Source organism: Oncorhynchus kisutch, linkage group LG18, assembly GCF_002021735.2.
Source record: "Oncorhynchus kisutch isolate 150728-3 linkage group LG18, Okis_V2, whole genome shotgun sequence".
Taxonomy (NCBI): domain Eukaryota; kingdom Metazoa; phylum Chordata; class Actinopteri; order Salmoniformes; family Salmonidae; genus Oncorhynchus; species Oncorhynchus kisutch.
In genome coordinates this window covers 20203511-20342527 of record NC_034191.2, presented here as the reverse complement: position 1 = coordinate 20342527, position 139017 = coordinate 20203511, and the positions used below count along the sequence as shown (strand labels likewise).

The following is a 139017-nucleotide window of genomic DNA, read 5'->3' as shown; positions in this document are numbered from 1 at the left end:
CCCAGTATCTATGCTGCAATAGCCTATGTGCCAGGATATTATCTGGTGTACTGTAATCTTAGGCATGCTCTCTAGGACGACGCCTGATGTTCTACTGTTCTGCCTGCAGCTGAAGACCCCTGACCTAATTCACCAGGTGTGCTACCTGGTCAACTAACAAAAAAGTATCTAATGCAGTTAATCTTCCTGGTATGACACTGGATCTTATTAGTAGAGTCTGATGATTCTAAAACATCCCCCTTTATTGGTGATCATTTATAGAGTTTTAACAGTACATTAGCAAACAGCTGTATAGGGCTGTAATGAAGGCCTCTAATGAGAATGTACACTGCTCAAAAAAATAAATAAAGGGAACACTTAAACAACACAATGTAACTCCAAGTCAATCACACTTCTGTGAAATCAAACTGTCCACATAGGAAGCAACACTGATTGACAATCAATTTAACATGCTGTTGTGCAAATGGAATAGACAACAAGTGGAAATTATAGGCAATTAGCAAGACGCCCCCAATAAAGGAGTGGTTCTGCAGGTGGTGACCACAGACCACTTCTCAGTTCCTATGCTTCCTGGCTGATGTTTTGGTCACTTTTGAATGCTGGCGGTGCTTTCACTCTAGTGGTAGCATGAGACAGAGTCTACAACCCACACAAGTGGCTCAGGTAGTGCAGCTCATCCAGGATGGCACATCAATGCGAGCTGTGGCAAGAAGGTTTGCTGTGTCTGTCATGCAGTGTCCAGAGCATGGAGGCGCTACCAGGAGACAGGCCAGTACATCAGGAGACGTGGAGGAGGCCGTAGGAGGGCAACAACCCAGCAGCAGGACCGCTACCTCCACCTTTGTGCAAGGAGGAGCAGGAGGAGCACTGCCAGAGCCCTGCAAAATTACCTCCAGCAGGCCACAAATGTGCATGTGTCTGCTCAAACGGTCAGAAACAGACTCCATGAGGGTGGTATGAGGGCCTGACGTACACAGGTGGGGGTTGTGCTTACAGCCCAACACCGTGCAGGATGTTTGGCATTTGCCAGAGAAGACCAAGATTGGCAAATTCGTCACTGGCACCCTGTGCTCTTCACAGATGAAAGCAGGTTCACACTGAGCATGTGACAGACGTGACAGAGTCTGGAGATGCCGTGGAGAACGTTCTGCTGCCTGCAACATCCTCCAGCATGACCGGTTTGGCGGTGGGTCAGTCATGGTGTGGGGTGTCATTTTTTGGGGGGGCCGCACAGCCCTCCATGTGCTCGCCAGAGGTAGCCTGGCGAGCACAGGCTACCTGTGCCAGTAGGTACCGAGATGAGATCCTCAGACCCCTTGTGAGACCATATGCTGGTGCGGTTGGCCCTGGGTTCCTCCTAATGCAAGACAATGCTGGACCTCATGTGGCTGGAGTGTGTCAGCAGTTCCTGCAAGAGGAAGGCATTGATGCTATGGACTGGCCTGTTCCCCAGACCTGAATCCAATTGAGCACATCTGGGACATCATGTCTCGCTCTATCCACCAACGTTGCACCACGTTGCACCACAAACTGTCCAGGAGTTGGCCGATGCTTTAGTCCAGGTCTGGGAGGAGATCCCTCAGGAGACCATCCGCCACCTCATCAGGAGCATGCCCAGGCATTGTAGGGAGGTCATACAGGCACGTGGAGGCCACACACACTACGGAGCCTCATTTTGACTTGTTTTAGGGACATTACATCAAAGTTGGATCAGCCTGTAGTGTGGTTTTCCACTTTAATTTTGAGTGTGACTCCAAATCCAGACCTCCATGGGTTGATACATTTGATTTCCATTAATCATTTTTATGTGATTTTGTTGTCAGCACATTCAACTATGTAAAGAAAAAAGTATTTAATAAGAATATTTCATTCATTCAGATCTAGGATGTGTTATTTTAGTGTTCCCTTTATTTTTTTGAGCAGTGTATTTTTTGGTCAATGGTCACAGTAGCTTCCTGCTGATAAAATATACTTATGCGGTCAATCTTCATGGTATGAAACTGGATCTTATTAGTAGAGGGTCTGAAATACCCCCCTTTAATGATGATGACTTCTATCAAAATAAATGTTATGGAATCAAACATCTGTAGATCATCGATCACATTTATTTCATAAAGCCCTTCTTACGTCAGCAGTTGTCAAAAGTGCTTTACAGATACCCAGTTTAAAACCCCAAAGGAGCAAGCCATGAAGATGCAGAAGCACAGTGGCTTGGAAAAACAACATAGAAATCAGGAACCTGCTGTGGGAAGAAACCTAAAGAACCGGGCTCTATATTTTTTGTCTTTTCAATAAATGTATGTTTAAGTGACTTTAAACTATATTTGTTTTGTGGTTTTAAATAAAAAAACGTCCTCTAACAGTCAAGTAAAACAATTTCTGGGGACTTTGTTATTAGAAAATTAGCGTATGATTATGTCAAGTTAATGGCGCTAGCTTTTGTGATGCTGGTCGTGTTCGAGAGCATCAAATCCATTATGCATTGTGGGTTAATGATGACTGACTGATCTACAAAGTAGTTATTTATTATGCAAGGTGATTTGTAGATCAGTCAGTCGGCAATTGCCTCCGTTTACTTGAAGGCCATTGTCTTCTAAACGGAGGACTTTTATTTTGAAGCTATTTGCGCTATTTAGGACCCGTTGATGTTGCTTATTGGTGCTGATTTCACGGAGCCCAATCCGTTCACTAGATGTATCATGTGACGCCAGGATTTTCTAGTTTGTCATCCGATCATATGATCCAGCCCGTTCGTTCAATCAGCTCTCTCCAATTTGTAAATGCACTTTGGCTATGTCTTAAAATATGACATTATAAAAACCTCAATGTCTTACTTCCTTATTACTCGAATTTTTGTATCGAAACGAAAGTTGACACCTGTTTAGACTCAACAAGTAACATTGTATCGTTGGAATAAATTTGTCTACAGTAATTCCGTTGCGGTTAGCTAATCCGTCTATTTACCATGGAATTGCAACCTAAAAACGTCCAAATAAATCCCTGAGTCCAACACTGATACCCAAAATGCAAACTCTTGGATTAGATTTAATCTTATACTGATGTAGTCTATAAATAGAAACCAAGGGTGGGCTAATTGTTATAACTTCCATGTAACAGTCTGTATCATGCATATAAAAAAAATACAGAAATAAGAAGCAAATAATATTTCAATGTAAAACATGACATAGCCAAACAATTTGTTTTCGACAAGGACACTTGTCAATCATTATACCCAGAGAGAGATACATATAGAATACAACACACAAACTCTTTCTCCCTCTCTCAACATTTTCATTCAGTCTTTTGGCTCAACTTTTTCCAAACCACTCATTCTTCAAAAGTATGCCTTTTTACGAATATTCTTCTTCCATTCTTCCAACCAGTGCAGTAATCCATTTTAACTAACTATACTTCCACCGTGGATGTTTCTTTCCCTCCTGACATGGCTGGGAAAATCCATGCATATTCGGCTACCTTTACTCTGTTGATATTCCCATTTGAGAAAATAATATAGCACATCTTGGCACTGAGGGACTTTAAAGTCAGGGCAAAAAGTCTTTAGAATTGTCTAATCTAATAAGAGCATAGGTCCAGTCTCTTTGGTATTGGTTTCTCGAATAGTGCCTGCTTCTGATAGAGTAATGGAGTCTTTTTGTAGGCACTAGCTCTGCCATAGCTCATTGGCCAAAGCCAATGGGGAAATGAATGGGGCTTTTGTAGGGTTTTTGGATAAATGCTGAAAATAAGGTCTGTGGTAAACACAGGTTTAGGATATAAACGTTTTGTTCTATGAGATCATTTTCATTAGCTAACGTCACATTTTCTGAATTTTGATGCATTTATATAATCAAAACTAGCACATAATGCACATAAATGCTTCAAAATGACTGACTGATATAATCTCATAGAACAAAACGTATAAGATCTGTGTTAACCCCATTCTTTCCACATTTCCCCCATAGGAATGGTTGAACGAAGCAGAAGTAACTCATTCCTAGTTTTTAGGACTACAAGCTGGCGAGCTCTGTAGAAGCCAGTTGTAGCCTACAGATTGCACCTACTCGTCAACAGGTACGGCACCATGTCATAATGTATATCACCAGAAGAGGGCGAACTAACTCCATCAATAAATCTAGGTGGCAGCGAAACACTGCCATGTAGTACAGACAGCCTCCACCAGGGAGTGCTAGTGCAGTCTTCTGGTCACCAACCAGTTCAGACTTGATAAAGTGGGAGAGAGCTAGAAGAACTCCCAGGCTATTATCCCTGATCACCGAAAACGACAAGACAGCCTATAAGGAGGAGGTCAGACACCTGGCAGTGTGGTGCCAGGACAACAACCTCTCAACGTCAGCAAGACAAAGGAGCTGATAGTGGACTACAGGAAAAGGAGGGCCGAATACGCCCCCATTCACATCGAGGGGGTTGAGAGCTTCAAGTTCCTTGGTGTCTACATCACCAACAAACTATCATGGTCCAAACACACAAAGACAGTCGTGAAGAGGGCATGACAATGCCTATTCCCCCTTAGAAGACTGAAAAGATTTGACATGAGTCCCCAGAATTTTCAAAAAGTTCTTCAGCTGCACCATAGAGAGCATCCTGACTGGTTGCATCACCGCCTGGTATGGCAACTGCCCGGCATCCCACCGTAAAGCGCTACAGAGGGCCGTGGGTACGGCCCAGTACATCACTTGAGTGACTCTAGTCACCCAAGTCATAGACATATCTCTCTGCTACCACATAGCGAGCGGTACCGGAGCTCCAAGTCTAAGTCCAAAAGGCTCCTCAACAGCTTCTACTCCCAAGCCATAAGATTGCTGAATAATTAATCAAATGGCCACCAGAACTACTTGCATTGACACCCCCTACATGTACATATTACCTCAATTACCTTGACTAACCTGTAACCCCCACATATTCACTCGGTACCGATATCCCCTGTATAAAGCATTGTTACTGTTATGTTTTTGTGTTACTTTTCTTAACTATATTTGATTAAAACGCCATTGTTGGTTAAGGGCTTGTAAGTAAGCATTTCATGGTAAGGTCTACACCTATTGTATTCATTGCATGTGACAAATGCAATTTGATTTGATTTGGTCCAAGCAATTGTCTCTGAGGTCCAGTGAGAGCCACTCCAGCTTCCCCCGGAGCAGCCTGCCATACAGCTGCAGCACCTGGGTCTGCTGGCTGGGACAGCCTGGGTCTGGATCTGTCACCCTGTGGACCAACAGACACACAGTCAAGTGTTTGTGAGGGGAGATTGGGAGAGAGGAAGAGAGAGAGAGCTGGCATGAATGAAAGAGAGTGAGGGTGTGTGTGTGTGTGCCTCTGTCTGTGCGTCTCACTGTGATGTCCAGGTTGGTGACTGTGCAGGTAGTTTGTGATTCCATGCACCAGTCTCTCCAGCAAAGATGACTGACAGCTGAGTTGTCCGTGTCCTCACTCTTCCCACACCGTCCAACAACACCCCAGAGCCCCTCTCACCTCAGCACGCTTCTGCTGCAGCTAGGGAGTCTCCTAGCAAAAACACACAATCGATTTGCAACTTTGACTTTATGTGTTATAGAGCATTATAGATGTAAGTGTTATAGAGAAACACTTACAGATTTGTGATCCCAGGATGCCTTTAGAATCCTGACACAGGGTATCTGAAGGGAGGAGGGGAGTTGGTCTGAACCACTACAGTCAACCTGGATGGATCAAGTAAACATAAAACATACATAAAACAGATAAGATAGACACAATGTGTAGATTTCTGTGTGATTGACAAGTCTCTCACCATGGCAACCTCCACGTACGTCGCACACAAAGTTGAGTGATCTGGTCTGGAAGTTGGGTACCTCCGAAGAAAACATGTACAACAGCAGGAGCAGAAGTCTTAAAGAAGTGAAGAGCAGATATTTTTGGCCTTCATGAGTACATCCAACTGTTATTGGTTTAGCAACCTCATCCCTCCAGTCAACAGCAATTAGTTCAGTATTTTTAGACTTTGGCGATTTCTTACAAATGTTTATTGACTTTACATAAAATAATACTTCCTTAAAGCCCCCTGCAGGCACGCAGCTCCCCACAGGACTGCCACAAAGAAGAAATAGCAGCCCGTGCTGAGACGCATGAGATTGAACTTCACTCAACGTTACTAGAACTTTGCCCGTTAGTTTACACTATCAACATTTCCCTCTACTGTGGGAATTGTGATCGAATCAACATTATATTAGCCCCTTTCAATGCAACATACCATAACAAGTCTGTGATTTTGTTTTAGGCAGAGTGTATCAGAGGAGGATTCTATTGCATTGACAGGCATGAGCTGTCATTAGTAGATGTGGTGTTTAGAGATCAAAGCGTTTAGCCACGTGTGCACATTTATTCATATTCTTTGCTAGTTAGTGAGTTATTAGCCTAGCTAATTTCTGGTCAGCAATGGGGGAGTGACAGAGACTCCTCTGGCTGTTTTAGAGCAGTGTGTGACCAATTGGCTACTTAAAGAGGATCATAGTTACCCACCGAATACCCCGCTTCATTAATTTCTTCACTTTGACATGAGGAGCACCGGCGAAACTGGGCTTGGCTCCTTTGAATATCATCAATATGTCATTCGGTTTAGCCACGTCAGTTTAGTTCTATCCTTTTCTGGTTTACAGAGTGGTCGTCAGTCACCTTGTCTAGACATCAATGTGCTACGCATTTACTAACCTGGAGAAGAGAGATCCAGGGAGATCCACTACCCAGGGTCCTTCAGCTGGGTTTATTTTCACTGCTTGTCTCTGTCCAGAATTCGGAAAGACCTGAAGGCAATACAAGAGGGATTATTTGGCTGGGAATCGGATGTATGAAAGTGTAAGACTATGTGTGAGTTTTGCCAGTGTGAGTGTGTGTGTAATACTTGGTACCAGACCGTCTCTGCGCTTCTTAACAAGCGTGCATATGTATGTGAGTATGGGTGGATGTATGTTGTGAGCATCTCCTGTTTAGTCTCTTTGGCCTGCACCGTCACCAGAGTCCCACATTCCACCATGCTCTGACGCCGGCTTAATTGGCTTCCAACTGCGGTTAGGGTATTCGTTCTATGGAGTAGGGAGGAAGATCATTATGCACTTAGCCTGTGTGCCCCGGGTTGTTTAAATACCCTTGTGCCTTTGTGCATCTTCCTCGAGTTGGTCTGCACAGAATAATTCTCTCAGCAGATCTATGGAGTAGAACAGGACACCAGCTTACCAGCTTTGCGAAGGCCGCTCTTCGGGACCGAGATACTCCCATGGCTCGCAATACTTGATTGTTATGAGTCGGCCACTTGCCCCTGGCCCCTACCGGGAACCCAAAGAAGGTGTCCCTATTGACTCCTTGCAAAATGTTTATGATTGAGCACTACCTCCCTGTTGCTCCATCCATTCTTTCAGATCTAGCCACCTCGAAGGTGTCAAAGGTGACTTCGTATCGAACCCTAACATCAACAACCAAATTTGCACAGTTTTTCGCAAATAACTAGTCTGGTTTCCTAAGTCCCCCATCCAGTGTGGAGATGCACATCTCTTTGATAAAATTCCATCTGTTTCTTCCGGCTTCCATTACTAATAGGTCACACACCTTGTTGTGCCTAATTATGTGTGCTCCTTGGATCGACGGGCATTGACCCAGGATGTGTGAGCAAGATTCATACAGGGCTGCCAGCACCTGCAAGAGGAATCCATCTCCGGGCTTCCCCTTGCAAGTATCCAGGTGGGATAAACATTGGCCCTCAACTTAAGTCCTTCGCTGTACTGACCTTGCTTGAATCCCACTGTGGAGGGATTAGCAAGGCCTGGAGGGATTAGCAAGGAAATGTGGAAATGGATCAGCCTGTTAACTCAAGGTATGGGGACGCAAGCCTTTGGTAATTACAAGAGCAGTACTGGATTGGGCACTGCGGCGTCACTAAGCCAGTTGTCAAGGGAGGGCATCTTTGTGTTGCTCCCACAGTCTGTCAGACATATTTCTTTGAACTCCGATTCATTAACTGTGCATCTGCTGAGTGCCACAGCCGGTAGATCTTTCTGGCCTGGATCGATGGAATCTGGTGGGCCAACTTCACAATGCCAGGCCTCCTGTCTCAGTGTTTCTCTTTTGATTTTTTTATTTTTTATTTTATTTTTTATTTTACCCCTTTTTCTCCCCAATTTCATGGTATCCAATTGTTGTAGTAGCTACTATCTTGTCTCATCGCTACAACTCCCGTATGGGCTCGGGAGAGACGAAGGTTGAAAGTCATGCGTCCTCCGATACACAACCCAACCAGCCGCACTGCTTCTTAACACAGCGCGCATCCAACCCGGAAGCCAGCCGCACCAATGTGTCGGAGGCTACACCGTGCACCTGGCAACCTTGGCTAGCGCGCACTGCGCCCGGCCCGCCACAGGAGTCGCTGGTGTGCGATGAGACAAGGACATCCCTACCGACCAAGCCCTTCCTAACCCGGATGACGCTAGGCCAATTGTGCGTCGCCCCACGGACCTCCCGGTCGCGGCCGGTTACGACAGAGCCTGGGCACAAACCCAGGGACTCTGATGGCACAGCTGGCACTGCAGTACAGTGCCCTTAACCACTGCGCCACCCGGGAGGCGTCTCAGTGTTTCTCATACAACAACCTGTTAGAGGTGGGAAGTGGAGCCATTCCTTCACCACAGTTCTTTTCATGTACAGTTGGAGTCGGAAGTTTACATACACTTAGGTTGGAGTCATTAAAACTAGTTCTTCAACCACTCCACAAATTTCTAGTTAACAAACTATAGTTTGGGCAAGTCAGTTAGGACATCTACTTTGTGCATGACACAAGTAATTTTTCCAACAATTGTTTACAGACAATTGTTTACAGATTATTTCACTGTATCACAATTCCAGTGGGTCAGAAGTTTAAACACTAAGTTGACAGTGCCATTCAACAGCTTGGAAAATTCCAGAAAATGATGTCATGGCTTTAGAAGCTTCTGAGGCTAATTGACATCATTTGAGTAAATTGGAGGTGTACCCGTGGATGTATTTCAAGGCCCACCTTCAAACTCAGTGACTCTTTCCTTGACATGGGAAAATCAAAAATCAGCCAAGACCTCAGAAAACAAATTGTAGACCTCCACACGTCTGGTTTACCCTTAGGAGCAATTTCCAAACGCCTGAAGGTACCACGTTCATCTGTACAAACAATAGTATGCAAGTATAAACACCATGGGACCACGAAGCCATCATACAGGTATAAAAGTATCTATATCCACAATAAAACAAGTTCTATATCGACATAACCTGAAAGGCCACTCAGCAAGGAAGAAGCCACTGCTCCAAAACCACCATAAAAAAGCAGGACTACGGTTTGCCACTGCACAAGGGGACAAAGGTCGTACTTTTTGGAGAATTGTCCTCTGGTCTGATGAAACAAAAATACAATTGTTTGGCCATAATGACTATCGTTATGTTTGGAGGAAAAAGGGGGAGGCTTGCAAGCCGAAAAACACCATCCCAACCGTCAAGCATGTGGATGGCAGCATCATGTCTTGGGGGTGCTTTGCTGCAGGAGGGACTGGTGATACGTCACAAAATAGATGGCATCTTGAGGAAGGAAAATGATGTGGATATATTGAAGCAACATCTCAAGACATCAGTCAGGAAGTTAAAGCTTGGTCACAAATGAGTCTTCCAAATGGACAATGAACCCAAGCATACTTCCAAAGTTGTGGTAAATGCCTTAAGGACAACAAAGTCAAGGTATTGGAGTGGCCATCACAAAGCCCTGACATCAATCCTATAGAAAATGTGTTTGCAGAACAGAAAAAGTGTGTGTGAGCAAGGAGGCCTACAAACCTGACTCAGTTACACCAGTTCTGTCAGGAGGAATGGGCCAAAATTCACCCAACTTATTGTGAGAAGCTTGTGGAAGGCTTCCCGAAATGTTTGACCCAAGTTAAACAATTTAAAGGCAATGCTACCAAATACTAATTGAGTGTATGTAAACTTCTGACCCACTGGGAATGTGATGAAAGAAATAAAAGCTGGAAAAAAATCACCCTCTACTATTATTCTGACATTTCACATTCTTAAAATAAAGTGGTGATCCTAACAGACCTAAGACAGAGAATGTTTACGAGGATTAAATGTCAGGAATTGTGAAAAAGTGAGTTTAAATGTATTTGGCTAAACTTCCGACTTCAACTGTACACCTATTACTATGACATCATTAATGGGGCACCACTTGCTACAAATCAGCAGGAAACTATAAAATAGTTCCAATTATAACTACAGTTAATTTATTATTCTGAGGCAATTAAATTCTTAAAATGACAAGGCAATGCATTCCTGGAGACTGTAGATATGTTATAAAACAAATCAGATTTATTTAGAAATAACCAGGGTAAAGGCTTCCCGAGTGGCTTAGTGGTCTAATGCTGTGCCACTAGAGATTCTGGGTTCGGGTCCAGGTTCTATCGTAGCTGGCCTCGACCGGGAGATCCATGGGGCGGCGCACAATTGGCACCGCGTAGTCCGGGTTAGGGGAGGGTTCAGCCGGCAAGGATGTCCTTGTCCCATCGCGCACTAGCGACTCCTGTGGCGGGCCGGGCGCAGTGCATGCTGACACGGTCGCCAGGTGTACCGTGTTTCCTCCGACACATTGGTGCGCCTGGCTTCCGGGTTAAGTGGACATTGTGTCAAGAAGCAGTGCGGGGTTGGGTTGTGTTTAGGAGGACACACGGCTCTCGACATTCGCCTCTCCTGAGTCCGTACGGGAGTTGCAGTGATGAGACAAGACTGTAACTACCAATTGGATACCATGAAATTGGGGAGAGAAAAAAATGAAATGTATACAGATGGGCCCAAAACAAAACAGAAGAATACCAGAAAGCAACCAATAAATCCAAACACTTAGATTACTTTCTGGACATCACATCCACTCACAATGAAGGCATCAATCTAGCAGTAAAAAACATCAACTATATATTCAGGCATTTTTTTGTTTACATAACCCGGGTAAAGCAATTGAATGTACAGGATAAATGAATAGTGGAGATTGTGATTGCATAATAATGTACTAATGTGATAGGCTACAGAATTAGAGTCACAAACAGGGAATGGGGATTAGAGGGCCTAAAATCAAACAAACATTTATTCTTTATATTTCAGAATGAAACAAGGCAGGGATTATAGGATAAATATAGATAGTAATAATAAAAGTAGTAGTATAATGTGTTGTTTTACAGGGTCAGACATAGTCGAATAATGTGTTGGTTTACAGGGTCAGACATAGTAGAATAATGTGTTGTTTTACAGGGTCAGACATAGTAGAATAATGTGTTGTTTTACAGGGTCAGACATAGTAGAATAATGTGTTGTTTTACAGGGTCAGACATAGTAGAATAATGTGTTGTTATACAGGGTTAGCCATAGTAGTATAATGTGTTGTTTTACTGGGTCAGCCTACATTTCGCTGCACCTATCTGGTGCATGTGACAATAAAAAAAAAATATATATATATATTTTTGCACAGATACCAAACATACTTTCCCTTGGACCACTGAGCCTGTTCATTTTCAGCAAAATATAGTGAACACATCTTGAATATAAAATCACACACATCTCAACACTTTTAACCATGTCATTTTCAATCTGTTTACTCTGTTTGCTTGAGAAAATCTGAGAGTTTGAGGCACTTTTGCATGTAGTGTATTGTTCGCCAATGGAACAACAGGTGTAGGCCTTACCGTGAAATGCTTATTTACAAGCCTAACTAACAATGCACTTTAAAGAAAAGAAAATATTTACTAAATAAAACTGAAGTGGAAAAAAGTAGCACAATAAAATAACAATAATGAGGCTTTATACAGGGGGGTACCGGTACCAAGTCAATGAGCGGGTAATGTTAACATTCACTGCTATTCGGATGACACACAGCTGTACATTTCAATGAAACATGGCGAAGCCCCAAAATTGCCCTCGCTAGAAGCCTGTGTTTCAGACAAAAGGAAGTGGATGGCTGCAAACTTTCTACTTTTAAACTCGGACAAAACAGAGATGCTTGTTCTAGGTCCCAAGAAACAAAGAGATCTTCTGTTGAATCTGACAATTAATCTTAATGGTTGTACAGTCGTCTCAAATAAAACTGTGAAGGACCTCGGCGTTACTCTGGACCCTGATCTCTCTTTTTGAAGAACATATCAAGACCATTTCAAGGACAGCTTTTTTCCATCTACGTAACATTGCAAAAATCAGAAACTTTCTGTCCAAAAATTATGCAGAAAAATTAATCCATGCTTTTGTCACTTCTAGGTTAGACTACTGCAATGCTCTACTTTCCGGCTACCCGGATAAAGCACTAAATAAACTTCAGTTAGTGCTAAATACGGCTGCTAGAATCCTGACTAGAATCAAAAAATGTGATCATATTACTCCAGTGCTAGCCTCTCTACACTGGTTTCCTGTCAAAGCAAGGGCTGATTTCAAGGTTTTACTGCTAACCTACAAAGCATTACATGGGCTTGCTCCTACCTATCTCTCTGATTTGGTCCTGCCATACATACCTACACGTACGCTACGGTCACAAGACGCAGGCCTCCTAATTGTCCCTAGAATTTCTAAGCAAACAGCTGGAGGCAGGGTTTTCTCCTATAGAGCTCCATTTTTATGGAACGGTCTGCCTACCCATGTCAGAGACGCAAACTCGGTCTCAACCTTTAAGTCTTTACTGAAGACTCATCTCTTCAGTGGGTCATATGATTGAGTGTAGTCTGGCCCAGGAGTGGGAAGGTGAACGGAAAGGCTCTGGAGCAACGAACCGCCCTTGCTGTCTCTGCCTGGCTGGTTCCCCTCTTTCCACTGGGATTCTCTGCCTCTAACCCTATTACAGGGGCTGAGTCACTGGCTTACTGGGGCTCTCTCATGCCGTCCCTGGAAGGGGTGCGTTACCTGAGTGGGTTGATTCACTGATGTGGTCATCCGGTCTGGGTTGGCGCCCCCCCCTTGGGTTGTGCCGTGGCGGAGATCTTTGTGGGCTATACTCAGCCTTGTCTCAGGATGGTAAGTTGGTGGTTGAAGATATCCCTCTAGTGGTGTGGGGGCTGTGCTTTGGCAAAGTGGGTGGGGTTATATCCTTCCTGTTTGGCCCTGTCCGGGGGTATCATCGGATGGGGCCACAGTGTCTCCTGACCCCTCCTGTCTCAGCCTCCAGTATTTATGCTGCAGTAGTTTATGTGTCGGGGGGCTAGGGTCAGTTTGTTATATCTGGAGTACTTCTCCTGTCCTATTCGGTGTCCTGTGTGAATCTAAGTGTGCGTTCTCTAATTCTCTCCTTCTCTCTTTCTTTCTCTCTCTCGGAGGACCTGAGCCCTAGGATCATGCCCCAGGACTACCTGACATGATGACTCCTTGCTGTCCCCAGTCCACCTGGCCGTGCTGCTGCTCCAGTTTCAACTGTTCTGCCTTATTATTATTCGACCATGCTGGTCATTTATGAACATTTGAACATCTTGGCCATGTTCTGTTATAATCTCCACCCGGCACAGCCAGAAGAGGACTGGCCACCCCACATATGCTCTCTCTAATTCTCTCTTTCTTTCTCTCTCTCGGAAGACCTGAGCCCTAGGACCATGCCCCAGGACTACCTGACATGATGACTCCTTGCTGTCCCCAGTCCACCTGACCGTGCTGCTGCTCCAGTTTCAACTGTTCTGCCTTATTATTATTCGACCATGCTGGTCATTAATGAACATTTGAACATCTTGGCCATGTTCTGTTATAATCTCCACCCGGCACAGCCAGAAGAGGACTGGCCACCCCACATAGCCTGGTTCCTCTCTAGGTTTCTTCCTAAGTTTTGGCCTTTCTAGGGAGTTTTTCCTAGCCACCATGCTTCTATACCTGCATTGCTTGCTGTTTGGGGTATTAGGCTGAGTTTCTGTACAGCACTTTGAGATATCAGCTGATGTACGAAGGGCTATATAAATACATTTGATTTGATTTGATTTGTGTACAGGTTAGTCAAAGTAATTGAGGTAATGTAGGTAGGGGTGTAGATAATATGCATAGATAATAAACAGCGAATATCAGCAGTGTAAAAAAAAAGGGTGGGGTTGGGGTCTTATGGCTTGGGGGTAGAAGCTGTTAAGGAGCCTTTTGGACCTAGACTTGGCGCCCCAGTTCCGCTTTCCGTGCAGTAGCAGAGAGAACAGTCTATGCTTTGGGTGGCTGGAGTCTTTGACATTTTTGGGGGCCTTCCTCTGGTACCGCCTAGTATACAGGTCCTGGATGGCAGAAAGCTTGGCCCCAGTGATGTACTGGGCCGTACGCCCTCCCCTCTGTAGTGCCTTACGGTCAGATGCCGAGCAGTTGCCATACCAGGCGGTGATGCTAACCATGTGTATGTGACAAATACATTTGATTTGATTTGATGTAATACTCTCTAACTTTATGAGGATTTGGGAACCCATGCCAAATCTTTTCAGTCTCCAGAGGAGGAACAGGCCCTCTTCACGACTGTCTTGGTGTGTTAGGACCATGATTGTTTGTTGGTGATGTGGACACCAAAGAACTTGAATATCTCGACCCACTCCGCTACGGCCTTGTCGATGTGAATGGGGGCGTGTTCGGCCCTCCTTTTCCTGTAGTCCACGATCAGCTCCTTTGTCTTGCACACGTTGAGAGAGAGGTTGTTTTTCTGGCACCACACTGCCAGGTGTCTGACCTCATCCAGTTGCGATTTTAGCATGTAAATCTTGGTGGGGCAAAAAAATTATAAGTGGGATGCATGCCAGCAAAGCCTCTAAACAATACATTAATTGCACTCTAAGGGTGACAAACGGTGCCCACAAACTGTTAGGGTCTACATAAAGCTGTCCCAACAGCAGATTATCAACAGCAGTCCCAACAATTTACCACTGCTACACCTGGCTATCAGTGGAGCCTTGTCTGGCAGTGAAACAGTTCATTCAGCCTCATTTACTGCCTTTTAAAAAAACGTAGCTGATATGGCTGACTGTGGTTTCTACTGACAATTGAGATGTACAAACTTTATTGTAAATAAGAATAGAATATGTTTCTAAACACATCTACGAAATAGATGATGAATACACTATGAATGTGGATACTACCATAACTATGGATAATCCTGAATGAATTGTGAATATTGATGAGTGAAAAATGTATAGATGCACAAATATCATATCCCCCCCAAAATGCTAACTTCCACTGTTATTGTAACGGTGAGAGGTTAGCATGTCGTGGAGTTATGATATTTGTACGTCTGCAACTTTCTCACTCATCATCATTTATGATTCATTCATGATTATCTGTAATCATTAATGTAGAAGTGTTTAGAAACATATTATATTCTTATTTACAATAAAGTCACACCAAAATGAAACAAACAGATGTATCATACATGCATTTCTATTGGACACAAAATAATCTGAAACACAACCAAAACAAACACTAAATATATCCAACAAATGTGTAGAGTAACAAGCTTGATGTGGTCATTGGGTTCTATGAATGTGGGACCAATTAGTTTACTTTCTACTACTTTAGACATACAGGTGAATTCGTCCAAATACTTTTGCTCCCCTAAAATGGGGGGACTGCGTACAAAAAGTGCTGTAATTTCTAAACAGTTCACCCGATATGGATGAAAATTCCCTTACATTAAAACTGCCCTTCTTGGTGTACATTACATTATCCAAGACTATAATCAATGTTTCAATAATTGAAATGACCAGTATTCCCAGATCCCAGACTGAAGCTTTAAGCTGCTGTCATGTAGCTACTATAGACCTACCTATCAACTCTAAATTGAACTTTTTATCTATTCACTGATTGTTACAATACACTGCAAAATTCACCTGAGCTCTGTAAACTGGTCTTCCCTGGCTGTCTGACCCTGCTGGGACACCTGTCACTATCTAATGCTGCTAAGACATGATGAGCATTGTGTTGTGTAGTGTGTACTGATTGTGCACAATGAGTCATCACAGTGAAGCCCGTAGAGCTGTTAATGCTGTGTCAGTGTGAAAAGTAGGTAATTATACTGGCTATACTGGCTCTAATTAAAAAAACTCACATTGTGCTGTCAGAAAATGTAAGAGGTCTTTAATCGTTTGGCCACTGGTTTCATCATTTGATTCAGGTCTAGTGTAATTTGCTAGCTGATGTTAGCCAACTTTTGGCTAGCTCTAATGGTACATCAACTGGTGAAAACTAGCCAAGTTCATTTACTTCTGTTGAAATGGGACAAAACAAAGGCTACAAAACATTTCCATTCAAAAGACAGCAGTTAGATACTGCTACCTGACAGATACTGAGACAGCTAGAGGCTACAGCTGAACTGGCTGTGGTAGCTACTAGCTAAAGTAGCTACTGTGAAACATTAACTAATGTTACAGTTCAGTTAGCTACACTATTAGCTCAGCACTGTGAATCTACATTTTTCCTCTGAAGTCAAACACTAGTTACTTTTTATCAGTCAAATAAAAAGAAGCCAGTTTCTGCTCTGCTTGCTTTTACAACTCTGAGAAAGATCACAACACAGACTGCACCTCTATTCATCTCTCCCGTGAAGGTCCTATAAGCCAGCTTTGCCTTCACACAGCTTATCCGCACACTCTCTGGTGTCCGCACATTCCTAAATCCAGCCGACTTAAACCGAACAGCTACCCAACTGCTCTGATGCATCCGCATGGTCCTAAAGCACACAATACCTCTTTTTGTACCCCAGTGTAATGATAAAACTGGAGCTGGGACAAAAATGCAATTTCAGATTGTGGAGGGGTTAAGTCCCCCGTCCCGAGTGAAAGTTGTGCCCCTGTATCATACTAATTTCAGTATCCAGGATTTATTTTTACTATGTTACGTCTAGTCTATAAGACCAGGCTACACGAGCTGCTCACCTCTCCGTCTAAGATTAGGGTGCCCAGTTTTGACTGCTCTTTGTCAAACAACAACGGTTGCCGACGGAGGTCTGACAATGTTTTCTTTCATCTCTTATTTCCACTCATAGCCAAAGACCTGCTTCCCACTGCAACGCTCTGCCCAACTTCTCCTCCCGCAACTTCTGTATTTCCGGTGTCGAAGACTCCATCAGTGCAGGACTCTGATCAACACCCCTCAAAGGGTAATGTGATGGCCCAGATTTCAAAATCTTTATCCACCCCACCTTGGCCTAGACCGCAGCCCGAAGTTTGTTGCAGGCCCAGTGTCTTGAGGGGCTTCCTCAAGACCACCTTTCGAATTGCCGGGGTTAATTGAAAATAATGCCATTGTTGATTAGATGCTTTTTCATTATTAGACTATTTTCCTTTGAACCATATGGCCTATACATTCGAAACAAATGGACAATATGGACAAAGATATAAAAATACACATATACTATAGTTTTCAGCTGTGCTAACATAATTGCTAATGATCAATTAGCCTTTTAAAATGATAAACTTGGATAAGCTAACACAATGTGCCTTTGGAACACAGGAGTGATGGTTGCTGATAATGGGCCTCTGTACACCTATGTAGATATTCCTTTCAAAAATCAGCCGTTTCCAGCTACAATAGTCATTTACAACATTAACAATGTCTACACTGCATTCCTGATCAATTTTATGTTATTTTAATGGACAAAAAAGTTGCTTTTCTTTCAAAAACAAGGACATTCCTAAGTGACCCCAAACTTTTGAACGGTAGTGTATATAAATATAGTTATTCAATCATTAATTTCCAAAGTTACCATAGATTACCTTTTACTTACCAAAATTACAGAAGTAAATTTGGTAAACGCTATACTGAAAACAACAGCCAAAGGTGAAATGACAACTGTTCCACTTTCATCAAATACTGTGCATATTTTCTCTTCAACGTTGTGTGTATGTATCATTTTGTCTGTCTGTCTGTTAGTTTTGTGGCACCTTGATCGGTTTGACTGAAGACATTCTAGAAAGGTCTTTTTAAAGATTAAGCAAGGATCCATCTCTTTGTGTGCATAAAAAATAGTGATAACACTTTACTTAAAGCCGACTTGTAAGGCTTTATATGCAGATTTTTTTTATGAATATACAGCCAGCAATAAACCTTTCAACTTGTTATATTCAAATGAATCTTTGTGTCTTCTTCCACCTTCTTAGAACTACAGTGTCACCTCCATATTTAGGATACTGGATACAATCAACAAACTTAATACAGAGAACTAATCTGTTTGTTTGAGCATCTGCCAGTCTGTCTTGTATGTAGCCTGCAGCAGAGAGTAAGTTGGGAGGAGATATGGCTTTGAGCCAGGAGAAGACACACCTGAAGAACATTTTAAATTAGCAACCATAACATGACACTGCCATTACCTAGAAACAGGTTCTTGTTGATAGTAATTTCTCTTTTCTACTTAAGGTGTGAGGGTGTGTGTGGGATCTGTATCATGTGTGTGGGATGTGCATCATGTGTGTGTGGTTAACTGAATCATTTAATGTTCATTGCCAATCAATAATTCACTCCACTTACAAAGGTAGACAAAACACACAAATTAATGGGTCAATATGCTGTACAGGTAGGGTTGCAAAATGTCCAAATATTCTCAGGTTTTCCAGTACTTCTGGTTGGAGGATTCCCTGAATTAGCAGGAAATCCAGAAGCCTCCAACCAGGATTTCTGTAAAACTGGGGAATTTAGGGAAAGTTACTGGAATCTGCCATCCTTATAGCTAAACCTTAACAATGAACTATGGAGAGAGAATGAGTTGGGTACTTGACTCAGTATGAAGAATGGAGGTCAATGAGGAGAGGGCGTTGCAATGACAAGCAATATAGTATTTTATTATTATTATTATTAATTTCAAAAATATATTGTCACAGAGATCCAACTTATACATACTATATTTTATGGATTAAACATACAGTATATGAGATGGATATTGAAAAGATAAACATATGTGTTGCTGCTCTATGGTTTAGTCTGAGTGGGAGTGTCTATAGAATAAATTGTATTGTTCACGTAACATATTTTTCTAGCTCCAACAGTGCAGTAAAACCTAACAGGCAAATCCCAAAAATAAAGGAATTTAGAAATATTAGAACGAGCAATGTCAGAGTCCGGAATATAAATCTATACAGTATTTATATGATGGTGGGTATAGACATTATGGACAGTATACGAATAGACAAGGTGTGTACAGCAGTAGTTACTATATACTGTATAGGATGAGCCTTGACTAGAATACAGTATATATACTGAACAAAAATATAAACGCAACATGCAACAATTTCAACGATTTTGCTGAGTTACAGTTTATATAAGGAAATCGGTCAATTGAAATAAATTCATTAGGCCCTAATGTATGTGCCCACCCATTGGGGAGCCAGGCCCAGCCAATCAGAATACATTTTCCCAACAAAAAGGGCTTTATTACAGACAGAAATACTCCTCAGCTCATGGAATATAGGATGAAGTCTTTATATGTTGCATTTCTATTTTTGTTCAGTGTACATATGAAGTGGGTACAACATTATGTAAACATTATTGAAGTGACCAGTGTTCAATGACTATGTACATAAGGCAGCAGTTTCTAAGGTGGGCTGAGCAAGCACCTGTGTCGAGTATCAGCGTAGCGGAGGTGTTGTTGCCTACCTTCACCACCTGGGGTCGATCCTTCAGGAAGTCGAGGACCCAGTTGCGCAGAGTGGGGTTCAGACCCAGGGCCTCGAGCTTAGTGATGAGCTTGGAGGGCACTATACTATATGGCTCCACTTTGTCTCTGCACTGACATTTTGCCTGTTTGATTGCTTTACGGAGAGCATAGCTGGACAATTTGTGCTCATCCATGTTCCCAGTCACATTTCCATGGTTAAATGTGGTGGTTCGCGCTTTCAGTTTTTCTCTATCCACAGTTTTTGGTTTGGATACGTTGCAATCGTCACAGTGGGAACAACATCGTCTATGCACTTCCTGATGAACTCAATCCCCGAGTCAGTATATACGTTAATGTTATTCTCAGATGCAACCCGGAACATATCCCAGTCCGAGTGATCAAAACAATCTTGAAGCATATATTTTGATTGGTCAGTCCAACGTTGAACAGTCCTTACCACGGGTACTTACGGTTTCTCTCAATTTGCCCTACCTGAGTCGGATGGAGATGCCCTTGGACACCAGGGTTGGAGTCAATTACATTTAAATTCCAATCAATTCTCTTCCATACTTTTAATTTGGAATTGGGTTTTCTTTCTGATTTAACTGCAATTTAAATGGAATTGACCCCAACACTGTTGAACACTGAATTTAGGTACATTTTCTGATTAGGGGTTTACAGCGAAGCTTGTTATTCTTAAATATGTTTTTCCCCTTGCCAGAGTATCTGCAGGTAACTTCAAGTTGAATGTAAGACCTTAAGACCTTTTTAATGCAACTTGGAATGCAATTTAATACAAATGTTGAGGACTGCACATGCCACACACCTTATAATATTCCTCCAGAAATGAGCCCATGTTGGCAAAAGTTGTATTTTTAGGGGTGTCTCTTTCACCTAAGGCTATAGCCTACAACCAAAAAGTCTAATAAAATAATGCACTCATTCAGTGAATCATGTATCAAATGGCTATACTTCGAAGAAAGGTAGCTAAGCAAAAGGACTCTAGACTGACTTTTTCCAGTGCCAAGTAAGACATAAAAGAAGTGAGCTATTTCATATAACATGTTCAGGGAATGCATGATGGACATTTTGATTTGCAACATGTCAAAATAGATTCCAGAATAATTGGGTATCTTTTTGGCACTTTAGAGATTAATTTGCCTTCATGTTTATTGTGTATATTGTCCTAGCCTATATGCTACATAATTTACCACCTGAGGATGTAGGAACTCAAAACACATTAGCTAGATTGCTATCTCTGAATTGGTAGATAGCCATGCAATTGATCTAACAGTAAATGAAATGTCCAACACATATGTTCCATTGGTAGGCCTATAGGCTGCTTGATGTATTCACCTCAAATGGCACGCTCCGCTCTGTTCCACTGGTGCATCATCTCAAACACATACTCTGCTAGACAGAGCAGATACTTTCATTATAGTAAGCAGGTTAGTGTACATTACTGTTGACCAAATAATGGTTTTAGAACCAAAAAATCTACAGGAATGTTCTGTAGCCTAATCACTGAAATTATCGATGTAAGCAAAATTGCTTTCATATGAGGTAAGAGGAGGTCGTTTTTGGTTCATCGTCCCACCTCTTGTTAGTGTTGTCATCTATCAAATTGTATAGGCTACCTTGCAGACCAGGCGCCAGGATAAAGTGACTAAGGGGGCAGTTGAAATTGGTGATTGGGCACAATTTTGGAGGGTTCTTGCATTGGCATAATATTGAATTCTGCTTATATCACGCTATATCACAAACATTAAGTTCAAGTGCAGAGACCCTGAGACCATTGATTGAGTGTTTTGAAGTGACAGGTTGGCATGAAATCTGTAGCCTATCTCAATTTTACTGTATCCGCACAATGGCCAGCAACCTACACACTAAAGCAAGGCTATTTAGGTAATGAATATAGGCTACAAGATATTTAGGCTGTTTGCAATAGGTGATTTACACTATGTGAATGCAGCCGTACACACATCTGTTTTACCAAAAAAACACTAACTAAATGCTGAAAGGGGTAACCTAGTTATTCATGCATGCAAACAAAAATACTGAATAGCAGTTTGGCTTAGAATACCGACACAACTGCGAATTCAAACGAATGAACTCTGATGGATAAAGGCAGGACACAATCAATATTTAGGCTAGTTACATTAACAGTAAATAAACGCAGTAAATAAAAGGCAAATGGAGATCCAAATAACCAAAACATACTACTGAGATGCAGCCATGCACAGCCGTCTTGACAAACAAATAGGCCTATAGGCCCACTTATAGGAAAACCATGTTGCTCCTGAGTAGAGCAACAAGTTGTGATATGGCACAATACACTTCTGTGGATCAAATGTCACCCACGTAATCAATTAAGCAATGCCAGCGTACCATAAACACATTTCCAATACTTACAGTTCTATTTACAACCAAAACCAACAACCAAGAAAACCCTAATAGAATGCATCTATTTCTATGATGAAACATACCGATATGTAGCTATACCCAGGGAAGTCATTTGGGTTCTTGCATTGGAATTATATTGAATTCTGCAGTACGAATACTCTCGACACTCTCTTCCTATGAACCCGTTGCTATTAAATAAAATATTTTTGCACCGAAAACCTGTGGCTAGGGTAGGATTCTAGGTTAACCTGGGCTGACTCCTATGTTCCAAGATCGTCAGGAACAGTCAGATGGAGGATGCTGTGGAGCGATTATCCTGGCGGTGCTTGTGGAAGGGTGGGTAGGCTCTGCTAGCGGAGCTAGCTGGAGCTCAACGCTGCTGACCTTGCCAGCGGCCTCTGTGGTTTGATGTTGCTGCTCATCGCTCTCCTTCTCCTTTTGGAAGTGGCAGATTAGCTGGTACAAGCTAGCAGTAATTTTTAAAATGTAACCTTTATTTAATTAAATAGGAAAGTCAGTTAAGAACAATTTTGTATTTACAATGATGGCCTACCCTTCAGGCTAAGGCTAAAAACACGAATGCTTTTTACAGCTAGCTAAGAACCTAACTAAACTCTGTAGTGGTGGGGCGTGAGGCAGAGTTAATTGAAGGAGCTTCAACTGTAAACTTGCCCCCGCCCTTATAAATCAAAATCAAACTCAAAGGAGTCATACCTAACCACCCCAATGGCTTTCCATAGCCCCCCTACAGACACTGTGGCACGCTCGGTCCATTGTGCTGATACAGCGCAGCAGAGATACAGATTTTCTCCAAACTGTCACTCAATCATTTGAACTTTTTGGGGTATTTGTATATAGGGACATAAAACTAAAACTGAGGGGGCACAAGTTTCAACTGAGGAGGCTAAGCCCCCTTTTGCCCCCTCGTGGTACTGGGTCCGCTACCTCGTGCTCTCCTGTCTCTCTTCTGGCAACGGCCTGACTCGCACTGGCACACGCACATGACATACACACACAGAGGCGTGCCTCAAGTATTATTTGATGTTCATTTAAAAGATGTATTGCCGCAGTGGCAACAACTAAGCAGCAGCACAATATAACGGAAATACTGTAGTCATCTCCGTCACATTTTTTGGGTTAAGAGATGGCTGAATTATTGAGAAATCAGGAAATCATATTTTATCTGTCCATTGGCTTATGGACTTCACTTTTTAGGGTCATCAAAGACATTACCATGATGAACCATGTTACGTTTGGCATTGATATCTTAAAACAACAAGGAAACTATTAGCAATTCACTTTTTTATATTTCTTAGATCATTTATTTTCCCTTGACATCCATTTTTGGGAGACAGGGTTTTTGCATATCTGGTTGCGAATTTCCTTTAAGGAGGCAAAGTCATTAACGTCTGTCACGTGATTGGTTGAGGCTTCTTGGGTGTATGATGTCACTCCAAATATCATACATGGCAGACAGTTTCTCTTGCTATCTGAAGCCAGTAGTAACCACCAAATTCAATTAAAAGATGAATGTAACATTCCACACCCCAATAACATTGTCACCAAGAAGGGCTTGCTATCTAGTTACAGTGTTTGAGTCATCTCAACCATTTTCTTTTAAAACAAAACTAGCATTTTGCTAGCTGGCTAAGACATTAGACAGACTTCTTCAAGACTTCAGAAAAAAGAAACTGCCGCATGTAGACACGTGTGCACATTTGTTGATATTTCCTGCTAGTTAGTTTGCCCAGTTATAGCTGATTTTAGGTCAAAAAACAGGGTTGCACATCAAAATATCCATCATGCATTCCCTGAGCATGTTAGATTAAATAGCTAACTCATTTGATCTGTGTAATGGTTGTTCAACTGATATCCGAACTCATTCGTGGACATCACTACTACTTCCTACCTGAAGGGTAAGAGGACATCACTGCTACTTCTCACCTGACGGGTAAGAGGACATCACTGCTACTTCCTACCTGATGGGTAAGAGGACATCACTGCTACTTCTCACCTGACCGGTAAGTGGACATCACTGCTACTTCTCACCTGACCGGTTAGTGGACATCATTACTACTTCTCACCTGACCGGTAAGTGAACATCACTGCTACTTCCTACCTGAAGGGTAAGAGGACATCACTGCTACTTCTCACCTGACAGGTAAGAGGACATCACTGCTACTTCCTACCTGATGGGTAAGAGGACATCACTGCTACTTCTCACCTGACCGGTAAGTGGACATCACTGCTACTTTTCACCTGACCAGTTAGTGGACATCACTGCTACTTCTCACCTGACGGGTAAGAGGACATCACTGTTACTTCTCACCTGACGGGTAAGAGGACATCACTGCTACTTCTCACCTGACGGGTAAGAGGACATCACTGTTACTTCTCACCTGACGGGTAAGAGGGCATCACTGCTACTTCCTACCTGACGGGTAAGAGGACATCACTGTTACTTCTCACCTGACGGGTAAGAGGACATCACTGCTACTTCCTACCTGACGGGTAAGAGGACATCACTGCTACTTCTCACCTGACCGGTAAGAGGACATCACTGCTACTTCCTACCTGCCCGGTAAGTGGACATCACTGCTACTTCTCACCTGACGGGTAAGAGGACATCACTGCTACTTCCTACCTGACGGGTAAGAGGACATCACTGCTACTTCTCACCTGACCGTTAAGTGGACATCACTGCTACTTCTCACCTGACCGGTAAGTGGACATCACTGCTACTTCCTACCTGACAGGTAAGAGGACATCACTGCTACTTATACAATCAATAAATAATTTAATCAAGTACAATTATATATGTCATTTTATTTTACATCAGCAGTTATCACAAAGAGCCTTTACAGTAACCCGCCTACACCAGAGAAACCCAGGACATACAGGGCACCACTGCTCCTGGCATCTCTTTCTCTCTGTGTAATGTTGTATCCTGTTCCTGTTTAGGGCCAGCCGAATGCAGGTGTGCTCTCCCGTCAACATGAGGCTCATGCTGCTCCCGCCCCAAATACAAACAGGTACACAGATACACACACACACACAAACACTATTAGGAATGTTCCCCTATTTACATGTTTGTGTGTATGTTTGTTGTGTGTCAGAGTTGAGGGATGATAAGCCAGTGTTTGAGTAGAGGCGTCCGGTGTGGGAGGAGGACATGCAGATGCACTCCAAGTTCCTGGACAGAAAGGTGACATATTTGTTTTCCCTACACCCTACTATTATCCCTTACTATCACCTTTGCCCCTTAACCTTAAACCACTAACCCTTACGTTTCAAACATGACGTGTGTGTGTGTGTTAAAGGAGTTGAAGGTGGAGCTTGTCTTGTACCTGCAGTAGAACCCGGAGCTCCTCGCCATGATGGCCGACTTCTTGCAGTTCCTGTTACTACAAAAACCAAGCGACGTCTTATGTTTGCCCCCAAGGACTTCTCTCCCTTGGGCTCAACCGAACTTCGGGGAGCACTTTCAACACCTCCTCACAGTGAGGACACACACTGTAGCTGCGTCTCAATAGTCTATTAGCTTCCTCTCACAGGCACTTTACTGAGATCAAAACTCTTCTGGTTATCACTTGTCACTAGTATGGACAGAGGCCCTCGAGATCATCAAATATGAATGTTTCCATGGATGTTTTGTATTTTGTGATACTCTTTTTACTGTGTACTGTACTGAAAGTAAAACTAATTCCAGTCAACTCTGTTATTCGGTAATTGCCTTATTAACCCTATAGGGGCTGAGTCACTGGCTTACTGGTGCTCTTTCATGCCGTCCCTAGGAGGGGTGCGTCACTTGAGTGGGTTGAGTCACTGATGTGATCTTCCTGTCTGGGTTGGCGCCCCCCCTTGGGTTGTGCCCTGGCAGAGATCTTTGTGGGCTATACTCGGCCTTGTCTCAGGATGGTAAGTTGGTGGTTGAAGATATCCCTCTAGTGATGTTGGGGCTGTGCTTTGGCAAAGTGGGTGAGGTTATATCCTTCCTGTTTGGCCCTGTCCGGGGGTATCATCGGATGGGGCCACAGTGTCTCCTGACCCCTCCTGTCTCAGCCTCCAGTATTTATGCTGCAGTAGTTTATGTGTCGGGGGGCTAGGGTCAGTTTGTTATATCTGGAGTACTTCTCCTGTCCTATCAGGTGTCATGTGTGAATTTAAGTATGCTCTCTCTAAATTCTCTCTTTCTTTCTCTCTCTCGGAGGACCTGAGCCCTAGGACCATGCCTCAGGACTACCTGGCATGATGACTCCTTGCTGTCCCCAGTCCACCTGGCCATGCTGCTGCTCCAGTTTCAACTGTTCTGCCTGTGATTATTATTATTGGATCATGCTGGTCATTTATGAACATTTGAACATCTTGGCCATGTTCTGTTATGATCTCCACACGGCACAGCCAGAAGAGGACTGGCCACCCCACATAGCCTGGTTCCTCTCTAGGTTTCTTCCTAGGTTTTGGCCTTTCTAGGGAGATTTTCCTAGCCACCGTGCTTCTACACCTGCATTGCTTGCTGTTTGGTGTTTTAGGCTGGGTTTCTGTACAGCACTTTGAGATATCAGCTGATGTACGAAGGGCTATATAAATAGATTTTATTTGATTTTGTGGTAATTGCAAGAGTTACAGTTGTCAGTTGGTGTGAATAAAATAACGTATTGTTTCATGTCTTGTATATTTTCTATTTATTTTTTATTTATTTCTGTTAAGAACTTCATCCTTGAGTATAATAATTTCAGTAACTGCTACTTTGCTTTGGCTCTGATGTGATGCCCCCATAAAATAGTAAGAATAAAGTTATAAATGAAAGTAATGATATGGTTTGGATAACTTTGCTGCCGTGATTTCCTAGGTATATAATCATGTATACTCCCAACATATATTAATTCATTAAATCCATCAAAACATGAAACGGCTTAATCTACCAGACAATCATCTCCCACAACACCTTCCCCCTAACGCTCCCCTGTACGCTAGCACCCCACAAGCACAGAGGCACGCCACGCAGTTGTGTGATTGGCTAAAATGTATTGATGACAAATACTTTACTCAGTATGTCCCAATAGAATTCTATGGTCACTCCCAGTAAGGCCAAATGTGTGCTCAATAGACAGGACATGAGGTTACGTTTGATTTGACCATGTCTTGACCATGTTGTGTGGTTAATGTGTGGTCTATCTGTGGTCAGAGGGAGCTGAGGTGCAGATGGCAGACAGTGGGAGTGGAGGTGGTGAAGGTGTTTGGGGAGGAGAAGACGGTGGACTCAGAGTTGTACACCGCTGCCACTTGCTACCTGATGGGTAAGAGGACATCACTTCTACTTATACAATCAATCAATCAAGCACAATTATATATGGCATTTTATTTTACATCAGCAGTTACATCCAGTTTGTATCACAACCGGCCGTGATTGGGAGTCCCATAGGGCGGCACACAATTGGCCCAGCGTCGTCCAGGTTTGGCCAGTGTAGGCTGTCATTGTAAATAAGAATTTGTTCTTCACTGACTTGCCTAGTTAAATAGTGCTTTTACAGTAACCTGGCCTACACCAGAGACACCCAGGACATATAGGGCACCACTGCTCCTGCCGTCTCTTTCTCCCTGTGATATCATATCCTGTTCCTGTTTTGGGCCAGCCAAATGCAGGTGTGCTCTTCCGTCAACATGAGGCTCCTGCTTCTCCCGCCCCAAATACAAACAGGTACACACATACACAGATACACACAAAAACACACACACTATTAGGAATGGTCCCCTATTTACATGTCCGTGTGTATGTTTGTTGTGTGTCAGAGGTGAGGGACGATAAGCCAGTTTTTGAGAAGAGGCATCTGGTGAGGGAGCAGGACATGTAGATGCACTCCAAGTTCCTGGACAGAAAGGTGACATATTAGTTTTTCCCTACACCCTACCATTATCCCTTACTGTCAACTTTGCCCCTTAACCTTAAACCACTAGCCCCTACGTTTCTAAAATGACGTGTGTGTGTCTGCTACAGGAGGAGTTGAAGGTGAAGCTTGTCTTGTACCTGCAGTAGAACCCAGAGCTCCTCGCCATGATGGCCGACTTCTTGCAGTACCTGTTACTACGAAAACCAAGCGACGTCTTATGTTTGCGCACCTTCAACACCTCCTCAGAGCCAAAGCAAAGTAGCAGTTACTGAAATGATCACACTCGATGATAAAGTTCTTAACAGAAATAAAGCATGGAAAATATATTACATTTTATTTCATTCACACCAACTGACATAACGGTAACTCTTAATTTGAATTAGTTTCAGTGCAGCTCATACAAACAAAAACAGTAGACAGTAACAACAGAATCACAAAATAAAATACAAAACATCCATAAAAACAATCATATTTGATGATCTCGAGGGCCTCTGTACATACTAGTGACAAGTGATAACCAGAAGAGTATTGATCTCAGTAAAGTGCCTGTGAGAGGAAGCTAATAGACTATTGAGATGCAGCTACAGTGTGTGTCCTCACGGTGAGGAGGTGTTGAAGGTGTTTGGCGGGAGCGGAAGGGAGAGAAGTCCTCACGGTGAGGAGGTGTTGAAGGTGTTTGGCGGGAGTGGAAGGGAGAGAAGTCCTCACGGGCGACCATGAAGACATTGCTTGGTTTATGTAGTAACAGGAACTGCAAAAAGTCAGGGATCATGGCGCAGAGCTGACAGCCGCAGGTACGAGGCATGCGCGGAGCTGCCAGCCGCAGGTATGAGGCATGCTCTGCCTTCAACACACACACACAAATCAGGTCATGTTGGAAACATATGTTGGAAACGTAGGGATTATTGGTTTAGGGGCTAAGGTGACAGTACATGGTAATGGTAGGGTGTAGGGAAAAACTAATATGTCACCTTTCTGTCCAGGAACTTGGAGTGCATCTACATGTCCTCCTCCCTCACCAGTTGCCTCTTCTCAAAAACTGGCTTATCGTCCCTCACCTCTGACACACAACAAACATACACACGGACATGTAAATAGGGGACCATTCCTAATAGTGTGTGTGTTTGTGTGTGTATCTGTGTATGTGTGTACCTGTTTGTATTTGGGGCGGGAGAAGCAGGAGCCTCATGTTGACGGGAGAACACACCTGCATTCAGCTGGCCCTAAACAGGAACAGGATATGACATCACACAGGGAGAAAGAGATGGCAGGAGCAGTGGTGCCCTGTATGTCCTGGGTTTCTCCGGTTCAGGCCAGGTTACTATTAAAGCACTTTGTCATGGGGCCTCTCGAGTGGCGCAGTGGTCTAAAGCGTCACTACAGACCCGGGTTCGATCCTGGGCTGTATTACAACCAGCCATGATTGGGAGTTCCATAGGGTGCCGCACAATTGTCCCAGCATCGTCCGGGTTACGGGAGGGGCTTAACTTGGCTCATTGCGCTCTAGCGACTCCTTGTTGTTGAGCCAGGCGCCTGCAGGCTAACCTCGTCATCAGTTGAAGGGTGTTTCCTCCGACACATTGGTGCGGCTGGCTTCCGGGTTAAGCGGGCTGGTTTTAAGAAGTGCGGTTTGGCAGGTCATGTTTTCGGAGGACGCATGACTCGACCTTCGTCTCCCGAGCACATTGGTTATTTGCAGCGATGAGACAAGATCGAAAAAGGGGGTAAAATACAGCTTCCTGCCAGGACCTCCATACCAGGCGGTGTCAGAGGAAGGCCCTAAAAATTGTCAAAGACTCCAGCCACCCTAGTCATAGACTGTTCTCTCTGCTACCGCACGGAAAGCGGTACCGGAGTGCCAAATCTAGGTCCTAGAGGCTTCTAAACATCTTCTACCCCCAAGCCATAAGACTCCTGAACATCTAGTCAAATGCCTACCCAGACAATTCACATTGCCCCTAATAAAATTTGATTGGATATGTGACTTAGTCACAAAAAAATAAATTGATTGATTGTACAAGCAGAAGTGATGTCCTCTTATCCATCAGGTAGGAAGTAGCAGTAGCAACACTGCCAATTGGCTGGGATGTCCTCCACTGAGTCCACTGTCCCCACCACCTCAACCCACCATCTGTCATCTGCTGTCTGCATTCCACCTCCCTCTGACAACATATAGACCACACATTAACCACACAACATTGTCAATACATGGTCAAATCAAACATAATCTCATCCCCAGGCTATTGCGCACAGCGCATTTAAGCCTGGGATATCAACTACTCAACGTTGGCCTTACTGGGAGTGACCATAGAATTCTATGGGACCAACTGAATAAAGTATTTGTCATCGTTTAATTTGAGCCAATCACACGACAAGGTGTGCCTCTGTGCTTGTGGTGTGCTTAGGTACGGGGGACGGTTAGGGAGAAGGTGTTGTGGAAGGTGATTGGTTGGTAGATTAAGCCGATTAAGCCAATGCTTACACACCAGGAATATCGCCCGGCATTCTGTATTGGCTAACGAAGGCCAAGTTTGACGCAATGGACCAACAGACTCTTTGCGCATTTGGGCGCAATATATTGATAAAAGTCGCCTTGTCCGAGAGAGATTTAAATGGTTATCAAAATGTCACAACAGGGTAAGCCTACACTAAACACAACCCCTATTTTAAGTGTTTCTAAAAATCTCCTATGGAAAACAATAAATGGTTGAAAAAACAATTGGAACCATTTCCCTGTTTGACCACTAGGTTATATTGTTTTTTGACACCTCCACTGTGGGGCTCTATTGTGGAGGAACTGTGAGCTCACGCGGGAAAAACATGCTCACAAGAGAGAGGAAACACCCACTTAGACAGACAGGAACCGTGACAATTTTTTTCAATGGTAAACGGTATGACTAAACAATCTTATCTATCCACCATCTTTGCCTGAACATTCACTGTTCAGAAAACAAGAGGACAGACTGTACCATTTGAACGAGCTAGAGGGGTGTGTCATACATCTCCAAGCCACACAAATCCAGGGGTGTAGTGCTGCCGAAGCATGAGGGCTCTCTAACTTTTTTCAATTTGAGAATACACAAAGCTGGTAAAAATATTTCTGGGACATGATTTCTGAAGCTCAATCAATGCCTGGCAAATTCACATAATAATGAATTAGTATTTACAAAAATCTAATCAAATCAAAATTGATTGGTCACATACACATATTTAGCAGATGTTATTGCGGTAGTAGTGACATGCTTGTGTTCCTAACTCCAACAGTGCAGTAAAATCTAACAATTCACAACAGTATACATCAATAACAAAGTAAATTAATACAATTAAGAAATATATAAATATTAGGATGAGCAATGTCAGAGTGGCATTGACTCGAGTACAGTAGAATACAGTATATTATCACGGCTGTTGAAGGATGAGGACCAAGGTGCAGCGTGTTGAGCGTACATTTTCTTTATTTTAAGCAAAACGACGCCAAACAAAACAATCAACACTACAAAAACAAACCGTAAAGCTTACAAGCAAAGGCTCTAAGCAGAGACAGAACCTCCCACCCCCAAAAGATCAAGTAGAGTGGTGTAATGGACTCCTGGACATGGGAGGAGATCCTGGATGGGTAGGTACCCTGGAGGAAGGCTGGGGAGTATCGCCGTCCACAGGAGGAACTGGAGGCAGCTAAGGCTGAGTGGCAACATTACGAGGGAACACGGCTGGCAAGGAAGCCCGAGAGGCAGCCCCCAAAAATGTTTTTGGGGGGAGCACACAGGGGGTGTAGCAGAGTCAGGTTGGAGACCTGAGCCAACTCCCCGTGCTTACCGTGGCAGGCGTTGTACTGGTCAGGCACTGTGTTATGCGGTGGAGCGCCCAGTGTCTCCAGTGCGCGTTCTTAGCCCGGCGTGCTACATCCCAGCTCCCCGCATCTGCCGGGCTAGGGTGAGCATCCAGCCAGGACGGATTGTGCCAGCCCTACTCTCCAGACCTCCAGTGCGTCTCCTCGGGCCAGGATATCCTGTGCCGGCTTTAAGCACGGTTTCCCCAGTTCACCAGGAAAACCCAGTGCGGCCTGTTCGAGCTCCCCGCACGTGCCGGGCTAGAGTGGGTATTCAGCCTGGAAGAGTGGTGCCAAAGCTATGCACCAGATCTCCAGTGCTCCCCCACTGCCCGGTCTATCCTGTGCCTCCTCCACGGACCAGGCCTCCAGTAGGTCTCCCCAGCCTGGTGAGTCCTGTGCTTGCTCCCAGAGCCAGGTCTCCTGTGTGTCTCCCCAGCCTGGTGAGTCCTGTGCCTGCTCCCTGTCCGGAGCTGCCAGAGTCGCCCTCCTGTCCGGAGCTGCCAGAGTCGCCCTCCTGTCCGGAGCTGCCAGAGTCACCCTCCTGTACGGAGCTGCCGAGTCGCCCTCCTGTCCGGGGCCCGCTGCGAGGGTTCCCAGTCTGGGGTCGGCGGCGAGGGTCCCCAAGTGGGCCAAGAGGTGCCACCTAAGTGGGCCAAGCCTGAGGTGGAGCGCGGTCCACGTCCCGCACCAGAGCCGCCACCGCGGATAGATGCCCACCCAGACCCCCCCTATAGGTTTAAGTTTTGCGGCCGGAGTCCGCACCTCAATCAGGGACCGCTGCCTATCGTTGTCTCTGATTGGGAACCATACTTAGGTACCCTTTTCCCACCTGTGTGTGTAGGAGGTTGTCTCTGTTTTAGTACTTTGCTTGTGAGATTCACGGTTTGTTTTTGTAGTGTTTATTGTTTTGTTTGCGGAAATTTTGCTTAAAATAAAGAAAATGTACGCTCACAACGCTGCACCTTGGTCCTCATCCTTCAACAGCCGTGACATATGTACGTATGAAATGAGTGAAACAGTATGTAAACATTATTAAAGTGAACAGTGATTCCATGTCTATGTACATAGGGCAGCAGCCTCTAAGATGCAGAGTTGAGTAACCGGGTGGTAGCCGGCTAGTGACAGTGATTAAGTTCTGGGCAGGGTACTCGGTGGAGGCTGGCTAGTGATGGCTATTTAACAGTCTGATGGCTTTGAGATAGAAGCTGTTTTTCAGTCTCGGTCCCAGCTTTGATGCACCCGTACTGACCTCGCCTTCTTGATGATAGCGGGGTGAACAGGCAATAGCTTGGGTGGTTAATGTCCTTGTTGGCAATTTTGTTGCCAATTTTTCTGAGAATGAAATAGACTACAGAATTTTTTTTTGTGGGGTTATTGTCCTGGTGAAAATGTTCCCAGTGTCTTGGAAAGTAGCTTTGGAAAGCAAGATTCCCTCTAGGATTTGCCCTGTGCTTATAGCTGTATTTAGTTTATTTTTATCCTGAAAATAATTCCCTAGTCTTTACCAATGAAAAGCATACCCATAAGATGATGCAGCCACCACCAAGCTTGAAAATATGAAGAGTGGTACTCGGTGATGTGTTGTGTTGGATGTGTTGTGTTGAACGCTTTGTATTCAGAGCAAAACGTACATTTCTTTGGCACATTTCTGCAGTATTACTTGAGTGCCTTGTTGCAAACAGGATGCATTTTTTTGAATATTTTTTCACTCTTTCATTTAGGTTAGTATTGTGGAGTAACTACAATGTTGTTGATCCATCCTCAGTTTTCTCATATCACAACCATTTAACTCTGTAACTCTTTTAAAATCATCATTGACATCATGGTGAAATCCGCTCTGGAAGCTGAGTTAGGAAGGACGTACCTTTGTACCTGTGACTGGGTGTATTGATACACCATCCATAAAAAAATTATGTTCACCACTATTATTGAACAGGGAATGAGTCCATGCAACTTATTATATGATTAGTTAAGCATATTTTTTACTCTTGAACTTATTTAGGCATGCCATAACAAAGGGGTTGAATACTTATTGACTCAAGATAATTCAGCTTTACATTTTTTATACATTTCTAAAATGTTCTACAAACAATATTCCAATTTGCCATTATGGGGTATTGTGTGTAGATCAGTGACACCAAATCTCAATTTAAACCATTTTAAATTCAGGCTGTAACACAACAAAATGTAGAAAAAGTCAAGGGGTGTGAATACTTTCTGAAGGCTCTGTAGGTATGCCAAACTTGATGTTTGAGGGTATTAAAAATATACGTTTCTTGAGACAATATGTATGGGCATAGGCAGACGTTGCAATTGGAGGATACATTTGATTAATATTCTATAATAATATTCAATAAACTACATCTGTCGGTACAAACTTTGATTGCGAAATAATGATGTAACTAACTTTTGGGGGGGCGCTCCCGCACCTAAAGTACTACATACCATTGCACAAGTCCCGCCTCTGGATTGAAGAGATTTGGGGATATAAAATGAAGGATGCATGCACTTTTGAGTTCATCTCGTGAACGTCATCAGCTTCACGACACATTAATCCGCGTAGTGTTCTAGTCACTAGCAAACAAGAGAGAGCTATGCACCAGATCTCCAGTGCTCCCCCACTGCCCGGTCTATCCTGTGCCTCCTCCACGGACCAGGCCTCCAGTAGGTCTCCCCAGCCTGGTGAGTCCTGTGCTTGCTCCCAGAGCCAGGTCTCCTGTGTGTCTCCCCAGCCTGGTGAGTCCTGTGCCTGCTCCCTGTCCGGAGCTGCCAGAGTCGCCCTCCTGTCCGGAGCTGCCAGAGTCGCCCTCCTGTCCGGAGCTGCCAGAGTCACCCTCCTGTACGGAGCTGCCGAGTCGCCCTCCTGTCCGGGGCCCGCTGCGAGGGTTCCCAGTCTGGGGTCGGCGGCGAGGGTCCCCAAGTGGGCCAAGAGGTGCCACCTAAGTGGGCCAAGCCTGAGGTGGAGCGCGGTCCACGTCCCGCACCAGAGCCGCCACCGCGGATAGATGCCCACCCAGACCCCCCCTATAGGTTTAAGTTTTGCGGCCGGAGTCCGCACCTCAATCAGGGACCGCTGCCTATCGTTGTCTCTGATTGGGAACCATACTTAGGTACCCTTTTCCCACCTGTGTGTGTAGGAGGTTGTCTCTGTTTTAGTACTTTGCTTGTGAGATTCACGGTTTGTTTTTGTAGTGTTTATTGTTTTGTTTGCGGAAATTTTGCTTAAAATAAAGAAAATGTACGCTCACAACGCTGCACCTTGGTCCTCATCCTTCAACAGCCGTGACATATGTACGTATGAAATGAGTGAAACAGTATGTAAACATTATTAAAGTGAACAGTGATTCCATGTCTATGTACATAGGGCAGCAGCCTCTAAGATGCAGAGTTGAGTAACCGGGTGGTAGCCGGCTAGTGACAGTGATTAAGTTCTGGGCAGGGTACTCGGTGGAGGCTGGCTAGTGATGGCTATTTAACAGTCTGATGGCTTTGAGATAGAAGCTGTTTTTCAGTCTCGGTCCCAGCTTTGATGCACCCGTACTGACCTCGCCTTCTTGATGATAGCGGGGTGAACAGGCAATAGCTTGGGTGGTTAATGTCCTTGTTGGCAATTTTGTTGCCAATTTTTCTGAGAATGAAATAGACTACAGAATTTTTTTTTGTGGGGTTATTGTCCTGGTGAAAATGTTCCCAGTGTCTTGGAAAGTAGCTTTGGAAAGCAAGATTCCCTCTAGGATTTGCCCTGTGCTTATAGCTGTATTTAGTTTATTTTTATCCTGAAAATAATTCCCTAGTCTTTACCAATGAAAAGCATACCCATAAGATGATGCAGCCACCACCAAGCTTGAAAATATGAAGAGTGGTACTCGGTGATGTGTTGTGTTGGATGTGTTGTGTTGAACGCTTTGTATTCAGAGCAAAACGTACATTTCTTTGGCACATTTCTGCAGTATTACTTGAGTGCCTTGTTGCAAACAGGATGCATTTTTTTGAATATTTTTTCACTCTTTCATTTAGGTTAGTATTGTGGAGTAACTACAATGTTGTTGATCCATCCTCAGTTTTCTCATATCACAACCATTTAACTCTGTAACTCTTTTAAAATCATCATTGACATCATGGTGAAATCCGCTCTGGAAGCTGAGTTAGGAAGGACGTACCTTTGTACCTGTGACTGGGTGTATTGATACACCATCCATAAAAAAATTATGTTCACCACTATTATTGAACAGGGAATGAGTCCATGCAACTTATTATATGATTAGTTAAGCATATTTTTTACTCTTGAACTTATTTAGGCATGCCATAACAAAGGGGTTGAATACTTATTGACTCAAGATAATTCAGCTTTACATTTTTTATACATTTCTAAAATGTTCTACAAACAATATTCCAATTTGCCATTATGGGGTATTGTGTGTAGATCAGTGACACCAAATCTCAATTTAAACCATTTTAAATTCAGGCTGTAACACAACAAAATGTAGAAAAAGTCAAGGGGTGTGAATACTTTCTGAAGGCTCTGTAGGTATGCCAAACTTGATGTTTGAGGGTATTAAAAATATACGTTTCTTGAGACAATATGTATGGGCATAGGCAGACGTTGCAATTGGAGGATACATTTGATTAATATTCTATAATAATATTCAATAAACTACATCTGTCGGTACAAACTTTGATTGCGAAATAATGATGTAACTAACTTTTGGGGGGGCGCTCCCGCACCTAAAGTACTACATACCATTGCACAAGTCCCGCCTCTGGATTGAAGAGATTTGGGGATATAAAATGAAGGATGCATGCACTTTTGAGTTCATCTCGTGAACGTCATCAGCTTCACGACACATTAATCCGCGTAGTGTTCTAGTCACTAGCAAACAAGAGAGAGCTTTTGTGTCTCAACCCTACCTCAAAAGAATTCCTCATCCTCATCTCTCGCACCTCTCTGCGGGTAGCGCGAGCCACACAGTACAGCCATGGCCAGCGACGATCAGCGGGGGCTACATTATGAACAAACGTTGGTAAGTTAACTTGTTGCAAGCTGAGAAACGCTTTTCTCCGTTCTCTCAATATACAAGACCAGTTGAGCGTTCATCAGCTAAATTTTTGCCACTTCAACTTCACTTCGTTACACGAGTGAAAGGGCGACAGGGTAGCCTAGTGGTTAGAGCGTTGGACTAGTAACCGGCAGGTTGCAAGTTCAAATCCCCGACTTTACAAAGTACAAATCTGTATTTCTGTCCCTGAACAGGCAGTTAACCCACTGTTCATAGGCCGTCATTGAATATAAGAATTTGTTCTTAACTGACTTGCCTAGTTAAATATATTTAAAGAAACACAGTGAAATCGGTGTTTGTTGTCCGTTACATCTGCTTGAGCCAGTGTCGTTCTCTGTTTTTACGTCGAGAACTGCTTCTAAATTTTGGGCTCGCACCTGGACTGGTGCTTACGTTTGGTAAAATGAGAGGTCACAAGATACTTATGGTTTATGATTTCTCTCTCACAGATTTTTTTTTAATTAAAAGGGGTAGGCCTATTTTAAAACACTGCATTAAATGGGTCTAAGGTCGTTAAATTATTCACAATGTGCATCAGGTGAGTATTGGTAAAGTGGGAAACTTTCTGAAAATGTGCTAACAGGTGTTGTGCCGAAAATCTCCCCCTGCCAGAATCCCCCTTCGCGTGAACGCGCACACACTCAATTCTTCATTGCTGCGATTTTCTTGCTAGTAGAGTTCTGCTCTTCAGTCCGTTGTCAGTTTAGCCTACATTTAACTGATCTTAGTAGCAGAAAGCATTTTTATTTGTGTCCTTCAAGGCAGCTGTCAATGATCACGTCAGACTGCGTTTCATATAAAACATGTTTTATGGCGTTTTGGATCGCGGGGGAGGCACTAGTAATGTCTGCAGTTTTCGGTTTGGCTATTTGTTTAAAGTGTATTAGTCTATAAATAAATCTCTTTGCCAAAATTCGTTATCTCTCCCATGTCTTATTCGTCTAGTAGTTGTTCTGAAATGTTTATTGCTTGCCAACATTTGACTCCCTCTATGTTTAACACACATACATTGAGTATTAATTTCAGTTGCCTGACGTGAAGTTTGTTCTATAGAAAGTATTTGACCCTGATGTGTGCCACAGAAAGTATTTGACTCTAGTCACAAAATTAAGGAAATTAGAAGGACCCCCTCCTTCTAAGCCCCCCCCAGGTGTTAGAATGGCCAAGTCAAAGTCCAGACCTGAATCCAATCGAGAATCTGTGGAAAGAATTGAAAACTGCTGTTCACAAATGCTCTCCATCCAACCTCACTGAGCTCGAGCTGTTTTGCAAGGAGGAATGGGAAAAAATGTCAGTCTCTCGATGTGAAAAACGGATAGAGACATACCCCAAGCGACTTACAGCTGTAATCGCAGCAAAAGGTGGCGCTACAAAGTATTAACTTAAGGGGGCTGAATAATTTTGCACGCCCAATTTTTCAGTTTTTGATTTGTTCAAAAAGTTTGAAATATCCAATAAATGTCGTTCCACTTCATGATTGTGTCCCACTTGTTGTTGATTCTTCACAACAAAATACAGTTTTATATCTTTATGTTTGAAGCCTGAAATGTGGCAAAAGGTCGCAAAGTTCAAGGGGGCCGAATACTTTCGCAAGGCACTGTATGAGTGATTTCCATATTGTTATGATAAACTTCAATTATTCATACAAATGAAATGTATTAAAACATTCTTTAGGCATTTTTGTAGAAGATTAAGCATGATAATTTATTATTATTACAATTATGATTATTATTACTATGATGACTATTATTATCATCATCATACTTGATTATAAATATATGATGTAGCCTATACAGTGCATTCTGAAGGTAATCTAATGATGTACGACGATTTAAATGCCATTTCTTTAAAAGTTTGGCAACTTCATATAATAATTGAACATTATACGTCAATATAATGTGCTTTTGAAAATATTCAGACCCGTTGACATTTTCCACATTTGTTACGCTTTATTCAACATTTTTATTTTATTTTTAAATACTCATCAACCTACACACAATACCCCATAATGACAAAGCGAAAACATGTTTTTCGCAAAAGTATAAAAAAATTAATATATATATCTTATTTACATAAGTATTGAGACCCTTTGGAATGAGACTCGAAATTGAACTCAGGTGCATCTTGTTTCTACTGATCATCCTTGAGATGTTTTTACAACTTGATTGGAGTCCACCTGTGGTAAATTCAATTAATTGGACATGATTTGGAAAGGCACACACCTGTCTATATAAGGTCTCACAGTTGACAGTACATGTCAGAGCAAAAACCAAGCCATGAGGTTGAAGGAATTGTCTGTAGAGCTCAGAGACAGTACCACCAAGACCACCATTACTTTAAAAATATCCTCTCCTGTTGTCCTGGTTTCCAGTGGTTTCCAGAAGAGGATGTCTTCCTTATTGACCCTCCATAAACATAACGGACATATACCAGGAGCTGTGCCAGGCCTGCCACATCTGTTGACTCATCCAGCTGTAATGCATAGAATTCACTGGCTTGTATGCAAAGCTGTAATTGTTTCAGAACATCTCCTGCCATGTCACTGATGCGTCGTGAAACAGTGTTGTTTGATGAAGTCATTGTCTGTATAGTTGTTTGGCCTTTTCCCCCAGCATTGTCCCAGTCATATCCACGGTAGCAGGAAGAATTAAGTCCTCCATAATAGTATGGGGCTTGCCTGTCTGTAACATGTGTGCTGGGAGTGGTGACCTAGAGGCCAGAGAGGGAGCACACATCTTAGCCACTCTGGAGCTCACCATATAAGACGCTTCTAGACCCTTCTTATTAATGGTATCTGTTACTTTTATACATGTCTCACTACTCGAAAGTCGTCTTTATTCTCGCTCAAAACACTCTGTGGCTTATTTTTCAAATTGTCATGTTTTGTTTCTCAATGTCTGTGCAAGAGTGAAGGTTTCCTGTGAGAGAGTAACAGTTAATGTGATTGGATGTTAATTATTTGACTAGGCTACCTGTATTTGACATTGTGTTGTTATTTTGCTGAACATTAGATGGTTTAATTTTAATTTTGGCAGTGAAACGAGGCTACTCATGTGAGAGAAAAAAACTCACCCAAATGTACAGCCCCGTTGGAAAATGTAAATGTACTGTTTGAAAATGTGAAGATAATACAAAATAAAAAGTGAAATGTGAATCACTACCCCAGTTTGGGAATACCTGTTCCAAAAGGACAACCATCTATGCAGCACTCCACCAATCAGGCCTTTATGGTAGAGTGGATAGATGGAAGCCACTCCTTAGTACAAGACACAAACATACTGCTCATCATATATCTGCTGCAGAGGGACAAGAGAGAGCCATGAGAAAACGAGTTTTGATCAGTCATGGAAATAAAAGTGCAGAAAACAAATTGGCTACCTATTTAAAAAGAAGATGGAGAACAAGCTATGAAGGAAAAATACTGGAGTTTTGGTGCAGGTACAACAACCTAGTGCAAAAATAATATTGCGATATTATATTTCGTAAAACATTATATTTCGGTATGTAACTATATCGATTCCCCCCCATCACTACTCTTCCTCCCCCTCTCTCATATATCCTACCTGTTGTTCTGGCCGATACAGTCCTATACACTGTAGATTGGGTCAGTTGTTCTGGCTGATACTGTCCTATACACTGTAGATAGGGTCAGTTGTTCTGGCTGATACAGTCCTATACACTGTAGATTGGGTCAGTTGTTCTGGCTGATACAGTCCTATGCACTGTAGATTGGGTCAGTTGTTCTGGCTGATACTGTCCTATACACTGTAGATAGGGTCAGTTGTTCTGGCTGAAACAGTCCTATACACTGTAGATAGGGTCAGTTGTTCTGGCTGATACAGTCCTATACACTGTAGATAGGGTCAGTTGTTCTGGCTGATACAGTCCTATACACTGTAGATAGGGTCAGTTGTTCTATACATGGACCATCTACATAGACCATACTTAGACTGTCATTGCAATGTGCCATTGGGACCCATTCATTCAACAAGATGTCTAGAAATGTCCTCTACAGTAAGTGTAAGTAAACTAGTGTTGTAGTAGGTAGGGTTGTCTAGTGTGAGACCCAGTCCTTGCTGTAAGAACATGGCATGTCTTGTAAATGTTTGTGTGTGTGTTACCTACTGCTCTATCTTAACCCTTTCTGTGTGTTCTTCCAGATGTATGGTCGCTACACACAGGAGTTGGTACTGCTCTCCCTTAACCCTGTCTGTGTGTTCTTCCAGATGTATGGTCGCTACACACAGGAGTTGGGGGCGTATGCTAAAGAAGAGGCAGCTCGTCTGAGGGAGGAGGGGGTGCGGAGGCCCTCGGTCACAGAACGCTCACGCTCCCTGGAACTTCTGGAGAATGACAAGGGCTGCTGTGCCAAGTGTCGCAGTGAGTACTGACCAATACTGACCACTACAGCTGGACATACTGTAACCAGACCATATTCCCTGACCAGGTCTCTCTCTGTCTCTCTTTGTTACTGTGAAACAAGTCTCACTTCACATAAACTTTGCCAGATACCATGTAGTTACATTGTTACTAACATAAATAAACTGGAGGGTATTTAAGGAGGGATTTGGGAGGGAGAGTTTTTGAGTGTTTGTGCAGTCAGTGTGTGTGTGTTTTGATGTTTATTTGCTAGTACAGTGTTTGTGGTGTGTGAGCCACCTCATTCTGTTTACTGTTGATGGTGATAATAATGATTAATATGTTTGTTTTTAGTAGACTGAACAGCCTGTTAACTAGAAATAGACTGCACGTGTACAAAACATCATGAACACCTGCTCTTTCCATGACATAGACTGACCAGCTGTATCCAGGTGGAAGCTATGATCTCTTATTGATATCACCTGTTCAATCCACTTCAATCAGGCTAAAGAAGGATTTTTAAGCCTTGATGCAATTGAGACATGGACTGTGTATATGTGCCAATAAAATGGTGAATTGGCAAGACAAAATATTTAAGTGCCTTTGAATGGTAGTAGGTGCCAGGCGCACCAATGTGTGTTAAGAACTGCAAAGCTGCTGGGGTTTTCACACTCAACAGTTTGCTGTGTGTGCCAAGAATGGTCCACCCCCCCTAGAAGAATTGCCCAGCAGTGGGAGCGAAGTTGTAATGGGCGGAGTCAGAGCACACTGCTCAGACCAGAGCTCCACTGCAGTTCACATTTCTCTAGCAAGCCTGAGAATACTTGATGATCCAGTAGTTGATGGAAACAACCATAGCCCTAATCGTAACCACTCACTATTCAGACTCATAATGACAAAGCGAAAACAGGTTTTTATACATTTTTGCAAATGTATTAAAAATAAAAAACAAAATACATTATTTACATAAGTATTCAGACCCTTTGCTATGAGACTTGAAATTGAGCGCAGGTGCATCCTGTTTCCATTGATCATCTGTGACATGTTTATACAACTTAACCACCAAATTCAATTGAATGGACATGATATGGAAAGGCACACACCTGTCTATATAAGGTCCATAGTTAACAGTGCATGTTAGAGCAAAAACCAAGCCATGAGGTCGAAGGAATTGTCCGTAGAGCTCCAAGACAATATTGTGTCGAGACACAGATCTGGGGAAGGGTACCAAAAAATGTCTGCAGCATTGAAGGTCCCCAAGAACCCAGTGGCCTCCATCTTTCTTAAATGGAAGAAGTTTGTAACCACCAAGGCTCTTCCTAGAGCTGGCTGCCCGACCAAACTGAGCAATCGGGGGAGAAGGGTCTTGGTCAGGGATGTGACCAAGAACCCGATGGTCACTCTGAAAGAGCTCCAGAGTTCCTCTGTGGAGATAGGAGAAACTTCCAGAAGGACAACCATCTCTGCAGCACTCCACCAGTCAGGCCTTTATGGTAGAGTGACCAGACGGAAGCCACTCCTCAGTAATAAGCACATGAGAGCCTGCTTCGAGTTTGGCAAAAGAAACATTAAGACTCTCAGACCATGAGAAACAAGGTGGTCTGATGAAACCAAGATTGAACTCTTTGGCCTGAATGCCAAGCGTCACGTCTGGAGGACACCTGGCACCATCCCTACGGTGAAGTATGGTGGTGGCAGCATCATGCTTTGGGGATGTTTTTGAGTGTCAGGGACTGATGCAAAGATTAACAGAGCACAATTCTGTGAGATCCTTGATGAAAACATGCTCCAGAGCACTCAGGACCTCAGACTGGGGCATAGGTTCACCTTCCAACAGGACAGAGACCCTAAGCACACAGCCAAGACAACTCAGGAGTGGCTTCGGGACAAGTCTCTGAATGTCCTTGAGTGGCCCAGCTAGAGCCCACACTTGAACCTGATCGAACATCTCAGGAGAGACCTGAAAAGAACTGTGCAGCGACGCTCCCTATCCAACCTGACAGAGCTTGAGAGGATCTGCAGAGAAGAATGGGGAAAACTTCCCAAATATAGGTGTGCCAAGTGTCACGTATACTCCCTCTCCGGCCTCTAGGTCATCAGGCTGCTGATTTAACCCGCACACCTGTCACCATCGTCAAGCGCACCAGCACCTCATGACACTCACCTGGACTCCATCACCTCCTTGATTATCTTCCCTATATCTGTCACTCCCCTTTGGTTCTTTCCTCAGGGGTTATCGACTCTGTTTCATGTTGGTGCGTTGTGTTTCGTGTTTATTGTTTATTTTATTTATTAAAACACTCACTCCCTGTACTTGCTTCCCGACTCTCAGCGCACTCGTTACACCAAGCTTGTAGTGTCATACCCAAGACGACTCGAGGCTGTAATCACTGTCAAAGGTGCTTCAACAAAGTAATGAGTAAAAATGGTCTGAATAATTATGTACATGTAATATTTCATTTAAAAAATATATATATATCTGCTAAAAATTCTAAAACACTGTTTTTGCTTTGTCATTATGTGTTATTGTGTAGATGAGATTCTTTTCTTTATTTAACCCATTTTAGAATAAGGCTGTAACCTAACAAAATGTGGAACAAGTCAAGGGGTCTGAATACTTTCTGAAGGCACTGTACACCACTCTATGGAAAGATGAGACTCTCATGAACACGATGGTGTTCTCCGTTTTGCTCCCACAAGCGTCACAAGTCAGTACCGCCGAAGTCAGTACCGCCGATCTGCCAACTTCTGTCTGTAGCGACCAAACAGTTTGGGCTACACACTAATATGACCCCTCTGTGGAAAGGTGAGACCCTCACAACCACTTACATGTCAGTAGATGTTTTGCTCTAGGATGCACACAAGCCTCACGAGACTCGTCTGAAGGTTGCCCTGTACCAGTTTAAAAAATGTACGAAAATGTATATAGAATTAGTTTAGGGCACATTTTTTGGTTGTTAAATATGGGTGATTTTTTTTAAACAAAAATCCTGATCTTTATGTCTTTCAGATATAGGACAGACATTTTAAAACAAACTTCCTTTTGATTTATTTTTGGACTATCTGATTTTCCATGTATGAATCAGTTATTTGTATGTGCTAATACCAGGTCAAATTCAATGTTTCATCAAGTTATTATTTTTTCTTATACCTAAAGGGGTCCTCAAAATCAAATAGCTAAATGATCGTTGGCATAACCATCTTTAAAAAATACATATGTTAGCTGAGTAGAAGCATTTGCCCATTATTCATTTCAAAATGATTCAAGTTCTGTGAGATTGGTGGTTGACCATTGCTAGACAACTATTTTCAGGTCCTGCCATAGATTTTCAAACAGATTTAAGTCATAACTGTAACTCAGCCACTAATGAACATTCACCTTCTTCTTGGTAATCAACACCATTGTAGATTTGGCCTTATGTTTTAGGTTATTGTCCTGCTGAAGAGTGAATTCATCTCCCAGTGTCTGTTGGAAAGCAGACTGAACCAGGTTTTCCTCTAGGATTTTGCGTGTGCTTAGCTCTATTCCACTTCTTTTTTATCCTGAAAAACTCCTCAGTCCTTAACGATTACAAGCATACCATTAACATGATGCAGCCACCACCATGCTTGAAAATATAGAGAGTGTTGCTCTGCAATGTTTGGGGCAAATCCAATACAACACATAACACTTTGTATTCAGGACAAAAAGTGAATTGCTTTGTCACATTTTTTGCAGTATTACTTTAGTGTCTTGTTGCAGTGACTTAGAATATTTGTTTTCTGTGCAGGCTTCTTTATTTTCACTCTGTCAATTAGTGTCAGGGATTTCCTCCTCTTCTTCTGAAGAGGAGAGGCGAAAAGGATCAGAGGACCAATATGCGGCGTGGTAAGTGTCCATGGTTCTTTTAATACGTAAACATGAACAACTGATTACAAAAACAAGAAACGTGTGAAACCCTAAACAGCCCTATCTGGTGCAAAACACAGACAGGAACAATCACCCACAAACACACAGTGACACCCAGGCTACCTAAGTATGATTCTCAATCAGAGACAACTAATGACACCTGCCTCTGATTGAGAACCATACTAGGCCGAAACATAGAAAACCCCAAATCATAGAAAATCAAACATAGACTGCCCACCCAACTCACGCCCTGACCATACTAACTAAATACAAAACACAGGAAATAAAGGTCAGAATGTGACAATTAGGTTAGTATTGTGGAGTAACTACAGTGTTGTTGATCCAGCCTCAGTTTTCTCCTATCACAGCCATTAAACCCTGTAACTGTTTTAAAGTCACCATTGGCCTCATGATGAAATCCCTACACCATCTCCTTCCTTTCTGGTAACTGAGTTAGGAGGGGACTGGGTGTATTGATTAGAGGTTGACCGATTGTGATTTTTCATCGCCGATACCGATTATTGGAGGACCTAAAAAGCCGATACCGATTAATCGGACAATTATTTTATTTATTTATTTGTAATAATGACAATTACAACAATACTGAATGAACACTTATTTTAATTTAATATAATACATCAATAAAATAAATTTAGCCTCAAGTAAATAATGAAACATGTTCAATTTGGTTTAAATAATGCGAAAACAAAGTGTTGGAGAAGAAAGTAAAAGTGCAATATGTGCTATGTAAGAAAGCTAACTTTCAGTTCCTTGCTCAGAACATGAGAACATATGAAAGCTGGTGGTTCCTTTTAACATGAGTCTTCAATATTCCCAGGTTAGTTTTAGGTTGTAGTTATTATAGGAATTCTTGGACTATTTCCCTCTACCATTTGTATTTCATTAACCTTTGACTATTAGATGTTCTTATAGGCACTTTAGTATTGCCAGTGTAACAGTATAGCTTCCGTTCCTCTCCTCGCTCGAACCAGCAACACAACGACAACAGCCACCATCGAAGCAGCGTTACCCATGCAGAGCAAGGGGAACAACTACTAGAAGGCTCAGAGCGAGTGACGTTTGAAACGCTATTAGCGTGCGCTAACTAGCTAGCCATTTCACTTCGGTTACACCAGCCTCATCTCGGGAGTTGATAGGCTTGAAGTCATAAACAGCGCAATGCTTGACGCATAACGAAGAGCTGCTGGCAAAACGCACGAAAGTGCTGTTTGAATGAATGTTTACGCGCCTGCTTCTGCCTACCACTGCTCAGTCAGATACTTAGATACTTGTATGCTTGTATGCTCAGTCAGATTAATATCATCAACCATGTGAAGTTAACTAGTGATTATGATTGATTGTTTTTTATAAGATAAGTTTAATGCTAGCTAGCAACTTACCTTGGCTTACTGCATTCGCGTAACAGGCAGTCTCCTTGTGGAGTGCAACGAGAGAGAGCCAGGTCGTTATTGCGTTGGACTAGTAACTGTAAGGTTGCAAGATTGGATTCCCCGAGCTGACAAGGTGAAAATCTGTCGTTCTGCCCCTGTACGGGGCAGTTAACCCACTGTTCCTAGGCCGTCATTGAAAATAAGAATGTGTTCTTAACTGACTTGCCTAGTTAAATAAAGGTCAAATACATGTTCAAAAATCTAATCAAATTAGTTAAATAAAGGTATACATTTTTTTTTAAGCGTTTAAATCGGCGCCCAAAAATACCGATTTCCGATTGTTATGAAAACTTGAAATCGGCCCTAATTAATCTTCCATTCGACCGATTGGTCGACCTCTAGTATTGATACACCACCCAAAGTGTAATTAATAACTTCACCATGCTCGAAGAGATATGTTGTGGAGGTTCTACACAGGGACACTCAAAGTCAGTCTTATTTACCCCCAATTTTGATCTTGTCTCATCGCTGCAACTCCCCAACGAGCTCTGGACTCGAATGTTCTCTGAAACATGACCCGCCAAACCGAGCTTCTTAACACCAGCTTATCCCGGAAACCAGCCGCACCAATGTGTCGGAGGAAAACCATTCAACTGTTCAAGTTGCTCTCGGAGGATGTGTTGGTACCATTCTTTATTCACGGCTGTGTTCTTAGGCAAAATTGTGAGTGAGCCCACTCCCTTGGCTGAGAAGCAACCCCACACATGAATGGTCTCAGAATGCTTTACTGTTGGTATGACACAGGACTGATGGTAGTGCTCACCTTGTCTTCTCCGGACAAGATTCTTCCAGATGCCCCAAACAATCTGAAAGGGGATTTATCAGAGAAAATGACTGTACCTCAGTCCTCAGGAGTCCAATCCCTGTACCTTTTGCAGAATATCAGTCTGTCCCTGATGTTTGTCCTGGAGAGAAGTGGCTTCTTTGCTGCCCTTCTTGACTCCAGGCCATCCTCAAAGTCTTCGCTTCACTGTGCGTGCAGATGCACTCACACCTGCCTGCTGCCATTCCTGAGCTCTGTACTGGTGGTGCCCTGATCCCACAGCTGAATCAACTTTAGGAGACGGTCCTGGCACTTGCTGGACTTTCTTGGGCGCCCTGAAGCCTTCTTCACAACAATTGAACCACTCTCCTTGAAGTTCTTGATGATCCGATAAATGGTTGATTTAGGTGCAATCTTACTGGCAGCAATATCCTTGCCTGTGAAGCCCTTTTTGTGCAAAGCAATGATGACGGCACGTGTTTCCTTGCAGGTAACCATGGTTGACAGAGGAAGAACAATGATTCCAAGCACCACCCTCCTTTTGAGGCTTCCAGTCTGTTATTCGAACTCAGCATGACAGCATGACAGAGTGGTCTCCAGCATTGTCCTTGTCAACACTCACACCTGTGTTAATGAGAGAATCACTGACATGTCAGCTTGTCCTTTTGTAGCAGGGCTGAGATGCAGTGGAAATGTTTTTTGGGGTTTCAGTTCATTTGCATGGCAAAGAGGGACTTTGCAATTAATGCAATTCATCTGATCACTCTTCATAACATTCTGCAGTATATGAAAATTGCCATCATACAAATTGAGGCAGCAGACTTAATATTTGTGTCATTCTCAAAACTTTTGGCCACGACTGTACACCCCTATCCATGTCATCAACATTACAACCTGTTGCCCTATACAATAGCACACACAGGCCGTTCTATAGAGGAGGAGGAAAGTGTGGATTCAGAAATGGGGAGAGTAGCAATGCTTTAGATGAGGAAAAGAAAGAATCTTGTACTGTGGTAAAGTAGCATTAGTGTGGTTTAGTACATTGGTGAGATGAGAGAAGACTGAATAAGATGACTGGGGAGCAGGAATAATGTTACAACAGTTTTCGGGAAATAGTGGAAGAACTGGTCGAGTCTGTGTGTGTGTGTGTGTGTGTGTGTGTGTGTGTGTGTGTGTGTGTGTGTGTGTGTGTGTGTGTGTGTGTGTGTAGGGGAGGGGGAGTTAGAGGAGTTAGAGGAGAGGATCACTATGTTAACTTTTGCACAGACTAGTATAATTTAACTTAGTAAAAAATGTTGAGGGTGTTACATTGTATGGGTGGTCCTGACTCCAAGATGGGCAATGTAGTTTTAACAATGCTACACTTCTCTCCTCAGTCTGTAAGATGTGTTGGTTTGTTTATATTGTAGTTCTGACTGACTTGACTCACTGGTACTGTAGTAGTAAGTGTTGTTGTTGTCGTCTAACAGTGTGCATCTCTCTTCCCTACAGTCTGTACGGTGCGCTGTCAGAAGTTCCTCATCTCTTGTGTTGGTGAAGACTGGATCTTCCTCATCCTCCTGGGTCTATTCATGGCTCTACTCAGCTGGCTGGTCGACTTTGGTATCGGCATCTGTCTACAATGTAAGAGAGGGAGTTGGGAAGGAGGGAGTTAGGAAGGACTCTTTGGTCTAATGATGGCTCTAGTCAGCTGGGTCATCGACTTCTCTATCGCAACCTGTCTACAAGATGAGGGAGGGAGGGAGGGATAAGAGAGGAGAGAAGGAGGGAGGAGAAGAGAGAGAGGAGAGAGGGTTGGCGGGTGAGGATCCAGGGAAGCCAAATGGTGCACAGACTACTTAGACCCCATGGTGTGTGTAAGCACATTCTCAGTGTTCTCCCATTAGGTTTGAATGTATCTTTTGTGTGTATATCTTGTCAAGGTGGAAGTCTTCTATCTTGACACAAACAAGCTGTACAGCTTTTTTAACTGGATACATGATGACTAACCACCTGTCCAACAGGGACTATCCACCACCTCCGCTTACACCCACCCACTAGAACACACACACACACACACATTAGGACACATACTTTGAGAGGCTGGTCATGGCCCACATCAAGGCTAGCATGCCAGGCACACTGGACCCACTCCTATTTCACTACCTCTATTCACACGGCTGTAACACATCTGGACAAGAGGAGCACCTATGTAAGAATGCTGTTCATTCACTACATTTCAGCATTCAACAATATTGTTCACTCCAAGCCTGACACCAAGATCAGGGCCCTGGGTCTGGACACCACCCTTTGCAACTGGATCCTGGACTTCCTGATGGGCAGACCATGTGATGATTGGTAACAGCACCGCCTCTACACTGACTCTTAGCACAGGGGCCCCCCAGGGGTGTGTCCTCAGCTGTACTCCCTGTTCACGCACAACCGCGTGGCTTTGCACGATACCAACTCCATCATAATGGTTGGTGATAACACCACAGTTGTAGGCCTTTTAACTAGGTAGGTAAGTGAAGTGGCATTGTGGTGACAGGATAACAACCTCTCCCTCAATGTCAGCAAAACCAAGGAGTTAATTGTTTACTTCAGCAAGCAGAGGAGGAACATGCCCTGATTCACATCAATGGGACTGGAGAGAGAGAGAGAGAGTCAGCAGTTTAAAGTTCCTCACCATCCACATCACCGAGGACTTGTCATGGACCATCAACACCACCACTCTTGTCAACAGTGTCTTTAACTTCCCAAGGCGGCTGAAGAAATTCGGCATGCCATTCCGGGTATGCTCCAAATGTTGCCCCTGCACCATCGAGAGCGTCCTGACCTGTTGCATCACGGCCTGGTACGAGAATTGCTCTGTCCACAACCACAAAGCCCTCCAGCAGTTGGTGAAGATGGCCCAGTACACCCATCCACAATCTACTCAAAACGGTGCCTGAGGAAGGCCCGCCACACCATCAAAGATCCCGCACACCCGCAGTGGCAGACGGTATCGGAGCATGAGGTCTGATACCATCAAGCTCAGAGACCATTTCTATTTACAAGCCATCAAACTGCAGAACACTTTAATTGGACTGGCCAGCTGCTCTGATTCTCTGCACCTTCACTCACTCACTCACTCACTCACTCATGCACACACACACACACACACACACACACACACACACACACACACACACACACACACACACACACACACACACACACACACACACACACCCCACTGCTTTTACCAGACTCTGGTAAACTCTAAAATGTTTATTTTATTCTACTGAACCATTTACTTTATGTTCATATTATTGTCATTTATTATTTCTTATTGTTGTTGCATTTTTGCGAAGGGAACAGCAAGTTTGCATTTCGTTGGACGGTTTATACCATGTACAGTTGAAGTCGGAAGTTTACATACACCTTAGCCAACTACATTTAAACTCAGTTTTTCACTATTCCTGACATTTAATTCTAGTAACAATCCCCTGTCTTAGGTCAGTTAGGATCACCACTTTATTTGAAGAATGTGAAATGTCAGAATAATAGAATAATCGTTTTTTTTTCAGCTTTTATTTCTTTCATCACATTCCCAGTGGGTCAGAAGTTTACATACACTCAATTCGTATTTGGTAGCATTGCCTTGAAATGGTTTAACTTGGGTCAAACGTTTCGGGTAGCATTCCTCAAATTGGGTGAATTTTGGCCCATTCCTCCTGACAGAACTGATATAACTGAGTCAGGTTTGTAGGCCTCCTTGCTCACACACACTTTTTCAGTTCTGCCCACACATTTTCTATAGGATTGAGGTCAGGGTTTTGTGATGGCCACTCTAATACCTTGACTTTGTTGTCCTTAAGCCATTTTGCCACAACTTTGGAAGTATGCTTGGGGTCATTGTCCATTTGGAAGACACATTTGCGACCAAGCTTTAACTTGGTCGCAAATGAACTGATGTCTTGAGATGTTGCTTCAATATATCCACATAATTTTCCTCCGTCATGATGCCATCTATTTTGTGACGTGCACCAGTCCATCCTGTAGCAAAGCACCCCCACAACATGATGCTGCCACCACCGAGCTTCACGGTTGGAATTGTGTTCTACGGCTTGCAAGCCTCCCCCTTTTTCCTCCAAACATAACGATGGTCATTATGGCCAAACAGTGGAGTTGCAAACCGTGGTCGGGCTTTTTTATGGCAGGTTTTGGAGCAGTGGCTTCTTCCTTGCTGAGCGGCCTTTCAGGTTATGTCGATATAGGACTCGTTTTACTGTGGATATAGATACTTTAGTACCTGTTTCCTCCAGCATCTTCACAAGGTCAATTGCCGTTGTTCTGGGATTGATTTGCACTTTTCTCAACAAAGTATGTTCATCTCTAGGAGAGAGAACGTGTCTCCTTCCTGAGTGGTATGATGGCTGCGTGTTCCCATGGTGTTTATACTTGCGTACTATTGTTTGTACAGATGAATGTGGTAACATGAAATACACAGGTACACCTCCAATTGACTCAAATGTCATCAATTAGCCTATCAGAAGCTTCTAAAGCTATGATGTCATTTTCTGGAATTTTCCAAGCTGTTTAAATGCACAGTCAACTTAGTGTATGTAAACTTCTGACCCACTGGAATTGTGATACAGTGAATTATAAGTGAAATAATCGGTCCGTAAACAATTGTTGGAAAAATACTTGTGTCATGCACATAGTAGATGTCCTAACCGACTTTCCAAAACTATAGTTTGTTAACAAGAAATTTGTGGAGTGGTTGAAAAATGAGTTTTAATGACTCCAACCGAAGTGTATGTAAACTTCTGACTTCAACTGTACATACAACTAATAAAACTGGAAACACTGTTCCTTTGGCTGAAACATTTAATTTGACACATCTCCTGCATGCAGCTAACGAAGACATTAAGCCACACTCAAGATAATCTCAGACACTGTGGTTTACGCACATACACTTGTCAAACCAGGGTGTGTGTGTGTGTGTGTGTTCATGGTGATCTGCAGTGCAAATGGCTGTCTCCCTGAGCTGCATGCAGGTGTGTGTGTGTGTGTGTGTCTTTTTCTGCCATTAGAAATCCCTCCTCTGATTTGTTTTATCATGTCTTCAGTCAAACAGACATTTACACACATTGCTGCATTTTTGTGTGTGTGCCAAGGGGGAGACGTGTGCATGTGGAGAAAGTGAAGAGAGAGTAATCTAGAAGCAAGACGCTCATATAGACACATCCTCTTATCCCCTTTCTCCACATACACGCAAACACACGCGCACACACACACACACAGGCACACACACACTTTTGATCTCTCCCTGTAAAGCAGTCCTTTTAGGGAGGGGAGTCCTGCGTGTTCTAGTGTTGTTGAGGTACTAATCCTTCTGTCTGTCTCAGTTGAAGCATGACTTCAACTTTTACTTTATGATTTTACTTTATGATTGACATCAAATTGATTTTGGTGTGTGTGTGTGTGTGTGTGTGTCCACAGCACAGAAGTGGATGTATGTGAACCTGGAGAGTAATGTGTTTCTCCAGTACCTAGCCTGGGTCACCTACCCTGTGGTGCTCATCACCTTCTCAGCTGGCTTCACACAGCTACTGGCCCCACAGGCCGTAGGTAAGACACACACACACACACACACACACACACACACATACTGACCATAGCATACCCACACTAACCCCCTCTCCCCCTCCCCCTCTAGGTTCAGGTATCCCAGAGATTAAGACCATTCTGAGGGGTGTAGTGCTGAAAGAATGCCTCACCTTTAAAACCTTTGTGGCCAAAGTCATCGGCCTCACCTCTGCCCTGGGCAGTGGCATGCCTCTGGGCAAGGAGGTAACGCACGCACTCTCTACACACAGTACACACACACACTCTGTAAACATTGTTCTCACCTCACACAGTCCTCTGACGCATACACACACATCCTCTTCTCACAGTCAGGCTTGTGTGAGTGTGGGTAGTTGTCACTTGTTGCTGGCAGTACAGTACTGTTATGCAGACACACACTCCATTTGACAGCCAGCAGATGAATTCTGGCCCGAAGACCCGCAAAATCAATAAATTCATCTGTAATTCACAGGACAAGTGGTTCTCACGGTGAAGCACACACACACACACAGGCATGTGGTTGTGGTTACACGTTTCCTGTGTCCCTGTCATACAGCCACACACGTTGCACTCAGGCCACCCCATTGGTCACAGTGGAGAGGGAGGGAGGGGGATAAGGAGGGAGGAAAGGAGAGGGGAGGAGAGGGGGGTGGAGGGGAGAGGAAAGGGGGATAGATGAGGGTGGAGAGGAGAGGGGGATGAAGGAGGGTGGATTGGAGAGGAGAGGGAGATGAAGGAGGGTGGAGAGGAGAGGGAGATGAAGGAGGGTGGAGAGGAGAGGGGGATGAAGGAGGGTGGAGAGGGGGATGAAGGAGCGTGGATTGGAGAGGAGAGGGAGATGAAGGAGGGTGGAGAGGAGAGGGGGATGAAGGAGGGTGGAGAGGAGAGGGGGATGAATGAGGGTAGAGAGGAGAGGGGGATGAATGAGGGTGGAGAGGAGAGGAGAGGGGGATGAAGGAGGGTAGAGAGGAGAGGAGAGGGGGATGAAGGATGGTAGAGAGGAGACGGGGGGTGGAAGAGGGAACGAAAATTTGATCATTGTAATCTTGAAAGAGCTGAGATTAGTCAATGATACACTGGAGGAGAGGAGACGTATAGGAACACACTGATGAGGGTGTTTGTGTACACACATGTTTCTGAGAAGATGTACATGTGAGATGTGTGTGCGAGCATTCATTATACTGTATGAGACAGTGAATGCATTAAACCAATTGCATTCACAGGTGAGCCTGCTGTCCTGAGAGGGATAGAATGATGATGCTTGGGTTAAATTACAATTTTTTAAATGACAGGACACATAGGGTGACTCCTCCCCCAGCATCTCTCCCTCTAGACAATAACACTTCAGCACCATTTAAAGTTTTCTACTCCACTCCACTTCAGCAGCAGGGTTCAGGCTATGAATGAGTGTTAAACAGGGAGGGAAACATGTTTACATTTGATATTTTAGTGTAAGCAGTGAGTGCATACATTTTGGAAAGAAAAAGACTGTAGACCTCTCCCTCCTTTCAGAGAGTTTGAAAAGTGGAGAGAGAGACACATATCGAGAGGTCATGAGTGAGTGTTAAAACAGGGAGTGAAACAGGGAGAGAGAGAGAGACTGGACACCTTTCCTCCTCTCTGAGAGGTAAACAAAGTGGAGAAGGAGAGGGAGAGAGAGAAAGACTGGACACCTTTCCTCCTCTCTGAGAGGTAAACAAAGTGGAGAAGGAGAGGGAGAGAGAGAAAGACTGGACACTTTTCTTCAGTGAAACTGAAGTTTAAGTGTGATGTGGTTTTCTTTAAGTATGTAACAAAAATATATATTTTTTATACCAAGTGTTTTAAGAAATAATTCACGTCATTCTTTCTTTCTCTCTAGAGTCCGTTTGTTCACATTGCCAGTCTTGGTGCTGCACTTCTCTGCAAGTTCATGTCTCTGTTTGGAGGAATCTATGAGGTAAACTACACCTGTACACACACGTTACCACATTGTTACCAATATGTTCTTAAAAAGCATTCAACCCTATACATGCCTCTGTCAGTATTTCACTTCCATACCCTAACCTCACAACTAAACCACAGTACATCTTATCACTATCGCTATATCTATTTATCATCTATTTGGATATAAGAGCAACGTCAACTAACCATCATTACGATCAGGAATACGACTTTCCCGAAGCGGATCCTCTGTTTTGCCCACCACCCAGGACAATGGATCGGATCCCAGCTGGCGAACCAAAACAACGACGCCGTAAAAGGTGCAGACGAAGCGGTCTTCTGGTCAGGCTCCGGAGACGGGCACATCGCGCACCGCTCCCGAGCATACTACTCGCCAATGTCCAGTCTCTTGACAACAAGGTTGATGAAATCCGAGCAAATGTTGCATTCCAGAGAGACATAAGAGACTAACGTTCTTTGCTTCACGGAAACATGGCTCACTCGAGACACGCTATCGGAGTCAGTACAGCCACCTGGTTTCTTCACGCATCGCACCGACAGAAACAAGCATCTTTCTGGTAAGAAGAGGGTTGGGGTGGGGGGGGGGGTATGCCTTATGATTAATGAGATGTGGTGTGATCACAACAACATACAGGAACTCAAGTCCTTCTGTTCACCTGACTTAGAATTCCTCACAATCAAATGTCGACCACATTATCTACCAAGAGAATTCTCTTCGATTATAATCACAGTCGTGTATATTCCCCCCAAGCAGACACATCGATGGCCCTGAACTAACTTAATTTGACTCTATGTAAAATGGAAACCACATATCCTGAGGCTGCATTCATTATAGCTGGGGATTTTAACAAGGCTAATCTGAAAACAAGACTCCCTAAATTCTATCAGCATATCGATTGTGCTACCAGGGCTGGTAAAATCCTGGATCATTGTTATTCTAACTTCCGCGATGCATATAAGGCCCTCCCCCACCCTCCTTTCGGAAAAGCTGACCATGACTCCATTTTGTAGCTTCCAGACAGAAACTAAAACAGGAAGCTTCCGCGCTCAGGTCTGTTCAACGCTGGTTCGACCAATCTGATTCCACGCTTCAAGATTGCTTCGACCACGTGGATTGGGATATGTTCCGCATTGCGTCAAACAACAACATTGACAAATACGCTGATACGGTGAGCGAGTTTATTAGCAAGTGCATCGGTGATGTCGTACCCACAGCAACTATTAAAACATTCCCAAACCAGAAGCCGTGGATTGATGGCAGGATTCGCGCGAAACTGAAAGCGTGAACCACTGCTTTTAATCATGACAAGGTGACAGGAAACATGACCGAATACAAACAGTGTAGCTATTCCCTCCGCAAGGCAATCAAACAAGCTAAGCGTCAGTATAGAGACAAAGTAGAGTCGAAATTCAACGGCTCAGACGCAAGAGGTATGTAGCAGGGTCTACAGTCAATCACGGATTACAAAAAGAAAACCAGCCCATTGCGGACCAGGATGTCTTGCTCCCAGACAGACTAAACAACTTCATTGCTCGCTTTGAGAACAATTCAGTGCCACTGACACGGCCCGCTACCAAAACCTGCGGACTCTGCTTCAGTGCAGCCGACGTGAGTAAAACATTTAAACGTGTTAACCCTCGTAGGGCTGCAGGCCCAAACGGCATCCCCAGCCGCGTCCTCAGAGCATGCGCAGACCAGCTGGCTGGTGTGTTTACGGACACACTCAATCAATCCTTATCCCAGTCTGCTGTTCCCACATGCTTCAAAAGGGCCACCATTGTTCCTGTTCCCAAGAAAGATAAGGTAACTGAGCTAAATGACTACCGCCCCGTAGCACTCACTTTCGTCATCATGAAGTGCTTTGAGAGACTAGTCAAGGACCATATCACCTCCACCTTAACTGACACCCTAAACCCACTTCAATTTGCTTACCGCCCCAATAGGTCCACAGACGACGCAATCGCAACCACACTGCACACTGCCCTGTCCCATCTGGACAAAAGGAATACCTATGTGAGAATGCTGTTCTGACGGGCCACCCCCAGGTGGTGAGGGTAGGTAACAACATCTCCACCCCGCTGATCCTCCACACTGGGGCCCTCAAGGGTGCGTTCTTAGCCCTCTCTTATACTCCCTGTTCACCCACGACTGCGTGGCCATGCAGGCCTCCAACTCAATTATCAAGTTTGCAGCCGACAGGGAGGAGGTGAGGGCCCTCGGAGTGTGGTGTCAGGAAAATAACCTCAACGTCAACAAAACATGGGAGATTATTGTGGACTTCAGGAAACAGCAGAGGGTGCACCCCCCTATCCACAACGACGGGACAGTAGTGGAGAGGGTAATACGTTTTTCGTTCCTCGGCATACACATCACGGACAAACTGAATTGGGCCACCCACACAGACAGCGTGGTGAAGAAGGCACAGCAGCCCCTCTTCAACCTCAGGAGACTGAAGAAATTTGGCTTGTCACCAAAAGCACTCACAAACTTTTACAGATGCACAATCGAGAGCACCCTGCCGGGCTGTATCACCGCCTGGTACGGCAACTGCTCCGCCCACAACCGTAAGGCTCTCCAGAGGGTAGTGAGGTCTGCACAACGCATCACCGGGGGCAAACTACCTGCCATCCAGGACACCTACACCACCCGATGTCACAGGAAGGCCATAAAGATCATCAAGGACAACAACCACCCGAGCCACTGCCTGTTCACCCCGCTACCATCCAGAAGGCGAGGTCAGTACAGGTGCATCAAAGCGGGGTCTGAGAGAATGAAAACAGGCCATCAGACTGTTAAACAGCTACCACTAACATTGAGTGGCTGCTGCCAACATACTGACTCAACTCCAGCCACTTTAATAATGTAAAAATGTATGATAAATGTATCACTAGCCACTTTAAACAATGCCACTTCATATAATGTTTACATACCCTACATTACTAATCTCATATGTATATACTGTACTCTATACCATCTACTGCATCTTGCCTATGCCGTTCTGTACCATCACTCATTCATATATTTTGATGTACATATTCTTCATTCCTTTACACTTGTGTGTATAAGGTAGTTGTTTTGGAATTGTTAGGTTAGATTACTCGTTGGTTATTACTGCATTGTTGGAACTAGAAGCACAAGCATTTCGCTACACTCACATTAACATCTGCTAACCATGTGTATGTGACAAATACATTTTGATTTGATTTGATTTTGTAGCCACTGATTGTGCAGTCAAACCAACTCCACTGTAATCGAGATGCTTAAATCCATAATTCACCTAACAGACTCCTCTCTCCCTAATGACAGAACTGTACTGTAGGTTAGTTTGTGTGTGTGTGTGTGTGTGTGTGTGTGTGTGTGTGTGTGTGTGTGTGTGTGTGTGTGTGTGTGTGTGTGTGTGTGTGTGTGTGTGTGTGTGTGTGTGTGTGTGTGTGTGTGTGTGTGTGTTTGAAAGGCTGGGGTGCGGGGGGAATCTTTGGAATCTTTGAGCCAAACCCCCAAGTCCCCTCAAGAGTTGACCACTCCTTTGCTGCATACTGTACGTTTGCCTGTCTATCTGTCCGTCTCCCCTTTAAACTTCTTAGGGCTGAGATCCCGCTATCGGGATCGATATGAAAACAGCCAGTGTAAGTGCAGGGGGTGCCAAATTCAAAACAACAGAAATCCCATCATTAAAATGACTCAAACATACAAGTATTTCACACCATTTTAAAGATACACTTCTTGTTAATCCCACCACAGTGTCCGATTTCAAATAGGCTTTACGGTGATAGCACCACAAACAATTATTTTAGGTCAGAGAGCCATGTCACAGAAAAACACAGCCATTTTTCCAGCCAAAGAGAGGAGTCACAAAAATCAGAAATAGAGAGAGAATTAATCACTAACCTTCGATGATTTTCATCAGATGACACTCATAGGACTTCATGTTACACAATACATGTATGTTTTGTTCGATAAAGTTCATATTTATATAAAAAAATCTCAGTTTACATTCAGTAGTTCCAAAAACATCTGGTGATTTTGCAGAGAGCCACATCAATTTACAGAAATACTCAATGTTGATGAAAATACAAGTGTTATATATGGAACTTTAGATACACTTCTCCTTAATGCAACCGTTGTGTCAGATTTCAAAAAAAGCTTTACGGAAAAAGCAGACCATGCAATTATCTGACTACGGCGCTCAGAGCCCAAAAAAGCCAAAAAGATATCCGCCATATTGTGCAGTCAACAGAAGTCAGAAATAACATTATAAATATTCACTTACTTTTGATGATCTTCATCAGAATGCACTCCCAGGAATCCCAGTTCCACAATAAATGTTTGTTTTGTTCGATAATGTCCATCATTTATGTCCAAATAGCTCCTTTTGTTAGCGCGTTTGGTAAACAAATCCAAACTCACGAAGCACGTTCACTATGAGCCAAAGTCAAAAGGTTCCGTTACAGTCCGTAGAAACATGTTAAACGAAGTATAGAATCAATCTTTAGGATGTTTTTAACATAAATCTTCAATGATGTTCCAACCGGAGAATTCCTTTGTCTGTAGAAATGCAATGGAACAGAGCTCGCTCTCACGTGAACGAGCGTCACGAGCTCAAGGCATTCTGGCAGACCTCTGACTCATTCCCCTCTCATTTGCCCCCACCTCACAGTAGAAGCATCAAGCAAGGTTCTAAAGACTGTTGACATCTAGTGGAAGCCTTAGGAAGTGCAACATGACCAATATCCCACTGTATCTTCAATAGGGAATGAGTTGAAAAACGACCAACCTCAGATTTCCCACTTCCTGGTTGGATTTTTCCTCAGGTTTTTGCCTGTCATATGAGTTCTGTTATACTCACAGACATCATTCATACAGTTTTAGAAACTGAGTGTTTTCTATCAAAATATACTAATAATATGTATATATTAGCAAATGGGACTGAGTAGCAGGTAGTTTACTCTGGGCACCTCTTGGCACCTTATTCATCCAAGCTACTCAATACTGCCCCCAGCCATAAGAAGTTCATATTTTCCTTCTCTCCCTCGGCTCCCTTTCGATTCTCTCCTTCCCTCATCCTCTCTCTCCTCCCCCCTCCTCTCTGTGTTGTACTGTACTGTATATGAATATGCCTCATTTTATGGCTTTTGTTTGCGATTCCACATGAATTACTCTTCCATCCATGCATTTGTTCATTCAACTATTACCTACAAAGTAATCATGTTTAGGAATTAACAATTTAGCGCTCTTGCAAAGCTAAAGAAATATAAATGCTTGCTTACTTTATTTGTCCTGGTAGTTGGAGAAGAATTCTTCATATTTCCTTGTTGTGACAGGAAAACTGAGGTGCGTTGGAGAGCACAATGTTTTAACTGTTCATGCCAACCTGTTGGTGTGAAATTGTATATTCCATGGTGAAATGCAACAGCTGTGACAGGGATATGTTGGGCTATACTTGCTGCTGCGCATGCTAATTGCTAACAGGCATTACTGAGGCCTGCCCTAGGGGAGGTCAGTGGGCTGACTTATTTATTTAAATCCAGTTGATATTGCTCTTCGTCCTGTTGACTATTTTGTAAATAATGTAGTAGCCTACTTTTCGTGCTTATTTATTCCCCATTTTTGCTCATAAAAGCCCTGACCTTGTGCAGAAAAATGTAGCATCATTGTCTGCCTCCTTCCACACTACTAGGCCTACATCCATCCTGACAACAGCCTACCTCGCAGGCTGTGTGTGTGTGTGTGTGTGTGTGTGTGTTTGAAAGGCTGGGGTGCGGGGGGAATCTTTGGAATCTTTGAGCCAAACCCCCAAGTCCCCTCAAGAGTTGACCACTCCTTTGCTGCATACTGTACGTTTGCCTGTCTATCTGTCCGTCTCCCCTTTAAACTTCTTAGGGCTGAGATCCCGCTATCGGGATCGATATGAAAACAGCCAGTGTAAGTGCAGGGGGTGCCAAATTCAAAACAACAGAAATCCCATCATTAAAATGACTCAAACATACAAGTATTTCACACCATTTTAAAGATACACTTCTTGTTAATCCCACCACAGTGTCCGATTTCAAATAGGCTTTACGGTGATAGCACCACAAACAATTATTTTAGGTCAGAGAGCCATGTCACAGAAAAACACAGCCATTTTTCCAGCCAAAGAGAGGAGTCACAAAAATCAGAAATAGAGAGAGAATTAATCACTAACCTTCGATGATTTTCATCAGATGACACTCATAGGACTTCATGTTACACAATACATGTATGTTTTGTTCGATAAAGTTCATATTTATATAAAAAAATCTCAGTTTACATTCAGTAGTTCCAAAAACATCTGGTGATTTTGCAGAGAGCCACATCAATTTACAGAAATACTCAATGTTGATGAAAATACAAGTGTTATATATGGAACTTTAGATACACTTCTCCTTAATGCAACCGTTGTGTCAGATTTCAAAAAAAGCTTTACGGAAAAAGCAGACCATGCAATTATCTGACTACGGCGCTCAGAGCCCAAAAAAGCCAAAAAGATATCCGCCATATTGTGCAGTCAACAGAAGTCAGAAATAACATTATAAATATTCACTTACTTTTGATGATCTTCATCAGAATGCACTCCCAGGAATCCCAGTTCCACAATAAATGTTTGTTTTGTTCGATAATGTCCATCATTTATGTCCAAATAGCTCCTTTTGTTAGCGCGTTTGGTAAACAAATCCAAACTCACGAAGCACGTTCACTATGAGCCAAAGTCAAAAGGTTCCGTTACAGTCCGTAGAAACATGTTAAACGAAGTATAGAATCAATCTTTAGGATGTTTTTAACATAAATCTTCAATGATGTTCCAACCGGAGAATTCCTTTGTCTGTAGAAATGCAATGGAACAGAGCTCGCTCTCACGTGAACGAGCGTCACGAGCTCAAGGCATTCTGGCAGACCTCTGACTCATTCCCCTCTCATTTGCCCCCACCTCACAGTAGAAGCATCAAGCAAGGTTCTAAAGACTGTTGACATCTAGTGGAAGCCTTAGGAAGTGCAACATGACCAATATCCCACTGTATCTTCAATAGGGAATGAGTTGAAAAACGACCAACCTCAGATTTCCCACTTCCTGGTTGGATTTTTCCTCAGGTTTTTGCCTGTCATATGAGTTCTGTTATACTCACAGACATCATTCATACAGTTTTAGAAACTGAGTGTTTTCTATCAAAATATACTAATAATATGTATATATTAGCAAATGGGACTGAGTAGCAGGTAGTTTACTCTGGGCACCTCTTGGCACCTTATTCATCCAAGCTACTCAATACTGCCCCCAGCCATAAGAAGTTCATATTTTCCTTCTCTCCCTCGGCTCCCTTTCGATTCTCTCCTTCCCTCATCCTCTCTCTCCTCCCCCCTCCTCTCTGTGTTGTACTGTACTGTATATGAATATGCCTCATTTTATGGCTTTTGTTTGCGATTCCACATGAATTACTCTTCCATCCATGCATTTGTTCATTCAACTATTACCTACAAAGTAATCATGTTTAGGAATTAACAATTTAGCGCTCTTGCAAAGCTAAAGAAATATAAATGCTTGCTTACTTTATTTGTCCTGGTAGTTGGAGAAGAATTCTTCATATTTCCTTGTTGTGACAGGAAAACTGAGGTGCGTTGGAGAGCACAATGTTTTAACTGTTCATGCCAACCTGTTGGTGTGAAATTGTATATTCCATGGTGAAATGCAACAGCTGTGACAGGGATATGTTGGGCTATACTTGCTGCTGCGCATGCTAATTGCTAACAGGCATTACTGAGGCCTGCCCTAGGGGAGGTCAGTGGGCTGACTTATTTATTTAAATCCAGTTGATATTGCTCTTCGTCCTGTTGACTATTTTGTAAATAATGTAGTAGCCTACTTTTCGTGCTTATTTATTCCCCATTTTTGCTCATAAAAGCCCTGACCTTGTGCAGAAAAATGTAGCATCATTGTCTGCCTCCTTCCACACTACTAGGCCTACATCCATCCTGACAACAGCCTACCTCGCAGGCTGTGTGTGTGTGTGTGTGTGTGTGTCTGTAAATGTAAACACACCTCTCCCTATGTGCTTACAGAATGAGTCGAGGAACATTGAGCTGTTATCAGTTGCCTGTGCTGTGGGGGTGAGCTGTGTTTTCGCTGCCCCTATAGGAGGTGAGTGGCACCAACATAACACTCACTGACTGATACACTGGCTGGGTCGGAGAAGGTTTACTTCTTCCCCCCTGTTAGCAGTTGATGTTAATCTTCAATAACACAGACCCCAAAGCAAATCAGGGGGAGAAAAAATGGTTTATTCAAATAGGACAGATCATAGATGTTATGCTGAGAGGTAGATGTTCATTCTCCCCTGACCTCATTGATTCTCTCCACAGAACAAAGGGACCGGATGTAGTTTTAGAACCCAGCCCTAGCCTGTGGTTGACCAATTAGAAATCCTTGCAATAAAACTGGGCCAATGGTCAAATAACAAGTATACTATTTCAGGCTCAATGACTAGAAAAATTCCTCCCACTTCTCTGACCCATCGATCAATAATTCCCTATTACAGAAAAAACACTATTTCCATGGTCCTCTCTTGACTTTTAGTCCTCTTGACTTTTAGTCCTCTTGACCTTTAGTCCTCTTCGTTGTGTATTTATCTTGGAAATAGTCTTACACCCGTCACTCCCCTGATTGGGGCATAGTTACTAATAATCTTCCTGTGTGTGTGTGTGTGTGTGTGTGTGTGTGTGTGTGTGTGTGTGTGTGTGTGTGTGTGTGTGTGTGTGTGTGTGTGTGTGTGTGTGTGTGTGTGTGTGTGTGTGTGTGTGTGTGTGTGTGTGTGTGTGTGTGTGTTTGTGTGTGCCTATGCGTGTGTGTGATAGGTTTGCTGTTCAGTATTGAGGCAATGTCTACTTTCTTCACTGTGAGGAACTACTGGAGAGGGTTCTTCGCTGCTACCGTCACTGCCTTCATGTACAGAGTTCTGGCCGTGTGGAACAGAGACGAGGGTAAGACATGTGTACCCAGCAAACTGGGAGCATTCCCAGACCATTAACTTATGTTATAGTTCGGGTTTTATCGAACATTAGGATGAGAACATCCTAAAAACATTCCAATAATGTTTTTGATAACCAAATGTTGTTTTTTAAGGTGTTTTAAATGTATTATACTTGGAATTTTCTCATAACGTTCAATAAAATGTTGTGTACAACATCTGTAACAACCACCGCAGAACATTCCCCAAACATTCTCATTAGGTTTCCAGGTAATGTAATAACACAATGTACAAGTACTTTTAAAACATACTGACACAACAAAATGTGAGAGCAATATAAATGGCTCTGAGAATATATTACGTGAACGTTCTGCTAATGTTGATGAAGATGTTATCAAAAACATGCAAAACAACAAGCAGGGAATATTCCCACTATGCTTTCATGAAGTTACAGTGTGACATTATGACATGATTATTCCAATAATGTTCCCTAAACATTCTTCAGCAATCATCTGCATTCAATTAAATTAGTTCTGAGAAAACATCACTGGAATATTTCACTAACATTAATGGGTATCCGAGACACCTATCCAGGCATAGGATCTTAATGGGACCAGTTTCTCACAGCAGGAAAATTATCTTGCAGCAACAGGAAATGTGAATTAATAAGTGGATTATGATTAATGAACATTTTTGTATGGGTTGATACATTTTTCATTAGGGAAAATCAAGTCTGACGTTTTAAACAAGAAACTTTAGAATAATTTTTCAACCTACAATATTCTTTCCAAAATATTCAGTTAATGTTGAGGGAGACATTACTACTAACACCTATAACAGCAAACAAGAAACATTCCTGTAATATTCAGTTAATGTTGAGGGAGACATTACTACTAACACCTATAACAGCAAACTTCTTGCAAGACTCTTATAAAATGATTCTGTAAGGTTATGACATGATGATCCAGAATTGTTCTAAAAACAAACTTCAACGATAATGGAAGTATTTCTCAAAGCATTGCTACAATGTTCTGCATCGCATTCGTAAAGTATTCAGACCCCTTGACTTTTTACACATTTTGTTACGTTACAGCCTTTAAAAAAATCATCATCAATCTACTGTACACACAAATACCCCATAATGACAAAAACAAAACCAAGTTTTTAGACATTCTTGCAAATGTATTACAAATAAAAAACTGAAATATTACATTTACATAAGTATTCAGACCCTTTACTCAGTAGTTAAGGCAGTGATTAAGCCTTAAGTCTTCTTGGGTATGACGCTACAAGCTTGGCACACCTGTATTTGGGGAGTCGCTGCACAGCTATTTTCGATCAATTTCAAGTCTGGGCTCTGGCTTGGCCAATCAAGGACATTCAGAGACTTGTCCCAAAGCCAGTCCTGCATTGTCCTGGCTGTGTGCTTAGGGTTTTTGTCCGGTTGGAAGGTGAACCTTCACCCAAGTCTGAGGTCCTGAGTGCACTGGAGCAGGTTTTCATCAATGATCTCTCTGTACTTTGCTCTGTTCATCTTTTCCTCGATCCTGACTAGTCTCCCAGTTCCTGCCGCTGAAAAACATCCCCACAGCATGATGCTGCCACCACCATTCTTCACTGTCGGGATGGTGCCAGGTTTCCTCCAGACGTGACGCTTGGCATTAAGGCCAAAGAGTTCAATCTTGATTTCATCAGACCAGAGAATCTCGTTTCTCATGGTCTAAGTCTTTAGGTGACTTTTGGCAAACTCCAAGCGGGCTGTCATGTGCCTTTTACTAAGGAGTGGCTTCCGTCTGGCCACTCTACCATATAGGCCTGATTGGTTGAGTGCTGCAGAGATGGTTGTCCTTCTGGAAGGTTCTCCCATCTCCACAGAGGAACTCTGGAGATCTGTCATAGTGACCATCGGGTTCTTGGTCACCTCCCTAACCAAGGCACATTATATTGATGTATAATGTAAAATTATTATATGAAGTTGCAAAACTTTTAAAGAAATGGCATTTCAATCTTCGTAAATCATTCTATTTTATTAGGATATTATCCAAAGAATGTTAATCAATTCACATTTTATTTGTCACATGCGCCAAATAAAACATGTGTAGTCTTTACCGTGAAATGCTTGCTTAAGATCCCTTTCCCAACAATGCAGAGTTAAAAAGTAAGAACATTTGCAGATAAGAATGTTAAATATTAACACAATAAATAACAATAACTTGGCTATAAACAAGGAGTACCAGTACCGAGTGAATGTGCAAGGATACGAGGTAGTTGACGTAATATGTACATGTAGGAAGGGGTAAAAGTGACTAGGCAATCAGGACAGATAATAAACAAGGCAACAATAAACATTACTTCCTCCATGAATGATGCCGTGCCCCCCTTGGGCCAATAAGTGTAAATTATGGAGCTCTATGGCAAGACGCATTATTCACCATCAGTTTTGTCCAAAATCAGGCCAGTAGTTTTCTGAGATATCTCGTGTGACTAACTTACAGTGGATTACTATAGCGCACCCCCCCCCCCCGGGCTAATTAGTGTAATATTTTAAATGCAGGATCTCTATGGCAAGATGCATCATTTACCAAAGTTTCGTCAGTATTGGGTCAGTGGTGTCTGAGATATAGGGTGGTTTAGCTAGACTCATATCCCTGAGCATACGTGCCAAATGTCATCATTCTGAGTCAAATAGATCAAGAGATGTGCCCGTTATAGCACCACCATGAATGTTCTTGCATAAGTTGAGTCTTGACAATATTTGCAACATGTGTACCAAATTTAATTATAATACGAATATCCTTGACTGATGTATATGGAAGTTGATAGACTTTTGAGATAATGGCCTTTGAATGTTTTGGTATGTACTGGAGAGCTCTTCTTTGTCTACACCCATTCAGCATCGTTCACACCCTCTTACTCTTTAGCTCCACCAATCTCTTTAAGGTTTGATCCAAGCTTTCTGTCCTAACAACAGCAGTCAAGCATCCAAGTTAACTGGGTAACAGTTGTTGTAGTGAAATTCTATTAAAATGGGCACTTGCACAGTGGAGTCTTTTGTTAAGAGATGTAGCTAGCTAGCTAAACATTGAACCATAGTCACAACTCATGATGTTATTACCATGCATGAATCTGCAGGTAGCTAACCAACCAGGTTAGCTAGCTAACATTAGGCTATAACAAGCAAAGCAAATGGCTCTGAGATATGACTAATAAGGTCATACGGGTAACGTTAGCTAGCTAGCTAACAGTACACTTTAACTTGAAATGAAAATACTTTATGTCAAAATTTGAAACGTGTAATATCTTCAAATTTAGCTAGCTAGACTTTCTTACCCGTCTGAAATCGGTGTTGATAGCCAGAGCGAATTTACTGGCTACGTCTATCAACAGTTGTCGCAGTGACATTCTATTGAAATGGATACTTGCATAGTGGAGTCTTTTGTTAAGACATGTAACGTTAACACACCCCATTCCGTACAAATGTGCGCAACCGCAACATTCAAATGAGGCTACAAAGAAAACGAATGATATTGTAGCGACTGTATTGACGTCAAAATCGGGGGTGTGAACTAGGTTTCTATTCAAGCGTTGATCGACATGGTAATGGCTCTATAGTATTGGAGAAAAGTTGAAAAAACTGACCCTCCGTTACATCTTGACGTGTCATGTCGTAACGTACAGCACGCATAAAGCAACTATTTCTGTCTTACCATCTCTCTCCACCAGGTGTAGCAATTCTATCATCCTTTAAAAACAAGAAATGGACAGTGACGGGGGGTAAGGGGGATACCTAGTAATTTTTTTCGTCATCATTGCATGCGATCATCATTCTCAAAGCCGCTGTTTACTTCTAAGATCACTTTAGCACCGCCCTAAAAACACGATTAAAATTTGTCACAAACCTTCAAATAGGTATGTAATGACACATTATATAAACTCTTTATAGTGTTTTATTTACCTTTTAGAGGCGATAAGGTGATAAGTTGGACAGATCGAGTGAAAAAAAGCAATTTTCTCACACGACATCTCTCCTTCTCACTATCACGCATTAGTTTTGCTTCCCCACCCGCAATTTTTAAAAAGACCCGACGGGGCTCATTGCCTGCTTGAATTATGCAGAAACGGGAAGCGTTTAAGTCATGTAATAGATTTTGTTGGAAAGGGGAGAAATTGTGCTTTACAATGGTATTGACATTACAGTTGATCTGGAAGTATTACATTTTTGGGGCGCTAAAATAAGGGCAATTGTACAGACCAAGGCGGTGTGCGAGTTTACGTTAGCTAGCTAGCTAGCCAAACAATTAACCATAATCCCAACTCGTGATGTTACTACCCTGCATGAATCTGCAGGTAGCTAACCAACCAGGATCAATGTTAGCTAGCTAACATTAGGCTATAACTAGCCAAGCTAATGCCTCTGAGATACGAATAATAAGATAATACGCTTAACATTAGCTAGCTAGCTAACAGTACACTTTAACTTGAAATGAAAATTACTTTGTCAAAATTAGAACATGTAATATCTGAAAATGTAGCTAGCTAGAATATCTTACCCGTATGCATCATGGTTGGATGCTTCTCCCTGTCACGGGTGCCATTGTTGCCTATAGTTTGAAGATGTAATCCGGAGACAGGTGTTTTCTCCATCTCCTTAGCTATCATACGCTAATTCCACTGATTTCAAAACTCGGTCCTCCAGAAAGTGGAGAGCAACACTTATGCAGCTCTACTAAGCAATATATATATATTTTTAAAAGCCGTGTTAGACAAGATTACCTACACATACTGACCAGCTCAAATAGACAAAATGTGTGCTATATGGCAGACCAATCCGAACTCCTCTCGGCATGTCCAGCCCACTCATTATCTCAGCAATCATGGCTAGCTGGAAAGTTGCTTGCTTTTTCTGTGGCTAAACCAACAAGGCTCTGTGGCTAAAACACATTTTGATATTAAAAAAAAATTCTTTAAAATGGCTCTCGTGTGAAGTAACATACGCCTAGTTTCCTGAAACGGGTCACATTTCTTTTGTGATGTCCCCACAATGTTCCCACCAGACTGTTACCACAACCTAATGAAACATTCTGGAAACCTTTAAAGAACAGACTATATGTTCTGGTAACATCCTTGCATTGTCAGGCTAATGTTTTATACGAACATTCTATAATCATCAGCACAACTGGACAGTCTGTGTTATGAGAACATTTGCCACAACATAACAACTGTTCTGGTAACTTTCATAGAACCAATTTTGGTTAGCTGTGTATACTGTATATTGCCTTAATAAAACATTGAGGTAAGGTCTGTATTGTATATAGCCCAGTGTTTCCCAAGCTCAGACCTCGGGACCCCAAGGGGTGCACATTTAGTTTTTTGACCTAGCACTACACAGCTGATTCAAATAATCAAAGCTTGATGATTAGTTGATTATTTGAATCAGCTGTGTAGTGCTGGGGCAAAAACCAAAACGTGCACCCAGGGGGGCCCCAGGACTGAGTTTGGGAAACACTGATATTTATCAAAACATTTTGATAACGATTAATCACTCTATTTCTCTCTCTCTATCCCTCTCTCCTACACAGTGACCATCACAGCTCTGTTGCCAACCAATTTCCGTCAGGACTTCCCCTTTGACCTCCAGGAGCTCCCAGCCTTCGCTGTCCTTGGGTGAGTCTAAGTTGTCCTCAATTAGCCAGTAAGCTCTTTGTTGCCTCTGTTAGCCAGTGTGCTCTTTGTTGCCTCTGTTAGCCAGTGTGCTCTTTGTTGCCTCTGTTAGCCAGTGAGCTCTTTGTTGCCTCTGTTAGCCAGTGAGCTCTTTGTTGCCTCTGTTAGCCAGTGAGCTCTTTGTTGCCTCTGTTAGCCAGTGTGCTCTTTGTTGCCTCTGTTAGCCAGTGAGCTCTTTGTTGCCTCTGTTAGCCAGTGAGCTCTTTGTTGCCTCTGTTAGCCAGTGAGCTCTTTGTTGCCTCTGTTAGCCAGTGTGCTCTTTGTTGCCTCTGTTAGCAAGTGTGCTCTTTGTTGCCTCTGTTAGCCAGTGTGCTCTTTGTTGCCTCTGTTAGCCAGTGTGCTCTTTGTTGCCTCTGTTAGCCAGTGAGCTCTTTGTTGCCTCTGTTAGCAAGTGTGCTCTTTGTTGCCTCTGTTAGCCAGTGTGCTCTTTGTTGCCTCTGTTAGCCAGTGTGCTCTTTGTTGCCTCTGTTAGCCAGTGTGCTCTTTGTTGCCTCTGTTAGCAAGTGTGCTCTTTGTTGCCTCTGTTAGCCAGTGTGCTCTTTTTTGCCTCTGTTAGCCAGTGTGCTCTTTGTTGCTTCTGTTAGCCAGTGTGCTCTTTGTTGCCTCTGTTAGCCAGTGTGCTCTTTGTTGCCTCTGTTAGCCAGTGAGCTCTTTGTTGCCTCTGTTAGCCAGTGAGCTCTTTGTTGCCTCTGTTAGCCAGTGAGCTCTTTGTTGCCTCTGTTAGCCAGTGAGCTCTTTGTTGCCTCTGTTAGCCAGTGAGCCCCCTGTTGCCTCTGTTAGCAAGTGAGCTCTTCGTTGCCTCTGTTAGCCAGTGAAAGCTGGTGTGAGTGTATAGGAGGATAGCCTCCTAATGTTAATCACCTAACATGGATAATTCAGCCAGTGAGGTGGTGCTTTTAGGACGTCTTATTTTAGCTTGCTGTTACCGTAGTAGAGTAGCCTCCAGGCTTACCACAAAACTGAATAGGACCAGAGCCCCCTCTCTTTCTCTCTCTATTTCCATCTCAGATGAAAGAAGAGCCCTTTGCTTAACTGTGTGGGCTCCCAAAGAGAAGAAAAATCTTTTTTTCTCCTCTTTCCTTCTTGTCTGGAGGATGTCCTCCCACTCAGCATCTGAGGAGTGGAGCTTTGACTCACAATCAAACAAAACAGCAGTCTTATCACACTTCTGTCTGTACTGGGTCTGAAGTTCAAATGTATGCAGATGATACAGTGATATATGTGCATGCAAAGAGCAAACAACAAGCTGCACAAGAACTCACTACTGTAATGGTCCAGGTTACAAAGTGGCTCTGTGACTCGTGTTTGCATCTCAATGTTTGTATGTTCTTCACAAAGAGGGCAACAGACGCTACTGAGCCAGATGTCTATGTGTCATTGGAGAAGCTCCAGGTGGTATCTGATTTTAAGTACCTTGGCATCATACTTGATTCCAACCTCTCCTTTAAAAAGCATGTGAAATAGGTCATTCAGATAACCAAATTCAACCTAGCTAATTTCCGATTTATATGAAATTGTTTGACTACAGAGGTAGCAAAACTGTACTTTAAATCTATGATACTCCCATTCTTGACATACTGCTTGACTAGTTGGGCCCAAGCTTGCTGTACAACATTAAAACCTATTCAGTCTGTCTACAAACAGGCTCTCAAAGTGCTTGATAGGAAGCCCAATAGCCATCATCACTGTTACATCCTCAGAAAGCATGAGCTCCTGAGTTGGGAAAAGCTTGTGCAATACACCGACGCATGTCTTGTATTCAAGATCCTAAATGGCCTGGCTCCCCCTCCACTCAGTATTTTTGTTAAACAGAAAACCCAAACATATGGCAGCAGATCCACAAGGTCTGCCATAAGAGGTGACTGTATAGTTCCCCTAAGGAAAAGCACCTTTAGTAAATCCGCTTTCTCTGTGAGAGCTTCCCATATCTGGAATACACTGCCATCAGACACACATAACTGCACCACCTATCACACTTTCACAAAATGTATGAATACATGGCTAAAGGTCAATCAGATTTGTGATCATGATCCCTAGCTGTGTGTTGCTGCTTTCCATGTTGTCTGTTGTCTGTAGCTTGTGAGGTGGAAACACTTTGTTGCTTTTCTGAATTTGTCTTGCTGCTTTTTGTCCTATGTTGCTCTGTCTGTATGCTATGTCTTGCTTGTCCTATGTTGCTCTGTCTGTATGCTATGTCTTGCTTGTCCTATGTTGCTCTGTCTGCATGCTATGTCTTGCTTGTCCTATGTTGCTCTGTCTGTATGCTATGTCTTGCTTGTCCTATGTTGCTCTGTCTGCATGCTATGTCTTGCTTGTCCTATGTTGCTCTGTCTGCATGCTATGTCTTGCTTGTCCTATGTTGCTCTGTCTGTATGCTATGTCTTGCTTGTCCTATGTTGCTCTGTCTGCATGCTATGTCTTGCTTGTCCTATGTTGCTCTGTCTGTATGCTATGTCTTGCTTGTCCTATGTTGCTCTGTCTGCATGCTATGTCTTGCTTGTCCTATGTTGCTCTGTCTGTATGCTATGTCTTGCTTGTCCTATGTTGCTCTGTCTGCATGCTATATCTTGCTTGTCCTATGTTGCTCTGTCTGCATGCTATATCTTGCTTGTTGCCACGCCCTGACCTTAGTTATCTTTGATTTCTTTATTATTTTGGTTAGGTCAGGGTTTGACAAGGGTGATATATATTGTTTTGACCTGTCTAGGTTTTTTGTATGTTTATGGTTTTTCCAGTCTAGGTGTTTTTATGTCTATGGTTGCCTGGATTGGTTCTCAATCAGAGGCAGCTGTTTATCGTTGTCTCTGATTGGGGACCATATTTAGGTAGCCATATTCATTGGGTATTTTGTGGGTTATTGTCTATGTGTAGTTGCATGTCAGCACGCAGTAGCGTCATTTTTGTTTGTTTAGTGCGCTTAATTAATTAAAGAACATGTATTCATATCACGCTGCGCCTTGGTCTCCTCACTATGACGAACGTGACACTTGTCCTATGTTGCTCTGTGTGTGCTCACTGCTCAATAATTGTCTATATTGTAATTGTTTTTAATAACCTGCCCAGGGACTGCGGTTGAAAATTAGCCGGCTGGCTAAAACCGCCACTTTTACTGAAACGTTGATTAATGTGCACTGTCCCCGTAAAAATAAAATAAACTCAAAGTAGGTCCGTGATTCAGTCAACTCTGAGAGAGAGAGAGAGTGAAATATCATCTATTCATCATTTATTCAGGAGTATTTAAAATATTTAATTGTGCAGGAACATGAATTTATGAGCATTCATATACAGTAATTGGCTGTAACTGAGGGGGAACTTTGAGCTGGGTGATATGAACAAAATCCATATTGTGATAAATGTAACTATTTGCTTTAACAGTAAATACAACGACAAACAACAAAGTTAACGTTTTTGTGGCAGGGCTGTAGACATGTTTTTTCCAGTGTCAAGTAGGACAACTGAGATGGTAGCCTATGGTTAAAAAAGTCAGCTATTTCATCTAACATATCCAAGGAATGCATGATTGATATTTTGATGTGTAACCTGATTTCTTTTTGGCTATATAACCATGTAGGTTAATTGATTAATCTATCAGTAAATATAGGTTAATGTTCTAAAACAACTTTCCAGTTTGATGTAGGCCATTTCTATTCACTGAAAATGTCGTGTTCTGCTCTGCGAGTGCATCAAAACCATACTACGGCCTACACTGATCAATGGTCATACAGTGCATTCGGAAAGTATTCAGACCCCTTTCCAAATCATGTCCAGTCAATTGAATTTACCACAAATGGACTCCAATCAAGTTGTAGAAACATCTCAAGGATGATCAATGGAAACAGGATGCACCTGAGCTCAATTTCAAGTCTCCTAGCAAAGGGTCTGAATACTTCTGAAAATAAAGTATGTTTTTATTTTTATACATTTGCAAAAATGTCTAAAAACCTGTTTTTGCCTTATCATTATGGGCTATTGTGTGTAGATTGATGAGGATCATTTTTTATTTCATCAATTTTAAAATGTGGAAAAAGTCTTGGGGTCTTGATACTTTCCGAATGCACTGTATACTTGTACATCTCTCTCTCTCCTCGCATAATGGGGTGAGGGAATGAGAGTCTCCCACAGCAGCCGACAGCGAAACGGGACAGGCAGATCAACACAATGCAGGAATCAACACAATGTATAGGCTATTACTATTGACCAAATAATGATTTTAGAACAATCTACTGGAACGTTGTGTAGCAAAGTCACTGAACATGCGGGTGTCAGTAATTTTCAGTTCATCGTCCCAGCTCTAGGCTCTGCTACCACTTGGTTCTGGTGGCTGGAGAAACTCTGCCTCTCTGTCCTACTGTAACTTCCACTAAGTGGACACATACTTGTGTACTTACTTAAAACACAAGCTTATATAAACAGATCTCTCTCTCTTTCTACACCTGTCTTTTTCTCCTTTTAATCTCACCCTCCTCCCTCCCCACTCTTCTCTCGCCACAGTATTGCCAGTGGTCTTGGCGGGGCGTTGTTTGTCTGCCTGAACAGACAGATAGTCCAGTTAATCAGGAACCAGAAGACCATCAAAAAGTTTCTCATGAAGAAGTAAGTCATCAACATCAGACAGTGGCCCCTACTGGGTCCTAGAGAGAGTACCTGTATCCCGATGTGTGTCTCTCTCCTCTCTCTCTCCACTCCCTCTCAACCTCCCTCTCTCTACTCTACCTCTCACCCTCCCTATTTGCTCTTCTCCCTCCCTCCCTCCCTCCCTCCCTCCCTCCCTCCCTCCCTCCCTCCCTCCCTCCCTCCCTCCCTCCCTCCCTCCCTCCCTCCCTCCCTCCCTCCCTCCCTCCCTCCCTCCCTCCCTCCCTCCCTCCCTCCCTCCCTCCCTCCCTCCCTCCTCTTCTCTCCTCTCAGGCGTCTGCTGTACCCAGCCCTGGTCACTCTGCTTGTGTCTACGCTAACGTTTCCCCCAGGCTTCGGACAGTTCATGGCAGCCAAGGTTAGTTTAGTTCCACCCTTCCAAACCATGGCCAGTGGGTTGTTGTGGATAACACAGGTGAAATCAGAGGAGAGTTGATAGTTAGAAACACAGATAAGTACTGGTGTGTATGTGTGTGTGTGTGTGTGTGTGTGTGTGTGTGTGTGTGTGTGTGTGTGTGTGTGTGTGTGTGTGTGCGCGGCTTCATTGCAAGTGTTTGATGAGAGCAGTGTCATTTGGCTTCAATTACATGAGGAGAGAGAGCGAGAGAGGATGGAGGTGTGTGTGTCAGTCTACACGTGTGTGCGCTTGTAGAGATGGTTTAGGGGTGACTAATGTATATGCCTCTCTGATTAAATTCCTCTCATCTGTGAAATTTTAGCAATTAACAGCAGAAAATGCAGCGTATCCTCCGGCCTAACACACACATACACACAATCACACATTTACATAGAGGCACAGTCTCTCCCTACATCTAATTGTTTTCTTCCTATGTCTTCCTGCCCCCCCCCCCCCCCTTCCCTCTCTCTGTAATGTGAGGGGGAGTGAAACTCTTGGTGTAGTTCTGCTGTTGATTCTAGGGATGTGACAAATAGATTTAGATTCTTAACGTTTAAACTGCAATTTTTATTTTTGCTTAAACAATAAAAAATCATAAAGATTAGAAGAAATGATTTTTTTTTAATTACAATTCCATGTACAGATAAATAGTTAAGCAGTTAGATTAAACAACTCCTTTGTAAGATACATTTTTTGAAACATGTATGGAAATGGTGAATTAACACTCCTCAGTTAGCAGGCTCAAGCAAGCTAAAACCCACATGGTAGCAAAAACTAACTAGCAGAAATTGTTAAAAGTTAGAAATGATTTAAACACTTTGCTGGAGGCTACTAATTAATAGTTAACAAATAATCATGCATGTCATATAAAATATATTCACCCCACCCAGTATTGTAATCAAAACCAGAAAGCATAGTCCTTGGCTCAGACAGTATAGTAGTGTGGGCTCAGTAGCATCTCATTAGGGTGCAAGATCTTGAGAATCAGCTGTACATGTGATGGAAGAATGCACTGTGCATGCAGAGGTTGCAATTCCATTGAATTGGGGAAAGTTTAACCAAAATATGACATAGACCTAGAATTGCCTTGTGTATCCCACAATAAATTCACTGTCACAAGCTAATGTGTTTGATGAATTTAAGCAAAATTCCCCAAATTCCCATGGAAAAATTCCAGAAATTTACCAGAAAGTTTATGACCCTTTTCAACCCTATCCCCTAGCACCTACTCCATGGCACTTCATGTAGATTGGGATAGCACTAATGTAATAGCTTCTCCTTTCCCTCTGAAAGGAATAATTTGTGCTGTGTTGCTTATACCTATCCAATCATATCTTTCATATCTGCTTCAATGCTTTGGGTAGGAGCTTGGGACCAATATGGGATATATAAAACATGACATAAATGCCTGCTGACTTTAGGCCTCCATCTGTCTGATATGATGTCACTTCCTGTTTCCCCCATGCAGCTGACCCAGATGGAGTCCCTGGAGACGTTGCTAGACAACCAGACATGGTCTAAGCAGGGCATACCCGAGGAGTTTGACAGCAACAGCCTCTCCCAGGCCTGGAAACACCCCCAGGTCAACGTCTTCGTCACCCTCACCCTCTTTGTCGTCATGAAGGTAGGCACACAGGAGCCTAACCTTTCTCCTGTTAGTGGTCTTGAAGGAAAGGAGTTAAAGAAACAATTTGACCATCCAAAACTGCTTAAAAGTCCTGTCCTGTCCTCTTGTCCCATCCCTCTCTCCTCTGTCCTAAAATCAGACACCTTTACCTTCACTCCTCTGATGGTGCTGTCCCATCCCAACCCCTCTGTTCTTCCAATGTCACTTCCAAGGTTGACACAGCCAATTTTGTGTGTGTGTAAGCAGCACTGCTAACTAGACAGTAATTTCTATGCAATCAAATCACATTTTATTGGTCACATACACGTGTTTATCCAGTGTTATTGCGAGTGTAGCGAAATGCTTGTGCTTCTAGTTCCGATAGTACAGCAATATTTAGCAAGTAATATCGAACAATTTCACAACAAATACCTAATACACACAAATCTGAGTAAAGGAATGGAATAAGAATATATAAATATATGGATGAGCAATTTCAGAGCAGCGTAGGCTAAGATACAGTAGATAGTATAGAATACAGTATATACATATGAGTTGAGTTATGAAAAATATATACATTTTATTATAGTGGCATTATTAAAGTGACTAGTGTTCCATTTATTAAAGTGGCCAATGATTTCAAGTCATGCTAGTGATGGCTATTTAACAGTCTGATGGCCTTGAGATAGAAGCTGTTTTTCAGTCTCTCGGTCCCAGCTTTGATGCACCTGTACTTTCCTCACCTTCTGGATGGTAGCGGGGTGAACAGGCAGTGGCTCGGGTGGTTGTTGTCCTTGAGGATCTTTTTGGCCTTCCTGTGACATCTGGTGTCCTGGCGGGCAGGTAGCCCCCTGTGATGCGTTGTGCAGACCGCACCACCCTCTCGAGAGCCCTGCAGTTGTGGGTGGTGCAGTTGCCGTACCAGGTGGTGATACAGCATGCAGGATGCTCGCTGTGCTTCTGTAAAAGTTTTAGGTGACAGGCTTAATTTCTTCAGCCTCCTGAGGTTGAAGAGGCGCTGTTGCGTCTTCTTAACCACACTCTCTGTGTGGGTGGTCCATTTCAGTTTGTCAGTGATATACCTAAAACTTTCCACCTTCTCCACTGCTGTCCCGTCGATGTGGATAGGGGGGTGCTCCCCCGCTGTTTCGTGAAGAATAAGGCTTGCTCTGAAGGGTCAGCGTTGTTTGCTACCTAGGAAGTCCAGGATCCAATTGCACAGGGCTGGGTTCAGACCCAGGGCCTCGAGCATAATGATGAGCTTGGAGAGTACTATTGTGTGGAATGCTGAGCTATAGTCAATGAACAGTATTCTGACCCATTGGGGCGGTAAGCAAATTGAAGTGGGTCTAGGGTGACAGGTAAGGTGGAGGTGATATGATCCTTGACTAGTCTCTCAAAGCACTTCATGATGACCGGAGTGAGTGCCTACAGGATAATAGTTCAATTATCTTTGCATTCTTGGGTACAGGAACAATGCTGGCCATTTTGAAGCATGTGGGTGCGGCAGATTGGCATAGGGAGAAATTGAATATTTCCGTAAACGCACCAGCAAGCTGGTCTGTGCATGCTCTGAGGACCTGGTTAGGGATGCCGTCTAGGCCGGCAGCCTTGCGAGAGTAAACACATTTAAATGTCTTACTCACGTCGGCCACAGAGAAGGAGCGCAAACAGTCCTTGGTAGCTGGCCTCGTCGGTGGCACTGTGTTGTCCTCAAAGCAGACAAAGAACGTGTTTAGCTTGTCTGGAACAAGACGTCGGTGTCCGTGACGTGGCTGGTTTTCCTTTTGTAGTCCGTGATTGTCTGAGCCATTGAATTGCGACTCCACTTTGTCTCAATACTGACATTTTGCCTGTTTTATTACCTTGCGGAGGGAATGACTACTTAGTTAGTATACGGCCATATTCCCTGTCACCTTGCCATGGTTAAATGTGGTGGTTCGTGCTTTCAGTTTTGCGTTAATGCTGCCATCTATCCACGGTTTCTGGTTAGGGTAGCTTTTGATAGTCACAGTGGGTACAATATATTCTCTACACTTCTTGATAAACTCAGTAACCGTCTCAGTGTACACGTCCATAATATTCTCAGAAGCTACCCGGAACATATCCCAGTCCGCGTGATCAAAACAATCTTGAAGCGTGGATTCCGATTGGTCAGACCAGCGTTGAATAGTCCTTATCACAAAGTTTCTGCTTATAGGAAGGGAGGATAATTAAAAAAATATATATATATTTCACCTTTATTTAACCAGGTAGGCTAGTTGAGAACACCTTTATTTAACCAGGTAGGCTAGTTGAGAACACCTTTATTTAACCAGGTAGGCTAGTTGAGAACACCTTTATTTAACCAGGTAGGCTAATTGAGAACAAGTACTCATTTGCAACTGCAACCTGGCCAAGATAAAGCAAAGCAGTTTGACACATACAACAACACAGAGTTACACTTGGAATGAACAAACATACAGTCAATAATACAGTAGAAAAAGTCTATATACAGCATGTGCAAATGAGGTAGGATAAGAGGTAAGGCAATAAATAGGCCATGGTGGCAAAGTAATTACAATATACCAATTAAACACTGGAATGGTAGAATGTGCAGAAGATTAATGTGTAAGTAGAGATACTGGGGTGCAAAGGAGCAAGATAAATAAATAAGTTGGATGGGCTATTTACAGATTGGCAATGTACAGGTGCAGTGATCTGCGAGCTGCTCTGACATCTGGTGCTTAAAGCTAGTGAGGGAGGTATGAGTCTCCAGCTTCAGTGATTTTTGCAGTTCGTTCCAGTCATTGGCAGCAGAGAACTGGAAGGAAAGGCGGCCAAAGTAAGAATTGGCTTTGGGGGTGACCAGTGAGATATACCTGCTGGAGCAGGAAAATGGAGTCGTGGTCTGATTTGCTGAAAGGATGGTGGGGGAGGACATTGTATGAATGACGGAAGTTAGAGCAACAATGGTCCCGTGTTTTTTCAGCGCGAGTGCTACATTCAATATGCCAATATAATTTAGGTAGTATCGGCTTGAGGGGGGATATACATGGCTGTGACAATAACCGAAGAGAATTCTCTAAGGAGATAATAAGGTCGGCATTTGATTGTGAGGTATTCTAGGTCAGGTGAACAAAAGGAATTGAGTTCCTGTATGTTATTACAATTACAACATGAGTCGTTAATCATGAAATATACACCCCCGTGCTTCTTCTTCCCGGAGAGATGTTAATTCCTTTCAGCACGATGCACTGAGAGTCATGTTTCCGTGAAACAGTGTATGTTACAATCCCTGATGTCTCTCTGGAAAGCAACCCTTGCCCTGATCTCGTCAACTTTGTTATCTAGGGACTGAACATTAGCGAGTAATATACTTGAAAGAAGTGGGCGGTGTGCGCACCTCCTAAGTCTCACTAGAAGACCGCTCTGAATCTCCTCCGGGGGCATTGTTTTTGGTCGGCCTCTTGAATCAGTTCCAATGCCCTGGCTGGTGCGAACCAAGGATCCGCTTCGGGAAAGTCGTATACCTGGTCGTAATGCTGGTGAGTTACCACTGCTCTGATATCCAATAGTTCTTCCCGGCTGTATGTAATAACACATACCATTTTCTGGGCTAACAATGTAAGAAATAATACATTAAAAAAGCAAAATACTGCAAAGTTACCTAAGGACTAGAAGCGAGGTGGGCCTCTCTGTCGGCTCCATCTTGGTCTCTTATGCTGAATCAGAGCTGGAAAATGCAACATTACCTGTTTATCTTTAGTTATACTGTTAAAGACCTTTAAACATCCCAACTAGCCCACAGTGTTACCTGGAAACAGAGATGGTAGTTGCTATGTAATAACACAGAATCTGTGCTGGAAAATGCATCTCTACTTGTTTCTCTTTTGTTGTATCCCTTCACCATTACAAATATAACATAACAGTGACACGTCCTATGCAAATATATGCACAATATATGACTAAGGATTTATATGGCAATTCAGTGGCATGCTGTATCCCCAGGCATACATTTTTCCAGTATTTTTAAAATATATTTGTAGATTTGTATTATTTAAGACAATGGATGCCATGTCCATTTAAAAAAAGGTTTTGTGATTTCCAATAAGTAGGTACAACTACTGTAAATGATTATGTGTGCATAAATGACCAGATGAAGAGCGCCAGTCCATGTTCCCTGGATCAACAGGTGACAACAAATAAATCCAGTGAAATATCACAGTGCAATCGCAACAAAAGTGACATAGTATTCAAAGTGACATAGTAAAGGAATAAAATAAGTGACATTGTAAAAGTACACAAAACAGAAGAGGAAAAAAAGACCAATAGGCATATACTATGGACATTGTTTGTGCTTAGAGTGGAATAACTACAGTGCAGTAGCAGCATATACTTCAATTATAATTCTATCTACATAGTGGAGTTAGGTGACATACCTATTGCATTGGTCCGTATAAGACTAAAGTGGGCTGGTTTTGAGATAGGTGGTCCGAGACTTAATGTTGAATCCTATCCCCTGTGCACCACCTTCTCCCGCCTTCCATTGGAGGCCCCTTTCAGGTAAAGGGCGACCTGTATCTGGACCTCTTGTCCGTGGCATCCAGGGGTGCAGGGTTCTTTCTAATGGCTCCTATACACAAAGAATGAACATTTAGTTACTTTTCAATTGCACCAGGTCTCACGCAACGAGTTTAAAAAATGTACTGAAAAGTAACACATTTAATAATAACAAAACTAACTGTGAAGCATAGTCTTTAGAAACAAGCCTTTGAAACAGGCCTTATCCCCTGCACCAGTCCAGGTTGTGGCAATGGCAAGCATGTTTGACAAAATGCAATGTAGCATCTTCCACACTGTTAAATTCAGGTCCTTGACACCCTTTACTACTGTTTCCTATAGTTAAAGACCACCAGTTGTAAACATAGCCTAGCTAGACACTTCTAGTTACAAACATCTATGTCCACAATTTTAGCCAGTCAATAAGAGATTCTATGCAGCTACAAAAATACACAACATACATATATTAGTAGAGCGATTTCCCATTTTGAAATGGTTTTCAGTTGGCTAGATGGACAGTGTGATGCATTTACCATGAATGCTAGCTATCTACGTTAGCTTTGAAAGCATGCCATGACACAAACTGTTGACTAGCCTAGCTAATGCTAAAGCTTAGTCGCTTACCTTTCGACCGAAGATTACTTTTATGGACTGGATGAGGCAACAAGGTTTTTCATCCTTGAGGCCATCTCGGAAAAACATCCGATATCAATCATTTTTCTGCCTTTGTCTTTCATGAACGACCCTATAATTCAATATCTAGATATAGTTCTCTTTCGGGCCTGACATCATTAATAGTATTATTTATTAATAGCATTCTAGCTACATTATTAATAGCATTCTAGCTACATTATTAGCAGAGCTATGGCTGGATAAAGCTACCTCTTTTCATTTATTTTATTTCAGCTTTATTTAACCAGGTAGGGCAGTTTCAATCTATGGCCGGCTTGATGAGAGAAAGAGAGCTACGTGCATGACATTTTTTTCCGGAGAAAGCACAATCATGTGATCAGGTCTAATGAGGTTGCACAGTGAAAGAAGAAGAAGGCTGGCCCAGGCCTACCAATCGTTTCCCAATTAGGTTGAAGGGTGGGCCCAATGGCTCAGTGCAAATTCCACACACATGATCACACATCAGACAGAGAAAAAAAACTAATGACGTGGTGCACATATCTGCAAATACAGTTGAAGTCGCACGTTTAAATACACCTTAGCCAAATACATTTAAACTCAGTTTTTCACAACTCCTGACATTTATCGTAGTACAAATTCCCTGTCTTATGTCAGTTAGGATCACCACTTTATTTTAAGAATGTGAAATATCAGAATAATAGTAGAGAGAATGATTTATTTCAGCTTTTATTGCTTTCATCACATTCCCAGTTGGTCAGAAGTTTACATACACTCAATTAGTATTTGGTAGCATTGCCTTTAAATGGTTTAACTTGGGTAAAACGATGCAGGTAGCCTTCCACAAGCTTCCCACAATAAGTTGGGTGAACTTTGGTCCATTCCTCATGACAGAGCTGGTCTAACTAAGGTTCGTAGGCCTCCTTGCTCGCACATGCTTTTTCAGTTCTGCCCACAATTTTTCTATAGGATTGAGGTCAGGGTTTTGTGATGGCCACTCCAATACCCGGGCTTTGTTGTTGTTAGCCATTTTGCCACAACTTAGGAGGTATGCTTGGGTCATTGTCCATTTGGAAGACCCCTTTGCAACCAAGCTATAACTTCCTGACTGATGTCTTGAGATGTTGCTTCAATATATCCACATAATTTTCCTAACTCATGATGCCATCTATTTTGTGAAGTGCACCAGTCCCTCCTGCAGCAAAGCAACCCCACGACATGATGCTGCCACCCCTGTGCTTGACGGTTGGGATGGTGTTCTTCGGCTTGCAAGCATCACCCTTTTTCCTCCAAACATAACGATGGTCATTATGGCCAAACAGTTCTATTTTTTTTCATTAGACCAGAGGACTGATGACCAGAGGACCAGAGGACTTTCTCCAAAAAGTATGATCTTTGTCCCCATGTGCAGTTGCAAACCGTAGTCTGGCTTTTTTTATGGTGGTTTTGGAGCAGTGGCTTCTTCTTTGCTGAGTGGCCTTTCAGGTTATGTCGATATAGGACTCGTTTTACTGTGGATATAGGTACTTCTGTACCGGTTTCCTCCAGCATCTTCACAGGGTCCTTTGCTGTTGTTCTGGGATTGATTTGCACTTTTCACAACAAAGTATGTTCATCTCTAGCTGAGAGAACGAGTCTCCTTCCTGAGCGGTATGACGGCTACGTGGCCCCATGGTGTTTATACCTGCGTACTATTATTTGTACAGATGAACGTTTGGAAATTGCTTCCAAGGATGAACCAGACTTGTGGAGGTCTACAAAAACAAATTCTGAGGTCTTGGTTGATTTCTTTAGATTTTCCCATGATGTCAAGCAAAGAGGCACTGAGTTTGAAGGTAGGCCTTGAAATACATCCACAGGTACACCTCCAATTGACTCAAATTGTGTCAACTAGCCTATCAGAAGCTTCTAAATCCATGACATAATTTTCTGGAATTTTCCAAGCTGTTTAAAGGCACTGTCAACTTAGTGTATGTAAACTTCTGACCCACTGGAATTGTGATACAGTGAATTATAAGTGAAATAATCTGTCTGTAAACAATTCTTGGAAAAATTACTTGTGTCATGCATAAAGTACATGTCCTAACTGACTTGACAAAACTATAGTTTGTTAACTAGAAATTTGGAGTGGTTTGGAGTGGTTGAAAAACAAGTTTTGATGACTCCAACATAAGTGTATGTAAACTTCCGACTTCAAATGTATGTGACACCGTACGTGATTTTCGGGGACCACTTTTGATGGATGTGCGCTACTTTCAGAAAAACTGTCAAAAAAGTATCCAAAACTTCTGGTAGCGTCTTTAAATTAAATATTGTCCTGTTCCCTAATTGGAATGCCACACTGTTCCCTGTGTGACTCCCTGTGTCTGTCTGTCTCAGTTCTGGATGTCTGCTCTGGCCATGACCATGCCTGTGCCCTGTGGAGCCTTCATGCCTGTCTTCGTCATTGGTAAGAATTGTGTGCGAATGTGTGTGTTTCAACAATAATGTTAACCCTGTGGATATGCTATTCAGTCTTGTGAGTGTCTGTGTACCAATATGTTACTCTCTCATGAACAATGTGTGTGTGTGTTCTAGGGGCAGCGTTTGGCCGTCTGGTCGGGGAGAGCATGGCCGCCTGGTTCCCTGATGGTGTCCACTCTGATGGCACCATCTACCCCATAGAGCCAGGAGTGTACGCAGCCGTAGGTGAGTTACTGTAGAAATATACACACAAAGACTAAGTTTGGTACAGATAGACAAGATTATCAATACCTATTTAAGACTAGACACAACTAGGCACCATTATTGTAACAATTAGGTAGTACAAAGACAGATAAAGCAAGAAAGCCCTTTATGTCACAGACAAAAACAATATGATGTCCCCTTTGGTAAGATGCATCTTAAAGGAAAACTCCACCAAAAACAATCTTTTTGTATTTGTTTCATTAGTCAATTGTTGACATAGTCCCAAATGTTTTGCTTGCCAGCAATCAAGTTTTCAAGATATGTAAATCAAATTGCATCATACGTGGATGATTTCTGTGTTTTGAAAGTTTCAAATCTTGAAAACTTGATTGCTGACAAGCAAAACATTTGGGACTATATCAACAATTGACTTATGCAACAAATACCAAATTATCGTTTTTGGGTGGAATTTTCCTTTAACGTTGGTGCTATGAGTGATTCTGTTAGCGTTGTTGTTGACTGTTGTGCTGATTATGCTGTTGTTCAGTGTTGGGGTTGATCTGTGTTTGTGTCTAATGGGTGCTGATGTTCACTCACCTCAGCTTTCTGTCTCTCTCTGATGAGCCTTTCATCTCAGCATGGCTAGATTTGCTCTCTCTTTCTCTCAGTTGCTCTCTCTCCCTTTTTCTCACTCTCTCGCTCTCTTGCTCTCTCACGCCCTCTCTCCTCCCTCCTAATAAAGTTAGGAATAATCAACTTTACCTCCCTCTCCTCTATCTCTGCCTCCCCCCTCCCACCCACTCTCTCAACTCCTTATTTTTTCTCATTTTATCTACTCATCTCTTTTTCGCCTCAATAACGGTTCCTACATTTAAAAAAATGTGTGAGGTACAATGTAATCTCAATCCAACGCCTGTCTCTACCTACCATCTCCTTCCCTCCCCTCTCATCCCTCCCCCATCTCCCTCCTCACTTTGTTGCTCCAGTATTATTGATGAAGGCTCAGTATAGAGTTGAGTTGAAGAGAAGTATGATTACACTGATATTGCTTTTACTACTTTATTCATGTCAATGGACAGTAACCTGTATGGACAGTAACCTGTACCCATTCCCTCCTCTCCTCTGTTCTTCCCTTCTCTCCCACCTCTCCTCTGTTCTTCTCTTCTCCTCCTCTCCCCTCTCCTCTGTTCTTCTCTTCTCCTCCTCTCCCCTCTCCTCTGTTCTTCTCTTCTCCTCCTCTCCCGTCTCCTCTGTTCTTCCCTTCTCTCCCACCTCTCCTCTGTTCTTCTCTTCTCCTCCTCTCTCCTCTCCTCTGTTCTTCTCTTCTCCTCCTCTCCCCTCTCCTCTGTTCTTCTCTTCTCCTCCTCTCCCCTCTCCTCTGTTCTTCTCTTCTCCTCCTCTCCCCTCTCCTCTGTTCTTCTCTTCTCCTCCTCTCCCCTCTCCTCTGTTCTTCTCTTCTCCTCCTCTCCCCTCTCCTCTGTTCTTCTCTTCTCCTCCTCTCCCCTCTCCTTTGTTCTTCTCTTCTCCTCCTCTCCCCTCTCCTCTGTTCTTCTCTTCTCCTCCTCTCCCCTCTCCTCTGTTCTTCTCTTCTCCTCCTCTCCCCTCTCCTCTGTTCTTCTCTTCTCCTCCTCTCCCCTCTCCTCTGTTCTTCTCTTCTCCTCCTCTCCCCTCTCCTTTGTTCTTCTCTTCTCCTCCTCTCCCCTCTCCTCTGTTCTTCTCTTCTCCTCCTCTCCCCTCTCCTCTGTTCTTCTCTTCTCCTCCTCTCCCCTCTCCTCTGTTCTTCTCTTCTCCTCCTCTCCCCTCTCCTCTGTTCTTCTCTTCTCTTCTTCTCCTCTCCCCTCTCCTCTGTTCTTCTCTTCTCCTCCTCTCCCCTCTCCTCTGTTCTTCTCTTCTCCTCCTCTCTCCTCTCCTCCTCTCCCCTCTTCTCTTCTCTTCTCCTCCTCTCTCCTCTCCTCTCCTCTCCTCTGTTCCTCTCCTCTCCTCTCCTCTCCTCTCCTCTCCTCTCCTCCTCCTCTCCTCTCCTCTCCTCTCCTCTCCTCTCCTCTCCTCTCCTCTCCTCTCCTCTCCTCTCCTCTCCTCCTCTCCTCTCTCCTCTCCTCTGTTCCTCTCCTCTCCTCTCCTCTCCTCTCCTCTCCTCTCCTCTCCTCTCCTCTCCTCTCCTCTCCTCTCCTCTCCTCTCCTCTCCTCTCCTCTCCTCTCCTCTCCTCTCCTCTCCTCTCCTCCCAGGTGCGGCGGCCCTGTCTGGAGCAGTCACTCACACAGTGTCGACGGCAGTTGTTGTGTTTGAACTGACGGGTCAGATCAGCCACATCCTGCCGGTGATGATAGCGGTGATACTGGCCAACGCCGTGGCCCAGTCCCTCCAGCCCTCGCTATATGACTCCCTCATCATGATCAAGAAACTACCGTACCTCCCTGAACTGGGCTGGGGACACCACGAGTACGTAGGACTACACCTATCTGTCCATCTATCTATCAACAGCACCCCTGGAGCAAATTAGGGTTAAGTGCCTTGCTCAAGGATAAATCAACAGATTTTTCACATTGTCAGCCCTGGTATTTGAAACAGCAAGCTTTCATTTACTGGCCCATCACTCTAACCACTACACTACCTGAGGGTTAACCTTTTGTTCCAATTTTCTAACAGTCATCACTCACAAGCTATGTTTCCATTAACTTGTCCGATTTAATTTTGGTCGACATTTAGAAAGTTTGCATAGAAAATCGATGTGACATTTGCCTGCTACAGTGCATTTCCATTGAACTATCTTTTGTTCAAAAAACAGCTGGACGTGAAGACGTCACACGTACAATTTTGTAAAGGTTTTTCACAAAACCCTCGTGTTGAATAATGAAGTGGTTGAAGTGTTTCCGTTACCCATTTAGACAAACTGCGCATTGAATAAATTGGTGACTGCCTGTATGCCCTCCTACCTATCTGTTTCACGTCTCAGGTAGTCCGCCAACACCAGCATGGATAGAATGCATTCATTTACTAATATTTGCCATATTCTAATAATTCTCATGTCCCAACATATTGCCACGGTGAAACTTGCACGCCTGTAGGCCTAGATCTGAAATAATTGGATGATGAAACTTGCCAGACAACCAGAAAAGCAAGGTGAAGCAATTCAGTCATTCTTGAGTCAGGACAATCCATGTCCTGCAAAGAAACATTATTTTTTATAGTTGAACAATAGATTTTGCTAGCAGTATATGCCTTTAGAATGAAATGTGGAGTTTTATAGCTACTTGATGACAAAACATGCCTTCAAAATGATTTGGAAATCATCATTTATTAGAAAAACACAGATTCCATCATGTCTCACAATAAAGAAAGTTTGGCAAAATAACCCCCCCCCCCTGTTGAACAGTTACAAATGTTGTCGATCTTTAGAACATTTCTTCCTTTGTGACATTAAAAGTCAATGGAAAACTGTACTGACTGTATGGGTGGTGCTAATACCCCCTCCCTCTCTTCTACTCCTCCTCTCGTCATCCCTCTCTCCCATCGTCCTCTCGTCATCCCTCTCTTCTACTCCTCCTCTCGTCATCCCTCTCTCCCATCGTCCTCTCGTCATCCCTCTCTTCCACTCCTCTCGTCATCCCTCTCTCCCATCATCCTCTCGTCATCCCTCTCTTCCACTCCTCCTCTCGTCATCCCTCTCTCCCATCGTCCTCTCGTCATCCCTCTCTCCCATCGTCCTCTCGTCATCCCTCTCTCCCTTCGTCCTCTCTTCCACTCCTCCTCTCGTCATCCCTCTCTTCCACTCCTCCTCTCGTCATCCCTCTCTTCCACTCCTCCTCTCGTCATCCCTCTCTTCCACTCCTCCTCTCGGCATCCCTCTCTCCCACTCCTCCTCTCGTCATCCCTCTCTTCCACTCCTCCTCTCGTCATCCCTCTCTCCCATCGTCCTCTCGTCATCCCTCTCTCCCACTCCTCCTCTCGTCATCCCTCTCTCCCACTCCTCCTCTCGTCATCCCTCTCTCCCACTCCTCCTCTCGTCATCCCTCTCTCCCACTCCTCCTCTCGTCATCCCTCTCTCCCATCGTCCTCTCGTCATCCCTCTCTCCCACTCCTCCTCTCGTCATCCCTCTCTCCCATCGTCCTCTCGTCATCCCTCTCTCCCACTCCTCCTCTCGTCATCCCTCTCTCCCACTCCTCCTCTCGTCATCCCTCTCTTCCACTCCTCCTCTCGTCATCACTCTCTCCCACTCCTCCTCTCGTCATCCCTCTCTCCCAATCGTCCTCTCGTCATCCCTCTCTCCCACTCCTCCTCTCGTCATCCCTCTCTCCCACTCCTCCTCTCGTCATCCCTCTCTCCCATCGTCCTCTCATCATCCCTCACTCCCACTCCTCCTCTCGTCATCCCTCTCTCCCATCGTCCTCTCGTCATCCCTCTCTCCCATCGTCCTCTCGTCATCCCTCTCTCCAATCGTCCTCTCGTCATCCCTCTCTCCCACTCCTCCTCTCGTCATCCCTCTCTCCCATCGTCCTCTCGTCATCCCTCTCTTCCACTCCTCCTCTCGTCATCCCTCTCTCCCACTCCTCCTCTCGTCATCCCTCTCTCCCATCGTCCTTCAGGAAGTATAATATTTGTGTGGAGGACATCATGATCAGGGATGTGATGTACATCACCCTCAACTGCTGCTACAGAGACCTGCATGATGTACTGCTGACTGGACACCTCAAGACCCTAGCCCTGCTCGAGTCCAGTGGTGAGACACACGCACACGCCCACAAACACACACAAATACACACTAATACTTTACAGATGCAGACACGCATACACACACATTATAGACACTACAGAACATTTTCAGTCAAATAAATGCTCCCCCACACACACATTCAAGTTATGTATTTTTATGCCAAGTCTGTTGTAATTGTGAAGCGATGCCAAAGCAATTAGCTGGGGCATTTAACCAAGATATAATAAGCAAATTTCGCACACAAAGGCAATTATTTAAAACAAACAGACATACCCCCTCATACACACTGTACTGTAGTACCCCCTGTTGTACACGCACACACACCCACACACACACACACACACAGACAGACTCCTGGCTGTTCTCAGTTACATCACTCACCATGTTGTTGTGATTCGTTAGGAGTCCACTGCAGTCTGCACATTAACTACTGTTCTAAAATACCTCTTCTCTTCCATCCCATCTTCCCACTCTGTCCTCCCCCTCCTCTCTCACTCTAATATCCTGGCCCCTCTCTCTCCATTTCTCCTCTCTTCCATCATTCTTCTTCTCCTCTGCCCATCATCTCTGTCCTCTCTTCACCCCCTCCTTACTTTTTCTCCCTCTCCACCTCTACCCCCTCGCCCCCCCCCCAGAGTCGATGATCCTGCTGGGTTCTATTGAGCGTGCCCAGATCCAGGCCCTCCTATCCCTACAGCTAGGCCGGCCACGGAGACTGAAGTACCTGAGAGACCGTGCCACAGCTGAGAAGCGCCTGTCGGTGGGCTCCCACCCGGGCAGCGAGGACGGCTCCACCATGGTCAACCAGGAGGTCCACTTCCAGGTCAATAAGGTAAAAGTACAAATACATCTGTATAAGATGTGGTGCTTACCCTCAGTCTTGAAGCCTGGATCAATGAAGGAGGGTAAGAGAACCTAGGCACTTTTCATAGTGATAAAATAAAATAATTCTAATCTCATGGTTGATAAAGGTTGTATCTGTGAGAGAAAGAATTTTAACAAGCCTTTACTGTCCCATCAGTAAGAGGCCAGGAGAGAGAGAGACAGACAGAGGGAGAGAGAGAGTCCTGGGGCTCTGTTTACAAACACAGAAAGACCCCACAGAGCCCCAGGAGAGCAACACAATTAGACCCAACCAAATCATGAGAAAACAAAAAGAGAATTACTTGACACATTGGAAAGAATTAACAAAGAGCAAACTAGAATGCTATTTGGCCCTAAACAGAGAGTACACAGTGGCAGAATACCTGACCACTGTGACTGACCCAAACTTAAGGAAAGCTTTGACTATGTACAGACTCAGTGAGCATAGCCTTGCAATTGAGAAAGGCCGCCGTAGGCAGACCTGGCTCTCAAGAGAAGACAGGCTATGTGCACACTGCCCACAAAATGAGATGGAAACTGAGCTGCACTTCCTCTGGCAACCAGTGAAGAACAAACACCATTGTAAATACAACACATATTTATGTTGATTTATTTTCCCTTTTGTAATTGAACCATTTGCACATCGTTACAACACTGTATATGTACATAATATCACATTTGTAATGTCTTTATTCTTTTGGAACTTCTATGATTGTAATGTTTACTATCTACTTCACTTCCTTTGGCAGTGTTAACATATGTTTCCCATGCCAATAAAGCCCCTTGAATTGAAATGAATTTAGACAGAGAGAGATACAGACAGAGAGAGAGAAAGAAACAAACAAGAGAGAGAGACAGACAGAGAACGAGAAATGGACAGAGATAGAGAGAGAAAGAAACAAACAAGAGAGAGAGACAGACAGAGAACGAGAAATGGACAGAGATAGAGAGAGAAAGAAACAAACGAGAGAGAGAGACAGACAGAGAACGAGAAACAGACAGAGATAGATAGAGAAAGAAAGAAACAAACAGAGAGAGAGACAGACGGAGAACGAGAAACAGACAGAGATAGAGAGAGAAAGAAACAAACAGAGAGAGACAGACAGAGCTAGAGAGAGAAACAAACAAACAAGAGAGAGACAGACAGAGAACGAGAAACAGACAGAGATAGAGAGAGAAAGAAACAAACAAGAGAGAGAGAGAGAGAGATAGACAGAGAACGAGAAACAGACAGAGATAGAGAGAGAAAGAAGCAAACAAGAGAGAGAGAGAGACAGAGAACGAGAAACAGACAGAGATAGAGAGAGAAAGAAACAAACAAGAGAGAGAGAGAGAGATAGACAGAGAACGAGAAACAGACAGAGATAGAGAGAGAAACAGACAGCGCCGCTCCAGAATCTCACAAAACTGTTCAATTGGGTTGAGATCTGGTGACTGAGACGCACAGGCACACACACACACACACACACACACCCTTTAAACCCCCTATGCTACTTTGAGACCTCTCTATCAAAGTCACAGATCTCTTCTAGTCATTGTAGTCAAAATAATGGGCAATTGGGAATTTTTATATATGACCATAAGCACGATGGGATGTTAACTGCTTAATTAACTTAGGAACCACACCTGTGTGGAAGCACCTGCTTTCAATATACTTTGCACCCCTCATTTACTCAAGGGTTTCCTTTATTTAGGCAACAGGTACAGCATGAACTGTACTATTGATTATATGTATTCAGAGTGTATTCATAGGTTGCACCATCATGAATTGGTCGCGTCATGTCATTGTTATGAACCTTCTTCAGCCGCCCAGTCATTCTGGACAGAGGCTAACTACTATTTTGTCAAAATTACACTATGGTCCCTAAAAATATGATGACATTGCTAAAGCAATCAAATATTTAGTAGGAAACAACTTTATCAGCATTATCATGCCGTCAAATTTACTTTAGGCAGATGGCAATGTTGTCATTAGCTTGCTAAATTCATCAAAAAATAGCTAGCAATGCTAACGTTAGCTAGCTACAATCCTCTCAGTTAATCTGGCTACATCAAAATTATGACAAAATGTTTTCCTACTAATTATTTTCCTCCTTTTGAATGTCATAGTATTTCCAAGCCACTGGAATGCACTTCTGAGGAAATCTTCATTAGCGCTCATTGACAATGCATTGGGTAGAATGGGGCATCAGTCCCAAACACATGTTCGAAACAATATTGTGACGAAACATGCAACCCATGAATAGTAACGTGTGTGTGTGTGTGTGTGTGTAGATCTCCACAGAGGAGACTTCCCTCAGTTCCACCCCTACCCCCTCCATGAAGCCACTGAAGCCGGCCCTGAAGAGACCCTCTGTGGTGGACTGCCCTACTGAGATACCCATGCCCACAAGTAAGAGCAAATACACACAGAACTTGTATTACCAACATCAATGGTCTCTATCTCTCCTTCCATGTCTCTCAAATAATTGTATTTAATGTATTTTTTATTCCGAAAGGGGCCTAAAATTCTAAATCAAATAGCTAAATGATCAATAGTATGACCATCTTAAAACAATTCCATAAGTCAGTTTAGAACCCCCCTCAACTGCTTAGACTTTTGCCAATTATTAAACAACTAAGTACTTTTTGAATTACGTAGAGCTTCTTCAATAGTCTCTCTCTCTCTCCCTTTCTCAGGTCCACAGGACCACTCAGGCAGCACCTTAAAGAACCTATTCCGTGTCAGACCTGATATAGAAGGCCTGGAGGTGAGACACCTGTCAGAAAACACACACACTCCTACCTCCTTTACAAACTCTCCCTCTTCTAGAAGTTCACGGTCAATCACTCTCCGATACATAATCACTTCCTGTTCAATCTCTCTGAGTTACACCTCCAACTCAAGCCTCCACACCTCCACTTAGGTTAGGCATGACTCTATTTTTTTCAGAGTTGGGGGAGCTTCAGAGTTGGGGGTGCATTTGCCCAGCGTGGCAGAGATGTTGTGTTAACGTTGTTCTTGTCTTTGGCCGCTGGAAGAACAACAATGTCAACATCAACATAAAGGGCACTGCATCGAGCTCTGCGTCTCCTGAGTTAAGGAGGCCACCCAAGCGCGTCAGGATATCCGTTGTGGTAAGAACACTGGGCATGCCCCAGGAAACTGCCCAGCAACTGGTCAGCCATCCAATCAACCATTCGCCATCCGCTGCAGGGCTATTCCATGCCTGTGGACTTTGATCTGTGCCGAGCTGAGCCTTGCCGATCTGTGCCATCAAGACAAATGTGTTGAATGCCCTCCTCCCTGTCTGTGAACTCTTACTGCCCTCTGACACATAGTTCTCCTCTTCTGATTGGCTGTTAGGTAGTTTTAACTCTGACCTCATCGTCAGAATGCAAACTGATTGGTCAAGAAGTCAGTAGTGGTCGTGGAGAACTCAACCGCCTCTCTAGCTATGACACCCTAAACCCCAAAAGACTACAAACCGTGTCTATGTGGTCCAAACGTGGTCTTTCCATGGTCAGGGTGGTGTGTTTAAGCTGCGGGCAACTTAAGGGACGTCTCAGTTCAACCAAAGCATGCTGCTACGCTGTCTATCATCAGCCATGTCATTAGAGGCGTCGAATCAGTGACCTTCTCCTGGTTTGTTGGTGGGGCCGCCCCTCCACAGAACCAAACTCCTCCCCTTTTCATCTCCTATAGTCATTCATACCACTTGCCATGAAAACATATGTCATACTGAAGATGGAGGGAAGGGGGGGGGGGGTTCCATGCATGCCTATTTATGGAGGACAACAGAAATCAGAAGAACATCCTGTTGGTAAGACGGGCAGTTCTTATCCTCCTGTCCAATGACAAAGCCATTACACTTACAACCACCAAGGAACCCATAATGCATGAGAGGAGGAATTATTTGAAGTATCTGGAAAATGACACCATCAACCATGATACACTGTCTAATTACCAATGCTGCTACGCTCAAACAGCCATTCATGTCCATCAATGAAACAACTGCCCAATTCTGAATTAAGAAGGATGATTACAACATATACAACATAACACTTTGTATGTACCCTCCTGACAAAATATAAAATGGTAATTCTGTTATTCATAAATAGTCAAGAGAACAGCAATCTGGAAATGAAATAGTTCAAGGTTTTATGTCATTAAACATTGATTTGATTTCATATCCATAGACTACATGTATGACACATCCATATCATAAAAGGATCCATTCATCATATAGCTAGATTATAGAATTAAAACCTTGAACCATTTATCGCTTGGTATGTGTTTGCAGTGTAAGTGTGTTGATCTGTTTCCTGTCCCTCTTCTCTCAGGATGACTTCCATGTGGATGATGACATGACCATCAGAGAGGTGAGACCCTACAACACTTTCTCTCCCTCTTTCTCCCTTTTCTCTCAGGATGTGTCAGTGCTGTCTGTCTATGCTACAGTGTATTTACTGGTTATCAGGGGAATAATTAGTCACTGTGTATGAATAGCCTTATCAAAGCTGGAATCTCTATGGGCATCTATTATCTCTGCACCAGGGACCACAGCCAGACACTGTGTAGCCACATACAAGAGGAAACCACCTAGGCTTATAGGAAGTGGAGTTTGGATAGGGATTGAGGTTAGGGTTGATGTTTGGGTAGGGATTTAAATTAGCGATGGGGTTTGCTTGCAAAGTGATTTGGTTGGTATTAGGAATGATTGGATTTTAGATGAATGCAGGAATTATTGGTGGTACCTCAATTGAAATATTCTGAGATTTTTTTCACTGCATTCCATAATCTATCATTTCTTTAATCTCACGTTTCCGTTTCAACTGCTACCATGCTTATTATGCATATGACTCTCATATTTGCTCAACTATTAGCGTTTAGATATGCAGAAGCCCATATAGGTAACAATCACTGGAGTGTAATGTCTATTCCAAAAGGAATGATTCTGTCTTCTTAAATATTAATGAATGCCCCACAAAAAAACTTTTTGCAACTGAAATACGATGTTTACCCATGTTGCACAACGATTGAAGTCAATAAATCATGGTTTTAGTCAAAGTATGATACATTTGGGCTTGAAGAGACAAATCCGGAAAGCCCATTTCGTGCAAATCGTTGTGAATGTAGTAACTTTTCCTATGATATGATGAAGAAATTATTTTCAGCCTACGTTTAATTTCAGCACTGGGTTTTATTTGAATGTTGCCACCCACCAGCATGACATAGTTTATTAATCAGAAACATCTTTAGTTATTCGTCTTTGTGACTGAGATGAGAAACAGCCTTGTGTCCACTCGGCCGCCTGAGACGTTTTATTTATGGTATGAGATAGCATTTTACAAACCCGTTTCCTCCGTCGCCCCCAGATGAATGGTTTTGACCACTAAAGTTTTGCTTCACTAGACGCTCCACTGCTTTGATTGGTGTAAAGTGTTTATCCAGGTAATGAAAAGGCACCCGCAAAATAAAATGTATAGTTACATGTCATCTGCGGAGTACATGATCATTTCACTTCCCCTGTGAGCCATGAGCACGGGTTGATTTGGCTTTGCTGTACCGCAGCCTGCCAGCAGTCTACTTACCAAGGGTTGCACCGTGTCCATTACAATGTAGATAAACACATATCAGCTATCTTTCAATGGTTATCCATATTACTGGAGCTTATTCTTTCTGACTATCTTGATGGCGGATTCGCGGCCACAATTTATGGACGATGCCAAACGTTTGGCGATAACAATAGATGGCGAAGTCAAAGATGACTGGTTTACATCTGTGGTGAAGTTTTCCCTAAATCAATGCTTATGACAAATCCAGTTCCAGAACTAGCTATAGAGCCAGCTGGCTAATCTTTTGAATATTGTGTAGTTATAAAAACAGCACCATATAACATTAATTAGCTAAATAAGGTTAACTAGCATGTTAGCCAGCTACACAGACAGGTGTCAATGCCCTATTTGTTGACGTTTATCAACTCCATGTGGAAATTCCCACATCCAATTTGTGAATATGTACAAGTAGGCTTTGTCATTCTTTGGAGGAGGAACCTAAACATGGATTTCCTCTCTGGGACAGGAAATTACGTTTAAATAGTGGTGGCAACTTCCTCGTGAGTCCTTTAAGGAATTGAAGATAAAAGCCATAGCCGTTCTTTCTCACCATGGATGTAAAGACCATTTAAATATTCTATACGTCTAGTAGGGCTGTGACGATCATGGGATTTTGGATGACGATAACTGGCCAGCCAAATGACCGCTGTCACCGTAATAACCGTTCAAATAGCATTTTAAAATATGAATAGAATGAAGAGAACAGGTGTCCCACCCATTCAAGTCAATGACAGTATAATGGGTGGACTGGCAGTCATTGCTAGCGTACCCATCGGAGCTGTTTGGTTCTTATTTTTCAGAGTAAATAACTCACAGACACTAGAGAAGCTTTAACCAAGTTTAATCATTCCCAAAGGTTCTGTACAGCTGAAATCAGACGGCCAAACATTTCAGACATCAGAGTTTATATACATCCTACTTAAGACACTCCTCTTCCTTACAGTTTATGGCTCCACAGGAAAGAAGGTAACCAGATAGCAACCCTGATTACTCCCTTAAGGGGAACTGACTTCACCCCTCACCTCCTGACCCACAGATATCCATCTGTCTTCCCTATATCAACACATCGCTCTCTTCTCCTCCATCAAACACGTCCCAAAGCCTTCTGTCTTTCTTCAGAGAACCATTAACTTCTAACATAGTCTCTTTCATTTCCTATCATTCATTTACTACCTCAATGATCAATGTTTAGCCGATTCCAACAGAGCAAAGCAGAAAGGAAAATATTTGCTAAAATATGTGCTGTGCTTTGTTGATTCAGTATGGAGAAGGTATGAAAATGTATGCGCTCACTATCGTAAGTCGCTAAATGACTCAAATATAAATGTAATTCAACTCCACTAACATTACAAAAAAATACTTTCCTGTGCATGAGCCACATCAGTTAACATCATTTGAATTAACATTCTGCATATATTACAAAGCAAATTATTCCATCACAATACCAGCTAGCCATTGTGAGCGCACCCATGACTACCTGTCAACTTGCCAGGGTTACAGGTTCCAAGCCTGTTCTATTCACCTATTTCTATATGTGCTGCCGCTGAATTGTAGTCATTCTGTCAGCTGTTTGTTAGGAAAAAAAGATTAATTTGATACATTTATTTATTACAGTTATGACATTTACTTTTTGTCCATGACAGTCTTCATCCATAACTGTAGTTTGCATGGTTATACGGTAATTGTGCCAGCCCAATGTCTGTGTTTGAGTACTTCCATTATGTTTCTCTCCACTTTCCTCTTTATCCTCCCCGGGTTTACAGATTGCAGAGTGGGAGGAGAACCAGCTTGACGAGCAGGTGAACTTTGACAACTGCATGATCGACCCCGCCCCCATCCAACTGGTGGAGAGCACCTCACTACATAAGGTCTGTCTGTCTGTCTTTATTTCTGTCTGTCTGTCTCCGTTATACTGCTCAGTACCCCCTTTTCACTAAATAAATCCAGGATTATTTTGTAAAATGCACTTTGTAGATGGATAGTCCAGTGTTATTGCTATTATAGCCACTGCAGTACAAGCGCACAAACTCACATTTGTGTGTGACTTATGGAAACTGGTGTTTGTTCTTTTGTGTCTATCAGTGTATTCCATGCTGTTTTATGTGTTTGTTTCCTGGAACATTGTAATGGTTAACTCCCATTGCATTAAATATTGAAATAACAATAAGGTTATTCTATTTCCTGTGATTTGGGTTTAGGCTCAAGCTGCTGTCTGTGTGGTTCACTTGAGGTTCTAGCAGCTTACAGTATCAGTAGGGATGTTGTACCTTTCACAACAATCTAGCTCAGTGGTGCTCAAACACCCGATTAGGCTAATCAAGGTGATTACTTTTGATGACTTGCTGATTTACTTCATTAGTTGAATGAGGAAGGAGCTTGTACACCATTCAGCTCTACAGTGACCACTGAGATGACTGTTCTAATGCACTAACTGCTGTAGTTTAATAGCTGCTTTCAGATGTTTACTGTTTTGTGATTCAGAAGGGCCTCCATATGAATGTCAAAAGGGAATCTATGATTCTAAATGTTCTAGATGTTGGTTCCAAGTATTCTAAATGTTCTAAGAGTTCTCGATATTGATTCTAACAGTTCTAGCTGTTCTATATATTAGTTCTAAGTGTTCTAGCAGTTGGTTCTGTTCTGGATGTGGGTTCTAAGTGTATTGTTCTCTTGTCCCCAGACCCACACCATCTTTTCTCTGCTGGGGTTGGACCATGCCTACGTCACCAGCATTGGACGACTCATCGGAGTGGTGTCCCTCAAAGAGGTGAGTGACACAGATCACCTGGGGTTGAGCACATCAACATGGCACTGTCCCATCGTCATCATCATCATCATTGATTACAACATCACAACAGCCACCATTGTCATAGACCTCTCCATCATCATCTTTCGCACTGTCACAATCATCAGCATAACTGTCACCACAATCACACACATACAGTATCAATGAACTTCGCTCCTTCCGTGCCTTGTTATGTGACAGACAGCAAGACAAATGTCTGGTTAATGTTCCTTGCTGTCTCTCCTCTTTCTGTACCGTGTTCTTTCTATATTTCTCTCTCTCACTCTTTTCACAAACAAAGCAGGTGGAGGCACTCTGTCTTTGTCAGTTGGCTGTAAAACAGGGGATTGTTGCTAAGCACAGTGTTGTTCCACTGGCTGACATTCAGGCCTTTTGTTTGGTGTTAAACAGCCTCTCCTCTTCTCGCCCTCTAGTCTCCTCTCTTCTTTGCTTCTACTCGCCTCACATCTCCTCTCGTCGTCTGTCACACAGCACTGCTGCATTCTGCTCTCATTATGCTTTCTAATAACTGGGGAGGGTGTGTATGTGTGTGTGTAAGTGAGAAACATGTCTGCCTAGAAACCGTTGTTTCCCAGACGTCTGTCATTGTTGGGGAAGGAGAGGGGTGGAGTACAGTATATGACGACATCTTATTAGGGCTATTGTTGGGGCCAATATATGTTGAGTTAAAAAAAAACATTGTTCATCTTTAATTTATTACCATGGTAGCATAGCCACACTCCCTATATTATCACCTAGAAACACCATAGCAACCGCCCTGTAATATTGCCATGGTTAAACATCACCATTCCACTTTGGTCTACACTTGCCTAAGACTGTCATTGGTTTATATATGCACTAGATGGCTGACAAGGGGCGCCGTTTTGAAGCCACCGCGCCTCCATATTGGCACTCCCCCAAGGTTGTAAAGAATATATTTTGGAAGCTATAGAAATGCCTTTATTAATAAATAAAACATGTTTTGCCATGTTCATTCTATTACAGACACCTTAATGAATACTTTTAAATTATATTATGTAAGCTAAACATTCAAATTAAAAGAAATATATACAACATTTCTTTTTTTAAAGTACTGTTCCCACTAGGGTTGCAAAGGGAGGGTATATTACTGCAAACTACCAGTAAACTACCAGAATTCAGCATATGTGGGAACTCCTTCAAGACTGTTGGAAAAGCATTCAAGGTTAAGCAGGTTGAGAGAATGCCAAGAGTGTGCAAAGCTGTCATCAAGGCAAAGGGTGGATATTTGAAGAATTTCAAATATAAAATATTATTTGATTTGTTTAACTTTTTTGGGTTACTAGATGATTCCATATGTGTTATTTCCTCATTTTGATGTCTTCACTATTATTCTACAATGTAGAAAATAGTAAAAATACAGAAAAACCCTTGAATGAGTAGGTGTTCTAAATCTTTTGACTGGTAGTGTACATCATGGATGGATGCTTCTCCCTGTCATGAATGCCATGGTTGCCCTTAGTTTGAAGATGTAATCCGGAGACAGATGTTTTCTCCATCTCCTTAGCTATCATACACGAATTCCACTGATTTCAAAACTTGGTCCCCCAGAAAGTGGAGAGCAACACTTATGCAGCTCTACTAAGCAATGCATATATTTTTTAAACCGCGTTAGACAGGATTACCTACAGATACTGACCAGCTCAAATAGACAGAAGTGTGCTATATAGCAGACCAATCCAAACGCATCTCTCGGCATGTCCAGCCAACTCATTATCTCAGCCAATCATGGCTAGCGGGAAGGTTGCTTGCTTTTTCTGTGGCTAAACCAACTAGGCTCGTAATTTAATAATTTTATTCATGTTTTTCAAGTATAAATTACCAAAGTTACGATGGATTCCCATAGATTTTCTGTTAATTACCAGATTCCAGTAACTTTGGTAAATGACCGGTAGTTTTGCAACCCTAGTCCCCACTACAACAAAGAATACTTAAATAGATGTAATTTTGTCCTTGAATCATTTAATTGAAATACTGTAAAATTACATTCATTCCAATGGAGGATTGCTCCTTCTGGGGAGTGCCAATATGGCTGGCCAGTGGCGTCAGTCTTTCATTGGCCAATACATAGCATCAGCAATCCAGGGTTTACATACATTATTGGTCACTGTACAGATTGAGCTATACTCTCTGATCCTAATTTATACTCAATCCCAAATTGACTGGTACTCAATAACTGTGACCTGTAGTCCCTACGTGTCAAAGTGTACAGGCTAGGGGTTGGGTTTGTATTGGGCAAGTCTTTTCACCTTTGTTGACCCACTATTTCTTTATCATTCTCTCTGTAGCTGCAGAAGGCCATCGAGGGCTCTGTGGCAGTGAAGGGGGTGAATGTGCGCCCCCCTCTGGCCAGTTTCCGGGACAGCGGCACCAGTGGCACCATTATGAACAACGAGAACAAGGCCAGAGATCTCCACAAGCTGTGGAACCGCCGAAAGTTGATGTCCCTCCCCCAGGAGCATCGAGCCTCCGACTCTGACGAGAAGTCCAAGTGAGGTGGACTGGGATAGGTTGACGGGGATGGGGACGATGATGCGGACAGGTGGACGGGGATGGGGACAGGTGACACAGGGATGGGGACGGATGTGTTGGCGAGGAGCATTGACCCCCCCCCCCCCCCCCCCCCCGAACTCAAAACCACAACCAATGCTGCAAACTCATGGCTTGGATCAATATTTAATTCTGGACTATAGAGGGATGGGTTAAGGTGTCACTGCTTAACAAAGGTGATCAAAGCAAAATGTATAGAATATGTGTGTTTTGACTATAAAAGGAATTGCATTTTTAGACAAATTTTGCAGACTTGGTTATTGGTCTGACTTTGAGAGGAAATTTAAAAAAGAAAATCCTATGTGTAGCACCTTCTCAGAAAATACAGTCTCAAACACACACGCACAAGTTTTAATAAGAGCCAGTCTGCACACTCCAAGACAATGGAGTTCTCTCTAAAAATAGCTCTTTATAACCTTGAAGAGAGGAAGAGGAGAGGGGGGAGAGAGTGAAAAAGGCTAAAATATGACAATATGAAAGCATTTTCTGTTATCTAATCTGCTGCTGCTTTAGGGTGTTTCCACCCCCCCCCCCCCCACCCAATATAACCCAGGGTAGCTTTCTGGTTGGCCAACTTCACATCCCCACTGTATATGTCCACTGTCCAGTAACACTACACTACGTTGATCAGAGTAAGGTCAGACCCAGACCACATAGAACCAGTTTGATTCAGTCCCATTCTAAATCCTATTTTCCCTAACCTTAACCCTAACCTTAAACTTAAACCTAACTCTAGCTCCTAACCCTAACCCAAATTCTAACCCTAACACTATTTCTGACCTTAACCACACACACTGACATTTCTGCAACCTGGATGTGTTATTGCATAAATACGTTTTCATTTCAGTGGTGAGTTCTTGCCTTGTTCACCGCCACTGAAAAGAAAACACACACACACACACATTAACATCTTCACAGACTGACATGCCCGTCCTGACATGCAGAGAGATGCACACACATTAACATCTTCACAGACTGACATGCCCGTCCTGACATGCAGAGAGATGCACACACATTAACATCTTCACAGACTGACATGCCCGTCCTGACATGCAGACAGATGCACACACATTAACATCTTCACAGACTGACATGCCCGTCCTGACATGCAGACAGATGCACACACATTAACATCTTCACAGACTGACATGCCCGTCCTGACATGCAGAGAGATGCACACACATTAACATCTTCACAGACTGACATGCCCGTCCTGACATGCAGACAGATGCACACACATTAACATCTTCACAGACTGACATGCCCGTCCTGACATGCAGACAGATGCACACACATTAACATCTTCACAGACTGACATGCCCGTCCTGACATGCAGAGAGATGCACAAACATTAACATCTTCACAGACTGACATGCCCGTCCTGACATGCAGAGAGATGCACACACATTAACATCTTCACAGACTGACATGCCCGTCCTGACATGCAGACAGATGCACACACATTAACATCTTCACAGACTGACATGCCCGTCCTGACATGCAGAGAGATGCACACACATTAACATCTTCACAGACTGACATGCCCGTCCTGACATGCAGACAGATGCACACATATTAACATCTTCACAGACTGACATGCCCGTCCTGACATGCAGACAGATGCACACACATTAACATCTTCACAGACTGACATGCCCGTCCTGACATGCAGACAGATGCACACACATTAACATCTTCACAGACTGACATGCCCGTCCTGACATGCAGACAGATGCACACACATTAACATCTTCACAGACTGACATGCCCGTCCTGACATGCAGACAGATGCACACACATTAACATCTTCACAGACTGACATGCCCGTCCTGACATGCAGACAGATGCACACACATTAACATCTTCACAGACTGACATGCCCGTCCTGACATGCAGACAGATGCACACACATTAACATCTTCACAGACTGACATGCCCGTCCTGACATGCAGAGAGATGCACACACATTAACATCTTCACAGACTGACATGCCCGTCCTGACATGCAGACAGATGCACACACATTAACATCTTCACAGACTGACATGCCCGTCCTGACATGCAGAGAGATGCACACACATTAACATCTTCACAGACTGACATGCCCGTCCTGACATGCAGAGAGATGCACACACATTAACATCTTCACAGACTGACATGCCCGTCCTGACATGCAGAGAGATGCACACACATTAACATCTTCACAGACTGACATGCCCGTCCTGACATGCAGACAGATGCACACACATTAACATCTTCACAGACTGACATGCCCGTCCTGACATGCAGAGAGATGCACACACATTAACATCTTCACAGACTGACATGCCCGTCCTGACATGCAGACAGATGCACACACATTAACATCTTCACAGACTGACATGCCCGTCCTGACATGCAGACAGATGCACACACATTAACATCATCACAGACTGACATGCCCGTCCTGACATGCAGACAGATGCACACACATTAACATCTTCACAGACTGACATGCCCGTCCTGACATGCAGACAGAACACACACATTAACATCTTCACAGACTGACATGCCCGTCCTGACATGCAGACAGATGCACACACATTAACATCTTCACAGACTGACATGCCCGTCCTGACATGCAGAGAGATGCACACACATTAACATCTTCACAGACTGACATGCCCGTCCTGACATGCAGACAGATGCACACACATTAACATCTTCACAGACTGACATGCCCGTCCTGACATGCAGACAGATGCACACACATTAACATCTTCACAGACTGACATGCCCGTCCTGACATGCAGAGAGATGCACACACATTAACATCTTCACAGACTGACATGCCCGTCCTGACATGCAGACAGATGCACACACATTAACATCTTCACAGACTGACATGCCCGTCCTGACATGCAGACAGATGCACACACATTAACATCTTCACAGACTGACATGCCCGTCCTGACATGCAGAGAGATGCACACACATTAACATCTTCACAGACTGACATGCCCGTCCTGACATGCAGACAGATGCACACACATTAACATCTTCACAGACTGACATGCCCGTCCTGACATGCAGAGAGATGCACACACATTAACATCTTCACAGACTGACATGCCCGTCCTGACATGCAGACAGATGCACACATATTAACATCTTCACAGACTGACATGCCCGTCCTGACATGCAGACAGATGCACACACATTAACATCTTCACAGACTGACATGCCCGTCCTGACATGCAGACAGATGCACACACATTAACATCTTCACAGACTGACATGCCCGTCCTGACATGCAGACAGATGCACACACATTAACATCTTCACAGACTGACATGCCCGTCCTGACATGCAGACAGATGCACACACATTAACATCTTCACAGACTGACATGCCCGTCCTGACATGCAGACAGATGCACACACATTAACATCTTCACAGACTGACATGCCCGTCCTGACATGCAGACAGATGCACACACATTAACATCTTCACAGACTGACATGCCCGTCCTGACATGCAGAGAGATGCACACACATTAACATCTTCACAGACTGACATGCCCGTCCTGACATGCAGACAGATGCACACACATTAACATCTTCACAGACTGACATGCCCGTCCTGACATGCAGAGAGATGCACACACATTAACATCTTCACAGACTGACATGCCCGTCCTGACATGCAGAGAGATGCACACACATTAACATCTTCACAGACTGACATGCCCGTCCTGACATGCAGAGAGATGCACACACATTAACATCTTCACAGACTGACATGCCCGTCCTGACATGCAGACAGATGCACACACATTAACATCTTCACAGACTGACATGCCCGTCCTGACATGCAGAGAGATGCACACACATTAACATCTTCACAGACTGACATGCCCGTCCTGACATGCAGACAGATGCACACACATTAACATCTTCACAGACTGACATGCCCGTCCTGACATGCAGACAGATGCACACACATTAACATCATCACAGACTGACATGCCCGTCCTGACATGCAGACAGATGCACACACATTAACATCTTCACAGACTGACATGCCCGTCCTGACATGCAGACAGAACACACACATTAACATCTTCACAGACTGACATGCCCGTCCTGACATGCAGACAGATGCACACACATTAACATCTTCACAGACTGACATGCCCGTCCTGACATGCAGAGAGATGCACACACATTAACATCTTCACAGACTGACATGCCCGTCCTGACATGCAGACAGATGCACACACATTAACATCTTCACAGACTGACATGCCCGTCCTGACATGCAGACAGATGCACACACATTAACATCTTCACAGACTGACATGCCCGTCCTGACATGCAGACAGATGCACACACATTAACATCTTCACAGACTGACATGCCCGTCCTGACATGCAGACAGATGCACACACATTAACATCTTCACAGACTGACATGCCCGTCCTGACATGCAGAGAGATGCACACACATTAACATCTTCACAGACTGACATGCCCGTCCTGACATGCAGACAGATGCACACACATTAACATCTTCACAGACTGACATGCCCGTCCTGACATGCAGAGAGATGCACACACATTAACATCTTCACAGACTGACATGCCCGTCCTGACATGCAGACAGATGCACACACATTAACATCTTCACAGACTGACATGCCCGTCCTGACATGCAGAGAGATGCACACACATTAACATCTTCACAGACTGACATGCCCGTCCTGACATGCAGACAGATGCACACACATTAACATCTTCACAGACTGACATGCCTGTCCTGACATGCAGACAGATGCACACATATGAGGAGAAGTATGCTGTTGTATATCATTTTAATGGACAATATCATTATGATGGATATTTATTGTAAATGTTTTTATTCCTGTTTATTTTGTATCTTTTCTCATTGAATTCATTTTGATCTAGGTTTGATTGGCATCATTCATTCATCCAATGAGCTTTAATCATGGCTTATTTTGGGAAAGGGGCAGTGGTGTGAAGTACTTAAGTAAAAATACTTTAAAGTACTACTTAAGTAGTTGTTTTGGGTATCTGTACTTTACAATTTATATTTTACTTTTACTTCACTACATTCCTAAAGAAAATTATATACTTTTTACTCTATAAATTTTCCCTGACACCCAAAAGTGCTCATTACATTTTGAATGCTTAGCAGGAAAGGAAAATTGTCTAATTCACACACTTATCTCTGATCTGGACTCACTAAACACACATGCTTCGTTTGTCAATTATTTCTGAGTGTTGGAGTGTGCCCCTGACTCCTTAAATTGAAAATAAAATGGTGCCATCTGGTTTGGTTAATATAAGGAATTTTAAATGATTTATACTTTTGATACTTAAGTATATTTTAGCAATTACTTTTACTTTTGATACTTAGGTATATTTAAAACTAAATACTTTTAGACTTTTACTCAATTAGTATTTTACTGGATGACTTTCACTTTTACTTGAGTCATTTTCTATTAAGGTATCTTTACTTTTACTCAAGTATGACAACTGGGTACTTTTTCCACCATTGGAAAGGGGATGGGGCTTTTTGGGGGAATGTGTGGATTTAAGACTTTGCTATACGTTTACAGATTTAACATCATTGCTGTAATACGTGATTGTTCATTTAAAATCTAACTGATCTACATTGCTATCTATGGAGTTGCTCTTCCTGCAACTCCTTTTTAGTTTTTGTTGCGTATTGCTCTTCCCTGTGGAAAAACCAGTCATATGGCAGTCCAGTCATATGGCAGTCCAGTCATATGGCAGTCCAGTCATATGGCAGTCCAGTCATATGGCAGTCCAGTCTCAATATTCCAAAGCTTTATTTGAACATGCATGGGAAAACCAATTCAAATTGCTCTTTGATCTCACAGACCGAGGATGTGTGGGGTGTTACACATGCCCTTTGAATGAGTCTGGTCCTTCTGCTCATCACCACAGATAGTAAAGGAAAAAGAACGACTAATCATACCAAGGACATGACCACTCCCCCACACATCCTGGGATAGCAGGACCTATGAAAGATTTTCTAACTCTCTGTGAAACACAGTTCTAAAACAGACTACAAAAAGGTAAAGGGACAACTTTCTTTAGGATTTAGCAATCTAAGATAAACAGGATGACCTAAGAGGCCAAATAAGATAACAAATTACATTTCTCTTCCACACTACTAATTGGTTGATGATGTCATTGGAAACACTCATCTTCCTCTCCTCTGGAGATGATGAGTATGAAGTTGAAATGTCCCTTTAATACACAATTGGAACAATGAATGTGTAATTACACATCCTGTTGCTGAAAGTTATTCCACATGGTGTAACTACTGATGTTATTACACATGTTCTTGTTTAACTATGTGAGTAATGTTTTGTAGTTACACATTATAAAGTCACCTGTTAATTCCCATGTTAATAACTCTAACCAACATCTGACCTTGTTACATGTAACTGCAAGGTGCCACTAGCATCGAATCCACATGTAATACCAGGGTTGATAAATAGGCTAGGACCTGGTAACAACAATTGTAACAAGGCACACCCTGTCAAGGCACACCCTGTCACACCCTGTCAAGGCACACCCTGGCACACCCTGTCAAGGCACACCCTGGCACACCCTGTCAAGGCACACCCTGTCACACCCTGTCAAGGCACACCCTGTCACACCCTGTCAAGGCACACCCTGTCAAGGCACACCCTGTCAAGGCACACCCGGTCATTTTCAATTAGTTTATTTCTATGTTATGACCTGGCTCAAATGCTATACCAAATCAAGTTTAATGTAAGAACAAACATAGGTTACCAGGATATTGCTGGCTCTATCGCTCTGGACAAGTATTTGTTGTTGTTCATGAAAATAACCATTTGTCTCTCTCTCAGGTCTATCCAGTGTGTTCAGTTTGGAGGTTTTTTTGGGGGGGGGGTCTATCTGCAACCTGGTCTGAACTTTTCTTTGACCAGGATGCACTGTGTGTGTGTATGTAATAAACCAAACCCCCATGTTACTTTAATATGGTGCAATGTTAAAGATACATTCTTTTTTTTTTTATGCATTTTCTTTATAAAGGTCATCTATTTATATATTATTAGGTGGCAGGTAGCCTTGCGGTTAAGAGTAGCCCACAGTAGCCAAAGGTCGCTGACATCTATAAATGTGCCCTTGACCAAGGCACTTATCCATAGTTGCTCTGGATAAGAGCGTCTGCTAAAGGACAGAAAATGTATGTAACAAAATGTATTAATTCATCAACACCTAAACCCACCAATAAAAAAATCTACTGAAATCTAATCATAAATGTTTTATCTATCGCATTTCAGGACATCACATCTCTTCTACAGTATGTGTAAAACAGGTCAGAGGCCTGCCTCGGAGCAGTATGTGTAAAACAGGCCAGAGGCCTGCCTCGGAGCAGTATGTGTAAAACAGGTCAGAGGCCTGCCTCGGAGCAGTATGTGTAAAACAGGTCAGAGGCCTGCCTCGGAGCAGTATGTGTAAAACAGGCCAGAGGCCTGCCTCGGAGCAGTATGTGTAAAACAGGTCAGAGGCCTGCCTCAGAGCAGTATGTGTAAAACAGGTCAGAGGCCTGCCTCAGAGCAGTATGTGTAAAACAGGTCAGAGGCCTGCCTCGGAGCAGTATGTGTAAAACAGGCCAGAGGCCTGCCTCGGAGCAGTATGTGTAAAACAGGTCAGAGGCCTGCCTCGGAGCAGTATGTGTAAAACAGGTCAGAGGCCTGCCTCGGAGCAGTATGTGTAAAAACAGGTCAGAGGCCTGCCTCGGAGCAGTATGTGTAAAACAGGTCAGAGGCCTATGTGGGGGGTGAGGGGGGCTCTACAGATGTTGGGTCTTAATTTGAACCATTTTGTCACAGGAAGAAAATAATCCTGCAGCAGGAGGATTTGAATGAATATTGAATATTTTGTATTTCCCGCCAGGGGGCAGCTGGAAGCTGTGTTTGTAGGCTATTCAATTCCGTACCTACATTGTACCTTAGACTGAAAGTCCACTGGGCGTCAGTTCAATTAGCCTATGTAGGCTACAGCCCGTCTCATGTGAATTCTTATGTGGATTATAATAAATTGACATTCGTAGTGGGGTAGATGTATTTTTAATTTGGGAAAATGTATATTTTTTATATATCAATTGTTTTATTATTATATTATTGAGCATGAAAACCCCAGTATTTTTTTGTCTTGCCCATTCACTCTCTGAATGGCACACATACACAATCCATGTCTCAATTGTCTCAACAACACAGAAGTCCTTCTTTAACCGGTCTCCTCCTCATCACCTACATTAATTGAAGTGGATTTCACAAGTTACATCAATAATGGATCATAGGTTTCACCTGGTCAGTTTATGTCATGGAAAGAACAGGTGTTCCTAATGTTTATTATTTTTTAATATATTTTTTTTATATATATATCTATATATTTTTACCTTTATTTTACTAGGCAAGTCAGTTAAGAACAAATTCTTATTTTCAATGACGGCCTAGGAACAGTGGGTTAACTGCCTGTTCAGGGGCAGAACGACAGATTTTGTACCTTGTCAGCTCGGGGATTTGAACTTACAACCTTTCGGTTACTAGTCCAATGCTCTAACCACTAGGCTACCCTGCCACCCCAATGTTTATTATACTCAGTGTATTTCAAGGTAAGCAATAGGCCCACTGCCCTTTGACCCCTATCTTCCCAACAATGTTCTTCAAATGAAGCTAAAAAAAATATGAAAGGAATGGGACTTCCCCACTCCTTAATAAAATATCTTTAATAAAGATTAAATCATTGGACAAATAACAATAGATTGTGAGCACACCTTTCATTATGCAGCAATGGATAGGGTAATAGGTAGCTTACAGAATGAATTGGAATATAATCAAATAACCAGGGGCGCAACTTTGGTTTTATAAGTGAGTGGGACATAATTATAAAACAAAATGTACTGGATAAACAGTCCAAACAGCCTACCCGACCACTCGGAGGAGTCTGCATGGTCCTAAAGCACACCTGGCCTAATTTTGTATGACATTCCAATTATAAAATTGGGGGGGACAAAAATGCCATTTTCAGATGTGTGTGCTGTGCCCCCCCCCTGTCCAAATGTCCCCTGTGAAAGTTTCACCCCTGCAAATAACTTTTGCTAGCACTAGATTGTCAGCTGATGTCTCCTTAAACCATCAATACATTCTAAATTCACCCGAACACGGCTGATCTCATTTGCAAGAATTTGTAGTCACCTCATTACCGCTCCCTAATAGATGATGCCAGTGTTACCTTACTCCAGTTTGCAAACAAAGTCTTTCAATATATGTTTGCCCTCTGGTTGGAATTATAACAATTTAGTCCTTTTTAAACAGACTAAGCGTGATTTATAGTATCTATGTGACAAGCATAAAGTTTTTCCTCTTTCACCACAGCAAATCCCCTGTGGAAATTGACCCGATACTTTGTATGAATGATAACTAATGTTGGTATAGCTTACTGTTATTATTTTATGTGTTTCCTATTTATGTTATCCATTAACATATGTTGAAGCGTGATTCATCACTCCAGAGAAAGCATTTCCACTGCTCCAGAGTCCAATGGCGGTGAGCTTTACACCACTCCAGCCGACGCTTGGCATTGCGCATTTTAGGCTTGTGTGTGGCTGCTCAGCCATGGAAACCCATTTCATGAAACTCCCGATGAACAGTTCTTGTGCTGACTTTGCTTCCAGAGGCAGTTTGTAACTCGGTAGTGAGTATTGCAAACGAGGACCGACCATTTTCACGCACTACGTGCTTCAGCACTCAGCGGTGCTGTTCTGTGAGCTTGTGTGGCCTACTACTTCGTGGCTGAGCCGTTGTTGCTCCTAGACGTTTCTACTTCACAATAACAGCACTTACATTTGACCGGGGCAGCTCTAGCAGGGAAGAAATTTGAGGAACTGACTTGTTGGAAAGGTGGCATCCTATGACGGTGCCACGTTGAAAGTCACTGAGCTTGGGCCATTCTACTGCCAATGTTTGTCTATGGAGATTGCATATGTGCTCAATTTTATACACCTGTTAGCTGTGTTGCTGAAATGGCCAAATCCACTAATTTGAATGTGTGTCCACATACTTTTTGCCATGTAGTGTATTTGAAAGGGTACTCACCGGATAGGAGCCTCCTTGGAGTACACCAGGCTGGTTTCCGGAGAAACAGATCCAAGATTGACAATATTTTATGGCTATCAGAGGACATCCTGAGAAATGTCCAAAATAAAAATACAAATCTTGCTGTTTTCTTCGACATAGAGAAAGCATTCGACAAAACGTGGCATAAAGGACTACGTTACAGACAATAACCTCCAACTCCCACATCCAATCAGAAACAATCTCAAGCTTCCTCCATAACCGCCAAATAAAAGTTAAGGTGTCCACAGCCATCTCTCCACATTTACCCCAGAAGCTGGAGTCCCCAAAGGTACAGTCCTCAGCCCACTCCTGTTCATCATCTACATCTCAGACATTTACTATCCCCCACCTTCAATTGGACAGGTAGCACAATTTGCTGATGACCTATGCCATTGGACCAGCTCCAAGTGGCCACAGCTAGCCTCAAAGATACTCACAAAGTGCATATAAAAAATAAAACAGTGGTCAAACAACTGTCAAGTTAAAATAAACCCCAAAAAGACAGAGTGCATCCTATTTACCAAAAACACAAACCTATAACTAAAGAAACTCGTAACCCTATTACATGCTGACCCACCACTTGCGTCGCTTGCGCGAGCTTGACAAAATAAATGTACACATACATGTTATTCAATCATTGCATCCACAGTGCTGCGTGGCCAGGCGCTAAAATTGGTTCTATTTGTGACGTTCAACGCGCTGAAAGTCCGGCCTCTCCCATCTCCTCATTGGTTTTAGTAGCATATACCCACGTGCCTTCTACTCATTGGTTTTTAGGAGCATATACCCATGTGAGTGATTGAAAGATGAACTTAGGTCCACACTGGTCGGTTGTAGTAATTCTGTAAAGTTGGTTGCCAATCACAAAATAAAGTCCAAAGAAGAAAAATAAGCCTGAAGGAAGGAGGAGAGACGAAGAAAAACAAATTTGGCTTATCGTTTCATCTGTGGATTAATTGTCAGAGTAGAGGACCTTATGCATTTCAGGTCAAATAACAACCCAATGTTTATATACCAGGACAAATTAGCTAGCAACAGCAAGCTAGCTAGCTAAATTGCCATAAATGTTTAATGCTTTTTGACTGGTCCCCAAATGAATATAATTGGTTCAGAGTTTGTTTTTATATTTTAACCTGCATGTCCTGATTGCTTCTGGTGTGGGTAAACAAAATCAACTTACGTGCACGCCTGCGCTTTAGTCAGCATGTAAAAATGTACAACAAAACAATAAAAATTGAAAAATATGTTCCTGGGGGTAACATTTCAAAGAAACATGCTGTGGACCATCCATATTGGGAACATTGAGAGAGAAGGACAGAATAATTATTTGAAAGCACTTTGTGGAAATAAACATGGAGCAGCACCCAAAACTATTTTATAATCAGATCAATTCTTGAATATGCACTGAATTACAACCTTCTCACATCAAATGAACAGACTACTAAAAATACAGAACAAAGCAATACAACTGGCATACAGATTACCGGCTTCATCAACACAATACATTCACCACATGCTGTATCTGGAGTCAAGACCATCACAGAAAGACAGACAATAATAGGACAGAAATACCCGAACAGGGCAATCCACAACACATCACAAGAAGACCGTAGAAGAAGCATAATGGGCTACAGAAACATCTGTCAGTCATGCTCCAGATGTCAAAGCCAGACTGATACAAACTTAACCTCACATCCCACACCATATCAACACACCTCACTTATAAACACAACATAACCACAATTAACATGTAACCTACCCCCCTCGAAACTACTTTCCCACTAACTACCTTTAACTACTTCCGTTCACTCTTTTGTTTCCTTTATTAACATTAACTAACGTGCTATTACTGTCAACATTTTTAAAAAACATTATTTTTTTATCCTTATTTTTCCTTCTGTTTTCTTTAAGTTTACTATACTGTAGGCACAACACAAAAAGGCAGTCTAGCGATTTCATGTTCTTTTTAGTTCCTGAGCTACATGCAGCTATTTACTCTCGCCACAATATCAGCATATATGGCATAACTATGGCACCGGCGATGCAAAACGCATTTGCCCATACTCAGACTGAGCCCTGACAGACTCTTTTCACTAGTCTTGATACACGCTTGGCTGCGTAGAACATTCGTCATGTGGGAAGCAGCAAGACAGTAGCTAGGTTTCCAACCAATTGGCGACATGTTTTCATATGAATATTCTAAAATCCGCATAAAAACAGCACCACCAGAGATGTTTCCATAAAATGGACTTGTTGCAGAGAGAAGGTGGTGCGTGATGACGTAGTGCACCTAAAATACCTTTTGCGTTAAATTCAAGATACATTTGGTTCCGTCACGTGTGCTCCATCCAACAGCGCGCACTATCTGTGCACTGTTGGCTAAAGCCCACAAGTAGTGTACATGCTCAGATTATTATTATGGACAAAGAGCGCGATTATTTTCATCTGTCAAAGGTCATCCAAGCATCGATTATCATGTCACCAGAATAAAACTCTCAATATTTATTGGAAAGGAGCATCAAGCTCATCATCTTGCACTTTCACCACCCTGTGAATATCATCATAATTGATTTAATCTGTAACCTAATATCAATCAATCAATAAATCAAATGTATTTATAAATCCCTTCTTATATCAGCTGATGTCACTAAGTGCTGTACAGAAACCCCAAACAGCAAGCAATGCACATGTAGAAGCATGGTGGCTAGGAATAACTCCCTAGAAAGGCCAGTAACTAGGAAGAAAGCCTGGTTCCTCTGTAGGTATGAGGGGTGGCCAGTCCTCTTCTGGCTGTACCGGGTAGAGATTATAACAAAACATGGCCAAGATGTTCAAATGTTCATAGATGACCAGCAGGCTCAAATAATAATCATCACAGTGGTTGTAGAGGGGGCAACAGGTCAGCACCTCAGGAGTGAATGTCAGTTGGAAAATCATAGCCTGTAGCCTACATTAGCATCGAACAGGCCCCGTGATATGTTGTTCAACTTGCCTACCTAGTTAAATAAAGGTGAAATAAAAATAAATAAATAAATAGCTGATCATTCAGAGTATCTCTACCACTCCTGCCGTCTCTAGAAATTTGAAAACAGCAGGTCTGGGACAAGTAGCACATCCGGTGAACAGGTCAGGGTTTCATATCTGCAGGCAGAACAGTTGAAACTGGAGCAGCAGCACAAACAGGTGGACTGGGGACAGCAAGGAGTCATCAGGCCAGGTAGTCCTGAGGCACGGCGTTAGAAAAAAAGGAAGGGGAAAAAAAATATATATATATTATTTTTTTTAAGAAAGAAAAGAAAGAAAAGTTCAAATAAAAAACGAATAATAAAATTAATTTAAAAAAGGAACGGGAAAAAAGAAATACAAATAATTAAAGTACAAAAAAAAGAAAAGAAAAAGGAGATAAAAAGATATGTTTATTTTTTAAACCAGGAAAAGAAAGTAAGACCATACTTAAATTTACACAGGACACCAGATAAGACAGGAGAAATACTCCTAATAGACTGACCCTAGCCACCAACAAAAACTATTGCAGCAAAAATACTGGAGGCTGAGACAGGAGGGGTCGGGACTGGATGCTTTCCTGATGAGTTGTAGTGGGAGGACCACATTGTGGTCGATAAAATATGGAACGGTTCCGTATTTCACTGAAAGAATAAACATTTGTTTTCAAAATGATAGTTTCCAGATTTGACCATATTAATGACCTACGGCTCGTATTTCTGTGTGTGTAGTATATTCTAATTTTGTTCAATGAACTAAAATCACCTTTTCAAAGAGACACAATTTAACCGAAAAGTATTACCATTTCAAAATGCAATTCAGACATTACATGACTGTCTATTAATTTCATTACAATGATCTAAGTATCAATTGATACAACTGCTCAAAATGATAAGTAACTGTTGCATTACTCTTAATGCATAGTTTTATAGAGACTGACAAACAATATTCCATATTTAGATCATTAAACTTTCAGGATAACGAGATCCATTGACACCAATTGCCGTGAAACATGAACCAAGTGGACTACATTATCTATGGATGTAATATTTCATCATCATTCTTTATCAGACGCTGTTTCAATGGTCCCATGTACCACTTTTCCAGACCATGTTTTCAGGTTTGACATTACTATACACTCTTCGGCCACTTTATTAGGTACATCTATCTAGTACTTGGTAGGGCCCCCTTTTGCCTCCACAACACCCTGAATTATTCAGGGTGTTGTACGTTAAGAGATGCCCTTCTGCACACCACTGTTTTAAATTACTGTTATTTGAGCATTTGTGGCCTTTCTGTTCGCTTGAATGAGTCTGGACTTTCTCCTCTGACCTCTCTCATTAACAAAGTGTTTTTGTCCACAGAACTGCCACTCACTGAATGTGTTTTGCTTATCGCACCATTCTCTGTAAACTCTAGAGACTGTAGTGCGTAAAAATCGCAGGAGGGCAGCTGTTTCTGAGATGCTGGAACCACCATGTGTGGCACCAACAATCATACCACGGTCAAAGTTGCTTAGATTACTCATCATGCCCGTTCTAATGTTTGGTTGAACAACATCTAAAGCTCTCTACTCTATATACTCTACAGTTGAAGTCGGAAGTTTACGTACACCTTAGCCAACTACATTTAAACTCAGTTTCACAATTCCTGACATTTAATCCTAGTAAAAATTCCCTGTCTTAGGTCAGTTAGGATCACCACTTTATTTTAAGAATGTGAAATGTCAGAATAATGGTAGAGAGCTTTTATTTCTTCCATCACATTCCCAGAGGGTCAGAAGTTTACATACACTCAATTAGTATTTGGTAACATTGCCTTTAAATTGTTTAACTTGGATCAAACGTCTCGGGTAGCCTTCCTCAAGCTTCCCACAATAAGTTGGGTGAATTTTGGTCCATTCCTCTTGACAGAATTGGTGTAACTGAGTCAGTTATTTTCTATAGGATTGAGGTCAGGGCTCTGTGATGGCCACTCCAATACCTTGACATTGTTGTCCTTAATGCATTTTGCCACAACTTTGGAAGCGTGCTTGGTGTCATTGTCCCATTTGTGACCAAGCTTTAACTTCCTCACTGATGTCTTGAGATGTTGCTTTAATATATCCACATCATTTTCCTACCTCATGATGCCATCTATTTTGTGAAGTGCATCAGTCCCTCCTGCAGCAAAGCACCCCCACAACATGTTGATGCCACCCCCGTGCTTCACGGTTGGGATGGTGTTCTTCGGCTTGCAAGCATCCCCCTTTTTCCTCCAAACATAACTATGGTGTTTATGGCCAAACAGTTCCATTTTTGTTACATCAGACCAGAGGACATTTCTCCAAAAAGTATGATCTTTGTCCCCCATGTACAGTTGCAAACCGTAGTCTGGCTTTTTTATGACGGTTTTGGAGTGGTGGCTTCTTCCTTGCTGAGTGGCCTTTCAGGTTATGTCGATATAGGACTTGTTTTACTGTGGATATAGATACTTTTGTATCTGTTTCCTCCAGCATCTTCACAAGGGCCTTTGCTGTTGTTCTGGGATTGATTTTCACTTTTCGCACCATGGTACGTTCATCTCTAGGAGACCGAACGGGTCTCCTTCCTGAGCGGTATGACGGCTGCGTGGTCCCATGGTGTTTATACTTGCGTACTATTGTTTGTACAGATGAACATGGTACCTTCAGGTGTTTGGAAATTGCTCCCAAGGATGAACCAAACTTGTGGAGGTCTACAATTTTTTTTCTGAGGTTTTGGCTGATTTCTTTTGATTTCCCCATGATGTCAAGCAAAGAGGCACTGAGTTTGAAGGTAGGCCTTGAAATACATCCACAGGTACACCTCCAATTGAAGCTTCTAAAGCCATGACATCATTTTCTGTAATTTTCCATGCTGTTTAAATGCACGGTCAACTTAGTGTATGTAGACTTCTGAATCACTGGAATTGTGATACAGTGAATTATATGTGAAATAATCTGTCTGTAAACAATTGTTGGAAAAATTACTTGTGTCATGCACAAAGTAGATGTCCTAACCGACTTGCCTAAACTATAGTTTGTTAACAATTCATTTGTAGAGTTGTTGAAAAACAAGTTTTAATAACTCCAACCTAAGTGTACGTAAACTTCCAACTTCTGAGGGAATCCACTGTTTAAAGTAAACTAATTAGACTTGCCACTGAGCCTCTCCTATCCCAAAGACAGGCTGGTAGAATACCACACAAACAGACCTGTAAGCATTTATAATACTTATATCACAGCCCCATAGAGAGCACCAGAGCAATGGTCCAGTCCTCACCTCTTGGAGATGTTGTGAGCCTCGTTGGAGAACCTCATCAGTCATCCGTGGAACTCTATTCCAATGTTGAAGGACAACAGAAAGTCTCGCCCACTAGGCTTTCTATTATTGGGCAGTATGTCGCTGACCGCCAGTAGAGCAGGAAGGACCGCCCCCGAAAGATGAATGGCTGGACAGGACAACCGACACACAACAGGCACACAGTAGTTATCTTGGACAACAGACATACAATGGAGACAGACATCAGAAAGACAACAGTTATTAGCAGACTCATTGCTTTAAAGATTCAAATGTTATGTTTTTTACAAAACAAATGAAGACAGTAAGTGTACACAGTTGGTTTACCACAAGACAGTAAATAGTGACAATTATATGTCTGTTGCTAAATGTTTTTTTCTGGCTTTATGACCTGTCTGTCTGTTACTCTGTCTGTCTCTGTCACTCTGTCTGCCTGTCTGTGTCTGTCTGTCTGTCTCTCTATCTGTCTGTCTCTCCATCTCTGTCTGTCTGTCTATCTGTCTGTCTCTCCATCTCTGTCTGTCTGTCTGTCTGTCTGTCTGTCTGTCTGTCTGTCTGTCTGTCTGTCTGTCTGTCTGTCTGTCTGTCTGTCTGTCTGTCTGTCTGTCTGTCTGTCTGTCTGTCTGTCTGTCTGTCTGTCTGTCTGTCTGTCTGTCTGTCTGTCTGTCTCTGTCTCTGTCTCTGTCTCTGTCTCTGTTTCTCTCTTTCTCTCTTTCTCTGTTTCTCTGTTTCTCTGTTTCTCTGTATTTCTCTATATGTATCTTTGTCTGTCTGTCTTTCTGTCTGTGGTAATAGGAGCCCCATAGTGTCCACATACAGTACCAGTCAAAGGTTTGGACACACCTACTCATTCAAGAAAAGAAAAGAGCAACAGTGCTCAGCATATGTGGGAACTCCTTCAAGACTTTTGGAAAAGCATTCCAAGTTAAGCTGGTTGAGAGAATGCCAACAGTGTTCCAAGCTGTCATCAAGGCAAAGGGTGGCTACTTTGAAGAATCTCAAATATAAAATATATTTTGATTTGTTTAACACTTTTTTGGTTACTACATGATTCCATGTGTGTTATTTCATAGTTTTGATGTCTTCATTCTTTTTCTACAACGTAGAAAATAGTAAAAATAAAGAAAACCCTTGAATGAGGAGGTGTGTCCAAACTCTTCACTGGTACTGAATATCTACACTTATGTGTATGCAGATCTACTGTAGATGCATCTATTCACAGCCACTCTGTTGAATAAAGGCAGCGAGGGTTGGGGAGAGTCTGGTTCGTCTGTGTCCGTACACAGAACTGATGTCATCCGGAGCGTACATATGTTGCAGGAGAGAGGATCAACAGTAGGGGGCGTTAGAGGGACAGAGCAGAGACAACATAACTGTTAAAACAACCTATTTTTCTCCTCTTCCTAACAACACTGTGTCCATATCACAATGTGTTTCCACACATCTACACAGGAACTGTCACCATGGGGACTGTGAGTGACCAATCTTTACAGAGTACACTCTATTCCTCCATTCCTGTCCTGACTATTTAATGGATGACAGAGTAGTAGTCTGTCAACTGTCTCTGTCTAACCTTAACCCTGGGTCCAGTTACTGTATTTTGTCTGCAGGCTGTCTCTGCCTCTTACAGACTGTTACAGCACTCGACTGGATTCATATAGTTGTCCGTCAGAGAAAAGCCCTTGCCTCGTTTCCTTGTGTCTTCTTCATCTGCACTGTTCTGCCAATTTGGTAGATTGACATCACTACAAGCTATCTGCTTTCACATCAATTAGGGTTAGGGTGATGGGAAGGAGACGAGGAGAAAAGGAAGCTGAATGGTGCTGGTTCAAGTCCCAGTTGACACAAAAATGGGAATGGAACTGAACTAGCAGATGAAAAACTACTGGTCTCTGATCCCATATACCATCCCCTGGCGTTGGGCCCTTGAGCACGGCACTTAACCCCTCACAATTGCTCTCCATCCAGGGGCGCTCTGTGCGGCTGACCCTGTGCCTCTCAATGGGTGTGCGTGTGTATATCTAGGGGTGTTGGAAAGGCAGAAGACAAGTATACGTTGTAACCAATGGACAATAAAGTTATATCACCTGACAGTGTTGTAGGGCCAACTGGAAGATGTGTGTGGTGCTGCACAGTATTCCCACTCCGATGGAGTCCAGAACCATCCTCTTGCTGCGGTGGAGCAGGATGGAGAATTTGGTAGGATTGGACACCCTGGATGAACTGTCCAAAACTGTCTGTCACACTGTCCTCTGAGCCTGGATGGTCTGTCACTGGAGGGAATGAGGAGGGGGGGATGGGAAGGAGGAGAGGACGAGGAGGGGGAGAGGAGAGGAGTGTTGAAGAGGATGAGGAGAGGGGAGAAGAAGGGAGACGAGGACAGGAGGAGACAGGAATGTTTAAACCTCCTCAGTGTGTTCTTAGCTCAGTTTACTCACGTCTGAACTGAGACGAAGAACCAGAGGAGAGGTAGACAGCCAACACAGACAGCCTGTGTCAATGTAGGTCTATCTACAGCATACTGTAGACCTCAACAAGACAGCCTGTATGAATAGAACAGATCAGACCAATATTTACGTGTGTACAGTATATGTACAGTATGTGTGTGTGTTTTGATATTGTGGTAAAGGAAAATCCTAACACAGGAAGGAGACAGCAGAGAGTACACAGTACAGAGTAGAGTGCTGACCTGAGCTGAGCTTACTGTCCAAGGCAGACTGGTGGAGTCCTCTCAGCGTAGCAGACATGGGTCTGAAGGACCTCTGACAAACACGCAAACAGACGGACAGCAGTAGGGTATGTCAGTAAAACAGTCCTGAGGGAAAGATAGAGAGAAAGAATGAAAACATAAAAGAGCAAAACCATGAAATGTTCTTTATCATACTCTACTTTTTCTTCAGTTTTAGGCCTAGCAGAATTCCTTACAGTTTGTTGTTCTCAGTAAAGAAAAATCACCTGGGGCAACTTTAGAGCAGGCTCAACTTGCCAGACTGCTCAGTTCACTTGCCCAGGCAGCAGGGCAACCCTGGGTTCCAAAGTTATACCTGGTTACCATCAGGTGAAAGAAATTGGCCAACCACTCAGAGACCTGTGGCGCCACCTCTGGCATACGTACCAGTTAATCATTGTGACGTATGAATTACGAGTGATAGTGTTATCACTACGTAATTTTTTTTATGTAGATCTACTTGTTAAATTATTTTGTGACTTGCAGTAATATTCAAGTCCTGAGAGGTCAATAAGCTTATTTGACACATCAATTAGTCATACAGACAGACAGACAGGCAGACAGCTTTATTCTCTCTGGGCTTCTAACCTCACACACTGACTGTCAGTTGAATAGAGAGAGACCCACATATATCAATATATCATGAATCATGAAGCAGTGGGAGGAAATTCCAAAACATGAACCTCTACTCCCATCACATGCTGGGATTTTCCCTCATCATCCCCATCATCATCAGGAGGAATATATTTTCTTCTTAGGTAAGGTGTGATGTTATACTCCAGAGAGACAAAGATCCCTGATACAGGACAGAGATGGACAGGATGTCATTGGCTTCTTAGTTGCGGACTTTCCACCAATTCGGTGCCTTTTGAGATGTGTAACTTGGTGAAAAAAAGCTTTTGATTTCACCTAATTTGAACATTCTGTCATAAAAAGCACATGTTCAACCTAAAATAACCTCTCAAGAGGTTAAATAAAACATGTCTATAGTAACTGCCTATTAAGTGCCAATTAAAGGAACAGTTTGACTGTAACAGGGTTGACAATTTCACCTTAAATCGTCCATAATTCCCCTGGAAGCTTGTTGTGTGCAACAGGGAGGGGCAAATGAATGCAAATTTCACCAAAAATAATTAAAATAGTTAAAACATGTCTAGCCTGTCTATCTATGGGTAACAGGGTTGACATGTTATACTCGACCCACCCAGTATTCCACCACAAAATGGCCACAAGGAGTAGAACCAGCCCACCTGCTTTTACACTATGATTTGAGTAATAGATGTTCAATGTTTCTTTTGAAGTAAATATTTAAAAGGAATAGTTTCACCATATTAAAACAACAGTTCAGTTCAGGTAACAGGGTTGATCTTAAAAAGAGGGCCAGGTTTATAAAAATAAAAATAATGTATTTCACTAATCTTCAGAAATTACGTTGTCAAAGCAACAAAAAGTTTTTACAATGATAGTGAACATTTTGAGAAATGTTGGTGTCAAATGGGTTAAACGCTTCCTGCGCAGAGAGGGACTCTCTGAAGTCTATTCATATAAAAAGTATCAGATTTATAGAATTTTCCATGTTGTCTATATTAAAGGGCATGTCATTAAATATGAAAGGCTTTTAAAATGCAATATTGGTGTTCATTTTCTACGTAAAGGCTCATTGCAATCAAAAACATGATTTACCTGTGTTTTATATTCCCTGTGTGTACATGATTCTTTCCATGACATAGACTGACCAGGTGAAAACTATGATCCCTTATTGATGTCACCTGTACTGTAATGCTGCTGGGTTTTACACACTCAGCAGTTTCCCTGTGTGTATCAAGAATGGTCCACCACCCAAAGGACATCCAGCCAACTTGACTCAAGTGAAAAGCATTTTAGTCAACATGGGCCAGCATCACTGTGGAACGCTTACGACACCTTGTAGAGCCCATGCCCTGACAAATTGAGACTGCTCTAAGGGCAAAAGGGGGTGCAACTCAATATTAAGAAGGTGTTCCACACTGAGGTTGGAATAATACTGTGAAATTGTGAAAATGATGATGATGCCTTTTAGTGTAAGAGCTTTTTAAAACCTGTTTTGGTGAGATGGAGTTTTAACGGGATATATGTCCCCAGTCCATCTGACCGTGGTGCTGCTCCAGTTTCAACTGTTCTGCCTTATTATTATACGACCATGCTGGTCATTTATGAACATTTGAACATCTTGGCCATGTTCTGTTATAATCTCCACCCGGCACAGCCAGAAGAGGACTGGCCACCCCACATAGCCTGGTTCCTCTCTAGGTTTCTTCCTAGGTTTTGGCCTTTCTAGGGAGTTTTTCCTAGCCACCGTGCTTCTACACCTGCATTGCTTGCTGTTTGGGGTTTTAGGCTGGGTTTCTGTACAGCACTTTGAGATATCAGCTGATGTACGAAGGGCTATATAAATTGATTTGATTTGATTTGATATAGTTTTGGCCTGCCTGTTGACATCACCAATCGATAAATTTGTTAATAGACAAATAAGAAAGAGAGTTCCTAACCTCTCTGCCAATAACACATTGCCATTTTTCCCCTTCCAACTCAGACCACACCCATATAGTCCCAGCAACGTTTTTGCTTCAGAAATGGTTCTTTGCTAAGAAGCCCCAAAAAATAATCCCAAATTTTTATTGAAAACAATCACAGTAAGGTATGTAATTGTTACCCAGAAATGATTTGATATTCAGATAAAAACAGCTGCATTGGACCTTTAAAATATCAAATGGAAGCAAAAGGTACTAATTTCATGGAACAACCCAGGTAAGGTCTGATGTCACCTCTGGAGGGGTGAGGGGGGTGAGGCCGGAACATCTGGAACTCCTCCCACTCTCAGGACATTCCTCAAAAACATATGTCAAGCAACGTCTTCTCTCTCTGTCCGATCGTCTCGCGTTCTCTTTCTTTGTCTGAGCATCATCATCATTGTCCTCATCATCAGAAGGTAAATACTCCTTCTCTTTTAACTGCGTGCTGTATCCATCTCCTCTCTGTGTTAATGCACTGTGTAGGCTAGTTTCAGGACAGCAGAATATTATATTCAAACATTCATGGAATGATTAGAAATAACTGATATCTTATGTAAATATTTGTCATGCAAACATAGAGAATGTAAAGAGCAGCTTATGATACTGTGGAGAAGTTGTCTGAACAGTTAGAGGAGGCTAGTAGTGTTGTGATGGTAAGATAGTGATGGAGAAAGAGGGAAAGAGCGAGGAAGAAAATAAGATTGGCTAGGCACCAGCCTCCTATCTCTCTAGGCACCCGCCTCCTACATCTCTAGGCACCAGCCTCCTATATCTCTAGGCACCAGCCTCCTATCTCTCTAGGCACCAGCCTCCTATCACTCTAGGCACCCGCCTCCTACATCTCTAGGCACCAGCCTCCTATATCTCTAGGCACCAGCCTCCTATCTCTCTAGGCACCAACCTCCTATCTCTCTAGGCACCAGATATGAGAATCAGCGTTTATCTGGCACTAAGCAGGACAGGAAGTAGAGAGGCACTGCTGGGTAGGTTACTGTTTTACATATAGAAGGCGATGGGATCTTTATGTTCAGTAATAAATAACATGAAGTACTGAGGTAAATCTTAACCAGAGCCCGTTCTAGACAGTAAGCTCCAATGCCACCTGTTTCTCTAGTGAGAAACTCTAGTGAGAAACTCATCTGTCCCAGTCAACCTAACATTTATCCTCCATGACTGGGCCAGTGACATCATCAACTCTGCAAATATATCCTCTGGTTGTTCATTGTCCAAACACATTAATACTAGAAACACATTCATACTTTATTTCCATTCCACAGAATAAAGAAACAGGCAGGACAGGAATAAGCCAATATTGGGTTTAAATATAGAGCAAGAGGAAGTCTTAGCTCTGGGTTGGAGGAGAGTGTTGAGAGACAGACCAGCCAACCACACCAGTCTAGGGTGCGTCCCAAATGGATCTCTATTCCCTATATAGTGCACTAAATAGGGTGCCATTTGGGACCCCAGCCTAGAGCCTTATAGTTCAACACTTCACCCCAAACTGATGCTGGAATAATATGCTACTGAATAGCTTGTATTTTCATCATTTATTTTCTCATTATAATTTTTTTCTTCACTGTCCTCTCTCTCATGTTCATATAATATTATTTATTTTGCTATTGTTTTACTGAAACGACAGACACCATGGCAACCGTGGATGGTTTTCCTGCCAGTTTCTATGGTGAGCCGGGGGTGTTGGGCATGTTATCCAATGGGATCAGTGCGTTCCTGGTTCTACTGCAGAACTTTAACACCGCTAGAACCGGAGTACCGGCACAGGGGGTGGAAAACATTCTGGCAGGTACGCTAATCAATCCATCCATTCATCATGATCACTATTTAACTCTACTCTGTTCTTGCTGTTGTGTTTCAGTTGGTTGTTCAGCATGACTAACAGTGTTGTGTGTTTGTAGGTGGTTGTTCAACATCACTAACTGTGTTGTGTGCTTGCAGGTGTTCACCTGATTCTGATAGGTGGTGTGTGTCAGCTGATCGCCGGCCTCCTGTCGTTCCGCAAATACGACCACCTAAGCAGCACTGCCTTCATCGGCTACGCAGCACTCTGGGGGAGCTATGGCGCCACACGCATCTTCCAGGGTGCCTCACAACCAATCACAACCAACTTGACCCTGTCACATGACCTGATGAGCAACATGACAATGCACACTTCCCTCATAACCAACCTATCCCTGTCAGCAGAACTCATCAACGGCACCTCACGGAGCCCTGATTGGCTGTTCTTCCTGCACATTCCCCAGACTGCCATCGCGGGATTGGTCCCATACATCCTCCTCTCCTTCCTATTGGCCTTCTGCTCGGCCACGGTAAACGTCATCATGCCTTTTGTGTTCGGCGCCATCACGCTGACGCTGCTGTTCGAGGCCGTGGTAGTGGGTGTGTCCTCCGCCTGGCCGCTAATCGTCTCTGGTATTCTAGAACTCCTCATCCTTCTTTTCGCCATGTACGGCAGCGCAGCCCTGCTGGTGAAAGGCCTGGCACAGCGCTACATCTTGAAGGGATTCGGCAACCCCCTGTTTAATGTGCTCCTACTGGGGACCAATCAAACTCCCAAGGCCAGCGCTCAGAGCCTGGGACAGGAGAAGAAGAAGAACACGAAGTACGCTGAACCCCAAGCACTCTGCTTTTTTTGCGACACCGTGTCTCCATTCATCCTGTTGTTCTACAGCTTCGGCTACGTCACGTCCTTCTCCCTGGGGGCCGTGTGGGTGTCCATCATCTCTGCTGCTCAGCTCCTCTCCAGCTACTACGCTCACCTGCGGCATGATGGCTACCTGGCCATCAAGGCCGGGCTGCATGCCACCTACTGGCTGACCAAGGCGTGGGAGGAGTTTGTGTTGTCACCCCTGATCATGTCGGAGCTGAAGGTAGAGGTGGCTGCTGGGAGACAGGCAATGGTTGGTGATTGGTTCTTTGTGACGGCAGCGCTACTCCTTTTAGTGGTTAGTCTCAGTAATGACGCCCTGGAGGTGGCCCACAATGCATTGTTCCTGCTGCTGTCCGTGTCCACGGTCCCCCAGATCCCCCTCCAGGGGTACTACATGTTCTTCGGGGTGTCCTGCTCCCTGTTTGCCGCCGCCTCGCTTTACGGGACGTTCTGCCGCCTCATCAACTCCATTGCTGAGAAGGTTCTGATCCCAGTGGGTCCTCAGCTCGTCTCCTCTGACCGCCTCCGCTCCGTCCTGTGCTGCTGCTCTTCCCCGGGGAAACTCCAGGGGGCGCTGTCATCATCACCACCGACAATTCAGATCACTGACACTCTATTCTACCTGACCAACGGGGTGGCAGCTCTCTCGGCACTCCACTCTGCCTCGTCCAGTCAGAGTGGGGTGTTCCTGCGGCTGAGCGTTCCGTGGGTGCTGGTGTCAGGAGCGTTGGTACAGGGCTTGGTCAGCAGACTGCAGGTCAGGGGAGGACAGAGATTTGGGTCTGTCATCCCATCCTTCTACATGGTTGTCTGGGCTACATGGACATGGTACCGCTTCGCAGGTACATGGTTGACTTGTGCTGCCTCCTAAATGACACCTTATTCCTTATACAGGGCTCTCGTCAAAAGTAGTGCACTATATAGGGAATAGGGTATCATTTGGGACTGAAGGATTAGATTAGAAGACTTTATTATCCATTAGGTTTACGCAAAATGGAAATTTGGCTTTGGTGCTGACATACATATAGAATTTGACACATTTCATACATTGACAGATCCTAACAGGAAGAATGAGCCTTTAATTTTAGCCTAAATTATACAATAATGTCAAGAGGAGACTTGCAGGACAGTTTGTCCGTGTTACTGTTGTTGTTGTCTCCATGCTCTGTGACCTGTTTAGTAACCAGTACTCTCTGTTCTATTCTCAGGCCTCATGCTACAGATCTCTCCAGCAGGGTCCTTAGGGTTCACAGCTGGAACCATCGCTTTCCTGGTCATCAACGCTTTCCTCATGCTCATCGGTCAGTCTCTTCATGAAATGACCAAAATCTACCTGTTCACCTGCTTCAACAGATAAAGAGAGTGAAAAACGGAAGTTGTTTTTGGCACCCTATTCCTTATGTAGCCCTATGGGCCCTGGTCACAAGTAGTGCTTCACCATAGTGCAGGGATCATCAACTATATTCAGCCGAGGGCCAATTACAAATTATTTGTAGACTGCAAATGAACCACAAGAAGCCCGAACAGATAAAACATTTGACTAAAACACAGTAATTTCAAACATTGCTTACATTTCTACACAACCACATATATCTCTCTATTATGTGTGGGAATACTTTGGAACAGATCTCCAAAATTAAAATCAATTGGAGCTGATTTGCTGGTGTTTTTACAGTCTTTTATATCCAACAATTGTTTTTGCTCAGAAAAATGTATAGGCCAAATAAATGTGTCCGTAGGCCGCCGTTGGGGAAGCCTGATATAGGACATTGGTGACCATTAGGGACACATGCAGTCTATTCATCCTGTATCGCTAACTTTCTCCATGTCTTCTCCCCTCCACCTCTCCATTTCTACATCTCTCCATATTTCCATGTGTCCACCCCCCAGCTGCATATGGGAACCTGGTCCTCTTGTCTCTGACCACAGTCATGGAGGTAGTCCTGGTCTGTTTCCTCCTGTCCACCCTCCAACAGCTCCCCTACCAGTTGGAGAGTAAGGAACCTGTTTCTCACCTCACTACCCTTACGGTCTCAGACCTACTGCACAGTATCTCTACCATAGTGAACATGTACGCTTTCTGTTCAAAACATTGCATCATGTACACATTGTTTTGAAACCTAGATGTCAGTTGAATGTCACTGTTCTAACATTGCTCTTGCGTTCTTCCTACAGTTGCTATGCTAGCTGTGTTCTCTATCATCTGTGTGTATGGAGCCCTGGCATCGCTGGTTAACTGTACCTTCTCTCAGAGACTGCTGCCCCTCGGCCCGCCATTGTTCAAGGTGAGAACAATACACTCCATTCCGTATTTCATTCTGTTCCATTCTATTCCATTCCATTCCATTCTATTCCATTCCATTCCATTCTACTCCATTCCGTTCCATTCTATTCTATTCCATTTGGTTCCCGTTCCATTCCATTTGTTTCTGTTCTGTTCCATTTCATTCCATACCATTCCATCCTACTCCATTCTGTTCTGCTCAATATCTTCTCTCTCTGTGTTGTGTCTCAGGATGTGAAGCAGCGGAAAGCGTTGTCGCCTGACTCGCCCTGTCCCGTAGCAGACTCCAGGCTGACTAGTGGACTCCTGAAAATCAACAGACTGCTAAACAACGGGGGGGTCTGTGGAATCCCCACCGACACTGTCTACGCCCTGGCTGCCTCCTGCAAGAACCCTCACGCCATTGAGAGCATCTACAACATCAAGGTAACACTCACATTATCAGTAACATACTGTCCTCATACTCTTAAACAAGCCAATGTTACTCCAGCAAGTAGGCTACTGGTCCTTCGAGCCTGATATGGACAATTGTCCTGGAACAATCCTAATGTTATACTGTGAATTGTCATGCACTGGCTCACAACATTTTGTTTTTGGATGAAACTTTGGATGAAACTGGATAACACCTGACCTTTGACCTCTAACCTCTCTTTGACCCCTTTCAGGACTGCCCAGCAGAGAAGCCAATCTGTATCTCCAATGTAGAGCAGCTGAGCCAAGCCCCTTGACCCCTGACCCCTGACCTCTAACCCCTAACCTGTCTCTCTGACCCCTAACCAGGACCGACCAGCAGAGAAGCCGATCTGTATCTGTATTTCCAGTGTGGAGCAGCTGGTGGCTGCCAAGCCCCCCTTCAGTCCTCTACTCTGGGAGTTCATGAGGAACGTCTACCCTGGAGGAATCAGCTGCATTGTCTGCAAGGGAGATTGGCTACTCAGACTGGGTCAGTACCATGGTGGCAAATTACCAGTGAAGGCTGCTGAGGGGAAGATGGCTCATAATAATATTTTGAATGGAGTGTAATAGATGTAATGTAGTGAATGGAATGGTGTCAAACATATGGTTGATACCATTCCATTGACTCCATTCCAGTCGTTATTATGAGCCGTTCTCCCCTCAGCAGCATCAACTGAAAATTACAGTTTTGGGGGTATTTAGATATTATTTTATTTATGTTGCACTGGGATAGGTTAACAGAAATGATTTGAATCATATGTTGACTTTTGGGGGTTTACCTAAACTAAAATAGTGTTTTTAATCATTGTGTTCGCACCTGTGTCGGTCAAGTTCGGCTGAGGTAATGGTCTACATGTGTTGTCCAGGTGTGGGTCCAGCCTACGACCGCGTGGGGACCAAGGACAGTATTATGATCCGAGTCCCTGACCACACCGTCACCGGACACCTGTGTGACATCACCGGCCCACTCGCCATCACCTCAGCCAATCCCAGCGGAGAACCCGACAGCACGCACCACGACATGGTCATCAGGTAACAGTTTTGCATAATACTCACCTGTACTCAAGCGTGTTGGTGCTTATTGATAAAACATTATAGTGGTAAATGATCACCATTTATAACATGTCATAAATGGTGCAAACTGCAGCTCCAATGTAATAATTAGACATTTCCACAGCTATGCTGCCTTATTCAGGGTTTCATTAAATTATGACTATTTAACTTGGAGAGAACTATTTGATGTGATGCTGAGAGTGATGTCATTATTGAAGTATTTCTGCATCCAGGAGTCTTGTTATAGACCGGTTTGATCTTTCCTGTCAGACTGGTTTGGTATCAGTCAGCCTGCTGTGTAAATGTACAGTTATGCTAATGTATCTGTGTTAGTCCTCTACTAGTTATTGGGTAATAATGTATCTGTGTTAGTCCTCTACTAGTTATTGGGTAATAATGTATCTGTGTTAGTCCTCTACTAGTTATTGGGTAATAATGTATCTGTGTTAGTCCTCTACTAGTTATTGGGTAATAATGTATCTATGTTAGTCCTCTACTAGTTATTGGGTAATAATGTATCTGTGTTAGTCCTCTACTAGTTATTGGGTAATAATGTATCTGTGTTAGTCCTCTAGTAGTTATTGGGTAATAATGTATCTGTGTTAGTCCTCTACTAGTTATTGGGTAATAATGAATCCGTGTTAGTCCTCTACTAGTTATTGGGTAATAATGTATCTGTGTTAGTCCTCTACTAGTTATTGGGCAATAATGTAGATGATGTTCTTTACTCTGGATGCTGTTCTGAACCTGAACCTGAATTTACTCTCAAACTGTCTTCCCAATACTATCTGTGTGTGTTTCAGTCGCCTGGGCCATAAGATCCAGGGTGTTTTGTGTGACGGGGATTCCAACGAGGTCGTAGCCTCCACAGTGGTCAACTGCCTCAAGATAGATGAAGGTATGATGTCACAGTGCAGTACAGAAGCCCACTACAATAAGTCATAACTAACCTCTTAGGATGTGTGTTGTCCCACCTAGGGTTGCAACATTCCAATAACTTTCCCCAAATTCCCAGGTTTTCCAGTTACCCTAGTTGGAAGATTCCTGGATTTCAGAAGGATTTAAGTAGGAATTTCCAAAATCCTCCAACCAGGAATTTAGTTCAAGTTACTGAGACTTTGCAACCCTAGTCCCACCCAATGGCTCCTTGTGTGTCAATGATCACGTCAGAATGGTTTCCTTCTCCCCCAGGTACAATTAGCATCGTGAGGGAGGGCTGTGTTCCGGCTATCAAGGTTCGACAGATCTTTGAGAGGGTGAAGAGCAGTATGCTATGAAGAGGACCTTCCCACTCCATCCTCTCCTACATTCTCACTTCCATCCACCTCTCCTTCCCCCATTCCCTCCATCCTATGTTGACCAATGATGATGCTCAGATCAGATACTTGGACCCACACATCTCAGGCCACCAGCCAATGAAGAGTGCTCTCTTGAAGATAACTGAAGATGAAATGTGAAGATTGTAAAAACGTGGCATAATTGTTGTAATGTTGGGCTAACTGAATGCTAATCAATTTGTTGTGATGAGAAGACTGTAGTGAAAGCCAAATGCAATCTTTGCTGACCTTATTGTTATAATAAATGTTTTAATCGGGGAAATGACCTATGTATTCAGTATATTTGTTGTAGTTTTAGAGGTACGATACAGATGTTGTGAATTCTAGATTGATGTTAGATTTTTGTTCTGTAATAACGTGCTACCAGAAAACTCTAGGTTAGAAACACCATAATATCTTGACGTTGAATTAAGTCTAAAATTAGCATTCATTAAGGACTATGGATGAATGTGTGATGCTGTTACGGCTTTCTTCCGTTGAAGGATAGTCGGACCAAAATGCAGCGTGGTGGTTACTCATGTTCTTTAATGAGAAATGAACACGAACAAATACAAACCAACAAACGGAATGTGAAAACCTAATACAGCCTCTATTTTTTAAATTTAAAAAAAATAAAAAATAATTTATTACAACTCATAATTTTCATACATACTTCAACAATGGTATTTTAATTTAACTAAACAAAACAAAAACCCCCCAAAAAACCTCAGGGGAGCATCTTCCCTCCCAGTCACCCTACAAACTACCTTTCCCTATCTCCCCGTCCCTAATCTATCCCCTTACAAATCTAAATGACACCCAGCCCTAAACCCCACTTCCACCTCTCCCGAGCAGCATGCTGCCCCCACTTCCTCTCCTCCCTCTTCATCCTCCCCCTCAAATCTCCTTCCACCCTCCTCACTATCCCTTCCACCCCCCAATCTCTCCCTGTATTCACCATGTTCTGCCTGGCTTCCCACAGCCCCCGTTTAAAGAGACTCATGAGAAGCCAGAGCAGAAACCTGTCCCTATCCGTCCCTCTCGCTCTCCCTACACCTCTCTCTAACCTGGCCCACGTCAATACAAAATCCCCCCTTACCAAACCTAACAACACCCGTGCCCTAGCCCATACTACTCCGGCAAAGGCACAGTCCCAAAAGACATGGTGCACAGTCTCCTCCCTGCCACAAGAGGATCTTGGACAGGTGGGGGATTGCACCAAATTATATCAGTACATGATGGAACGTACCGGCAAGCACTTATGGAGGCTCAACCAATTCAGGTCCTTGAGCCTGTTGTCCAGACCCCGCGCCTGCACTCCCTCCCAGACCACTTCCGAGATGCCCACTACAGGCGCCGGACTCCCTGCCTTTAAGACCTCCTCGTACAGGTGCCTGTGATCTAAACCTACTCGGGCAACTTCAACCTCAGGGTGTACACGCAGCCACTTGGCCGCATGACCAAAGTGCCACTGCAGCCGTTCCGCCCGAGGACCCGTGTTAGACCACACCATTACGCTTCTCGCCTGATACGAGAAGAACACCCGCAGGAGGTAACCGGACGGGTGTATTACTGGATGAGCAAGCTCCTTTAACAAGAAAGAAACAAAAATTGCATCCAGCTTGAGGGGGAAATGTGGTACCCCCCTACCTCCCTCCCCGATGGGACAGAGCATGCGTGCCCTGGCGACCCACTCGCACCTGCCACTCCACATGAACTGAAACACAAGCCTCACTAGAGGCCTCCTCAGACAAGCTGGCAATGGGTAGATGTACGCCAAATACAAAAGAGACGGCAACACATTCACCTTTAGGACCAGGACTTTGCCCATAAAAGACAAATACCTAGCCTTCCACATTGCTAGCTTCCTCTGTACCACTGCGATACGCATGTTCCAGTTTAGCGTCGCTGAGCCGGAGGTCTCAAAATGGACCCCGAGAATCCTCAGGGCCCCCTCACAGAGAGATAACCCCCCGGGCACATCCGTTCTACCGCGCCATCTTCCGGAAAACTTGACGGAAGACTTTGCATGGTTCAGAACCGCTCCCGACGCTCGGGTGAAATCCCCAAAGATGGCAAGGGACCTTGTCAGGCACGAGTCCTTGCACAGCAGCAAGGAAGTGTCGTCGGCGTACTGCGTCATCTTAACACGCAGCCCACCACTTCCAGGGATCAACAAGCCTTCCACCCCTGTGTCTGCCCTAATGGCAGCCCCCAGAGGCTCCATGTACAGAACGAAGAGGAGAGCCGAGAGTGGGCACCCCTGCCTGACCCCAGACGAGAGGTCAAAAACATCACCCAAGTGACTATTTACACTAACTCGGCACCCCGCTCCGACATATAATGTACGAATCCATCCTATGAACTTCTCCCCAAATCCTAATCGACCTAACACTCTGAATAAAAAGGACCTATTCACGCGATCAAAGGCTTTCGCCTGATCTAGCGCTGCTACCATTAAAGGCAGTCCTCTATCTTCAACCCAAGAGATGGAGTCCCTGATTAACTGTAGGTTCCATTTAATAGAGCGGCCCTCTACCCCGCACGTCTGATCCTCATGGACGACGTAGGGAAGGGCTGTGCGCAACCGGTCTGCTAAAACCTTTGCAAGTAGCTTGTAATCTACACACAGCATGGTCAACGGCCACCAGTTGCCAAGGTCTGTTACTTCCCCCTTCTTATATAAAAGTGACAGCACACCAACAGCCAACAGCCTATTTTGGTGCAAACTAACACAGAGACAGGAACAATCACCCACGAAACACTCAAAGAATATGGCTGCCTAAATATGGTTCCCAATCAGAGACAACGAGAATCACCTGCCTCTGATTGAGAACCGCCTCAGGCAACCATAGACTTTGCTAGAACCATATATACCACAGATAACCAAATTCAACCTAGCTCATTTCTGATTTATATGAAATTGTTTGATACAGAGTAACCAAAACTGTACTTTAAATCTATGATACTCCCATTCTTGACATACTGCTTGACTAGTTGGGCCCAAGCTTGCTGTACAACATTAAAACCTATTCAGTCTGTCTACAAACAGGCTCTCAAAATGCTTGATAGGAAGCCTAATAGCCATCATCACTGTTACATCCTCAGAAAGCATGAGATCCTGAGTTGGGAAAAGCTTGTGCAATACACCGACGCATGTCTTGTATTCAAGATCCTAAATGGCCTGGCTCCCCCTCCACTGTGTGTTTTTGTTAAACAGAAAACCCAAACATATGGCAGCAGATCCACAAGGTCTGCCATGAGAGGTGACTGTATAGTTCCCTTAAGGAAAAGCACCTTTAGTAAATCCGCTTTCTCTGTGAGAGCTTCCCATGTCTGGAATACACTGCCATCAGACACACATAACATATGACACTTGTCTACATTGTATATTAATAGTGAAGACCTCAAAACTATGAAATAACACATATGGAAACTTGAAGGAACCAAAAATGTGTTAAACAAATGAAAATAGGACTGACATTAAGGGTTGCCCTATTGCCTGGGGCAAGTGAACTGAGCAGTCACGACAGTTGCAGTCACGCAGAGGTTTCCCCATTGGGAAGGTGATTTTTTCAAATAATTCCGATAGCCTAAAACTGATATATCTAGTTCGGCCTAAAACTGATATATCTGGTTCTTCCCCATTGTTTAAGTGAAAGACAGACAATTTATGGCATTTATTGCAGTCGGGCAAGTTGAGCCTGTTACATGTGCTTTGTACAGTGTCTAGTAAAAGTCTACATGCCTATTGCACAGGTTCTACATGGCGATACCATTCCCAAGAGCCTCTTTCACCCCTCAGAAACTATCTCACCTCTTTCTCAGCTCTCAGAACCTCTCTCACCCCTCTCTCACCACCACAGGATGGTGGGAGGAGCTATAAGAGGATGGGATCATTGTAATGGCTGGAATAGAATATGGAGCGCTATCAAACACATCAAGCATATTGAAACCACGTTTGACTTCATTCCATTCAAGCATTCCAGCTATTACAATGAGCCTCCTATAGCGCCTCTCACCAGCCTTCTCTGATCACCCCTCAGATGGAGACATATTCCACTTAAACAGAGGCAGTGAGAATGATGAGTTGATTGGGGGAAAATGCCCATGGCCAGGACCAACAAAGAACTCAAGGTTAGCCTCCTTATCAACATGTTTTAAGTAAGTGAGAAACACAAAATAAGATAAAAGCAGTAAGGAAAGTGTTGTGAAGGTACACAGGAGAGGATGAGAAGGTTGATCTGGGGAAATATCCAGCAGGGCTAACAAAGGATGGATGTACTTCCTTGTAAGATGAATGACTGATACTTACTGGCATCACTCTTCATCATCCATCCTCACCATCCAGAATGCTCATCCAAATTATTTATGTAGGTTTTACTTGACGATACCATCCCATGAGACCCTCTCACTCCTCAGAATCTCCCTCACCCCTCAGAACCTCTCCCACCCCTCATAACCTCTCTCACCCCTCAGAGCCTCTCTCACCCCTCAGATCCTCTCTCACCCCTCAGAGCCTCTCTCACCCCTCATAACCTCTATCATTCCTCAGACCTCTCTCACCCCTCAGAACCTCTCTTACCACTCAGTCTCTCTCACCCCTCAGAGTCTCTCTCACCTTTCATAACCTCTCTCACCCCTCAGAACCTCTCTCACCCCTCAGAGCCTTGGCTCACCCCTCAAAGCCTCGCTCACCCCTCAGAGCCTCTCTCATCCCTCTCTCACCCCTCAGAACCTCTCTCGCCCCTCAGAACCTCTCTTATGCCTCGGAGCCTTTGCTCACCCCTCAGAGCCTCGCTCACCCATCAGAAACTCTCTGACCCCACTCTCACCCCTCAGAACCTCTCACCCCTCAGAGCCTCTCTCATCCATCTCTCACCCATCAGAGCCTCAATCACCCCTCAGAACCTCTCTCACCCCTCAGAGCCTCTCTCACCCCTCAGAACCCATCTCACACCTCTTTCACCCCACAGAGCCTCTCTCACCCCACAGAATCTCTCACCCCTCAGAGCCTCTATCATCCATCTCTCACCCCTCAGAGCCTCGCTTACCCCTCAGAACTCACCCCTCAGAACCTCTATCACCCTATTTCACCCCTCAGAGCCTCTCTCACCCCTCAGAACCCCTCTAACCCCTCTTTCACCCATCAGAGCCTCTCTCACCCATCAGAACCCCTCAGAACCTCCCTCACCCCTCAGAGCCTCTTTCACCCCTCAGAGCCTCTCTCACCCCACTCTCACTTTTCAAAACAACTATCAACCCTCTCACCCATCCAAATCTCTCTCACCCCTCATAACCTCTCTAACCCCTCAGACCTCTCTCATGCCTCAGAACCTCTTTCACCCGTCAGAGCATCTCTCACCTCTCAGAACCTCTCTCACCCCTCTCTCACCCCTCAGAGCCTCTCTCACCCCTCTTTCACCCCTCAGAGGCTTTCTCACCCCTCTCTCACCCCTCAGAACCTCTCTTCCCTCAGAACCTCTCTTACCCCCCAGAGCCTCTCTTAGCACTCAGAGCCTCTCTCACCCCTTTCTCGCCCCTCAGAGCCTCTATCAACCCTCTCTCACCCCTCAGAATCTCTTTGACCCCTCAGAACCTCTCTAACCCCTCTCTCCAGAGTTCTCCAGAACCTCTCTAACCCCTCCCTCCAAGTCACATGACTTGGACTCCAGTCTGACTCAAGTCACAAATTTGGTGACTTGAGCCTCGACTTGTTATAAAATAAAATAACTTGAGACTTGACCTGGACTTGGAACCTAAAGACTCGGGACTTGACATTGACTTGAGACTGATGACTTAAAATCTTCTGGCCAGGTTTTGTAATGTTTTGTCACTCATTTTGTAGCACAGCGTATACATGGATGGATTACTCTACACAAAGCCAGAGACAGTAGCCACATCGGCCTTGCAAAAAAACAGCAACAGATTGGCTAGTGAAACGCACACTCAGTACTCTGATTGGACCAGCCAACTGTCAATCAACACAGGTCGGGTGTGATTTGCTGTACAGCTTGTGGCGGATGAATCAGAATTAGTTGGGTAACATAGATAATTAAGATGTTTTATTTGCATAATATGCTTATGTGAGATACTTGTCATTAGAATGTATCCTTTTGGACTAGAGTGTTGGCAGTTGCACTTTTCCCTCAGCTGGGGCTCAGTCACTTGGGGCCCAGAGAGGGGAGAGGTCAGGCTTGTCTTTCACATGTCCCTGGTGCTATGTAGAATATCAGAAAGGGAAGAGAACAAAATGGAACATTGTCTTCATATGTGAATGTGTCTTTACCTATTCTTAAACCATGTGAAGGGATGGCGTGATTAATGGGGAACCAATTACTTGTCTCCACAATGTCTGTGTGCCAGTCACTCCCTCCTTTTCCCATTGGGGGGAGGTGTATGGCAGTGTCTGGAAACATTGTATGTCCTCTCTGATCTATCCTGGGATAGTGTATGACCTAGAGGCTCACTCCCCTCAGTGAGCTTGTCCAGGAGTGGGGTCAAGAGGGGGTTTCCTTGAGATGGGAGTATCTAGAGTTGATAATTGATATATGCCATTGGATGAGTTGGTGTTTTTGTACTATGAAGTACCAGGAACGAGAATAGAACCTTGTCTGAGGGACCAAACTGAACAATAATTTATTTCTCAACTCCTTTCTCAAGAACAAGTCTTTCTTTGTGAACAGTTCCTAAGATCTGTGGTTCGTCACGTAAGTTGAGAGGGGTGTATCTTGGCTATAAAATATATTTTTATTTTTCTGTAGTCACTTCTCAACGGTTCATTAGAAATAATGAATAGTTGAAAGTCAAATGCTATTGCAAAGCTTATTATTATTAAAGATGTAGTTGAAGTATAACTCTGACTGGTGTGTAGTTTGTAACTCTCCTCATTTGGTAAAGCGGAAATATGCCACCACAAGCTATAGGAGTTATTTGTGAGAGCAAAATTGCAAGATTATGTTGTAATACCTTTATTACATTAAATGGTTGTTTTATGCAACAGAATATGGTATTCTTAACTATTGTGTGTGTGTTCTACTGAGGATGGGCCTCTGGGAGATAACACTGACAGGAGATTTACCATGTCTTTTGGGTGATAAAACCTAAAGAGCATTCCAGAGCACGAGTTAATGTTTCTGTTCTTTACCGTACCAGGGAGAGGTGGTTCCAGTTTGGAGTCGGAGGACCAGACACTGGTCTCTACACAATGAAACCTGTTGATACAGCAGATACTGTCTGCTATGTATTATAGGTATCTTTCATACAGATCTTAAACTTGTGACCCATTATATATATCTGTTGTTCATCATGTAGGTTGGAAGGGGTGTATCTTGGCTATAAAAGACCATTGTACTTTCGTCTCGGGGCTCTCAATGAATCATTTGATAGTGAATCGTCGACCAGCCATGACCAGCCATCATTATCGTAGAGCACTCAATCGATTCACTTTATATGTGTGCATTGTATTGACCTGCTCCCTTATTAATAAGTGATTAAAGATTTAGTTTAAGTATAACTCTGACTTGTGTGATAAGTTTGTCTCTCCTCATTTGATAGTAAAGAAATTAACCACCACATAGTGTAGAGCAAAGTCAAATTTTAGAATGAGGATTGCCATAATAAATAGATATGCAGCTCCAAAAGTTGTTTGGTGATCAAGAATATTAACTATTTACTTTGTAAGCTCACCAGCAATGGGGCAAAAATTACTAGCATAGGCCTACTGGTCTTTTGAAAGTATTCAGAACCCTTGACTTGTTCCACATTTTGTTACGTTATAGACATATTCTAAGATGGATTAAACAAATAAAAATCCTCAGCAATCTACACACAATACCCCATAATGACAAAGCAACATTTTAGAGAATGTATTAAAACACTGAAATAACTTATTTACATAAGTATTCAGACCCTTTGCTATGAAACTTGGAATTGAGCTCAGGTGCATCCTGTTTCCATTGATCATCTTTGAGATGTTCCTACAACTTGAAATTGAGTGCACCTGTTGTAAATTCAATTGATTGGACATGATTTAGAAAGGCACACACCTGTCTATATAAGGTCCCACAGTTGACAGTGCATGTCACAGCAAAAACCAAGCCATGAGATCGAAGGAATTGTCTGTAGAGCTCAGAGACAGGATTGTGTCGAGGCACAGATCTGGGGAAGTGTATCGAAACATTTATTCAGCATTGAAGGTCCCCAAGAACACAGTGGTCTCCATCATCTTAATGGAAAAAGTTTGGAATCACCAAGAATCTTCCTCGAGCTGGCCAAACTGAGCAATCGGGGGAGAAGAGCCTTGGTCAGGGAGGTGACCAAGAACCCGATGGTCACTCTGACAGAGCTCTAGAGTTCCTCTGTGGAGATGGTAGAACCTACCAGAAGGACAACTGTCTCTGCAGCACCACCAATCAGGCCTTTATGGTAGAGTGGCCAGATGGGAGCCACTCCTCAGTAAAAGGCACATGACAGCCCGCTTGGAGTTTGCCAAAAGGCACCGAAATACTTTTAGAACATGAGAAACAAGATTCTCTGGTCTGATGAAACCAAGATGGAACTCTTTGGCCTGAATGCCAAGAGTCACATTTGGAGGAAACCTGGCACCATCCCTACGGTGAAGCATGGTGTTGGCAAAATCATGCTGTGGGGGTGTTTTTCAATGTCAGGGACTGGGAGACTAGTCAGGACTGAGGGAAAGATGGATGGAGCAAAGTACACAGAGATCCTTGAAGAAAACCTGCTCCAGAGCGCTCAGGAGCTCAGACTGGGGCGAAAGGTCACCTTCCAACAGGACAACGACCCTAAGCACACAGCCAAGGAAACGCAGGAGTGGTTTCAGGACAAGTCACTGGATGTCCTTAAGTGACCCAGCTAGAGCCTGGACTTGAACCCTCTGGAGAGGCCTGAAAATAGCTGTGCAGCAACGGTCCCCAACCAACCTGATGGAGCTTGAGAGGA

General features: G+C 43.3%; 1 protein-coding gene across 1 annotated transcript; it reads left to right on the top strand.

Annotated features, from left to right (window-relative positions):
* The first annotated feature begins 36555 nt into the window (after positions 1–36555).
* LOC109909253 (chloride channel protein 2) lies at positions 36556–100892 on the top strand. The gene is made up of 23 exons (XM_031795514.1): positions 36556–36759; positions 41022–41175; positions 48749–48880; positions 52724–52852; positions 52941–53074; positions 54711–54788; positions 62868–62946; positions 63660–63785; positions 69352–69436; positions 73985–74086; positions 74399–74483; positions 75991–76146; positions 83680–83749; positions 83878–83988; positions 86194–86407; positions 88553–88686; positions 89316–89512; positions 91819–91936; positions 92224–92294; positions 93868–93906; positions 96906–97010; positions 97823–97909; positions 100255–100892. Exons 1-23 carry the CDS (start codon positions 36715–36717, stop codon positions 100459–100461), a joined length of 2658 nt encoding a protein of 885 aa, XP_031651374.1. The 5' UTR covers positions 36556–36714; the 3' UTR covers positions 100462–100892.
* The last annotated feature ends 38125 nt before the right edge of the window (positions 100893–139017 follow it).

What these genes read in the sequence shown, in the direction of transcription:
- LOC109909253 (XM_031795514.1), top strand. Translation starts at nt 36,715, where the DNA reads ATGGCCAGCGACGATCAGCGGGGGCTACATTATGAACAAACGTTG. An exon ending in TGTTTGGAGGAATCTATGAG is followed by an intron (nt 54,789 to 62,867) that starts GTAAACTACACC and finishes ATGTGCTTACAG; the next exon opens with AATGAGTCGAGGAACATTGA. An exon ending in GAGTGGTGTCCCTCAAAGAG is followed by an intron (nt 97,910 to 100,254) that starts GTGAGTGACACA and finishes TTCTCTCTGTAG; the next exon opens with CTGCAGAAGGCCATCGAGGG.